At 36.7% G+C, this 122,773-nt stretch overlaps 5 protein-coding genes and 1 long non-coding RNA gene across 8 annotated transcripts; 3 read left to right on the top strand and 3 right to left on the bottom strand.

The window, feature by feature from the left end:
• Positions 1 to 7,592: 7,592 nt before the first annotated feature.
• On the top strand, positions 7,593 to 18,810 carry LOC121408239 (B-cell CLL/lymphoma 7 protein family member B-A-like). The gene is made up of 7 exons (XM_041599635.1): positions 7,593 to 7,971; positions 13,930 to 14,102; positions 14,564 to 14,641; positions 15,033 to 15,128; positions 15,974 to 16,063; positions 17,102 to 17,187; positions 18,547 to 18,810. Exons 1-7 carry the CDS (start codon positions 7,871 to 7,873, stop codon positions 18,610 to 18,612), a joined length of 690 nt encoding a protein of 229 aa, XP_041455569.1. The 5' UTR covers positions 7,593 to 7,870; the 3' UTR covers positions 18,613 to 18,810.
• A 10,695-nt stretch (positions 18,811 to 29,505) lies between these two features.
• On the top strand, positions 29,506 to 56,743 carry LOC121408236 (calpain-A-like). Its single transcript, XM_041599632.1, has 11 exons — positions 29,506 to 30,270; positions 32,452 to 32,583; positions 33,037 to 33,168; positions 34,066 to 34,256; positions 35,240 to 35,411; positions 51,565 to 51,734; positions 52,322 to 52,402; positions 54,225 to 54,328; positions 54,947 to 55,075; positions 55,808 to 55,947; positions 56,453 to 56,743. The coding sequence occupies exons 1-11, from the start codon at positions 29,785 to 29,787 to the stop codon at positions 56,684 to 56,686; spliced, it is 1,971 nt and encodes a 656-aa protein (XP_041455566.1). The 5' UTR covers positions 29,506 to 29,784; the 3' UTR covers positions 56,687 to 56,743.
• LOC121408238 lies at positions 37,633 to 40,005 on the bottom strand. The gene is made up of 7 exons (XR_005969022.1): positions 39,993 to 40,005; positions 39,435 to 39,453; positions 39,292 to 39,311; positions 39,078 to 39,090; positions 38,908 to 38,927; positions 38,679 to 38,691; positions 37,633 to 37,655 (listed from the first exon to the last, which is right to left on the bottom strand). It is a non-coding gene; the product is annotated as an uncharacterized LOC121408238 (long non-coding RNA).
• Positions 41,111 to 46,018, bottom strand: LOC121408237 (sperm-activating peptides-like). The gene is made up of 7 exons (XM_041599634.1): positions 45,703 to 46,018; positions 45,398 to 45,464; positions 43,318 to 43,494; positions 42,362 to 42,536; positions 41,850 to 41,888; positions 41,304 to 41,316; positions 41,111 to 41,149 (listed from the first exon to the last, which is right to left on the bottom strand). Exons 1-7 carry the CDS (start codon positions 45,886 to 45,888, stop codon positions 41,126 to 41,128), a joined length of 681 nt encoding a protein of 226 aa, XP_041455568.1. The 5' UTR covers positions 45,889 to 46,018; the 3' UTR covers positions 41,111 to 41,125.
• Positions 56,744 to 68,058: 11,315 nt separating the features above from the next.
• On the bottom strand, positions 68,059 to 81,971 carry LOC121408235 (transmembrane protein 134-like). The gene is made up of 6 exons (XM_041599631.1): positions 81,814 to 81,971; positions 72,185 to 72,279; positions 70,814 to 70,890; positions 70,524 to 70,565; positions 70,125 to 70,181; positions 68,059 to 69,426 (listed from the first exon to the last, which is right to left on the bottom strand). The coding sequence occupies exons 1-6, from the start codon at positions 81,820 to 81,822 to the stop codon at positions 69,338 to 69,340; spliced, it is 369 nt and encodes a 122-aa protein (XP_041455565.1). The 5' UTR covers positions 81,823 to 81,971; the 3' UTR covers positions 68,059 to 69,337.
• Positions 81,972 to 81,990: 19 nt separating this feature from the next.
• LOC121408234 (mucin-17-like) lies at positions 81,991 to 121,061 on the top strand. Of its 3 annotated transcripts, none has more exons than XM_041599629.1 (18): positions 81,991 to 82,143; positions 86,434 to 86,585; positions 87,264 to 87,373; positions 88,659 to 88,769; positions 89,643 to 89,747; positions 90,385 to 90,443; positions 92,464 to 92,487; positions 98,232 to 98,299; positions 98,956 to 99,052; positions 99,711 to 99,977; positions 100,580 to 100,764; positions 101,304 to 101,496; positions 105,199 to 105,314; positions 106,154 to 107,873; positions 114,346 to 114,568; positions 117,467 to 117,724; positions 118,926 to 119,105; positions 120,770 to 121,061. In XM_041599629.1, exons 1-18 carry the CDS (start codon positions 82,077 to 82,079, stop codon positions 120,948 to 120,950), a joined length of 4,116 nt encoding a protein of 1,371 aa, XP_041455563.1. In that variant the 5' UTR covers positions 81,991 to 82,076; the 3' UTR covers positions 120,951 to 121,061. The 3 variants fall into 3 exon arrangements, with proteins under 3 accessions (XP_041455563.1, XP_041455562.1, XP_041455564.1); XM_041599628.1 differs by having other exon boundaries at positions 100,571 to 100,764; XM_041599630.1 differs by lacking the exon at positions 92,464 to 92,487 and having other exon boundaries at positions 100,571 to 100,764.
• Positions 121,062 to 122,773: the final 1,712 nt, after the last annotated feature.

Here is a 122,773-nt window from a genome sequence, read left to right as displayed (position 1 = left end):
AAATGAAAACAATAAATATTTGCAATGGTGTTACCTCTTCATCTAGGACACTTTTCTGCGGCGTACCCAAGGGCTCTGTTGGAAGGCCAACTTTGTTTTCTTTTGACAGGGCTTCAGGATATGTTTTAACGGCACTCTGTTCTTTATCATTTATATGCAGGTGATATCCAGATATTGTCTCGTTTTACCCAATAGTACCACATAAGCCCTGTGTATTAAATCTTGAAAGATGCACAATGGACATTGACACCGTGATTGAAGTCAAACTCGTTACTTTTGAACCATAGTAAATGTGAGTTTTTAGTATCTGGCTAAAAGTTTCAACTTAACAAATTCAACATTGATTCAATTTCTATCTCAAGCTATGATGCTGAAGTTACTTGAATGCCCGGAGGGGCCACTTACATTGACGAGTGGATACCATGCGCGACCCAAAAAACACGTAAAAAGGATGTCTTTTTCACGATAGGGCACGTTACGTACGTAACGTGATAAGGGTGCCAAAAACACAAAAATAGTGAAAAAAGGGTATCTATTTCGCTAGGAAAATTACGTGTTTAGGGTCTAATTTGCGGGGATGATAAAACAAAATTAAAATGTTTTATAAAGGATGTCATTTTTGCCCCAACACTTCGTGTTTAGAGTCCGATTTGCGCGAGGTGTAGAAGTGGGGTCGTAACCAAATAAGGTAAAGCCGACGACCGAAGGAACCGTAACAATAAAACATTCCTGTACTTGTTTAGGGGTCCATTTCAGGGAATATTTGCTAAGAGTATCGTTTTTGTTTCCAATACTTGTTAAGGGTAGGGTTTTACACGCCAATACTTGTTAAGGGGTTCATTTTCAGAATATGGAAATTACGTATTTAGGGTGCTTTTCGAGACCCCTTGGTCGCGCATGGTATCCACTCGTGAATGGAAGTGCCCCCCCCCCCGGGCTTGAATGGAATCTCTCGATCTCAAGACTTACACTTTTATATAAATCTATAAATCATAGTGCTTCGATCAACGTAGATCGATACTTAACAGCTCCCTCTCAAGATTCTGTCAGGACAAGGAAATCATCGTCAATCTCTTTTTCCCGACCAACAACAAAAAAAAAGATTGCTTCAAGTACTCTTTCCTTCCAAGGACGGTCGCAGAATGGAATCTGCTACCAGTAGACATACGTGAAGCTAAATCGGTCGATGGTTTTAAGACAAGGCTACACAAAATTCAAATGTCTACTTTCATCCGGGGGGCACATCATTAATTCAAATTTACCACTAGCCACACACGCCTGCAGCAATTATATCCCAATTGAGGATTTTGCCTGCAGTAACAGGAAGAAGAATGATGATATCCCCTTGTCAAAATCATGTCGCAATCTTGGATTTTTCTTATTCTCACATAATACCAGATTACAAGCATTTGCAGATCAGTCAATTGCGCAATATTTCATAAGAAAGTATCTCACTCGCTCAGCAACAGAGAAACTGGCACATTCACTCATTTTCTTCACGATTTGATTTTGGTAATAGCCTCTTTTGCCAATACCAGATTCTCAACTTGGGAAATTGCAAAGGTTGCACATTGCAGCTGCGCGTATTGTAACTCTAGCAAACACAGTTACCCCATATTGGAAATTCTTTACCGGCTGCCCCTGAAGGAACGCAATAGTCTTTAAAATCCTTCTTTTGATTTTTTTTTCATATAGTCTATGGAGCTTCTCCAGTTACAAAAGGTCTTTGATGCATAATTACCAACCCTCAAGAAATTTACGAATATCATCTAACAGGCGCATATAGCCAGATAGGATATGGGGGCGGTCGCCCCCCACCCCACGGTCCCCAAAAAGAAAAAAAGGAAGGGAAAAAAAGAGAGAAGAAAAGGAAAAGCGAAGGGAGGAAAGGAAAGAAAGGTAGCTTTGTGCATGGGGTTTTCTTTTTGTTCTTTTTTTTCTCAAAAGAAAAACTCCTTCATTCTTTCTTTAAATTTATTATATGAATTTGCTTCCGCGAATGACAACATGGTATATGTTTTCACTCAGGTTGCCCTAGCTTGAAGGTGGTCACTAAAGTTTGTGTCTTCAAACTGTAACTGGAATTTGTAAGAGATTGATTAGATGACAACCGCGTAGCCAGGATTTCCTTTTGGAGGGGGCGGTAAATGCACGCGAACCGTGCCAACACGCGGATCGAGGGGGGGGGGGGCTTGGGGGTTACCCCTCCCGCGCGAAGCTTTCGGTGTTTCATAAATGAAAGTGAAAAGCCGTCTCTTGTGTCTCTAGTACCTAATTCAGCTCCAATTCAGTTGGCTATATTGTGATTTTTAACCTTGTTTTCAAAAGCGATTGTGAACGCACAAAACAGGGATAAAATGGAGGAAATTAAAATGATAATAACCCTGCGCGAAGCTAAAGCGTTTTATCATTTTTTTTTTTTGCAAAGAAAAGGGTATTCTCAACGGGTATATTGAATGCTTCCCTTTGAAAGATCAGATTCGATTACAAACAATTTAGCGACAGTTTAAATAACTCGCAAAACAGAGGAGAAGGGTATATGCCGAGAAAAAGATATTCCTCCCCGTGCAGAACAATGAAACTCTGAAATTTCAAAGGACGGACGTTTCATCAAATGCAGAGACCTGTAATACCCCATCGGCTCTAATATTGATTTTCTAAGAATATTGAACTTCATTACAAGGAAAATAGTACGCAAAAAGTTGAAACTTCTGTGATTTAAAAAGTGATGATGTGTAATAAAAAATGATGTTATATCATCCTGAAGCGCTTCATTTTGAATGATAAAGAAACTTAAGTGACATTCAAAATTTCAAACTGAGGGCACAAAAACAGGACAGGAAATGAGTGTGCAGGGAAATGACATGAAGTTAAATAGAATTTGATAAAAAAATATCTTACTTTTTTTTATCGTGATTCTACATAAATTTTATACCTTCCTCTTTTTAAACTAACCTGTTCGCCCCCAAATAATAAAGTAATGAGCTGCAGTCCTGAAAAGCGGTAGAAGTTGCTTATATATCTTAATATATATATAGACTCATGAGATAGAGACACATATCTCACCAAAAAAATGCAAGCGCGAAGCGCGAGCTGAAATTTTTTGATATACTGACCTGATAACAGGTTCCTTTTCAGGACTGTTTGTAGTAATTTATGAGGAGAATACATCTCACTACACAGATAATGCAAGAGCCGAGACCGAGCTGAGACCTGAAAGCTTGATATTCTAAGCATTTTTGGTACCAATGATTAAGATGGGTATCTAAAAACCAAACAATAGATGCGAGCGCGAAGCGCGAGCTGAAAAATTTGATATTTCGATCTGAAAAATATTGAGTTTTTAATAAAGAACCAGATAAATATTATAAGACCCAACAAGAGATTATTACAAATCGAAGCGGGAGTTCTTTTGGGGTTTAAAACAGAAGAAAGGGTCATTATGTTCACCTATTTAATCATGAAAAGTAAGGGTTTTTGCTACAGAAATGATGCGAGCGAGAAGCGCGAGCTGAAAATTTTGATATTCCAATCTGAAAAGCGGACATTCTGAGTTGTTTATCTCAGTCTCGATTGCTGATTTCTGTGTAACATAACAGTCTTATTTTATTTTTTGCACATGCGGAATTATTGGGGGGGGGGGGCAAAACGATATGTTTGCCCCTCAATATTTTCATTGGTGGGGCGATCGCCCCCCTGCCCCCCCCCCCCCCCCCAGGATCGACGCCTCTGCCTTCCCGGAGCCGACCCGACCAGAAGTTGCGCGATCAATTAAGAAAAAAAACTTCATATACTTCGGCATATATAGCTAAGGTGGAAATTAGAGAAAGGGTGAGGGAAACAAAGGACAACTATAGAGAGCCGATTCGACAACTAACTTCATCTAAAAAAACACGTTTTGAAGATAACATCCAATGGGGAAATAATAATAGGCCTAATAATTACACTTGCTTATATAGCGCTTATATTAATACTTACTTTGTCAGAAGTCTCTATAAGCGCTCTACAGTAATATGCAGCATAATTACCCTGGCTTTAGCAGTGCAGCTGCATGTTACGCGCGCTGCGTTTCAAGGAATAAATTCCTGCCAGGTACCCATTTACCTCACCTGGGTTGAGTGCAGCACATTGTGGATCAATTTCTTGCTGAAGGAAATTACGCCATGCTTTTGATTCGAACCCACGACCCTCTGTTTCAGAGTCCGGAGACTAATCCACTGGGCCACAACGCTCCAATGGCTTTCATTTTCATGAAATATACATTCCATTCTTCAATAAATCGTTCACCCCGTCATTAACTGCACACTCATTCTCGAGCAATGGGGAGATGAATACAGTGTCTCAAAGTTTGTGTGAAAAAAAGGTGCATTTTCTATAGAACTTCTGCCAAAAAGCAATGCGTAAGGGAAAGATTAGCCCCAAAACACAAATAGATGAGTTAATCAATTGGGATGAATAAAATCAGTGAAATATAGTTTATTCTGTCCTCATCACTGAACGCCCCGACTTGATACGATTAATTTTTCCCCCTCTCCATCAACTTTTAAGAAAAAGGGTGCATATTTTCGTAGAAATTCCATGTGTTATATCGACGGACGCCCGTGCGTACGAGCAGGAGGGAGCCAAATGTCTCGTATTTTTCATAATGGCAATAACTTTATCATTCCGATTTTGATGAAATTTTCGGCATTTCGCTCAGTGAATTCTACTCTTCTTTATTAAGCTATGAATACTTTCAGCCTGGACCATCCCTTTAAACACGTGTTTCTTCTTCTTCTTTATTTTGCTCGTGAAATTTGTCCTCGAAACAGATGTGCCCCCGGGTGTGCCCCCCAATTGGAAAATCCTGGATCCGCCCCTGTTGATCGAGTCTAGTATCGGCCTACATTTTTTTATGTCTTCATCTTAGATTCTCAGGCTCATCTAAGTTCTTAAAGGGATGGTCGAGGCTTAAAATATTTAATACATGGAGTTCACTGAGCAAAAAATGCTGAAAATTTCATCAAAATCAGATAATAAAGTTATTGGTTTAGCAATATTCATTAGGTGGGCTGATAATGTCACATCCCCACTTTCTGTTATCTTATGTTATTATACATAAAATCATAACTTTAATTAGTTCATACTCGTTTGAACAATATATCTCCCTTATAATGAAATTATTAAGTTGCAGCAATAGGCCTACTAGTGCATAAATCAGTTGTTAATCCAATTTTTCTAGCTCTTCGAGGAAAAAAATGCATAAACCCATCATCTAATAAAATACAAAAGAACAGGTAGGGATGTGATATCAGGCCCACCTATATTATTCATGACGACTGTTTTCACAAAATATTGCTAAACTTCTAATTCATGAAATTCAATAACTTTGTCATCTATAGGACCCCATTGGAAACTTAAGCCTTTCGGCTTTCATGGGCTATCCTGTCAAGGTATTCTTCATTGTAATCTCTTGTGATATTCTTGACGAATAAAATCAATCAATCAATCATCCGATTTTGATGAAATTTTTGGGAATTTCGCTCAGTGAATTCTACTCCGATTTAAGCTATGAATACTTTCAGCCCGGACCACCATCCCTTTAAAAACCATTGTTTTTTCTTTTTTTTGCTAGTGAAATTTGTCCTCGGAACACTATGTGCCCCTCTATTAAAATCCTGGATCCGCCCCTGTTGATCATTAAAGGACAAGTCCGTGCACCCCAACAAAAACTTGATTTGAATAAAAAGAGAAAAATTCAACATGCATGCATAACACTGAAAATTTCATCAAAATCGGAAAGTTATGGCATCAAAGTTTCGCTTATTTTCAACAAAATAGTTATATGAACGAGCCGGTTACATCCAAATGAGAGAATTGATGACATCATTCACTCACTATTTCTTTTGTATTTTGTTATATGAAATATTTTTATTTTCTCGTCATTCAGGTGAAATGAAGTTTCATTCCTCCCTGAACACGTAGAATTCCATTATTTTTGGCATATGTGTACTTCAGGCAAGGAGATCCTAATCGTCAAATTCGTAAAAATTGAATTATTGTATAATTCAAACAATAAAAAAAAAGAAATAGTGTGTGAGTGAGTGACATCATCGACTCTCTCATTTGGATGTAACTGGCTCGTTCATATAACTATTTTGTTGAAAATAAGCGAAGCTTTGAAATGTCATAACTTTCTTATTTTACATCCGATTTTGATGAAATTTTCAGCATTGTGCTTGTCTGATTTTTCTCTATTGATTCAAATCAACATTTTTCTGAGGTGAACTTGACCTTTAAGTCGTAAGTAGGCCTACATTTTCTTTCATGTCTTTATCTCAGATCATTCAATTCTCAGGCTCATTAAAGTTCTTCAGTTCATTTCTTCAAGTTACCTTGGCTTTCTTCGCCATTCCTTTTGTCTCCGATAAGGTTGTCGCGGCCGGGGTTGTCGATCGCTTCAAGTCAGTTCTCGGTCACCTTATTGATATGTTTAGAGCAGAGTAGTTGACCGATCTATCTCTATCTTTCTGTTTCATTTTCAATTCCCTTTAATTGTTCCCTTTTTATCTCCGATTATTTCAATAGCATCAGCATCCCGGGGGGCCACTTACATTGACGAGTGGATACCATGCGCGACCAAAAAAACACGTAAAAAGGATGTCCTTTTCACGATAGGGCACGTTACGTACGTAACGTGAAAAGGGTGTCAAAAACACAAAAATAATGAAAAAAGGGTATCTATTTCGCTAGTAAAATTACGTGTTTAGGGTCGAATTTGCGGGGATGATAAAACAAAATTAAAATGTTTTATAAAGGATGTCCTTTTTGCCCCAACACTACGTGTTTAGAGTCCTATTTGCGCGAGGTGTAGAAGGTGGGGTCGTACTAAACCAAATAAGGTAAAGCCGACAGAACCCGTAACAATAAAACAAGGCTTTACTTGTTTTGGGGTTCATTTCAGGGAATATTTGCCAAGAGTATCGTTTTGTTTCCAATACTTGTTAAGGGTAGGGTTTCACACGCCAATACTTGTTAAGGGGTGCATTTTCAGAATATGGAAATTACGTGTTTAGGGTGCTTTTCGAGACCCCATGGTCGCGCATGGTATCCACTCGTGAATGGAAGTGGCCCCCCCGGGCATCAATCTATCTTCCCTTTAATATTAGACCTATATTAACAATTAACAATCCTGCATATGTTATGCATTTTTTTTCATTGTAAACATGATTACGAAATGAACTTTGATGATTGTGGAATATGAATATATCAATAAATAAATAAATAAATAAAGCCAATATATATGCTATAGTGGGAATTCGATTCGATTGCCTTCCCGCTTTTTAAATTGATTGCTCCAGTTCTTCCTTCTTTTTCTCGATCGAATTATACAACGTATTGTTGTACATGGAGATCCATGATTGTACCACCATGTACACGGTCAAATGCAGCATTCACAATGCGGATTACGGCACAAATGCCGATCGCTCCGAGTCAAATTGCAAGCGTGACACGCTCGACCTTCATAATGGTTTTTATTTAGCTGGCAGTGCAGACATGCCGTACGTGCAAAAAACTCGGACTAGACACACACGATCCGATACGTGTGTACGACGTGTCTGTGTGTCGGTCGCATCTATAATATACGCAAGATACTTCGGGCGAGTAGTGTGTATGCCTGAAATGTGTGTGTCCAAGCTCCTTGCATGCGCTCAGCTGTATACACAGCGGATCGGAGTTTTCTTTGTGTAAAAATTTGCACGCGCAAAGTCAATAGAGAAATTCACGGCGTTTCGATCTAACCGACCATTCGGATCCGAAGAAAGACATTAGGTTATCCCCAAGCAGTCGTACATTACATTTTGATCATTGTTTTGTTTCTGAACGTGGGATGATGATGTCTTCTTCACGGTCCTCTCGCGCAGAGACCCGGAGCCGCGCCAAAGATGAAATCAAAAGGGTAATGCAAGCAATTGATAGAGTTAGAAAATGGTGAGTAAAGTTCTCGGTGTCTTTTCGCTTGTCTTTTTCGACTTGCATTTTGTGCCTGAATGGTACACTGTATCGATGCATGGAGCAGTGTGTTTCTGTGGATTGTGTACCGGTATGTTGAGTGGGAAGAATCGACAGGCTGAAACTCCAAACTTTGTCTCTGCGGGATAGGTAAGGCCAAGGGCAAGCTAGCCGGCAGGGCCGGGCAGGAAAGTAGGAAAGAAATCAAAGAATGCCAGGCACAACTTTCACAAGGCAATGATTATCAGATTGGGCACTCATTCAGTGAACAAGGTTAAACTTAGGCCTAGGCCTATATACATGTAAGTTGTAACCTTGTTCTCAGTATCTCCATGACGTGTGGCAAAATAAGGTTGGCAATGTTTGGCTTATTAGGCCTAGGCCTATTTCGTTGGGGAAAATGCTTGATTTTTTTACACTGTCAGTTTCCATTACGGCTTTCTAACATATAATTTGGCTCTTAAGTAAATTTGATCCTTTAAATTATTTTTTCTTAATTAAAGGAAACCAACATGACCAAAACCCAAGAAGAGAAGCAAACCAAGCAATCTTATTGGAAAGAGTAAAATGAGAGGAACAATTTTTAAAAAGTTTCATCAAAATTGGTTATGAAATGAGCAAGTTATGGACGTTTAAAAAGTCTTGTACTTTCTATGGGGATCCTCAAATTGGCAAACATGCTTCAAAAATGATAATTTTTTTTAAGTGTGTGCTCCATACAGCATTGGCATACCATAGATTCTCCACAGGCAGGATGGTACAATGTAGCAGTGAACAAGTGAGATTTGGCAACTTCCAGAGAGTTGCTGGCTTGGACTTGGAAGTTGGATTAATTCAAAAGAAGAAAAAAAAGTAAAAACAAAAAAGTGAGAAAGGCTAGAGCCTAGACTAGCCATCTTGGCCATGCGTTTTGAGTTGGGCCCATTTCCGTTACAACTCGAATTTTTCTCCAAAATCGCACCATTTCATACAATTGTATTTTTTCTTATGTTTGACATCCTATAGTACCCATAAAAGTATGTTCTGAAAGGAAATTGTCTGAGGAATTCAAAAATGCAATCAGAAAAGGCATAGGGTAATGTCATAAAAAGTTAAAGGTCAAACTATGTGAAAAACAGTGAAAAAAATATACTTCCCAATTAATCTGAGAATCAGATAACTTTACACCCTACATGTATATAGGGAAATAACATGCATATTTCAACTCTTTACATGTAGAGTGAGACCCTTCCAGTGATATATAACTTGTTAGGGATAACTCTACCAAAATAATTGGGCGCGATCATCTTATAAGACCAAATTTCACATCACAATTTTTCATGCAAATATGTATCAATGCTTGATTTACCCCTAAAATATTATGTAGTCTTGCCTTTAGTTGCCTAAATACACTTGCAAACACTTAACATTATATTATAATATATTTACTGTGGTTATTATGAATAAAAAATGATGTAATTTGACTCAAATCGTGGGATTTGTCACCTCTTGGCTCAAAGACCGGTAGACCACAGGTTGACAACTGTGGAGTCAGGTATGTGAATGCACAATGAAAAGTTCTCATTACTGCTTTAGCTTATTTAAACTTAGTGTGAACAAAAACAACTACCATGTTATAAATAAATCCATATTCCATACATCTGGCCAAATATACTTTATGTTATTCTTGCTCGACTTTCTGCAGGACAATTGAATCAATTGAATCAACTGGGCCAATTGAATGTCAATGCACAAAATACATTGTATGGCTACAATTGCCTCTGTTTAGTGTAATCTTTGTACCAGTTTCATTCTCAAGTAGTTTTTTGATAATTTGGAAAAATATTCTACATGTTTGGACCCTTTTGTGCCAGCCAAATATGTGTCATCTACTGATTCATAGACGCAGTGTGATGTAGCATTAAGACAAAAAGTAAATAGCATCAGATGAGGGCTTTATTGCTACAATATTTCATTAATTGAAATTGCATAAAAGGTGTATTTTCTATCTGTTATGTTACCAGAATAATCTGAAGATTTGGACACATGACAGCTATCACTGTCAGTCTACGCTGTCAAAACTGAAACCATGAGGTCATTATTAACAGTAGATTGATTTATCTCTGAAGACTTTAATTAGTTTGTGCTTTTCTTTTTTAATTTTTGCAGCTTCTAATATACTACACTGTAATTAGCTTAATTAGGTATCCTTTAAACTTAAAAGTTCAAAATTGACCCAGTTAGGATTGAAGAATAAGCCAGTGAGCCCCCAACTATTACATATTTAGGTACTGTGATGTTACACATTTAGTTTCGTAATGAAATTAAAATTTATGCTCCCTTGTCTACCACCATGCAAAAATGGCCAACTGATGTTACATAATTGCTCATTACTGGTAAATGAAGTAATCTCAAGTATTTCTTTTTCTTTCAAGTAATTTGGTATAAAGATTCCCCTTAATATGATACCAAATATACCCATGTAGCACATGTATTTCAAGTTTTATACTATTAATTATTTCTGTGCTTGTCGTGCAAATGTAACAATACCACCTATTTGCGGGCCCAACATGAAACGCATGGCCTCTTATTAAAAAATTCTAGTCTAGACAGCTGGTATTTGTGGTAGCCGTCTGTTTCGAGTAATTCCGTAGGGCCTAACGTTAGAGTCTAGTTTTACAACAAATTATACTTTTTAAAATTTCTCCTCATACACAGACGGCTCATGATCGTGCAGCCGCCATTAGGGGGTAATCAATGCAAAATCCCCCATACAGGGCTCATCGATTTTTGTCTTTATTTTGAAAAATATATAAAAAGAACGGGACCAAAATAAAGATTATAATTTCGTTTTGGCCTGAAATGCACCAAAACAGGGAAAAATGAAAAACTTAAATCAAAGGACAAAAACTGTGACTTCGGCTGTCGTGCATATGGTAGGGTGGGCAATGGCACCAGATTTGTGCTGTAGGCATGTGTCAAAAAGTCATTGGGTGGATTTGCCTAAAATTTTCATTCTGTAGTGAAATGTAGCAACATCTTCACATTTTCCGGTAGCCAAGTTGATTATATATCAATGTGATATGTTTCCATGGCAGCTCACAGAGGCTCAAACAGTCTAGGTCAGCATAAAGACTTAAAAATGCCTATTTTCAGCCACTAACCGCCCACACAGTATAGTCTATGGGGATGGCCCAAAATGTTGTATGCATTTCCAGACACATTTTATGAAGCATTTAAGCCTTATTTTTTCACTATTTAGGAAATTTTATGGTAAGTTTTGAGCAATGTTTTTAAAAATAATGCTGATAAAGAGTATATTAAGGTAATGCTTTTTAACTAGTAGGAATCCTGTTTTGTTTTTTTCATTGTCCTACCTACTTATGGCCATTGAGTCCCTGTACAGATCGAGTTAGAACTTTGGTGTCTGTAATTGGTGAGTGGAGCCAACAGAGTTCAACGGAACAACCAATAATATAACAGAGACAGAAGCTTTTGGTCTAGATCTATTAAAAGTTTGGAATGGTGGCAAGAGTAACATGTATATGCACCTCCCCCCCCCTGAATAAAATCATGGAGAAGGTTCAAAATAATATATCTAGCCCTAATATAGAACATGTATGATGGGGGAGTGGAAATACAGTACACGTACATACATGTACCAAAATATGGCTTTATTCCGTCAAATTTTGAGCAGGATCTACTGCGTGTAATTGTAAATAGACATCAATTTATTTTAGTAAGTAAAGGGTCTGTGAGCCTAGACTAGTCGAACTATCGGCTAATAATCATTAAAAAAAACTTCCAGTATCAGCGCTTCTCGCTCGCTCAGCGGGAAGAGACTTGACTGGAGATACGAGGTGCATTCAAGTCCCAACGTAAATGTAGGTAAGCAACTGTAAAAAAAATGATAGAAAAGTCTGAAGTAAAGGAACCACAAGTCTCAACAATCTCTTGTTATTTTTGGTGGGCGGGCATATGGAACTCTTTCCAGAATGGTCACAACCTCTGACTGAGACTAGTGAGACTGATCATTCCAGAAAGCATACATCTTCCAATTTGGAAGTTGATACCTCAGCTGGTTAATGAGATCTCAAATGCATCATGGTATAAAAATAATGACCATTGTGACCTTTGACCTTGTGACCCTGCAAAACTTAGATCACGATCACCCCAAATATGACCAATATGCAAACATGACTCAAGTTTGAAGTTGATATTCAAAGAGTTCTTCTTCAAGTGATCACCAAAATTGCATTTTAAGGTATGGATTTTGACCTCTGTGACCTTAAACCTTTGACTACCGTAGTGTCTGTAGTTTATACCCCGAAAACTAATCTGTTCATTGTGACTTATGCATACATGAACCAAATATGAAGTCCATCTACATGTAACAGTTCTTGAGTTACTGCCAGAACAAAAAATGGGACAGATGGATGGCAACCTATACCCCTTTCATAAACCCAATTATGCGGCTAATAGCAGCATAATTTGGTCGTAAAATCGGAGGAGGACCAGATTTATTCGCATTTTGATGCTGCAATTATCCGCGTAATACACGTAGCATCGGGACCATATTTTGACTTAATGAACGCATTACGAAAGTAATTTCGGATAATTGCCATGGAGCGGTCACAAGGTCACCCTTTTCCAACGCAACCGCATCGGAGGGGGTGTGTGCGTTTGCCATGACGATTATCCTCCTTTTTCAGCACGGGCGCTTATAAAAATAGTGCGGATTATTTTCGGAGTTTATGAACGCAATTTTTATTGAATTATCCGCATTACTCTAAGATGGCTAATTGGAGGATAGGTTTATGAAAGGGGTACTAGAAACATAATTCCACCAGCACCACCTGTGGTGGGTGGAGGAATAAACATTTTGAACGATCCACTAATGTTTTAAAGCCTGTCTGTACACAAAGCTTTGGTAAATCCCCAAAATATGGCTAAGATAATGGCTTTTCCAATTTATCACTAGATTATAAGGTTTGTGAGTGCTTTATTAGTTATTGTGGAGGATGTGAAATAAAAATGTATTTTACAGGATGAATTTTGCGATATTATACATTGAAAAAAAATGAAATTGATCAGGTGCCCGGCGGTCAAAATATAATATCTGCATGGACTGGGCTGAAAGTCGGAAAATGGCGCCCCAAAAATAGAGGGTGCTACATATGCTTGATTCAAATATTTAAAATTTCACAGAGAATGGTCGGTTGAAAAGGATCATACGGCTTAGGAAAGTTGGATGCTACTTAGTTTGTATATTGACCCTTTTCCAAAGCTAAAGACAGTCTTTTAAACTGCATGTATATGCTTCCTTGAAAAAGTATTTGATTTGATTGTTAATGTTAATGAGCACCGAAATGTTGGGCTTGATAGTTCATGCAGCGCTGCCTCAGAAAATGATGAATTATTATTATTGTGGTCTATTTCTGAAAATGTCAATCCAAAGAAATAAGCCTATGGATGAGGGGGCAGGGGCCATGAATAAAGAATGTGAAACTAATTCTTCAGCAAGTTAGGTTCTTTCCCTCTCTTTTTTTCGAGGGGGATGGGTAGATTTCCATGGGTCTATTGTCCAAGGTCATCAAGAAAAATCATCAAATCTGTGATATTTTTTAAACTGTTCATTGCTTATTTAAAAAACAAATATACAATACATACAGGCCCTTGAAACTCTTTTGTTACATGAACATGTACATTGTACGATAATGGATTAATGGTTAACAACTTTTTTGAAATTCATCATATTTTTTTCTTCTTATTTTGTTCAAAGTTTATCTGTCTACTCTTATATATTTCTTGTTTTTGTTTTCAGATTAAAAAAAACTTATAGTTTAGAATTTCCCTCTATTAAAGCACTCTGAACTGATCTCATTATAAATACACGTTTTCCATAGAGCTCAATTAGTTCTAACCGTTTTCCTGTGTTTGTGTTCTCTTGTGTTTCAGGGAAAAGAAATGGGTGACCATTGGCGACACAACTCTGAAGATCTTCAAGTGGGTTCCTATTGTGGAGGTGAAGAAGAAAGAGGACCAGAATGGTCAAGATGACAAGACGAGTGAGACCAGTAGCCAGGGTGATGCCAAAAGCATCAATGGTGAACAGGAAAAAGAAAACAGATGTAAGTTCCCCATCTTCCCTGACTGATTTCAGATGATAGAGTTACACAATTATGTGTGTAATTATTTCGAATTATCATTATTATTACCATTCTCCACTGGTAAATGTACACAAATAAAATGATTTCTGCTCGTGGTAACTCCTGTAGGAACTCTGCAGGACAGCATTTTGCTGGTAAACGTCAAGCTGGTATATAACCAATTAACTTGAAAACATTTTATGTCTATGTTAATCAGTCATAGTGGCTGACGTAATAGACAACAGATATCACTCTTGGGCCTTTTTATCAAAGTGGAGACAATGGCAGACTTGGGATTCAAACTCACAGCCTTGCGATTATGAGTCCAATGTTCTAACCTCTGGACCACACGACCTGATTTTGATGAAGGGAAGTGGTTGTTCATGTTTAAGCCTATTATTATTCTTTCTGTTGTACATTTGATGTTATTCTTTTTTTTCCAGATGATAACAATTCACAGCAGACAACTCCAGTCAAACTTAGAGACATCCCTAATCTAGAAGATTCCAACTCAAGACTAAGTAAGTTTTGTATCCTACTTTTCATCGTTTCAATCAGTTAAAATATTCTTTAAAGTGTAATAATAAAATGATGATGATAATAACAGTAATGACAATACAATTGGCTTGGTTCTTAACATTGAAAACCAAGTATATATGTTACATCTTGGGCTGTGTAGAACCGATTCCTACCAGATTTGGCTATGGATGTTTTGCTTCATGCCCCTTGAAGGTATGAAATTTAAAAAAATTCAAATACAAAAACAATTGTGTCATCATCACTTCCCTGCCCTATAGCTGAGTCAAACTAAGGTAAATTTCAATATCTGAGATTGTTAGTCACTAGAAAATTCCTGTGGGTATGTGTGTCAGAAGTTCATAACATGCATTGAATTGTCTTATTCCATGATAGCGCCCTCATCAGCTTTGAGTTACGATGAATCAACGATGGATTCAATGATGAGTAGCGATCTAGATGAGAGTAGTAATCAAGGACCACCTGCAGAAGGTAAGACCAATGAGATGAGTGAGAGCTGATATTCCATAGGATCATTTGTAAAATATGCCTGTGAATTTTAGCGTTTCATTATTTACATTTCTTAAATTAAAATTGTTGCTTATTATTACTTGCATTGGATTACAAGTATTGGGAAAATGTGAAACGAGTGGGTGTTTTTTCTTTGTGATCAGTTTAGTTAAGATATGGCAGTGCAAACACAAGAAAAAACAGTTTCTTTCCTTTTCTTTCTTTCAACAAGACATGAGAGAGAATAAGATGCATTGATCAAGCAATATTCATAAAAATTTGTCAATACATTGATCATTGGATGAAGAAATGCACGATGACATGTTGAATGTCTGAAAACTGCATTGCCATGTCAGCAGAATTTTTTCGTGAATGTCATACCATGGTCACACTTGCTCTACGGCAGCCGTGCGGCGAGTCAAAAACAGCTGTTTTATTCATTTTACTAAAACCACCAATATGTAGCAAGTATAAACAAATGTTAAAACGGCTGATTTCGACTCGCCGTACGGCCGCCGTACGGCCGCCGTAGAGTAAATGTGACCAAGGTATTACCATTAAAAAAACATAAGGGCTTGAACCTCTGCATCAATTTTAGAATTGCCCCATATAGCTAGGATCTCAGGCACATGCCACAGTGACTAGCATTGCAATTATGTTTGGAAATCTCTGAAATCTGATCACCACTTTCTGAGAAATATTGATAATCTTCTTTAATGTTTGTAGTTGCTAGTTAGGTACATTTACATGCATGATATATATTTTGAATGCTACCATAATCTCTGGAATTTAATAGATTTTGTTTTCTTTATTAATCTTACCCACAGATGGTGAGAAGAGCCGGTTAGCATCCAGTGAGAGTAGGATTCAACCACCAGATGTCCAGCCAACTATAGAAAAACAAACTGATGTGCAAGGTACTTCCCGATACCTACACCTCCCTGCCTCACTCCAATTTTACAATTTTACCCTAACCATCCTCCTTTCAACTCCTCCTAGTCCTTCCCTTCAAAATATCCCCCTTTTATTCAACCATCATCCCACACACCCCCTTCCTGAAACAGTTTGTACAGTAGAGAAGAATCAAGAAATTGAACATTAGATTATCAATTAAACTTGTCTTTTTTATAGCTCTAGGTAATTTAAACCAATTTTTGATATCATTAATTTTAAAGTCAATAAGCTACAGCCACTTTTCACATTGACAGAGACTTTAATTTGATGTGCACACTCTGGATCCTTACCAAGGGTGCAACATTTGATCATGTAGTCTTAAAATATACACCACATTCACATGACTGGATTCCCAATCCCCCCCCCCCCCCCCCCCCCCCCCACTTCTAATCTTGGCATTATTTATGCTATAAAGTTTCCTTAGTAACAATTTGATGGAAGGTTATCTGAGTAAAGATTAATAGATAATCATAATCTACATGGTTCTACATGTATGTAACAGAGTCACTGTGTACCAGAGCTTGGAGTTAAGTTCCCCTTCAAAATATCCAGTTTTGATAGGACCTCAAAATTCATTTGCTTCAGATTTTTGTTATTTCTGTCATCATTACAAGACAGAGGAAAACCTAAGATGCTGTGAAGTTTGTTTTTCTCTTCCCCATGAATAAAAAAACACAAAATGTAGTAACCCCCCCCCATTCCTTGCTTGGTCCAAATTTGACCAATACTACATGCCCATGGGTCATTAGGTTGTATACAGTATTCTCTCCATAAGTCAACCTACCATAAGTTGACCGAGTATCTGCATGTAGCTTGAAATCCTATTTTGTACTGATGTCCAGACAAGACATGCTTAATAACATCCTCAAATTTTAAGAGATTTCTGTGGTCTCAAGGGTTTTGACTTGGGTATAATCACCTGCATATCCATGGGATATTTATGTTACTTGTTCACATTGCTAAATCTATCTCTTTTTCTTCATTTTACTCATTGTTAACAGACTCGCCATCAAAAAATGAAGAACCCCCTCTCTTGACAGCAGAAGAGCCAGTTTCCAAACAGAATATCAGACCGCATTCTGCTATGGTAAATTTTTTTGACATTTTCTTATTCTTACCCTCTTTGCAATCGTTGTTCAAAGCACTTCTTCACATTCCCTGTCTCGTCAGTGCTACGCTACATAGCCATCTAGTTATGCTTAGCCTGATGTGACTTTCCATATTTGTGACATCTATTTTTGCAAAAAATGTAAAAGCCCAGTGTTGTAATATAACAATTGTGGAAACATAAATATTCAACACACAGCAATTTTAGAATATTACCATACTTGGAATATTTTACGAAGGTATATGTCGGTGCATTTCACTCTTGACTGTTAAGTAACAAACTCCTGACATGCTTTTGGCTAACAGCCAATTTATCATTTGAATTAACCCTAAATAGACTGGGCTAATTCGACGCCTAAGAAGACTGGGGGGGGGGGTGATTCAGCCCCCCCCCCCTTATGATCTCGGCCGTCGATGGCGCGATCGCGACGAAAATTGGCACACGGTTACCCATGGCATTATCTACAATACTATAACATCAAATTTTGCAAAAAATCTCATGTCTCATTAATTATGCTAATTTATGCGTAAAATCATAGTTTGCTCTAATTAATAAAATAATGCCCCTAAAATGCTACTTTTTGTTTCACATACTCTAGATAGGCATCTGATCAAATTTATTTTTTAAAAATTCAATATCACGTTTGATATGTATTCTATTGTTTTCTAAATTTCCTATGTATTTCTTTGTTTTTTTACTTTTTGTTTTTTATTGTTTTTTCAATGGAAATAGTCGGGGACTTTATTTTGACCATAAAAAGATAAAATTAATTGATTTTAAGCAGTAAAAGGAAAAATAATGATACATTTATGAATTTTGGCTAAAAACACTATTTGCATTGGATTTGTACACAAATTCATGTTTTTAGTAATTTTGGGTCTGCATGCACTTAGAAAATGTTGCGTAATTTGTGAACCGCATACCCGGGGGTCACAATTTTGGTCTCAAAAGTTGCGCGAGACTTGAAAGTAAAAAGTCAGCGAGCGACGTGATCAAAAAATTTCGCCCGCGGACTACTTGCAAAAAATGTCTAGGGGGCTGAATCAGCCACCCCCAGTCTTTTTAGGGTTAAGGCTGAATCTTAATATGCAGGCATAAGCTACACACATGCACATATATAATATATATATGTGTGGGTTTTTTTTTTTGGGGGGGGTTATGTTGACTATGCACCTGAAACATCTAGGAAGTTTACTGATTTCCATAGCTTTTAATCTTCTCCTTTTCATTCTAACCGGACTATTTAAGTGAAATATCAAATTGCTTCTTGATGGTTTATTGCAGGTTCTTGGATACAGACTTAAAATTGTTTTCCTCTTTATTCTTTGCTCATAACAGGACGATGTAGATGAACCCCCTTCCAAGCAGCCCCGTTTAGAATCCCAAATTGGCAATGATAGTTGATGCAACTAAGTGTGCATGTTGATACCATGCTACTTCTGGATATTAAAGGTATACATCATTGATCTTTGAATGAAATGAATTGAGCAGGGCAGGGCCTTGTCTGTGTCCTTATATATTTATGTGTACTGCACTTTGGTGTAGAACATTTTTAAATTATTGTGAATATTGAGCTGTACATAGGGATGTGGGCATTGGAGGTACAAGTACTTTTTGGTTATGAATTGCCCTGGAGTAGGTACAACGGTCCTGATTATAATCCACTAGAAGCACAACTGCAGAATCTTGGTGAATTGCCACTTGGATAACACACCCAGTTAATCTACTTTCTTGTTTGGCTAATCCTAGTTTGTAACAAATGGTCTTGCTAAGTTTTCAGTCATCGAGCCCATGTACCAGTTTGTCAATCGGCAGTTATGCTAACCTCGTTTGGGCTAACACCACTTTGTATGAGATTACATGAAATGTGTATGAATCAAATTATCATGTGGCAAAGTGCATAATACTACTAGAATGGAAATTACAGTTGATCATTTTTGGCATCAGACTGCTAATTGTACATGTATGTGATTGTTAGACCAAGTTATGGTCAGACCAAATGGTAAGTAGACAATGGTATTTAAACGAAGTGGGTTTAGCTCGGATGGTGTTAGAGACAATCTGAAAATTTAAACTCCTTGTAAATGTAGACCAATTCTATATCAGCCATAATATTTTCTTGTACCAAGACGGAACAAAAACCAAGGAAACAACAGGAGGATTATGGCCCTCATCCGTGTATCTTGCTGCTTCTCAAGCATCACTTTATATAAAGTCCTCTGTTGATAAATGAGCGTTGTGGCCCAGTGGATTAGTCTTCGGACTTTGAAACAGAGGGTCGTGGACTCATGGGTTCGAATCCCAGCCATGGCGTAATTTCTTTCAGCAAGAAACTGGTCCCCAATGTACTGCACTCAACCCAGGTGAGGTAAATGGGTACTAGTAGGAAGTACATGTAATTCCTTAAAAAGCTGTGTGCGCCATGAACGCCTAGCTTAGCCGGGTAATATAGGATCGCCTTGAGCACCTATCAAGGTGGATATGTGCGCAATATAAATACCCTGTTATTATTATTATTAAAGTGATTTTGATCACAGTGGACAGAAATCATTGGCTCACATACACACAAGCCACAACACCAATGCAAACTGCCATTTTACCTCTCAAAATCTCATTGTTTGAAAATTCATACATGTACTAAAATTGAAACTTCTCATTTAATCACGAGGGTGGTGTAAAAAAAAAATGGGTCCAAATCTCCGTCTGCATACGAGTATATTACTTGTATATTGTATTCCGTTAACTGAATACTTATCAAATATAGCTCATTGAATGAGCAGAGGTTTAAGAATGCATCCATACTGTGTTTACCTACAGTATTAGAGTTATGATATGGCAGTTGTTTGGTTTACTGGCTTCAAAAATCGTTGCTATGAGATATACAGACTTCCCTCTGTTTAGATACTGTTTATACACTGTCTACAAGATGAGCTATAGGTGGCGCTGTGCAATAAATAAAGAAGCAAAGACAGAAGTATATCAGTCGAAAAAGCCTCAAAGAGATATCTATCAGAGAGAGAGAGAGAGGCATCAACTATTCATTAGGTGGTATGTACATCAAATCAAACTGAAGAAAATTGCAATTCATCAATTCTGCTTTATACATACACTGTATTAAAGATATATATTTTCCATTCTAATATGAAAAGTTATTTTTATAAGAAATAGTGCTCCTCAATGAATTTTCATTAAACATGCAATTGATAGATTTTTGCAAGTTATTCCCTCAAAGTACACACAAATTATCTGTATAGCGAGGTAAAAAATAAATTTTAGTTAAGCTTTTTCATTAACTTTTAACATGCCAGAGATATTGCAGCATAAATAGTTTATACGTACATGTATTTATACCTATTTATATAATTATTCATTATTATTTGGTCCCATAGTGTCTCTGGCATGTTGATAGTGATAGTAAAAAAACCACATTTTTTTAGACCTAAATATTAGCAATGATACGGAATACCCCTTAAAGGGGAATGAAACCTTTGGAACAAATAGGCTTGTGTAGAAACAGAAAAATCAAAGAATAAGAATAAAGAAAGTTTGAGAAAAATTGGACAAATAATGAAAAAGTTATGAGCATTTGAATATTGCAATTACTAATGCTATGGAGATCCTCACATTGGCAATACGACAAGGATGTGTGATGTCACTGATGAACAACTTTCCCTTTGGTGGACTATAAAATACCCTCAAAATGTCCCTTTTTTCTTTTTCTTATGATGATACAAACTCTATCCATGATGTATTCTTAAAAAATATGCACTACATGCCATCATGTAGACAGAACACATGATTTTTGGATAGATGTGATAAAAGAGGCAATTCTAGTGAAATATATAATAAAGTAATGGGGAGAGTTGTTCACAAGTGACATCACACATCTTTGTCACATTGCCAATTTGCTATCTCCAAAGCATTAGTGATCGCAATATTCAAATGCTCATAACTTTCTCATTATTTGTCCGATTTTTCTCAAACTTTCGTTGATCTGTTTCTTTGATTTTTCTGTTTTCACACAAGCTATCTTGTTCCAATGGTTTCATTCTCCTTTATTGCTTTAATTGGTGAGCAAGGAGTGTGCCTTTAGTATGGAATAATAAAATAATTATTGTTGGACTGTGAATTATACACAGTGTTCAAGGGGGTACTCCATTTTATATATAAAATATTAAGAAAAAAATATTTGTATGCTTGTATGTTGAAATTAAGCATGCTGAAACTGAACATTTTGTTGAAATTGGATGAAAAATAAATTATTTGAAATTTCACATCGTTGCTAAAAACTGAACAAGGCTGTGTCAAATGAGTTTTTTACGTGATGATTGATGTTGCAACTTTACTTTCTATTTTTTTTGTACCGTAAACATGTAAGTTAATGTTACACTTAGCCCGTTATTCAACTGATTGAAAGCTGATTTGTGCAAGGGGTGGTTTTCATGAAAGAACTCGTCAGATATTTTATCCAACAATGTTCATTAATTATCCTACAATTACCATTGTAAGACTATGCTTCTCAGCTGATCAAAATTAAGAAAATATGTCAGATCTGTAATTTCGGGTGAAAAATGTTGATGAAATGCACTGTATATTCCCCTGTAATAATTGCATAGAAGCAAATTCAAAATTTGTTTTTACTTATTTAATAGAGCTGTGTAAAGTGGTGGACTTTTTCAGGGTGATATTAAGAATGAATTCAAATATAATGATTATCGTTATGAATTTATTTGATGTTTTGATTATTAATTAGCAGTTCATCATTATCTTTTAATTTCCTTCACTCAAACAGTATTGTCACAACAAGTTATGAAAGATTCAGTGCTTGTACGTACAGCATATGCTTTAATTTTTCTTTAGCATAGTGAATTTATGCTATTCAGATTTGAATTTAATTTACCTTCATTTGTACATTGTGAGTTATGTATATTTTTTCTTAAACATGTATATGACTTTTAATTTCATTTCCATCATTATGGTAGGAATTTCAATTTCAGAATTTGCCATTTCAGTTATGAATATGTTATCTTAAATGGGTGGTTATTGTATTGTTTATGTCGGTCATTGTTATTGATATGATAAATATGTGATACTCAATATTTTATATAAACATGTTTGATTCATTTGATCTTGGTACTTGCTTTGTTGTATTTTGAGGGTGGCGCTGGGGAGAAGAGGGGGGACAATATGGAGGGACTGTTTCTGTGACAAAGTGCAGATCTGGGCGGTGTTACACAGAGATCGAAGTATGATTTGGAGTCGCACTTAAATGCCTAGTTGCGTGCGGTATAAAAGACATGACCGCATCGGTCAGATCATGCCAAGAGGATGAGCAATACTGCGTATTGACTACGCATCAGCATTTAAGTGCGACTCTAAAAGGGTGTTGCAAGAAAATATTTGCGATCAATTGCTAATATTATGTTGCAATTTTACAAATGATAGATCAACTTTAGAAGTAGCAAATCAGATTACACTCCTTGTTTCAAGAAGCGGATTGGCAATCGATCAGAAATTTGCAATTCATTGCAAGACATGATTGATTTAGGAACCAAAAATAGACTTGCAATTGATCGCAAGTTTCTTGCAACACCCCACAAGTCATATTTGAATATTGATATTCTCAACTTTTCGCATTTACTACGGGGAAAACTCTCTACAACCACCAATTTGAAAATGCAAGAAAATTTACAATGGAGAGCTGAGCGACTTTGTCGAAAGTTGGTGGACCAGGTAAGGATCATGATTTCTTGACTCTGGACAATGACAACCTGCAATTTTTGTCCGGTGCAAAACTTCTGCCCCAGTCCACCAACTTTCGACAAAAGCCTCTCAGCTCTCCATTGTGATTTTAATTGCATTTCAAAGGAATCAATGCGTTGTAGAGTGTGTCCCTGTAGTAAATGCCTAAACTACATGTTATTGGAGGAGGGGGTGGTGACATTGAAGAGGGCTTAAAGTAGGGGATGATGGCGAAAGGAGGATGGCACTAATTGAACGATGAAGATGAGATGATGATTATGAAGATGATCGATGAAGATGAGATGGTGATGATAATGATGACGATGATGATTATGAAGAAGATGATGATGGTGATGATGATGAAAATGATTGGTGATGAATTATCATCATGATGATGGTGGTGGAGGTAAAGGTGGTTATTGATGATTTTAATGATGTGGTGGTGGGGTGATGGTAGTGGGGATGAGGATGACAAGAATGATGAAGATGGTAGTAGTATGATAGAAAAGTATGAACATTATTTTGGTGTTTGAGCTGTTGCTATGACGATGAAGATAAATTAGGAGGGGTCCTGATTACGAGGCAGGATGATGGAAATGGGGAGGGTATTTATAATGGAAAGATGCTCTCAAGGGATGCGGAATTTATTTTCGTTTGGGGGCAAAGTCAAACAAGGGCACTACATGTCAAAATTGGCATTTTTGGTGCAAACGGATATTTTCATTATGAGATTATCATTTATGTGAAGTGTTTTGTAGTAATTAAGTTAAGCCATTCTGTAAAATGGCATTTTTTTCCTCCGGAGATTTTTCGGGGGAGAGGAGGCAAGAATGCACCCTGCTCCCTCCTCGGTTCCGCGCCCCCTGGATGCTCTGTACGTCGATGATTTAGTCATGATGATGATTATGGTCATAGTGGGGATAACGTGTTGATTAAGGTCAAGGTGGTTGATGGTGATGTTGCCGATGGTAGTTGTAATTAAAAGTTGTCAGGATGTCGAGTATCAGATATCGACATTATCACAATCATACAGTATGATTGTGATAATGTCGATATCTTATGATATAATCGTGAGAATGACATTGATAATGATGGTGCGACGACGAATATCAGGAGGATAACGGTACTGACAATAATATTTGGTGGTTGCTAATATTTGTTGGTTTGCTTGAAATTTATTTCTGCGTTCCACATGTTCAACATAATACAACATAATCAATTATTAAATAGATTTTACATATATATACATTTTAGACACACGTATCATTTACAATCTCTTTCTGAATATAAAAAAGTGTATGAAAAATATTATTTAAATTTCAGAACGCAGGAGACCGTCGTCATGAGCGACCTGCTTGATGTTGACGATGGCCTGAAGGATATGAAAGGATTGCGATGGGAAAAGGGAACCTCCAGCACAGCACCCCCTAATTAAAAATCGTTCCCAGTCCCCCCCCCCCCCATGAATCGTGTCTCCATTAGAGTTTTATTTTCAGTTCGATAATTGATTGTTTGCTCCATTGCATTCTGCTAACATTAGTAAATGTACTAATTGCTTCATATTTGTACTAGAAATTAGAACAGACGCGGAATAAATGAGAAGGCTGTATTTTGAACATAATTTTGATCGTAAAGTTGGCGCACTACCGTATGCCTACAGACGGGAGGCATGGGGGCCATTGCCCCGAAATGTCTACGACCATGACGACCGAGTAGAGAGGGATGGGGGAGGTAGGAGAGGGGGTGCAGAGCAAAGGAGAGCTGATCATGTTTAAAAAGGATTAGAAAACACGGGGAAGAGATATGTAGAAGTCTTGGTCTTCAAAAGAGATGGCAGTATAAAATTGTTAACCCCCCCCCACACACACCTCCGTCGGGAAAAAAACAGAATGGGAGAGAGAAAAATGATGTAAGAATGAAAAAAAAAGCGAAAGAACAAAAAGAGGAGGGGATAATGTAATGAAATATTTTTCCTTCCTCTTCTTTCACTTTTCTCTCCTGTTTCTTTCTTGTTCTTTTCCTGTTCCACCCCTGTTGGTGTCAGATTTTCCTAACTGACCTTATAAGGAAACCCTACATCAGCTCGCTTCGTTCAGTTGCAATGTCTTCACCAATGTCGGTTATATTGTTTTTTTTTTGGGGGGGGGGTGGTCAAAGGTTTTCCTTGTATATTTAGTTCAGTTACTGTATTCCCCGTGTATTCCTCACTCCAGAAATATACTGAGCGATATATGACTCTGCGAGGTTATGTTTGATTTATATTTTTTTTTATCCTGTGAACCAAAACGGAATCTTAAATCGCAAATTGTAATATGTAATTCTTTCGCTTTATTTCTTATATCTTTCTTTCATTTTATTTTGCCCTCCTCCGACAAGTATCTCATCGGGTCATTATGAAAGATTTCTGCCTAAATGAGACAGAAAATCGTGTACAACTCTTGAACGCACACACAGGTCACGGAGTGACCCTGAGTGCAAACAGCTGACTGTATTAACGTAGGGGTGGTACATTTTCACAATAGGGGTGATCAAACTCACTGGAGGGACTTTAATTCACTTATAACAAAGAAATGTGTACTACAGTACTCCTGTTGAATGCTCTGATGAAAATTATATGAGTTTCACATTCATTTGAACGGGAGGACAAGATTATTGTATATATCGAGTGCATTATGCATAAATCATACTACCATTGCGACCCCTGCCCGGCCGATGGTTCAGGCATGACGATCCTGAGTGACGTCACCGATAGAGACCTCAAATGCCAGGAGAGCCTATTCGACAACTAACTTCATCTAAAAAACACGTATTGAAGATAACATCCAATGGGGGAATGGCTTTCATTTTCATGAAATATACATTCCGTTCCTCAATAAATCTTTAACCCCGTCGTTAACTGCCCATTCATTCTCGAGCAATGGGGGAATGAATACAGAGTGTCTCAAAGTTTGTGTGAAAAAAGGTGCATTTTCCATAGAACTTCTGCCAAAAAGCAATGCGTAAGGGAAAGATTAGCCCCAAAACACGAATAGATGAGTTAATCAAATGGAATGAATCATGAAAATCAGTGAAATATACTTTCTCCTGTACTTATTACTGAATACCCCGACTTGATACGATTAATTTTTCCCCCTCTCCATCAACTTTTAAGAAAAAGGGTGCATATTTTCATAAAAATATCATGTGTTATATCGACGGACGCCCGTGCGTACGAGCAGGAGGAAGCCAAATGTCTCGTATTTTTCATAATGATTTAAAGGACAAGTCCACCCCAAAAAATTTGATTTGAATAAAAAGAGAAAAGTCCAACAAGCAGAACACTGAAAATTTCATCAAAATCGGATGTAAAATAAGAAAGTTATGACATTTTAAAGTTTCGCTTAATTTCACAATTAAAATAGTTATATCATGGTTGTATGCACATCCTGGCTGGTATGCAAATGAGGAGACTATGACGTCATCCACTCACTATTTCTATTGTATTTTATTATATAAAATATTCTAATTTTCTCCTCATTGTCAAGTGAAACGATTATTAATTCCCCCCTGAACATGTTCAGTCAAGTTGGTCCTTATTGTCAAATCTATAAAAAATGAAATATTTTATAATTCAAGCAATAAAAAGCAAAAGAAATAGTGAGTGATGGACATCATCGACCGACTCACCTAGTTGTGCATATCACTTTTTTGTGAAAAATAAGCGAAACTTTAAAATTTCAAAACTTTCTTATTTTACATGTGATTTTGATTGTCACCGTACCACTGTGCTAGTTTGATTTCTCTCTATTTATTCCAGTCAGTATTTTCCTGGTGTGGATTTGACATTTAATAAGACCCTTTTGCGGCAGTGGAGCACTGATTTAATGAATACAACGAATTGCTTTGCTCAAAACAATGGGCTGACTTGCCCCCCCCCCCACCCCTTCCACACCTGAGCGAAAGCAGTGTATACGCTGGATTGTACAGTTTTACCTCGTATATGCGTGGATTCTGCTCCCAAACGCTCTCACACCGAATCATCGTACAATCAACACTAGACGGTGGGTTTATTCACGGGAACTGTTCGCGCGCGTCTGGTATCCTTGGTTACCCGAGTTCGTCGTGCAGCCAACTGCACTTGTTCGCGAATATATCGCACAAAACCTGCGGGTAGTCGATCATGTAACTGTAAAGGCTGGCTTTTGATTTTCGTTGCAATGAATAGAATCAAGGGCCGTTGATGCTTTATGCGCGATCGACCCCGACAAATGGTTGACGTACGGTGGAAAGGGCATTGTGTTTGCGACAAGCGAAAGGATAGAGCGTAGCTTTTGTGATACGATACAGTTCAACAGAATGTCATATATGATTTTTAAGAAATATACTTGTTCTGTATTGTGTGATATAGCGGTATCCGTTTTGTTTGAAATTATCATTGCAAGTACCCAGGGGCGGATCCAGCCTTCGCCAATAGGGGGGGCCCGGAATTTTTTTTTCAGCCATATTTTCCCCGATCGGCCACTCGAATATGATATCTGCCGGGATTTTTGGTTTCTTTAAAGGGGTAGTCCTATTAGTCACTTCTTTGCTTTATTCTTATGAATAAACATAAATATATAATACCACAATCATTATTTATATAATGCGAGCGCGAAGCGCGAGCTATTTTTTTGGGGGAATCTTATGTACTTTTTTCTAAAAGTTTTGAACATTCTGGGCAATCCTGAAAAAAGATAAGTATGCAAGTGAATAATTACGAACGTGAAGCGCGAGCAGAAATGAACTGAATGGAAAAGGTACTGTTAAGGACTTGCTTGCAGTTAGCCATGAAGATGTTACATATTTAAAAAAATAAAATAATGCGAGCGCGAAGCGCGAGCTGAAATTTTTTGACATGTTTACCTAAGGAATGGAAATTCTAAGCACTTTTGTAACTTAACATAATAGGTATATAACTAAACGATTGATGCGAGCGCGAAGCGTGAGCAAAAAATTCGTGATTTAGACCTACTGAACGAGACACTCTATTCAAGTTATGTAAATCATGAAAAGGATGAGGAAGTGGGGATCTTCCTTACATTAATAATGCGAGCGCAGAGCGCGAGCGGAAAATTTTTATATACGTTTTGAGCGGATCGAAAACGTATTTGTTATGGACTGCTTGAACTTAGCCATGAAGACGTTACATTTTATTTCAACATTCAAATATTGCGAGCGCGAAGCGCGAGCTGAAAATTTTTGACATTTCTACCTGAATAATGGAAATTTTAAGCACTTTTTGTAATCGTGGAAAGGATAAGACAAAAACTGAACATTACTGATGCGAGCGGAAAAATTCTGGACACTCTATTCATGTTTTGTAAATCATGAAAAGGTTAAGCTATTGGAAATTTTCACACATTAATAATGCGAGCACAAAGTGCGAGCAGACAATTTTTTTATATTGTTATCTGAAACTGGATAATTATTTGAATGGAGAACAAGCTGCGTATCTGAATAAACGTGTGTTTGAGATATCGACCTAGAATTGGGTACTCTAAATCCCTTTTTTTTACCATGAAAATCAATAAAGCGAGCGCAAAGCGCGAGCTTAAAATATATGATATTCAGATCTGAAAAGGGGTCACTTTAAGCTCTGTATTGCAAGCACTTTGTGGAAAAATTGTGAGGTGAAAAAGGATAACAGTTAAAACAGACCTGATATTTTCAATTATTGTTACTTTGAGTTTTGACATAGGACCGGGATATTCTATTAGGACATTATATCATCATAAGAAAATGATGACTATCTTCCTATTTCTCTTCCTAAGCATGAGAGTGCAAAATCTATTAATATTATGGCCTGAAAACTGGACATTTAAAGCACTTTTGTAATTATGCATAAGATGCATGAGTTTAAAATCTATCAATGCGAGCGCAAATCGCGAGCAGAAATTTATGATTAATTGTCATCAAATGGTGATTTTAAGTAGTTTGTTTTAGAATTAATATTGAGATATACATAACTCACTAATCAAAATGCAAGCGTGCAGCGCTATAGCTGATACGTTTTGACAATCTGACCTAAATAAGGATATTTTGAGAACTTCATGGAATACAGGAAAATAATAGGTAACTGACAAATCAAATTGTGTGAGCGCGCAGCGCAAGCAGAAATTGGTAATATTCAGACCATAAAACAGAAATTTTTACACTTTTAAAAAATCAATTTGTAAATAAAACAAAATAATGAAAGTTCAATTTCCCAGCTGAAATATGTTTTGTATATTGACTTCAGAATTTGATATTTTAAGGTCCATATTGAGCAAGATATCACCGAAAAGGCAATGCGAGCGCAAAGCGCGAGCGAAAATTTTATATCCCGACATGAAAGATTAAAAAAAAAATAATTTCCAAGTCTTCCCCTTATCTTATTTTATTCACTCATCTTCCTCCCCTCTTGCTTGCCTTCCTTCTTTTCTCCTCTCTTCCCTTTTTCTTTTTTCCTTTCTTTTCCCCTTTTTTTCTTTTTTTTGCTCCGCCAATAGGGGGGGCCCGGGCCCCTCGGGCCCCCCCCTGGATCCGCCTATGAGTACCATCCCGGATTGTGGACTGTTCCCCGGGGACTGTTGATTATCATCAGAGGAAGAATCATAATATGTAAGAGATCTGAACTATATGATGTAGTATCATAACTGGAAACATATAGGCCTCCGCTACAAGTTCGTATTTAGCTGGTACTTCTGGCGCTTTAATTCGTAATACAAACTATGACTTTATTTGCCTTGTTGTGCCGAAATTCATGATGATCATAAAACGCAATTGCCAAATCATATATTCTTGGGAATGTGATTGATTGCAACAGCAGCGATAGATATGGGTTCATTACCGTCAGTCTGCGGCAGTGATACAGCCGCAGTGGACCCTAGAGCTCAACCGCATCATCACCGCCAACCAAGACAACGCCCATTACAAGCCAGAGAAAGTCAAGATATCCTCGCCGGTCGACCACCGCCTCCACCGTATAGCCGCAGCCAGCCGAGCACTAACCGTGGTTACGTCGACAATCCTTACGATAGTTACCGCGATGGCTACCCGCAACGCCCACCTGGATTCAAGCCGGCCGAACCACCCCCTCCATATACATCACCCCTGCATTCGAACCGTATCCCTGCTCAGCCTCTGACGGCGGTCACTGCTAGGTCTAGCGTGGTCAACGATCCTGGTGACCTGTGGTTGTATTCAGAACAACCGCCATCGCCCATTGACAATAGCGGTGATGAGACCGTGCTTGAAAACGGGGATGATGTCGAAGATTTCGCAACGCATCCAGATGGACAGCTTGTTATTACATCTGATAAGGTAGACCCCAAAATACAATTGTGATGATGGTGATGACGGTGATGATGATGATGATGACGGTGGTGGTGGTGATGATGATTATGATATGATGATGCCGATGATGATGATGCATGATGTTGATGATGATGATAGTGATAAGAGATGGTGATGGTGATGATATGGTGGTGTTGATGAGATGGTGATGACATGGTGGTGGTGATGATGAGATGGTGATGGTGATGATGGTGTTGATGACGTAATGATGAGGGTGATAATGATAATGGTGGTGGTTCAAAGCTGCTTTTGTTCTTGATGATGCATATTAATGGTGATAGAGATGTTTGTGGTGGTGTTGCTGCTGCTCCTGATGATGTTATGATTATATGTTATGTCAATGATAAAATTATCAAACGAAAGAAATGGAAAGTTTTGCATCATAGTAATTAAAAATCTAGGTGACTGATGAAAATTTTCATTGAGGATGTGAAAATACCGTAAGCACTGTCAAATTGATAATAATGACCGAAACTTTTTGAGGAGAATCGCGCAACCCGGTGCCTAAACATGTACGAAGTGGATACACTTTAGAGTGATAAAATCGATTAAGGACATAAATAAATGGCAAAGAAATCACTATATTAACAAAAATATTTTGATTACCTTCAACGTACATGAGGACTCATGTTCAATAGCATTGTTAATAATAAAGAGTATATTATGGAATGTAATACAGTGTATAATTCAGGGCTGGATCCGGGATTTTCCAATAGGGAAGGGGGCATTTTTGTACAGACAAAAAATAACAAGCAGCCCCCCCCCCCCTCAGAAAAAAGGTCTGCACTCCCATTTAATATTACCTGAAAAAAAATTGACTGGAAAAAAGGCAATCAATTACGTAAACCAGACATCTTCCTATAGCAAATATTTGTCATATACATGTAGCTCTCAAGGGGGATCAGGAGTGGGGGTAGGAGGGGTCACGGGCCGGATGTCCACCAGATCCGCCACTGGTAAACTCGATAGAATTTGTAAAAACTTTCGTAAACCCCTTAATGTAATTTACGATTGAAATGTTATCGCGAAACAAAATAGTATTCATAAACAAAAAGCCCATTCTGATGTAAGATAATATAATCGAAGAAACAAGGCAAAGAGTTACAGATAAATTAATTTCTGAACTAAATTTTCTTCGTTACGCACGAGCTAAGCAGCATTGATTTCATATTGTATATGAATTTCGTAAATTGGCATTTTCTGTAAATTATCTAAATGAATGTGCATTAAATATCTCATCAAACATGCATATACGCTTCTGTGCCATCATGAACCATTAATGGTATTTTCTGGAATTTCTACATGACATCACCTAATTGCATGGAACGTCGCAACATCTGAAGTTTCCCAATTCGTTAAAGGGGGCAGCCCCCCGTGGCGCCGCTCACCGATTTTCGATAATCAAACAATCAATAAATGATATACTGAAATCAGGGAGGGGGGGTCATCATTATTTTTGTCCGACAAGTTGTCAGATCTGACAACTTTTCTGGATTTTGATTGGCTGAGAAGCACTGTTACTATGGTAACTGTCGGATAAAATGGGACTTGTCGGATAAAACGTCTGACAAGTCATTTCATGAAATGCTCCCCAGGTTTCAATGTAGCATTGGTTATCTTTCCGCCATCTACTCGGTGAACATTATGATATTTGAGTTTATCTACTGACATGTTTTGGATGAGAGTGTAATTATAAAGCCTACCTATCGATTTTCCGAATCAAATTTCCAAATGAAAGGGTCGACATTCATTTGCACAACGGATCGATGAGATATCAATAATTTTTATGCCTCCCCTCCCCTTTATCTCTCTATTCTCGATGCTCTCTATTGTTTATCTCTCCCACCCTACTCGATATTCCCTTCATGTTCCGTATGTGCCTCCTCCCATGTCTACTCCCCCCCCCCCTCTCTCTTTCATTGATGTCCCCCTTTCCTCGTCCATCTTACCCTCCACTAATTTGTCTGCCTCTCTCCCTCTCTTTCTTGCTTACAAATTTCATTTTTCCCTTTTCCCATTAACCCACCTGTTGATTGTATCCCACACACCCCCTTTACCCCTTCTCCTCACCCATCTCACTCTAACCCCTCCCCTTTTCGCCCTCCTTTCCTGCCTCACTCCGTCCCACCCTCTCTGTTCCACGTACAGGATTATGAAATACCCGCTAGCTGCCTCAATATTGACGGCTTATTCGAGGATCCGGATTTTCCAGCAGAACCGGAATCAATTTATTCTGACGGTTCTCGGGACACAAGCAACATCACTTGGATGAGGCCACACGTAAGTCGTCACCACCCCCCCCCCAAAAATATATAGGGCGTATTATTCGAATGAATCAATCATTAATCAAGCATTAGGACTACAATTACAATTTTTATTCATCATGAAAATTAAATGCAATGTGTTGGAGAATCATTGTAAGTATGCTAAAATTTCAACCATTTGGCTGCCATGCATGCACTTGAATTTGTGAAATAAAGTACCATTGTTGAATTGAACTGAAAAGTATAAAAGAAAGTTACACACCGTTTTACTATGTTTTTGCGTGATCTCCCCAAATAGCTATAAATGGTGGGGGTAAATGAGATAATAATGGTGCACTCACCAACAACTTATTTATGTCTACCTATGGTCTAGAGCTTCACGTGAAAAGAAAGTTTGCTTTATCATGTTTATCATGCAGAGTACAGTGATCAGTAATTTTACGTTCTCTTCCATTGTTTTTTTTTTCAGGAGATCCGTCAAAATCCTTGTCTCGTCGTTGATGGTTTCAGCCGACAGGATGTTGTACAAGGAAATCTTGGAGATTGCTGGTTTCTAGCCGCTCTCTCTGCCGTTGCAAAGATGCCCGCTCTTATTCAAAAGGTAAGCGATAGTCCTCACTAGCGTACATGACAGGGGAAGAAGGGATGTGAAGTGTCGACCCCCCCCTTCTGACAAATTTTGCCTTGCTTTTTATAATTTTTTTTTTACCTTTTACCTCTTCTTTTTTTAGTTGTCAGAAATTTTTATCCCCTCTGGCTCTACCCGACGAGATTTTCCGGGTACTACACCGATAGCCCTTATATAGTTCATGTGTAATTATGTCTATAATGTAATGAATACCCCCCCCCCCCAAAAAAAAAAAAAAAAAAAAAAAAAAATCTGAAATGTCCGGCATTTGAAATATAAACAGATGTATCTTGTTAAAGCTTATACAAGTGTTTTGGCTTACGAAAGAATTATTACCAAATGAATCTTAGACTGGACCAAATCTTAGTAATCTACTTGCCCCCCCCCCCCCCTCTACCTGATGCGATTGAGTTGGAGCCGTTTCATATAGAGAACTTGTAGTTATGGTAATTTTACAATTATGGTAAATACCATGGAGACAGAGTTCAGCAACCAATCAAAGAAATATTAGTATGGCAGAGATCATAATTGCAAAGTTACCAGCATAATCGGAGGTCTTATAGTGATCAAAATGACCCCTGCATGATCCAAAAATGCAATAACCACCTTTCTCATCCTCTATAATCTCCTTGCCCAAACCTTTTTCATCCATCATTTAGGGGCCTGACTTACTATTTGGATTGGATAAAAATTAAGGGATATAGAAAGTGGGAAGGGAGGGGGAGAAAAGGAATATTGATATAACTTATAGAGAGAGTGACAAGGGAAGGGGAGTACATGAGAGGTGGAAGAGCGATGGGGTCATTTATCATTATTGAAGACAGTCGTATTATAAATCAAAACCTATATTTCGTTTTTTTTACTTTACAGATTGTACCAAGTGGCCAGAACTTCAGAGACGATTACACTGGCATGTTCCGGTTTCGGTTCTGGCGGTTCGGACGGTGGATATCTGTAGTAGTTGATGATCGTCTTCCTGTGAAACACGATAAACGAGTGTTCGCCCGTTCAAGCGATTTCAACGAATTCTGGCCGTCCCTGGTTGAGAAGGCGTATGCCAAGTAAGATATCAAAATTATGTAAAATGAAACTTTGACAAGCAGAGGGCGGGGGGGGGGGCTGCTCTGAAAACTGAATGCCGATGTCAAGCATAAATGAGTTTGCGGTAAAAAAAAGGGTTTTTGTATTGTAAAAAAAAAAAAATTGAGATCATGCAGATGTTACCTCAGAAAATTAAGTTGAATCAATTTCATCAAGGAAATGGTATTGGACTGGACTTGGCACATTCAAGAAAAAGGGTGGTTTTGAAAGGCTGGTCAATGGTCATTCGCGGGGTCTTAAGGTATTTCCCAAATGCCCTTTTTTAAAGATTAGTCAAAACGTGTTTAGGGTATGCTCTTTCCAAGCTTTTTCCGAGGATATATTTTGGCGATAAATATATGTAAATTAAGCCCGCAAAAAACTTGTTCCGGGGTTTGTTTTGCACACAGAGAAAAACCCGTTTAGAGGGTGTTTGGAAATTACTTGGTCACGTGTGTGTACAGCAATAAATGCCCCGGCACCATTAAGTACTCTTTATAAAGTTTTAGAGCGATGGGTTGAAAAGATGTTAATACTTTTTTAAACATCTTGTTTGAAAGGTTAAACATGTTTAAATGTTTGGGTAACTTGTTTAAAATCCCCATACCGGGGCGGGGTCCAGACTGTTTTGCTCTATAAAGCCACAGATGCAAGGACGTATAGGCTGGTTTGAGCATGGGGTTAATCTTGGAAAATCAGGTGTTAGGAGATGGGTAGAAAGTTCGTTTTGCATGCCCGATGACGGAATGGGCGGTTGCACTTACACCAATGGCAGACCGTGAACCGGAGATGATAAAGCATTGGAGGGGCACTGTATTGTTGTGAACAATGCTGTGCCCATGGTGCCCCTGAATGCTTTTCTCCTCCAGATCACCTGTCCATGGTGCACCCCAGCCTACACCCTTGAGATGACTCTGGATTCGATTCTGAATGTTCTTTGGTTTGCTATGTCCATTCCTTCTAGATTACATGGGAGTTACAGTGGTTTATCCGGTGGCATGGCGGCAGACGCATTCGTGGACTTGACCGGAGGTTTAGCAGAGGTTTACGACCTCACTACTGATGACCCGGATGAGGTTTATGGCATTCTCTATAGGGGAACCCGATCGGGAGCATTCATGTGCTGCTCGAGAAAGGTAAAGGAACACTTGCTGTTTAATAATCAAGCGCAAATTGGTGCCATCTTGTTTAACGGTTTATATCTTTATGCGGGGGTAATGATTTCCCTTTTATTGCATGAAATGCTCAAAGTTATGTGCAAAAATTGCTTAAATAAGCTATTAGCTCCTTTGTGATATTAATATACCAGTTTTAACCGAAATTAAGAATTTTTTCATGCTCATGGGGAGAAACGAGAAATTGTTAAAGAGCAGTGAGGCGAGAAAGGATCTGGATGAGATATGAAAAGGGACAAAGGTCATTAACAATTTAAGAACTTAGAGAATGCTTTGGAAATAACCTTCCATGATCTTTGGTGAATCGAAACTGGATAATTTCGTCCGTGACATTTGCGATTTTTCTTCAAGTTTGAGGACGAAACTGGTTGGATTCAATTCTACAAAGACCCGTCAGGTTTTCATTAGGATGTGTTCTATGATTCTGCATCGCGGTGTGAAAACTTGAACGGGGTGAGTCAATGAGGGAAGGCATATAGAGAAGAGTTGATGGTGCGTTAGGGTATAGGATACAGGATCGAAAAGAACCAAAAGGCATGCTGAGAGGCGAAAGGGGGTAAAGAGAATTGACAGAGAGAGAGCTATAAGGGGGCTAGAGATGGGAAGGATAGCAGTGGAATCGGAAAAGGGGAGAGGAGTGATGAGGGAAGAGATGAAGATGTCAGTGTATAACAGTTGACCAGAGATAAGGGGAGGAATCTTTGCTAGAATTAGGGGGAGAGTATTTGAAATGGGGGTTATAAGGGTAAACTGGCGATTAGTACACTGCCATCTACTCACAACATGGTCTATACCCTCAGACTTGTATCATTCCGTTCAACATTTCATATAACCATCATTGATCCAATCACAGTTGGTCTAATACCAATATTCTTTTCACTTTTAATCGCTTTATTCATATAATCTCTGCTGCCCATATCTCATGATATCATTCAATACTATAGTCACTTCAAAACTTTTGCATTTTGCTGTATTGTCTATTCTATCAAGATTCATCTCGCACATAAACCTGTCTTATCGCTCTCACAGAATGAATACTACCAATAACTGCAAATGGAGGAGAGTTTAACTGCATTTGATGCTATATATTTAATATGTCATACTTGGATGGTATAGTTATTAAATTTGATTTTAAAATATGGTGATCAAGTTGATGAACATCAAAGAGGCGCTTGAAACTCGAGACCTGCAGAGAAGACAGAAATATTTGAATATTCATTAGGTTGGCTGATGTCACATATCTACGTCACATATCTACTTGTTCTTTTGTACGTTATATGAAATTGGGTCTATTCAATTTTTTCGTCAACTAGAAAAATTTGATTTGACAACCGACTTAGTGGATTAATATTTATTGCTGCAACTTATTTTATTATAAGGGAGACATTATTCACACAAGAATATAAAAAGGATTTTATGATTAAGAAACAGAAAGTGGAGAACTATTTAGTTATTTTTGATTATTGCTATTAAATTTGACGAAATTTGGCATTTTGTTCGGTATGTATTAAGATATAAAATATTCAATCCGGACTATCCCTTTAATGGATAGATATTTAATAGGTTTTGTAAGTTAATATCAAATGCCATATATAAGTGTTTTTTTACCTCTCATTCAACCTTGGGTTACCATTATAGTCTGTTACCATATGCCGCCAGTTCCCTGTGGAAATTAAAAAAACGTGAATAGTGTCAACTCCAATAGAAAGTCTCAAAATACAAGAGAAACTCTATTTACGCTCAAGTCGAATGTAAGAAACTTACTTCAATTCCGAAGGATGTTTAACACCCTGCAGACGGTTAAGGTAAAATAATTGTTAAAGATATTTAACAAATTCGTAATGTCATACTTACGCCCGGGCCGAATCTGAAAGCGAGAGATTATTGGGGAAAAGGTTGAAATCATTGATGTTGCGTGAAATTACTGCTGCAAATAAGAATTCATCTTATATTCACCGTTTATCAAGTTTCGCTTTAATTATTAAAGGTTCTATGTTAACTTAACCATTGCCCTTAGAATTGTAATGATTTAATGGCTGTGCAATACCACATGATTTTAATGATTTTCAATATTCAAGTTTAAATCATGTATAGATTTGGGGTTCTAAAACAGAAAATCGATGAATTTATGCAATTCATTAATTTAAGATGGTTTTAAAGTCTAAGATACGTGCTACGTGCTTACCCTTTGCCAACTATGTTGCCCTGAAAATGGAAAAAAAAGAGACAAGTCAAATTTCATAGTTTCATTTTAATGAAATTCATTTTTTTAATATTTTACTTCCGCCATGACGACAACAATCGGTCCGCCATGACGACAACAAACCGATTGTTATGAATATTATACTTACATCTGGGCCGTATCTAAAAGGGAGAGATTAGAGCAAAAATGAAATTTATACGAGATCTCATGTCTATTTCATATTATATTCCCCGTTCGCCACAGCCCTAATTATTTATATCAATTGACCTTAGAATTATGATTAAGTATTATCGTTATGCATTACAAAAGCGAATTAATGATTTCAAAATTGCAGTTTACATCATGTATAATATATAGATTTGGGGTTCTAGAACAGAAAAAAGATATATGAATATTATTTATTCATGCAATTCAATTTAAGATGGTTTTAAAGTGCAAGATATGTGCTTACCCTTTGCCAACTATATTGCCCTGAAAATGAAAAAAAAAGAGACAATTGAAAATTTCATAAGTTTGATTTTAATGAAATTCATTACCCTCCTACCTCACTCCCAAGACAACAAACTGGTATCGCATCAAATTGATGCCTGCCCAACAAATTCGTAATGTTATACTTACACCCGGGCCGTATCTAAAAGGGAGAGATTGGGAGCAAAAAATGAAATATTTGTTGCATTAAATCACTCCTGCAAATTATATTATTTGATCTTGTATTTTGTATTTAACCGTTTGAACTCCATCGCCCTAATTAATATCATTCAAATTGCCCTTAAAACGCGATTTAATGATTGCAATATAAGAAAAAATAAGATTAAGCTTTCGATGAAATTATGCAACTGATTAATTAAGATTTCAAAGTGTAAGTTAAGATTTCAAAGTGTAAGATATGTGCTCACCCTTTGCCAACTACGTCTCCCTGTAAAGGAAAAAAAAAGGACATTTAAAATTTCATAAGTTTGATTTTAAAATAAGACTATACTCTCCCATCTCACACCTGTTCAACAAATTCACAATGTTATACTTACACCCGGGCTGAACCTAAAAGGGAGAGAACATGGGGGGGGGGATAAAAAATTGAAATATCTTGTTCTAAAATTATTGTCTATTTAATCAAATGTTTCCAAGTCCATGCCTTTTTAGTGAAGGTTCGATATCATCTAATTTAACCTTGATTTACTAAATGTGATTTTATGGATGTACAATAATTCAGTTGAAATCTTGTTTATAGATCTGGGGTTGTAGAATGTTCCTCACCTTTTGTCAATGACATCGCCCTAGGAGATAACAAAAAAATATATAAAATATATAATTCAGACATACAGAGTACATGAGTACATAAATTTAAAAAACAAAGGCATTTACAATTTAAAGTAAAAATTTAAAATTTACAAAGTTTTGATTTTAATTCGTAATGTTATACTTACACCCGGGTTAAATCTAAAAGAACATTGGGGGAAAAAATAAAAATTGAAATCATTGTTTGGTAGACATTTTAATAACAACTTAACCACTCTAATTAGCAAAGTTTCGACATCATTTAACTTAACCTCAAGCAATACTAAACGTGATTTTAAGGACGTGTAATATTCAAGTTTAAATCATCTCTATAGATTTGGGGTTAGAGAACAGTTTCCTCACCTTTTGTCAATCTCATCGCCCTATAGGAGATAAAGAAAAAATGTAAAACTCTCAATATTAAGACATACAAAATACTTCACTGACGTTGCATGGTAATGAAAGCAGATTTAAGTTGTAAGGATAGTAAATAACTGTACACTTACACCCAAGACGAAGCCCAATCTGTGGAAGTAAATTAGAGATAGAAATATTATATTATAGAGAATAGAAAAGCTTTGCAATTCAATTTAAAATGATTTTAAGTGCAAGATATTTGCTTACCCTTTGCCAACTATGTTGCCCTGAAAATGAAAAAGACAATTGAAAATTTCATAAGTTATTTTAATGAAATTAACTACCCTTCCACCTCATTCCCCAAGACAACTGGTATCACATCGAATTGATGCCTGCCCAACAAATTCGTAATGTTATACTTACACCCGGGCCGTATCTAAAAGGGAGAGATTATTGGGAGCAAAAATGAAATATTTGTTGCGTGAAATCACTCCTGCAAATGAGATTATTTCATCTTGTATTTAACGTTGTCAACTCCATCGCTCTAATTAATATCATTCAAATTGTCCTAATAACGATTCAATTCCATTATGCAGTTTAAATCAGAGTTGGGTTTCTAGAACAGAAATAAGACTAGAACAGAAATAAGAAAACTTTCGATGAAATAATTGCAATTAAGATGTTTATAAAGTGTAAGATGTGCTCACCCTTTGCCAACTACGCCACCCTGTAAGGAAAACAAAAAGAATTTGAAATTTCACAAGTTGATTTTTTTTTTAAAATGAAAACTCATTATCCTCCCATCTCACTCCCTCCCCCACGACAACCAGATAGCACATCAGGCACATGCCTGTCTAACAAATTTGTAATGTTATACTTACACTCGGACTAAACCTAAAAGGGAGAGAACATTTGGGGGGAAGAAAATAAAAAAAAATTGAAATCGGTTAATACTGTGAAATCATTGTTGCAAATGGAATATCATGTCCATTTAATTCAATACTCATTTGCCAACTCTATCGCCACAATTAGCAATTGTTCCGACATCATTTAGAATCTGCTGAGGAGGAATGTGAGCAGAGGGTTAAATTCGTAACTATAATTTAAATTTACATAGTAAAAATAAAATTTTAAACCTCGCTGTTACGATAATAACTTTGCAGTAGTAATTTAACAATTCATTTCCTCCTACTTAAGTTTTCATTACGAAATAAAAGAATGATTCTGCTTTTTTATCTTCGATGAATGGGGAAAACGTACTTTTGTACTCGGAGTTTAATCCCTGAAAGGAAACTTTTTGTAAAGATCAGAATCTGTTACGTTTATTTCTCAAATTTCTTAAATTAAAAGATTTGAAGACAATATACGTACCCCTTGTCGACAATACCGCGCTAGACATGGGAGAAAATAGTTTAAAAATTGGTCAATCATTTTCATGGATAGGCCCTATGGTAGTTTACATAGACTTAAAAATGGGAAAATTATTTCATCGCGTAACTTATTTTTACCGTGCAGCCATATGATATGATTAGGAAAATAGTGAAAAAGACCAAAAACAGTTTTAACAAATTACTTGTTTTAATTAGATTTGATCCATACGATCAGTATTATTCTTATAAAGATAATAAGGATAAAACGGTTAACTTACGATCGGACTGACTCTGTAAAGGGATTTAAGGTCGGAAAAAATATTTCGTTTTTATAAATTTGATGTTAAACAAAATAATTTGGATATAGACTTTCATCAGACCCGTAATTCAAGAATAATTATACAAAGTATGAAAAAAATGTTAAAAGATATCGAAGAGTCTTAAAAAACAGAAACATCTAACCAAAGTACTTACCCCTTAGTCACTACAGCGCCCTAAATCAAAATGGGAAAATTTAATAAAAAATCTTTATTTTTCGAGGTAGAGTATGAACTTTTGTGTGACTGTCCATTTATAGAAATTGTTTATAAACAAATTAAAAGTGTATGGTGTTTCGAGCAATGTAAGGTTTGAAAAGTAAATACTTACAAGGGGCATGGTGCTGTCAAGGAAATAAAAAAACATTAAATGCCATCTTAAAACAAAGTAAGGTTTTTATATTAGGAAAGTTGCGAAGATAAACGGACAAGTCCATCGACAAAGTTATTTGAATAAACCAGGAATGATTGAAAATTTCATATTGATGTAAACTTAGACGGGCTAATTTCAGTTACACGCACATCCTGGTCGGTATGCAAATGAGGGGACTGATGACGTCACCCATGCTCTCATTCCTTCTATTTTATTTGAAAATTCGAATTTCTCTTCATTGATCTGTAAACAAATTTTGTTTTCCTCTTGACATGTCCAATTGCTTTTGTTCAATAGTTAACCGGTCATCAAGTTGCTCCCTGTCGAATGTAAAAAATTACTAGTATTGTGTAATTCAAACGAAATGGAACAAACGAGTTCCAGCATTGTGCTTGTTGATTTCTCTATTGATGCAAATTCATATTTTCCGAGGTGGATAATTCGACACCGGTTTTAACTATTTTAGCTACGATTAAATTTTTTATAAATTTTTGTTCCACCTACCCTTTCAAGTACAAGGACAGTGGAGTTTCCATGTAATCCCTATAAATCAAACAAAAATTGGATAAAATATTGTCAGAAATGGGACTATGTTACATTTTAATTGGAATTATTTAAAACTTAAAAAAAGCAACGTCCTTATTAGGCCAATAATTTTGATATCGTCACATACTTTTAATTCTGATTTAATGAAGACTTGATGGTATCCCTTATTTCATGTGCTTATCGAGGTTTACATAATGATTTTAGCATTTAAAATATTTATATATGTCTAAATCAAGGGTTTATCATTCGATTCTATACTGAACAGATATAGCTAATTTGAATCTTTTCCACATTTTATACTAACGGAAGTTCATGTTACACGCAAGAGGCACTATATGTTTGTGAGCACTCATTTCTTACTCTCGTATTATATACGTTATCATAAATTACAGCTCGGAAGTTTTCTTTGTGAAAGCCCATTTTATATGGAAAAATTGATATTCTTAAAAAATAGACAAATCAAAACTTACTCGCTCAATGGATGAGACGGCTTCGTTTGATCCCGATGATCATCCTCGAGTTTGTCCTCCTGTGCATCTGGTTGATCTCTGCAGATAGTTGATTTGATCGATGAGATGGTTGTCGAGTAATCTTTCAGGTAATCGCTCACCATCTGCGAGACCCGTGTCATCGCATCCTTGGTATCTAAACGGAGAAAAAGATACAAAGCTGATAAGTTCCAAGTTGATATGCCGACTAATCATGCTAATAGGGCGGCTACGGAATTATAGGATGAAGCTACAGATCAAAAGATGACAATTTTCGCCTCCTGCAATACGGCCAATATCTTTTTAAATTCTCATTGTGCATTTGGGAATTCCAAGCAAAAGTGGACATTTTCTAAAAACCTATATTGGCTCTATTTCAAATACGGATAAAATTTTTCATCAAAACTCATATGGAATTTCATAAATACAAAAGGCGAACATAAAATCAGTATTTATAGTAGCAATTAAAAATTCACAGAATTTGAGCAATATGTTTCTCAAATATGCATGTCCATTTTACGTCACTCCGTAACCATGTTTATGAATTATCATATCTCATTCAGAGGATCAAAATAACAAATACTTTGAAAAGTGAGTTTCAGCAACTACTGTCAGGTACCATTTCTTTGCAAATAAGTATTCAAATATGGGCGATTTCTTTGAATGAAAAAAAAAATCGTTTCTGAATGTCACTCCGTAACCGTGGAACTGCCCATGTTAAAATATTACAAAATCACATTGTATTACCCTCAAGTTCCAAGTAAAACGTGGCGTTCATTTTCAGATTAAAAAAATCTACATTATTGTAAATATATTTCGCTCGCTCACTTTTTTAAAAATTTTACCCCAGTGTTTTACCCACTAAAATATTTGGCTCTGGTGTACACCACTGTAAGAAAGGATAGTAATATTTTTCTGCTGCCGAGTCCATTACTCACCCGGATCGCTCTTCTTGTACATGACGAGTTGAGAGGTGAACTTCAGATCTTGTTCGAGTTTCTTGGCATTCACGATGTGCTCCTGGATCTGGTCTTGATGATCGGTGATGTACTTTAGGACCATGGAGTATTTGGGAGAATACTTAGCCTTGCATGTCAGCATGCTCATCACATCAACTATAAGAAAGCAAAGTTGCGTATAGTTAAGAAAAAAAATATAGCTTAACTACAAACAGAAACACTGGCGGATCCAGGAAGGGGGGGGGGGGGAATGCAGCCCGTGCCCCCCCTTAGAATCAAAATTTAAATTTAATGTAAAAATGCCATTAAAACGGCTTATGTCGAAAGGGTGGGTGCTGTCGCGTTAGGGTGCGTCAACGCGAACGCGAAGATTCGTCCAAAGCCCCCCCGGTTTGGCCGAAAGGGTGCGTTGGGAGCGCCACGTCGCGTCGCGTTCACTGGAACGCACCCTTTCGTCCAAAGCCCCCCCGGTTTGGACGAAAGGGTGTGTTTGATAATAATGAATAAATACAAATATTTATAAGCTGAATATAAGGTATTTTGTCAAACATTGCCAATTTGCGCGTAAAATAGTGGATTTTCAGTCATTTAAAGCATTGACAATTTGAGGAAAAGAAGAATAATGATAATAATAATAATGATAATAATAATAAAAATCAGATACCCACCATTGCAATAAGCCACTTGGCGCCAATATTTCACTCCAAATTGGAGTGAATAAATTCACTCTTTGGGGTGAAAATTATTATTATTATCAGTATTATAAGTATTATTATTATTGTTATTATTATAAGTATTATTATTATTATACAAACACGCACATATTATTATACACACAACACGCACACATACACAAAAGATACATCTCACAAAATATATAGAGGCAGGGTCTCAAGTGTGAAATATAGTAAGGTAGGGTCTGAAGAGTTAAACGTTGTGAATGCTGACCCGACATCAATTTTGGCCTTGCCCTTCCAGGACACATCTGCCGTAAGTTTTATAATTTGGGGGACATCAAATATCTCCAGGTATACGAATGTTTTCCTTTGTAATAAATACACACCTGCAAAGTATAAAATTGAAGGTAAGTTACTTTTTTTTATTTGAAAGAACCTTGAAATCAGTCATAATTTTTACATGTATCAATATTACACCATAAAACATTTCCACCGAAAAATCCTCATGCAGCATGCCGTCATTGTTTTTTTTACCTTAAAAAGAATGTTTGTGCCATATGATGATTTATGTTCCTATGCAAATTTCACATATCACTCGTCTTTTTTGTTTGTTCAGCTTTCTTATAAATATTTGTATTTATTTATTCATTATTATCAAACACACCCTTTCGTCCAAACCGGGGGGGGGGGGGCTTTGGACGAAAGGGCGCGTTCCAGTGAACGCGACGCGACGTGGCGCTCCCAACGCACCCTTTCGGCCAAACCGGGGGGGCTTTGGACGAATCTTCGCGTTCGCGTTGACGCACCCTAACGCGACAGCACCCACCCTTTCGAAATAAGCCCATTAAAACCGGAGTGTGCACCCCCCTCCTTTTTTGAAAGACCCTTTTTTGCTTGTCAAATTTTCCTCGGAAAAATATGCCCCCTCCCCCTTTTGGAAAATCCTGGATCCGCCCATGAACAGAGGTAAACATTACGACAGTCGTATTCATTCTTCATTTAGTACTCTATTCATACTCTTTATTCACGTTAATTTTTTATTTAAACGATATATTTATTCAAAAATATGACAGAATGTTCTTGCAACTGCCTCATTTTGTTAGATGCAAAACTTTAATTGGCCGTGGCAAAATGTGTCCCATCCTATCATGCCCGTTATTTTGTATATTTCTTACTCGAGAGTGAAGAAAATACTTTCAAAATATACCTCTACTTGATTGCAATCAAACGAGAACCAAATGAAAATTGGTTAATACTTTGAAGCATGAGGGTTAATCTTCAAACTTTTCTCTTCAAAACCGTAAGAGATTTCGTGGTCAAAAGTAATGCAATTTTTGTTTTGATGGAACCACTTCCCAAAGATTTAAAGAAGGGACACTTACTTTTCGGGACCGTAGGTTGTGGAATGGAAACCTGTTCCTGGATAGCGATGCTCACAAGGTTTATCCACTGTGAGAGAGAAAAAATAAAGTTTTAAAGAAAATCCTTAGCTGATTGACATAGATGTCCGCTTTATTTTATGCCTGCACATTCCGTATCTTTGATTTGTTTGAAAAAGTCATAATTGAAAACAAATATTAGGCCTATTAAGTTAGACGAGGCCTGTTCCTTCGAAATGGCATTGTTGGAGGTACTGTAGCACACAAAAAAGTGGTAATGGAACGATTGAAATGTTAAAATGATTTACCGAAGATTCCAGGGATGAGAGCGAGGTGTGTAGAGGCGAGAGGGACTCGACAATGGCCATGTGAGCAATGCTCTCAAGGTACTTGCTGGTGTCTGACAGGCTGTATGACGTCGAGTCCTGGTCGGCGATGATGGGCTTGCCGTAAGCCACAGCCAAGAGGACCAGTAGACAAGCAATGGACTTCATCTTGAACCGCGAGATTTTCGGTCTGCAGTTGGTCGGGAAATTCGACGAGAAAGCTCGGTACGGATGTTGGAGTCAGGGGCGAGTGGCAGCTCCGACAATACGCGTGCGAAGAAGAAGTGAAGAAGGCGCCACGAGGTTCTTCATTTATACCTTCCAACATTCTTCGGTTGGTTACACTCGAGATGTTCAGAGCTTCTATGGAAAATCCCCAAACGGGACAAGAATGTAGCTTTATTGTTGTGTGCTATGTCAGTTATTGGGACAATTTGCAACTGAGAATCTCCCTAGGACAATCTGTTATCCATAGTTTCCTTCTTGAACAATCGCTACAGTGCTCCATTGGTTCCATGCAATGTCAGGAATCAAGGGTAATCTGCATCTTCATGAGATTCCGCAAGAGTTTACAGTCGCGTTCACACTGGGATGTAAGTTCTAATAAAATAAGGGCTGTCATTATGAACAACTTTAATCTGACGGAAATGAAAGCATTCATTAAAAAAATATTCATTCATTTAACTGTGGTTAACTTGCAGTGATGTAATGAAGTAATAAAGGAATTAAGCTTAGAACTGGATTGTCTCGATTTTACCCTCTCATCTGATTAGAAACTAGAACAACGTCACTGACCGATTGAGTGTTGTTTTTTTTCATTGAGTGAACAAAAGAGTGTTGACTGCCAGGGATTTATTATTTTTGTGAATGATGGCCATAGCAACCGACCGTATCTCTGTTGACATTAGATTTAAGTTTCTTGTCGTCATGTGATGCCCATGCAGGGTCCTGAGAATAATTTTTGAAGAGGGTGTGCTGGTTCGAAGAAAAAAAGTGACTATTAAGCCCCCGACCCCCCCCCCCAAAAAAAAAAAAAGGATTTTGCTCTAAAAATATTGGGAATGTTTCGGCACCTCCACCTCCCAGAGCCATGGTGACAAAACGACCCAGATTACAGCCTTTCACACGGTAAAAAATTCGTAGTTTGAATGATGATTCCAGTGAAAATTAAGGCTAATGAAGAAAATCTTTAGCACGTGTGAAACCAAACTAGAACGTGATTAGAATCACGAACAGTAATCACAGCCACGAATTCAAACTCTACTCCGGAGGTGAATTCCAGTCAACTTTCACTCAAAGTACGAATTGTGCGTGTGAAAGGCTGGACCTCCAAAAAATCTTTGGGGGCGGAGCTTACGTGACCTTTCAAGCACTTGTCTTCTGTAGATTATTATTGTCATGCAATCGGGAATCGAATCACAGTTTTCGAGTGAGCGTGTGAAAGGTCCGATGACTCTAAAGACGAATTGCAATCGTCATTACAATGGTGCTTCAAGATTAACGTGTGAAAAGGCCCTATGAACCAACTGAGAGAAAGTTTGCAATGTTCAAACGAAGGTTTATTTTTCCCATTGTAATTTGCATAAAATGACAATCATCCAATCACAGATTGACTCATCTTGATTCTCAGTAGGGTCCATGACCTGGCGGTTGTTAGGAAAGCCCCTGTAGCATTCCGGCGATCAGTGACCTAAAAAAGTGGTTTACATTTTATGGATGCTCTTTTTCGAGAACCTAGAAGCGAGGTATGCCCTACTCCTTGTCCAGTCCAGTCATTTTAACTTTTCACTTGGAACAAATTGCAACAGAATTTATTCCAATGCAGAACATTTCTTTGAGGTCCTTAGAAGACCATACCAAAAGTCCCAGAAAATCCGAATAGGGGAAAGTGTTCTAATTTGCATAAACACGATGGGTAATTTTGGTCATATTCGCTCATTAAGTTTACGTAGCAGACGACGCTAGTGTATACTATGAGCTCAGACCCGATTACAAATCATATCAATTCCGGCCTCTATATACTATAAACATTGGCTTCCTCAAACTATCGCTATATCATAAATATCAGTAAGCAAAGATTTATACCACAAGAACATTGCTACTTTTAACATTAAATGCATAAATTCGATTCTGTTTAGACTGTATTAATTGTTTAACATGAAAGGGCCTAGGCACGGAAACTATCAAATGCTCGTCACTTGACGTTGTACATTAAAATAATGGCATTTCCTGCTTGCTCGATCTCAGAGTTCAAGAGAAAAATAAGTTGTAGCTATTAGACCTGCCACATCCTATTATACTATACTATTAAAGTATATACCGAAGTCACACCTTTTCCGTATTTTGCTAATTTATGGGAAGATCTGTCAATTTGTAGCCCCTGAAGAGGGAAGGGGTCGATGCGCTGTATTTTGCCAATTTATGGGAAAATCTGTGAATTTGGAGCCCCTATAGAGAGGAAAGGGGTTTCAAATAATAAAAGTGACATAACCATATAGCAGAAATGCCTTTTGCCTGAATAGCCGGGGGGGGGGGGTGGTCAAAAACTGCGATTTGTTTTAAGAAAGGGAAAATAAGCAAAAAAGGAAAAAAAAGTGGAGAGACTTCGGGAACCCCTGAGGGGGTAGGCTTTGCTGAGCCAGCACTTCTTTGCTGTAGTTGAATCTCAATGAAAGAGGTTTGCCATAGAGCAGAAAGAACGTTTTGCCTCAATAGGGGCTCCAAATTGGCATATTTCCCCATATATTATAAATAAAATAAGGATAAAATAGCAAGATGGGTGGGGAGACTAAGGGAACCCCTGAGGGAGTAGGCTTTGCCGAGCCAGCACTTATTTATATGTAGCTGATAAAGGAAAAAAAATTATCTCAAAGTGGTTACGAAACAATAAAGGTGGTTTGCTATATATATATAAAAAAAAAACATTTTAGCATCAATGAGGGCTCCGAATTGATAGATTTTTCCATAAATAGGCATAATATGGAAAAGGGATGGGTGACTTCGCCAAACCCATGAGAGGTAGGGTTTGCTGTGCAAGCACTTCTTTTTACGTAGCTGATAGAGGAAAATCTAATATTGTTATCTCCAAGTGGTTAAAAAGAACAAAAGTGATCTACTGCAAAGGGAAACGCCTTTTACCTCAATGGGGCTCCAAAATTTTTCCATAAATTGGCAAAATATGGAAAAGGGGTGACTGACTTTAGCAAACCCCGTAGGTTATAGATTTTGCTGTGCCAGCACTTCTTTAATTTTAAATCGGTTTACTTGCAAAGGGGAAACGCCTATTGCCTCAATGGGGCTAAAAATTGCGAATTTTCCGAGTAATGAGAAAAAAACAAAAAGGGGTTGGTGACATCGGCATATCCCTGAGGGGGCAGGATTTGCTGTGCCATCACTTCTTTATATGTAACTGATTGAGAAAAGCCTGCTTTTTTGCCTGTAAGTGATTTCAAGACAATAAAAGTATTTTTCTTTGTAGCAAAACACCGCTTTGTCTCATTGGGGCTCCAAAAAGCACGATATTTTTAATATTTGAGCTCCGGAAAAGGGGTTTTACTTTGACAAGCTATTGCCGATTGTGGGACTATGCTTTGATGTTCTTGAACGTAATTGCATGCAGCATGCAGAGCAATGCATCCTCTAACCTTTTCTAAGAGAGTTTATTAACATAAAAGTTGCTTTAATAGAAAAGGCCCTTTGCCCACATATGTATTTAAGTCATATATACCTTTCTATCGCTATACGTCATTGCATTTACGCGTGTTAGTCACACCAACATAGGCGAGGCAAGGCCGATTTAATCTATTGTACTATCTTCAAAGGCATGCCAGTGATCACGTTGTAGTCGATATCAAAAGTGTGACTAAGACACGGAGGTGTCACTTTATCGCAATATCGCATAATACATTCAGATGTATCAGCCCTTAATCTAAGCAAGTTAAGACATTATTACTGTTATGAAGCATATCAATTTTCTCGTTGATATATCGCCTTTCTTTTCGAATGCTGATATTTTACATTAGCTGTCGATGTTAATGATAAAACAAAAAGATATCAAAACACATACAAATTTTGACCGAAAACATGGAAATTTTGGTATAAATTCTCACATTTTTCGAAAGATATTAACCGGACAGTCCCGGAAACGATTACAATCGATTTGTTATATCGTAATCATAGTGGATTGCGTATTCATTTCAAGATTTTTCCATTATCTGTACAAAAAATATTAAGGAGAAGGCATATCAATTAATTTTGGCAGCCATCTTGGATTTATGCAAATTAGATGCCTTTCCCCTATTCGGAAAGTTTGGGACTTTTAGTATGTTGTACTAGGGACCTCACAGAAATGCATTATTATAAAAAAAATTCTGTTGCAATTTGTTCCCAGTTTGGTCAAGATTTGGACTAAAATGACTGGGCTATTAACCTGTTAGTAATTAAGAAAAGTACTGCTTGCATCCAGTTTGCACATTTTAAATGTCATGCTTGTTGCTTTTTGTTTTGACCGCACACAAATGTTGTTAGCGCTAACAGATCGAGGCACTGTTACAACTAGTAATGTGGCACGATGCCTCACGTTACAACAATGCATTACTTACACATTGAAATAAATGTTTTGACTTCACAATCTGAAAGATGTGACTGGGCTTTCTGTTATGCTAACAACGTTTCTTTGCAGCCGGCGCTGGTTGTCAACAACCTTTGTTTACAACCAAGGCCTAAACTTTGACCAATTGAACGGTCTGTACGTTAAAAACCCCGTTTAGAGAATTCAGATTCCGTATTCTGCTGTTGCTAGGTCAGCGTCAGACAATGAACTAGCATTGGTCGTTGTTTTCGTTTCTTTGTTGTGTATAATATACAGCAATATCTCATATACTTGGAATCGAGTTTGTATACATTGGCTGTTGCTATGTCTGGAAACTCTCTGGTAAGTTCCAGGCTGTCAAGAATTAGATTTGTACCATGCAAATAGAATGATTATAGAAAAAATAAATAATGAGAAAGACGCTGTCAAAAATGGACCAGTTCGTAGTTACTTCATGGGCAATTTTGGTCAAATGACCTTTCATTTCTTTCATCATGATTAGGCAGATTTCAAAGCAAGATATTACGTAAACTTGCCTTACATAGCAGGATGAAGAAATTGAATAGACCAGATGACTAGAATAGTACACCAATGATCACTTAATGAAGGTATTTGTTGCATTCCTACTTTGAATGCATATCTTAGCATGATGCACAACTTGACAAACTGTGAAATACCAGTCGTTCGTGGAAGCATTGTTGTTTTTTGTGGATGTAAATGAAAACGACAATTCAAAAGAATATATGAATAATCAAGACATCAAAATTGGTGCTTATCTCATTAGATTTTCAAGCACCATGTCACTTAAGTACAAATGACCTTCTTCTGATCATGCGTAGAATCTTTTGATCATGCGCAGAAAGGAACTACGAACTGGCTTATTTGGTTACATAACGAAAATTATACTCTGGATTGATTGTCTAACATTCATTCTAAAGATCATGGATTTTATTTCTTTTCAAAATTTTCTTAATATTTAATAAGCATAACCCTTTCACCTACCCCCCCCCCCCCTCTCCCCCCTCCCCCGTTTTATTACATCGACAGTCGTGTCTCATACCACTTTCACACCAAGGTATGGTGGCAGAGACCGTACCCAGCGACCGATCGGACGTGCTTTCACACCGTCAAGCCCATCAGTATAGTTGGGGGTCATTTAAAAACACAAATAATGGCTCATTTAAAATGTTAGCATGGCTCATCAAAAATATTACTGAACATATACATTAATTTGTCTATTTCATTGTATATAGGGTAATTGGCGAGCCAATGAAACCAACAACCTAGGTATAGTTACGGGACATTCTTACGCCATAAACCGGGTTCAGACGGGAGTTCTACAGAACGGTTCCAGGGTTCGTTTAGTCCAGATCAGAAACCCCTGGGCCAACTCGACGGAATGGAAAGGAAAATGGAGCGATAGGTGAGGATTTTTGTCAGCCATGTCATTAATGTCAATGATATGTTTTTACTTTATCAATGATTATAAACAAACGAATAATTCGTCGGCCTTATGCCAAAAGGGCCTTAACTGCTTTTGGCCATTCCGAGATAATGGCGTTTATAAGGGTTTTGGCCTCTCTAATAATCAAAAGTTTGTGGTCGTTTTTTGCTTTTGAAGCCAATTTCGATAAACGTGTTAAGTTATTAAGTTTTACATGAAATGTGTTAAATTTATTATAAAATATTCAGAACCCCTAAAATCGGGTTAAGGCCCTTTTGGCATAAGGCCGACGAATTTTAGTAGGAACCGGTGTAATTGAAAGGGAGGCAATGTCAATATGAGTCTTAATTTCTGAGAGAGGCACATTTTTACAAACCTTGTAGTTTGTCCTAACTCCAGAACACCGGATATTATGCATGACATGGGACGGGCGGAGCTTTTCTTGTTAAACTGAAATACACATAATAAGTGATATATGAAATGCTACAACGGAAAATTTTCAGTTAAACACAACCTTATAATTACGATTATAAAAGACATCTTTTCATTGTGTTTCAATGAAATAGCTCCAAACTTTGGAATAACTTGAAGAACAAAGCTGAGTTTGAGGAGGGCGAGGAGCGATCATTGAGCGATGGTGAATTTTGGTAAGTTTTCTTGCGAGAATTTGCAAGATAAGATACAACTATCGTTACGAAATAATGTTTAAAACCCCAACCCGAGTCTAAGCAATATAGGCGGATAAGTTAGTGATTGAGTAACTTTGTGGAGGTTTCCAAAAATCTGATCTGTGAGGCCTTAAACCGGCCCGGGGGCCTTAACATGCTTTCAATGCACGCGATAATAATGTTCCAGCAGCTGCAAGAGAACAAGATGTTTTTGGACCCTGAATGTAGTTTAACAATCCCTTCAAAATGTTCCCCGTGATCGAGTTTATAGTTTAATATTTTTGTCATCGTAAAACTCCATAACATTTTAACCAATGAGGGATGGTCCTTTCACAACACCGACTGGTATTGTTTTTTAACACGTTGCACAATGAAAACCATTCAAATTGTTTTTGCTCTGATAAATCAATTTTGTTTTAAACTTCCAGCCACCCTCTTTATATCTAATGGTGCGTCCCCTTTCCTACCACTGTCACCATAAATACATTATTGTTTTATTCGGGTTTGCTTTCCTTAACGAATGTGACAAAGACATTTTTTAAATATTTTTAGCAACTACTTACTTTAATTTTGTCAAGCTATAGAAATTTGATTGCTTATATGCTTAGGACAGATAAGTGGGACTGATGTATTTTTATTTGACTCAGTTCTTATTCAATTAGATTGAAGTTTGTAATTTGATTTCAGATCTACCCATTGCTCTGCTATTGTGGGTTAAGTTTATTTATGATGATTGCAAAACATCCAAACATGAGGCCCATGGCGAAATTTGGCTCAATTCGCCATTTGCGACAGAGAACATGTACCATACAATACAATACAATACCATTCAAAATTTAAGATGATCAAATAAATAAGCCCATACACAACTTTTGTATGACTCCTGGAAGTTTTGGTGATCAGTAAGGTTTCAATTAAAAAAAAATCATGATCTTACAGTGAAATGGTGTTTATAAATATCAACGAGGACCTCTAATATTCGGTTTTAGAGTTATAACTTTACCCGACGTTGTAAACCGGCATCATGAAAGTGAAAATTTCATTTCATTTCTACCCCAGCGCTGCCACCGTTGATTAGGAATTCGTTTTAATTCTTGAATAGTGTTGATAGAAGTGAAATAAAAGGTGATAAACTGAGATCAGAAATCAATGTCAAACGATTATCATAAGAGACAAATCAATGGGTTTATCCTACTTTTTTTTTAAAATAAGACTGAGTTCCTATTTCATATTTAATTTCGAACCTGCGCCTTACAGTATTTTAACATTAAAGATGGTTTATTATTAAATCGTAGGCTCTCCGGAAGAAGGCACTAAGAATAATTTTACCGTTATTTCTTATTTCAAATATTGAAAAAGTACATCTGAAACTATCCAATGACGCAAAAGGTATTCGAAATTTCAAATAAAATTCAATATGAACTAATAATATTGAAAAGATGATTTTATGAAAATAATCGTAAAAAATACCCTAAGTCCGTTTTTGCAAGATGCCAACGAAATGCAATTCTGATCTCAGACTTTCACTAATTGTAAGAACAGCAAGATAAAGATAAAAGTACGGCCACTAGAATAAAGAAATACTCAAAATATGTGAAAAGTATAAACGTTTTTTTAGGGGGAAATATCAGAGAAATAATATGGATAGTTTATGGGATGAGGGCCAATGGTACGGTATGATGTGTTCCAAAACGATGAATTAACAATAAACACTATGTGGCACTATGCGCGGAAGAAGTGACAACCGCTATATATATTTCTATTTATTGAGTATCAAAAAATCATTTTATTTGTTCTCAAGGATGTCTTACAAGGATTTCTTATCTGAGTTTACAAAGGTTGTCATTTCAACCGTTGGACCTGACTTTGACGGAGATGGGATACCGGATGTTGTAAACAACACGGGTATGTCTCTACAGTCAGTTCCACCCTATTTCGTTTGTTTAAATAGATGATACAAATTTCATATTGTGTTTTTTATGTTTTATTTGTTTTTTGAGGTGGACAGAATACTTGCAGATGCCAATGAGATTCAATGAATTCAATTCACTTCAAATGGTATTCACAATGTTCATGGAAACAAAGACGTTTACTACATGTATGTGTTGTTTGCTTTTTTGCAAGAAGATTAGGTGTAATAATTATTGTTGTAAAAGAAAATGCAAAATATAATATCAATACATAGGACATAGACAAAAAGGTCACTGAAACAAAAACACGTTTTCAAGCAATTTTCATTTAATAATGGAAGCACGAGATAGCCAACATGGGGCAACAATACGATTGCTGGTGAATTGATTACGGTCTAACGGAATAATTAGCATGATACGAGACACCTTGGGAAATAATCCAATCTTCGGAGTACAGTGAATGTAATTTGTCCCATTGCTTCACTTCTGGTTTTGATTCGTAGTCTTTGAGAAATAATTTCGCCAATTCAACTCACAATTTTGATAACTTAAACGGTTAGATTGTTGATAAGTATACTTTATAAATAGTGTTTCACCTTTCTGTTGTGATCAGCTCGTGGTTTCCATCTCGTAACTCGGACCGGGCAATGGAAGGCTGGAATCAACGCTGGAGGATGCCCCAACTATCTTCAGCAAGGGTACTGCTCCAATCCCCAGATTATTATCTCACTGTTAGAACCAGGTTTGTTTTCAAATTGTATCTTGTTTTTTGAAAGATCATTTTTTTATAGTACTTTTTATGACCAGATAATCCGCACCAATTACTTGTAATTAGAAAGATATGCAGAGACTAATTGCCAAACATGAAATAAAGTACCTGACACAAACTTTCATCATAACATCGCATTGCTTTGAATAAAATAAACAACCATGCAGAGTATAACGCATCTGAGTTTTGAACTGATAAAATTGGATTCTAATTTCACAAAAAGTATTGACACTTGTACAGCAGCGATCAGTTTCTATTATTCATTTCTTGAAAAATGAACGTCGCTGTTTTACGTAAAAAAATTGTTTCTTTATTTAAACCACTATGATTTTTGTTATATAAGGTATTCAGAGCTAGGTTTCTAGCATGTCTATTGATCAGCGTTATGCGTAATGAAAGAGCAGACTTCTTGCACAAAGGTCCTAGGTTTTGCCCCTTACCTTTCGGACTTATAATTGAAGAGATTCATGAAAATTTAGTTATAATAATTTTCCAAGTATTCAAGAAATATAATGTTAAAACTGGGTTTAAAATAAGGCATTGCATCACATCATAAGATTGATAGTGCTTAGTGTCGCCAAAGCGCGCTGACAGGGATAGCAGCTCCAAATTCTTCTCTGTAGTTAGATAATTGAAGATTTTATCTCCACCATTTGCGCATGTTCATTGACCTACAAAATGTACTAATATTTGTTTCTCGTTCAGATGATTGGTATCCTGACAACGGAACGCCATCAGAAAACAGGGGAAAGTGTGCCCTCATTGTCACCTTACTTCAAGAGTATCGGAGAATACGGAACAGAAAACGAACCAAGAAACAGTCTATTGGCTTCCGAATATACAGGGTAAATCTGCATATGACGGTCATTCAAGAAATATCGATAAAAATGATGACTTGTTTAAAAGTGAATTATAAGAGACTATATTAATCTGAGATATTACTAGCGACTACGTTAACATGGTGTATTTGGTATTACTGATTTGCGTTAAAAAGCAATAATCGAACAGATGTGAGGAAACGGGGGAAACGTACGTGATCCAAAATCCTTTTTTATCATGGGTGAAATTTACAAAAAAATATGTCACAATTAGGAGAAATAAAGCGGGCGCCAAACTTCCAATTCTTTTAAATTTCCATTCGTAAAAAAGCCAAACAATTTCTTAGTTTCGTTGTGTAGGATCGTAAACCTAAAATGAAATTATGATGAAAAATTATGGCGGGAATCATTCGATTGTATTACCATTATTATCATTAGACCTTTTTACAGTGCATTTAATACAATTATATTTCTTTTCTTCTCCTTCTTTTCCTTCTTCTTCTTCTTCTTCTTCTCCCCCACTAATTCACAGACTGACAATATCGACCGTCCATTGACTCGAGATGACGTCATGTACATGCATTCAATCGGCGGTTCAGGTGATTACATCAATCACCGAGAGGTAGTCGGTCGTCTCGTTCTCGAACCCGGTCACTATTGCGTCATACCGTCCACTTTTCAAGCCGACATCACGCTCCGCTTCATGATGAGGATCTTTACTGAGAAATCCATCCTTTGTACCGTCTTTCAGAACGATAATAGATGATAATGCTGACGATGACGACGGCTACGACGATGGTGATGATGATGCGGTGGTAGTAGTGATGATGTTGATGATGATGGTGGTGATGATGATGATGATGATGACAACGACGATGATGCATGATGCGGTGTTGGTGGTATGATGATGATGTTGACTAGGAGGATTTTGATTGAGGATGATAATGATGATTATGAGGATGGTGATGATGATGTCATTGATTAATACTCTTAATGCAAAGCAAACAATCACGGTGAAGCAAAATTTACGGGTGATGACGATCATACTGAAAGCCGGCGGGATAAGCCTTTAAGGACAAGATTTCTTTGAATTCCTCTGAATAGAATTGCAATAATACAATATGGGAGATCGCTGAAGAACTTCTCTTGTTTGGCGGTTTATTTCAAAATACATGAACAGCAAAGTGGTAATGTATATGAAGTGTCGATAGTGTCCTTTCTTTCTAATTACTCTGATCGACTTGCTAGAGTTTGTACGGTATTTCAGGAAGATTTTTCGGCTTTTAAAGATTATGTAAGTTTCTGCTAAATCTGCAGATGAACTACTTTATAATATTTTTAAGTAGTTCATCTGCAGATTTAGATTGGTATATTATATTCATTTTCCTTTGATAGATTGGTGGATGTTTGTACAGGCTATATAGCCTCACAAAGAAATTTGGAGATGATTATTCCCCCCCCCCATCTACATGTGATTGTAAGCAGTGACAGATATTAAATGTTAATTTGATTGATATTGGATCGCATACAGGCTGAATAAATAATATTATAATAGTTATGGCTTATCTTGTAAGCTACATCAATAGAAAGATTAAAGGAACATGAAACGCCGAAAGATGATCACTTTGAATAGCTTTTATTATGAAGAGATTAATAGGGCGAAAGGAGGGAGGGGAGAAGACAGACAGATAGAAAGACAGAGAAAGGGAGATAGAAAGATCGAGGGGGGGGGGTGAAAATGATAAAATCGGTGATTAAACATCTGAAGAAAGAAAATATATAACATGTATGAAAATGATATACTATAATTATGATGTTTAAAATTTTGTAATGTACATGAAATGTGAAGATCATTAAGTGCCATAACTTAACTTTAATACATAAATCATTCGTTGATGATAATTAGCTTAATTGTGTCTTGTTTTTATCGTATTTTTCTTTGGCTGCGGCTTCGTTTTCAAGAACATTATACAGTTTCATACAGTATTTTTTTTTAATTGGGCATTATTCAACGCAATGTTAAAGACCATTATCAGATGCCTAAAAGCTTTTTTACGGGAAAACTTTCAAGAAACGGAATACAAGACATCAAGTTACATGCATTTTCAGTGCCTGATTTACTTGAATAATAATAAAAAGCACGCTCGAATTTCGACAGGTCTAACTCGCCTGGATTATAAGGCGTCAATGTCAGCAGAGTTTAGACAAAGTAAATCGCAAAATATAGTCTATTTTTGTAAATTTGCAACTTTGTGCAATTCATTTAAAAATCTATAAGCTTGGTAAAAAGTCTGGAAAACAAACAAATAATCAATTTTTTTTCAAAGATACGACTCACATTATGCAATCGCGTCACTGATTTCTCGTTGGCGAGTGGCGCAATGAAGCTTAATTTAAATGTTCGAAAACTTGGCTGTTTTTCAAGCACGAATGGCATGTTGTGAAAATGCATGAAATTTGACAGTTGTCATCTGTATAGCTAGTGAATTTTCCATCAAACCTTGCTTTAACGAAATGAATGAGACGATACTCCTTCAATTTTCACCTCCTCGCTTAGAGGCTTCTGCCCAAAAAGTTCTCTTTCAGAATCTATAGACCTACTTAATTATTTCTGGGTGGTCCTTTTGAGGACCAAGAATTGCCCAAGAAAAGTACCGTAAAACCTTCTACTTGTTTCTCATAACTATTTTATACATCTTTAGTTCAAATCTATACAGCCGTCCAGTAAGAAAGTGTTGCGTGTGCCAAATAGATTGTGGCCTTGGTATTTTTTTTTTACAATCATTGTCATATCTAATTGAGAATACTAACTTTTAGGAATAAGTCGTTGCACTGGGTGTTGCCTATATAATGAGTACAAAATCAGATAAAGTACTGTATTTCCTAATTTACATGCCATTGAGCTTTTAGGATAAACTGCATATGGATTTTTGTTAGGTTCTAACCTAATTAATTTATTTTTCTAATCAATATCTACATCGTTTATACACAATAAGTAACAAGCGGATATTTTTTTTAGAATAGAATTGGAATTTATCTAAAGTCATAAATGTAAACCGGCTCTATTTACTTTGGCTCTAACAGGGCACTGGAAACGATTTTTTTTAATGGAGGTGCTGATTTGACAAGCCCCCAATTTTTAGATCGGTTTTAAGTGATGGTGACCCCCCCCCCACCAAAGTCACGATGATAGACAATCATGTTTCAATTAAGAAAATTCATTGATTGATTTTAGTTGATTATTTTCATTCGTAAATGACGCAAGAAATACATTTGGTGTACCAACTACCTTGACCATGTTGACAGGAGCTCATATGTAGAGCTGAGGTACAATATACATAGAAACCTTGTAAGCAGAGTTCAGTGCAAAATGATCCTGCTTAACAATAGCAAGTTATGATATACTTTTTTCTAACATTATAATTTTCTTTTTACAAATGTACATAACTGATAATTCTCTGCAAACCGACAACAAAATACACTAGCAAGGATTCATTGATATTTCTGTTTCACTTTCAGATGTTTGATTGGTCTTTATCTAAAGCTGTAATGCGATATTGTTTCCCAATTTCTTTCTTGATCTTCTCTTCCCACTCTTCACCTTACTCATCCTATTAACACAACTCTTGGAAAGACTTAATCGAATTTATCTTATGTATACAGTATTGTCTGTATATTCTCTTTTATATGATTTGATGTGCATTATGAATCGAGACTGTGCATGCCCGGTGTATATACAGGCACAGTCTTCGGTACTAGCCTTATTTTAATTTGTGAATAAATGCAAATCAGAGAAAATGAACCAAAAAAGAAAAGTTTTGTGTTGTCAATCGTTGTGATGTTGTCTTTGCTCATGTTATTTTTGTAACACAGAAAGGGGTAAAATTATGGTAAAAAGTACGATGACCGCCATTATGTGTTTCACAGCCCCTCTCCTCTTCCGTCTTACATATTATCATTATCTATCCCAGCCCGACCAAGTCTTGCGCTCTCCACTTTAGACTCACTTTCAAATAATGATCTTCCAATTATTTGGAAGGGAAGGAGGGAGGGAGAAAGAAATGGGAAAAAGAAGGAAGGAAAGAAAGATTATCAGTATCCCAGCCCGACCAAGTATTGCGCTCTCCACTTTCAAATAATGATCTTCCAATTATTAGGAAGGGAAGAAGGGAGGGAGAAAGAGATGGGAAAAAGAAGGAAGGAAAGATTCTATCCCAGGCCGACCAAGTCTTGCGCTCTCCACTTTCAAATAATGATCTTCCAATTATTAGGAAGGGAAGGAGGGAGGGAGAAAGAAATGGGAAAAAGAAGGAAGGAAGAAAGAAAGAAAGGAAGGAATTAGGAAGGAAGGAAAGAAAGAAAGATTATCTATCCCATCCCGCCCAAGTCTTGCGCTCTCCACTTTCAAATAATGATCTTCCAATTATTAGGGAGGGAAGGAGGGAGAGAGAAAGAAATGGGAAAAGGAAGGAAGAAAGAAAGAATGAAAGAAAGGAAGGAAGGAAAGAAAGATTATCTATCCCAATCCGCCCAAGTCTTGCGCTCTCCACTTTCAAATAATGATCTTCCAATTATTAGGAAGGAGGGAGGGAGAAAGAAATGGGAAAAAGAAGGAAGGAAGGAAGAAAGGGAGAAAGAGAAAGAAAAGGAACGAGAGAATGAAAGAAAGAACGAAAGAAAGACAAAAGAAAGGAAGGAATCACGAATGTACAGTGTCTGTAATAAACAGCTGTATTTTCCATCGTTCGAAACTGCACTGGCTTCTCATTACAGTGCGTTTCAGAAAAAGGTAATCCAAATCTAGAGGGCCTATACTCGAAACACATTTATTTTTGTGAAATTGTTCTGCATGGATATGAAAGAGAAACTCGTCAGCTTTCCATTGATACCCTATTTGTACCATTTGCGCCACGCGTAACCGAATTAATTGATGTTGAAGAAAACAGGAGCAGGTACCACTTTTTCCAAGTTTTGGTCTGGTAAAGTGGGTAAAAAGTGCGCTTGTTAGAATGTAACAAGTGGAACGCATCTGGCACTCTCGCCTGGATTATGTAATTCGATAGAGCAGAAGTGCTGCCTTTGAAGACAGAAAAGGACTACTTATTCACAGTATAAAACACTAATATGATAATTAATTATTATTATGTCCATTGACCCCAAATGACCTTTGACCATGATCATGTGACCTAAGACATGTGTAAATCAATCATTCATACTTGACTACCCTAATCTCGATGTGTCATGAGCTAGATCAATAAACTTTAAGTTATGCCAATTTAACACATACTCGCAACACGTCCACAGTTCATTTACCTTTAAATGGCCTTAGATCTTGGCCATGTTCCTGAAATGCGCACAGGGTATTTAGGGTTACATTGCTGGTTTTATGTCCAAGTTTCATGAAGTAGATCCACAATTTTTTAAAGTTACATATAGCATGTATAGGATGACAATTCCACAAATATCCCCAACATGGCTAAAGTTCGTTGACTCTAAGTGACCTTTGACCTTAATCATTTGACCTGAAACTTAGGCAGGATCTTCAATGATACACTATTATCTTAAAGTCTAAGTATTATGAACTAGGTCCAAATACTTACGAAGTTATGTCATTTCAAAAACATTACTTTGGTTAAGATTTCGATATTGATTCCCCATCATGGTCTAAGTTCATTGACCCTAAATGACCTTTGATCTTGGTCATGTAACCTGAAACTCTGGCAGAATGTACAGTAATACTTGATTGCTCTAATATCCAAGTTTCATGAAGTAGACCCATACACTTTCTAAGTTATGCTGTCATTTTAAAAAACTTAACCTGGGTTAAGATTTCAATGTTCACGCCGCCGCCGTCGCCGTCAAAGTGGCGCATAATAGTCTCGCTCTGCTATGCAGGTGAGACAAAGAAGTTATCTTTGGAAAGAAGCAGAAGAGTCAAGGCGGTCCTCTGAAATGATGATTGAAAGGTTATTGTCTTATCATGGACCCTACCACATGCTCGAACGATGTTGGATCGGAGGACAGGAGTGCTAATCCTGAATCCACCAACGACTGGTGGTACGATCTCCTCGTTAATTTTTTTTGCAAGTACATTCGCCCACTTATACTCCTTTGGAAGAAAAAGGTCATATCAGCATTTTTGCCAGCTCAGGCGTCGATGAAAGTATCGCATCAGCATATCTGCCCTTTTATCAAGATTACCAAAACCTGGAAAAAGTGGTATTTGCACCCGTTATCTTCAACATCACTTAATTCGGTCATACTGGCACAAACGGTACGAATAGGGTATCAATGAAAAGCAGATGAGTTTCTCTTTCACATCCATGCAAAATAAACAAGGCACAAAACTAATTATAATTCGAATACCAGTCCTTTAGATTTGAATTACTTTTTTTCTGAAACGCGCTGTATAATGAAAATAAAAATCTACGTCAATCAATGAAATAATGAATAAATAAATGGATGTACTTTTCAAGTATACATAATTTTATTCGCCACAAGGTGTATAATACAAGTACCAATAGATAAATCACCCTATAAAACAATGTTTACTAATATAACTTTTGTTCACCTCATTTTGAGTGGAAGAAAAATACATAATTTGGCACTAAAGTATTCAATTGATTGTGAAAAATTACCATTCCAAACTATATTTACAACTCTACATCTAAATAAATACTTGACCTGACTTAGGATAGGTCCTAAGCCTTTGGAAGAATAATTACTTTGCACACAGGAAATTGAAAGTGGATATCGTCTAGTACACACACAAGTTCAAGAAATAGTACATTTTCAAGGTTGAATTTCAGTTTACCAAACAGCAATTACATTTAGATCTTTTCATGCTGACATTAACACACCATCAAATTTTGATGCATTGGGTAAGTTCCATTAATAATACACAACTTTGCAAGACATTATATATCGACCCAAATAATGGTACATGTAGTGATTTTGTACCTGGTTGCTAAGAAAGCATAAGTGCTTAGAATTATAAGCAAGCAACCAGAGGACTGACTGCTTAAGGTCCTCTCTGAAGGACATGGTAATGGGGATTTAAATGCCTTACCAAAGGGCACTAACAGTGCACCAATTGGAAATCTAACTCCTGTCAATGGAATTCAAATCCCCCACTCTACCCGACTACTGAATGAGATATTGTGCTTGAATTTGTTCTCATGCTATTAGAAAATGAAAACTCCAAATTTCTACCTCTTCTTTTCACAAAAGAAGACCATACTTCTACAATTTTGATAAATATTGAAATTCATACTGGGTGCTTCATAATTGATTTTAATGTGAAATAATGGGAGACACACTGAGAATCTGATTTAACACATGAGCAAAACATGTTCATTTTGTTTAAAAAGTCATACATAACTTCGGAACAGCTTTATAAAATATCCAACAGGTTTGGCATAAATAATCAATACTATGAGAAACAGCTGCACCTTGTGCTCTTTTCCAAGAACAGAAAAGTGATATATACATATAATTCTTGTTACTAATGCTGATGAAAGTGTTTTTAAAGTGTAGTCATCTCCTGATATGTAGGCCAGAGTGAGAGGAAAGGTCCATTCCAGCTAACAGTCACATAATATAAAAACATAAAATGAGATAAACCACACAAATTGATTATTCTCACACTGTCTGTAAGCTCTACTGTTATTCCTGATGATCAGAGAGGGGGGCATGCACTGCCCCCATCCCCTCACCCCGATAGATAAAATATGAATATTATAGGAAAATACAAAATACAGAAACATATTTTTAAAGTCTACTGAACACCTTGTATAAACCTTAAAAAAAGTGAATATCGCAGTTACATTTAAATAGTACACAATATACATTCAGTCAGATATGTTAATAGTGACACTCTGCTTGGTCATACAGAAAAAAACAGTATGATCAGGTGCCACTTCCATAGTTTGTAAGGAAATGCAAGGGGGGGGGGGTTAAATGATTTTACAACTTAAAGTGTAGACAAGTAATTAAAAAATAATCTATTCTGGTTGAAATGAGTACTGTAACATCTTAAACATGAATCCAAAAAAAATTGTAGGACCTTAGATAGCCTATACTGCCCTTCAAATGCAGCTTGATATCACTGTGTGTACTACATGGCCTATAAAACATCATCATTGTACTGGTGAATTCAGGATATATTAGGGTGTGTTCAATGTCGATTTTCAAATTTATACAGCAACATGAATCTTGGTTGAAAACTCAATTCAAAACACACGACCCAAAAACAATCAGCGGTGCACTGTTCAGTGTTGAAAATATAAAGCTGATTATTTGTTAACCATCTTTAAATTTCCCGCTTTCATTAGTGCAGCTTTAGTGCGCAGATTGACACATCACAAGAAAGGTCAATTCTGGCACCTGCTTGTGTAGGCTCCCACTGTGAGAGCAAATTTAAAGACGTTTCAAAACTCATATGCGTTCAATGTTGCATTCACGATGCTGAAGGTCGTAAGATCTGAGCTGATCGCGTTTACAAACGCATCTTTTTTTACGTTTGATTTTTCCTCCGAATCATGATTTGAAAAACATTTACTTTTACAACCGGGAATAGAGGACATTGAAAACACTCTTTGTTTCTTATTATATCCGGGTAAATTCATTTTGCCGTTTAAATTTGGCTACCAACATTGAAACATTCTGAATTAGGGCTACGTGCTTCCAAAATATATAAACAACAATACAGTAAAATATGAAAACGACAAAAACTATATCAAATATGCAATATGGTAAGTTTTACATGGGTAATTTACCACAGATATTACAGCATTTATAAAGACTATATTAAAATTATTATATATCTGATATTGCAAGAGTATCATAGTTGAAAGACAAAGAATAGGAATACACAAAGGGAAGAATAACAATTCTGCCACATTACTGACATTTCCCCCAAACACCAGGGCCCAGTTGCATAGAAGTCGGTTTCTATTATGGTAACTTTGCCATCCAATGGTTACCTTTGAAGGAATCCTTGATTTTGATTGGCTGATGAGCACTGTCACCATGGTAGTTACCATTGGTTGGCAAAGTTACTACAATAGTAACTTTTTATGCAATGGGGCCCTGGGTGCTGTTTCACAAAGCTGTTCATAAGTTATGCATGGCTTCTAGTGACACACTGGTTGCATACAACTGTTGACCCCTGGGGCCCATTGCAGAAAGAGTTGCAATCAAACGCAATTCTAAAAATCATGCGCAACTTGATTTTCAACCAATCAACAGTGCGCATTTGGGACTTGCGATCGATTTTTTGACTTGCGTTTAAACGCAACTCTTTCTGCAACGAACTCCAGGGGTCATGTACTAAATGAAATACCTCAATGTGTTCTTGTCATACCATAGTGGGAATAAACTTCCTACCATACAAACTCAAAATATGACAATAAAATATTTTGTATTCAGATTCTTGCTAACAACTAGAATCGACATACATGTAGATCTGTTTTCATCTTTAGCTCTTGAGAGTTACATTTGGTACCTAAGAATAGTCACCAGTCAGTCATGCATCAAGTTCAAGTTGTGTCTACTTCCAAACAGCTTCACGAACCCCCCCCCCCCCACGGGGAATGTATATCTATATGATGCATCTTGATAATATTTTCAATGTTTTCGACTGTCATCTGAAATAAGGTTAAATCTTTGCAGCTGATTGGCCAAGAGAAAATGTTTCATGTCACATCCCTGACAAACCTATCCACCAGTCAGAAGACACATCATTCTCATATAAAGAATTATACTAGTACTTTTCCCCACAAATGTAGATACACCGAAGATGAATACCTTTCCAAAATAAGCACATACAAATAGATTATCCTTTGCAAAGCCTATCCTCAGCAAATAGGCAGGTACAAATATTCATAAGTGAATGAAATGTGTCATAGAAACTGCAACAACAGCACTATCATTCATTTATGTATAAATAGCATATAGGAGCACAGGCAACAATAGATTTGAATACGCTAAAGATATTAAATACAAGGTGAAGTAATCTTCATTACAAAACAAACAATAAGTTGCAATGTAAATAGCAAAACCATGACAATTTGGGTTGATAAAAAAAAAAACTTTGTCATTTTCTAAAGTTAAAAAAACTGTATAATTCTTCAACATTTGAGGAGCAGATGATGATATCCCACAACTGTCCCCCTCTTCAACCCTGAATGATATGCACGATCTAAATGACTGATCACCTCTCAAAGTCAATACGTTCAATCTTTTTATTATTCCAGTGAATATATGCCAAATTGCTATGCTAACATTCCCCACACAATGGCTAATATTTAGGATTCTTTCAACATCATATTGTTGAGGACATCATGCATGCTTGAACGTGTCCTCATTCTCCCTTTGCAAAGGAGATATAAACACACATTTAAAGGTACACTCGGCCTTGAAGTACAGAAGCAATATTGCATATAGACTGAAGTCAGTTAACAGGATATACAACACACCAAGGGGCCATTTATAACAGCTCAATGGACTATGAAATGCCAAAATCTAACAGTGTTTCATGCTCATTAAAAAAAGTATCACAATATTCCAGAAAGTTCACTTGAATCGTGGCTAATAACATATTTTGCACTGGTAAAATGATTGTTTACAGGACAAATAATTAAAATTGATATCAGTGTTTGCTAATTCAACTTTAAGTGATTGAGATGCCATTTGGTTTGTCATTTGTAAATTGTGGGAAAACACTTCTACATGTCTATACACATATATGTACAGGTATGTATTTGACACTGCAAGCATAATACAACAATACTGGGGGCAGATCCAGGATTTTCCAAAAGGGGGCACATTTTACTGATGAAAATTTGCCAAAAAAATAGTTTTCACCTAAAATTGAAGATCTTTTCGTCTGCAAAATTTTACAAGAAAAAAAAATCCTCACTTTAAAAAGGGAATGGGGGCACACTTGATTAAAAACTATATTTTTACATTACAAATGTTGATAATGGCTCTACAGGGGGGCGGGGGCACGGGCCAGCTGTGCCCCCCCCCCCTCTGACCACAATTATCTGTTTTAATGAAAGCATAAAGTATGAATGTGTTGCATATTCTGGTATGAAAACTTGTTTCCACTTTTTAGTTGAAAATTCGACTTTAAGCAGATAGACTTTCCATACACAGTCCATGTTTGATCAATGAAATACATTTCAGAATGTAAAAACTTTAGAATACATTGGAGACATGAAAGTTAGACTTCACCTGAGCAATTCACTGGAAAGCAGTATCTTGCCAGAAATCATAAAAATCTACCACGGGTAGTTCCCAAGAATTAGAAGTAACATGCACCTTCCTCATCACTTTTACATCATACTAATACTGGATTTGTGGTTTCAATTTTCAATGGCCAAGGGATGTATGTATCTGTCATTATTATAAAAAAAATAGTTGGACTGTATTTTCAAAATAAAATAAATCCTACCATGTAAATTTAATTTTACAACAGTTGTACAGTTGCAAACAATTGCATGCTGCTTGTGGATGCATTAGAATGGAAACTTTCGGAAGACACAAAATATGGCCCTAAACCAAGTCAAACTACAGTATATACAGGAATAAGACAATAATAAAGTATGTACACATATGTAAACCAAATCTTTCATCTACAAGTAGATTGCACTTATCCTTGAAGCAGTTTCTTGATCAGCCATAATATCAAATAAAACCCAATATTGACCCAATAAAGTGGTTCAATATTCATACAAGTTACTCGCCAACCTCTGGAATTGAAAAATTGTATTCTGTGACCCCATGCCCTGCATTTTATATATATAAAAAAAACATATTAAAATGTTCACTGCTATGCAGATAAAAAGATAAAAATCCAACACAGTGGAAGATATACTATAATATCAGTCAGATATAAAGATTCTTCACACAAGAGGTCTCTTGTGGCAGATTCAACAATGTCATCTCATGTTGTAGAAAACTACATGTAAGTAGTCCAAAGTATTTCAATTTCTATTTCTTTTTCATTTCATCTTTCCTTTCTCTTAACCACTTAGAACCAATTTCAGAATTTGCGGTATATAAAATGATAATTGCTATTATCAGTAGTCGCATATTCAGGGTGGAAAAGATGTAAAACTTCACTAACAATTTACATATGTTTTCATCCAATATCAGAGTGAAAATTCAAATCTGAGGTCCGATATGTTTTCTTTCTTTAATGGTCAAGCAATTAATGGGTTGTGACTTTAAATAGAAATGAAAAACATTTTTTAACATTTGGACATACAAGTCAATCAATTCTTATTTCTGAAGGTTATTTCAGTGGTTTGTTTTGGTTTTGTTGTAACCATTGCTATATATTTTTTTCTTTTTATGAAGTACATTTTATATAATTCAGTATTTTCAAGAAATGTAACCAGATAAGATACAAATAAAGAAAGAAATTATATAACTCACAGTTTCTATACCAAAACATTGTGTTACAACTGTTTGCTGACCTTGTCATCAGTAAAGAACTAAAACAAAATATAAATAGTCTATCCGCTCTTTGACTTTGTTACTGTTTCTGAAAGGCTTTCAAAAGGCAAGCTGAGTAAGCACATTAATACTGTAAATAGACAGAAATTTGAATCATTATTTTTAATCAATTAAAGGTTCTAAGAAATGCATGAACAGCAATATTTATAGTTCAAATTACAGAGACCTTGAATTAGTTGTTACCGTTTACTTCTTCCATTTAATAGAAATTTGATTTATAGAGAAAGAGTAATGATTAAATTTTAAAAAATTGTTGCTATCAAAACTATTATTATTTGATAGATTTGATAGTAATATTTGTTGTTAAATCAATTGAAATAAAATTTTGACATTTGGACAGGTGATTATGCCAGCATCATTCCACAAGTGATTGCTGTCAATTCCATGTGGTAAAAAGGAGAGTGGCAAGAGTATTTTTTTATATATAAAGCAGCTATAATGAATTTAATTCTTTAAAAATCTCACTCTGGACTTTGATCTTCTCATGTAATAAAATACTGCAAACCTACAATAGAATACACACTTTGTATTCAGAACTCAAGATAAATAAATTGAACCTGGTCACTGTTTGGTATTAACATATCTATACCATTTTAATACAGGTATAACTCTACTGAAGACCTGTAGCAACATCTAGCAATAATGTAATACGAAATACATAACACAGAGGTCATTCAAATATGTAGGATAAAGTCCCAATTCACAATTGCCAACCAAACCAAACCTGTGACACAATATTGAACATATTGTGACAGATAATTACTCATTGCATACTATTTGTACCAATAATGATATTTCAAGAAAAGGTAAAGGCCTTAATTGTATTATTTCTTGGTGTAAATTGCTATGAATGTCTATCTTAGTTTATACTTATAATCTGATGATCATGTCGTCATTTGCTGAGCCGGAAGTATTTGAGATTACTCAGATTGAATCCCTGATAACCCTTGGTGGCAAAGTAAGCATAGCCGGTGTAGTACACTGTTATAAAAAATATGAAATAAGAAATGAAGAAAAAAGAAAAGAAGGAAATAAATATTTGAAAAATGAAACATAAAAAACAAGAGAGAAAGAAACAGGATAAAGAAGAGAAAGAGAAAATACAGAAAGAAAAGCCCCCCCAAAAAGGAAAAGATTGATAAGAAAAGAGGGAACAAAAATAATAATAAAAATTGAAAGAAATTATGACAGGGTAGAGAAAGAAAAGGATGGGGGGAGATAAAATAAATTAGAGAAATGCAGCAGGAAAAGGCAACAAAGAAAAATACAATAAACATGTACATAATACATTATTTGAAGGGATCTAAAGGGCTAGGAACAATCAACCTATACGTGAAGATGCTCTTCAAAACCATTTGATTTGTTCTTTTACTTTCTTTGTCAAGGGGGGGGGGGGGTGGGAGGAGTTTCTTGGAATTCGCAACAAGAAACTCTTACATATTTCATTTAAACAAGATGAAACGTACACCAACTAAATAAACAACAGTGGAATCACAGAGATTTCAAGATAAATATTGCACGACTTTATTAAATATTTGGTTTATCCCCCCCCATATTTTGTGATTATAGTTATTCCATGTGTGAATAGTAAATGAATTTATCTGTCGTTAGACGTTTGTATTTATTCTGCTGATTGTTAAAGGGTTGTGACATAAAGTTATTTCTTCAGAGATACTCACATCCTGGAATGAACATGAGAACTCCAATGACAATACACACACTACCAGCTGCATGTTCTGTAAAAGGTTAAAAACAAAACATTAATAAACAATGATAAAATGCAATTTCATTAGGGGAGGGGTTACATTTTGTCATGACTTAAAATATACAGATTGTTTTTAATGTCTTTTGACATGCTTTTCAGTTCATCCCCCTCTTCTCCCCCCCCCCCCATTTTCTTAAAAGTAATAAAAAATCTAATGTATAACTCTCTGAAAATTCCTCTCTCTCTCTCTCTACCTTATTTCTTTTTCAGTTTCTCTTGCCTCTCTAGTTAAAAAAACACACAAAAAAATGTTCTTGAATTTGGCATAAAGTGGCCATCATAATAATAGTATTTAAAGAAACATCAAACTCACGTCCTTGTCCGATTTCAAGTATAATTCCTATCAGAAGAAGGGCTGTGAAATAAGAAACAAACAAAAAATATGAAAAAATTATGTTAAACTGAATAACATCAGACAAAATAAATGCATACTAACAATATGTACCAAGTGTTATTTATGCAAGACCATTCCAGCATTGGACCCCCCTCCACCTTCTTTATTCTGCATATATCACATACAATGTAGAATTTTGAAAATAAAATACTCTATTTTTTTAAATAAATATATTAATTTTGTAATGATTGCTTAATTTGATAACTCACCTGATCCTGTTATGAGCAATATGAAAGACACAAGGAGGGAATTTCTGTACTCTTTCAGTTCTGATTTCTGGAACCACCTGAAAAAAATCAAATTATATGATTAAAAAAATGATGCGAAATAATCTGATCATCTGGACTTAATGATAAAAGAGGGGTTCCCGACAAAAAGCCAGGAAAATATTGCTATGAGCAATGTGATTTTTACAGAAACCATTATAGGCATAATAGAAATGATCAATGTTGAGAGTGAGTGGTTTTCATGAAAGTCTGTGTTCAAAGAAACATGCACAGAAGGATTTGATTAAAACATGCTTAAAATATTTATTCTAGTTGTATCACTGTGGTCCATTAGACCTGTTAACTAATGCTAATTCGAACAAAACCAGGGGTCTGCTTCATAAAGGACTTGCAACTGTTGTAACTTTGCCATTATGGCAACTATCATGGTAACCTTGGTTTTGACTGGCTACAGGGCCTTGTTAGCATGGTAGTTGTCATAATAGCGACGTTTCAACAGTTGTAACTCTTTATGAAATGGCCCCCAGGGGCCTGCTTCATAAAACAATTCATAATAACAAATTTGCAATAACAGTTTAAAGCTACTAAAATCATTCAATTTGATTGGCTAATTACAAACTTTTATGAAACTGTACATTGTAAGTCTACATGTACATTAAAAAGGATCTAGTTCAATATCTTATCCTGGATTCTTGCCCAGAATGCAACATTCAGAACAAGTATAAATATGCCCATTAGAATGATGAATAATTCTATGCTACTCTTCACAACATTCCTCCCCAATGTTTGTCAATAAATACATTATGATCACAGCATGCTTTAAAATTGCATATTATGATCACAGCATACTTTAAAACTGTCTGTTACATTCATTGAAACGTAGATTGAAATGAAAGCAACTGTCTGCTTACAAATAATAGTATTCTAAATAAATAGTTAAGATATAATTCCAAATGCCTAAGATGGGGGTTGTTGATATGTTTGTGTCTGTTATTATTTTTTGCCATTATTCTATTTGTGTATTTCATTGTACCATAATGTAGTAATCAAGGGAGTCGGCTTTGACAGGTCAACGGCCTTTCTGACTTCCTACATCCGCTCCATTTTCTTTTCATTTCTTTTATATTTCTACCATTTTTATTGCTTATACTGTGATTTAAATTATTTTAACTCTTTCATTGTTGTATCATATTATACTTGTACACATGTTTGTATATTTTTAAAGGATGTAAAATAAATAAATTGAATTGAATGCTACAATGTACTCCTTTTCAATAAAGATTAGAAGGACAGGGGGTTCTTCTATCCTTTCTTGTCTTGTATGGGTAAACTGTGGAATATGTTTTTACATACCATGTACCAGGTTTGTCAGCTTGTGCAGTTGGATCTCCTTCTGATATTTCAAATGTACCAGCAGAACTACTGTGAGCTGAAGGGTCTATCAAAGGCTATATAACAACAGGGAGAGAGAAAGGGAAAAGAAATGTTACATTTTTATTAGTGTTTCTACCAACGTTTCCTTTAATTCAGGACAATTGGCCATATTTTATGGCAGGCCAAATATCTTTTGAAACAGAACAGCAAAATTCACATGATAGAGAGCGAAAGAGAAATTAACACAAACTGAATCTTCTTTTTTTTAACATATGAGAATTTTCAATTCATGGTGGGTCTAATAAATGCAATCACTAATGGTATGATTGAATTCTCTAACCTCTGTTTTCAACTGCAAATTTGAAGAAAAAATAAATCCAAAATTCTATCAATCGTTATTAAGATTTCACAGTAAATACTGTATGTAGCAAAGAAAGAAATATCATTATAGATTTAATGAATAAAATATGACTAATGGGGCTTCAAACAATTCATTATCATGAATGGATCAACTATGAATATCTGATATTTAATGTCTAACAAAATACATTTACATCTACAGTAGATAATAACAAACAAACATTATCAGAAAACACACATAAGTATGGCCACTGAAAGAACTTATCTCCATTCAGAGTAAACAACACATTTGACTGCAAATAAAAAAAAAACACGTGCAAAGGTTTTTTTCTTGTAATACAATTCAAGTCTGAAGGCCCACTCATACAAGAGCGAAGTTGGCTCAGTCGGTAAAGTGTGTGCCTGTTGAACCAAAGATCGTGTGTTTGAGTAATGGACGGATGACTGAAGCCAGTGCATTGTGTGTAAACATCTCTCCCCTGTTCCATATAGATAAATGGAGGCCCCGTGTGAAATCACCACCTTTGCATGTTAAGAACCCGTAGGGGGGGGCACTTCCATTCACGAGTGCATACCATGCGCGACCATGGGGTCTCGAAAAGCACCCTAAACACGTAATTTTCATATTCTGAAAATGCACCCCTTAACAAGTATTGGCGTGTGAAACCCTACCCTTAACAAGTATTGGAAACAAAAGGATACTCTTGGCAAATATTCCCAGAAATGAACCCCTAAACAAGTACAGGAATGTTTTATTGTTACGGGTCCTTCGGTCGTCGGCTTTACCTTATTTGGTTTAGTACGACCCCACCGTCTACACCTCGCGCAATTCGGACTCTAAACACGAAGTGTTGGAGCAAAAAGGACATCCTTTATAAACATTTCAATTTTGTTTTATCATCCCCGCAAATTCAACCCTAAACACGTAATTTTCCTAGCGAAATAGATACCCTTTTTTCATTATTTTTGTGTTTTTGACACCCTTATCACGTTACGTACGTAACGTGCCCTATCGTGAAAAAGGCATCCTTTTTACGTGTTTTTTGGGTCGCGCATGGTATCAACTCATCAATGTACATGTAAGTGTCCCCCCTGGGGTTAAGAACCCACTGCACTATTCAAATAAGTGTAGGGGGAAACCCTGTGTAGTGTTCTGCCTGCATCCCCCCAATCAGTTATATCGGGAGAGACCTGCGGGTCACAGTTCTGTGTGCGAGCCCTTCTAGGTGACGTATATTGACTGGCTTCTCCAAAAATGCGCCTTTGAATGTCTTTGACAGATATACATGTATGGCAATATACAAATTCTGTGCATCATCGTCATCACCAGTTGTGCTGGTAAAGCTACATTGTAGCTCAGCATCATTTCCCTGTAGGAAGCCAATGGTGTTACCTGTCAATTGGTCTCCTATCTTTACCCTTTAAGCCACTGCATTCAAGGGCAACAACCTACAAAATATGCATGTTTACATCACAATTAAACATCCTTGGATTTTAATTATTTAGTGTTCAGACATAAACAATTCAATGCTGAGTAACAAAATTTTTTCTTCAAAGGAAATGCTTTGCCGACCACAAAAAGGTTTTGAAGTGTTGGGGTGGGGGGGGGGGGGGCTGACCATGCAAAACTTACAATCAGGGGCCTGTTGCATGAAAGAAAATCTCTGACTTTTTTTGCCAAGTTTTTCAGTGTGTGTCAATGTCACAGTATTGTTAGCAAAAGTGCTGTCTCAAGTTTTATGCAACAGGCCCCAGATGGTAATTTTTACATGCATGTTTCCTGATGTTTTTTACACACGCTTTTGGAAAAAAAAGTGGGGGGACTGAAGCCCCTTCCTCGGTTCTGCGGGTCCTGACACAACAGTATATTAGAGTGTGGGGCTTTGTAAGAACCTTATGGATGAGGGCCAGCTACACCCATTATTTGTTTTACAGAACTCTATTCTCTACAATTCTTAAGTTGTTTCTTTCTTCAACCATACAGGCATGTCTACGTTTCTGACCTAGTCCCACCACCCCCCAACTGAAAAATTAAATGAATTTTGAGATTTTGTTTGAGCTTAAAAAGCACATCCTCAGATTTATATTGATAAATAGTTTATTCAAATTTGATCTAAAAATAACCTCCACCACGTGTACTTGACTGAATGTAGAATACAGTAAGAGCCTTAAAGAATAAAGGAAAAAGCAAGTTTTACATTTTGGGAGTAATTTAATCATGAAATGTGTACACTGTGCAATCTCTGTGAAACTTTAAGCAGAAAAATGGTGTATTAAAACAAACCCACCTGTATCTCATTATTTAATTTTGACAGTATGAACAAATACTTTTTCAGAATTGAGCCAATTTTCTAATTTTTACACAATATAAAGATCTAATGATATCAGAGAAGTCCATGTTTTTTTCCTCATATGAATGTTATTTTTGATGATTTTAATAATAATTGTGAATATTTCAAATGTTTTTGCTTATTTAATATGTAGTGCCTTGAGTACTATAGATTCATTAGAAAATTTGCATAAGAAATACTTGTTATTATTATTATCAAACTAATATTTTTAGCTGTTTACACAGAGAACTTTTACTGGCGACTTACATGTATACATGTAGGTGGTTGATTAGCATGGCTGGTCAGGTCACAGATACACTGTATGATCAGGGCTCTAGGCTTTAAAAAACATTTCTCTGAGTACATGTTCATGTAAAGCAATTAGAATACTCGTTTAATTGAGATTCATTGTCATGTTTTTTGTCTGAAAAGTGGTCCCCTCTCTTGCACACCCCACTCTCTATCTCTCTCTCATCCTACTTTCTCCTCTCACTCCTGCCCCCCCCTCTCTCTTGTTCTTTGGCCTCCTCTCTCCCTCTCCAACAAAGAGTCACTGTAACTTGATCTACCATGAGAAGTAGTTGAGAGAACTTGAGGTTGAAAGTGATTGATGAGCCCCTTATTATTCAGTGTTGCTGGTATTAATAAAACATTCATGTACATAATGTCCATGAGTGACATTCATAGACATACAAAAAATATTGCAGAAATTAGTTTATTTGCATTAAATCAGTTGTCGATTTTTTTTCATAGTGGACACAATATGAATATGCACAATAAAAAAATATAAAATAAGTGGTGGTATGACATCATCAGCCTGCTCAATGCATATTATGAAGACAGGAATTAGAAATGTAAATCCAAAATAATACAAAGCTTTTTAAATTTTCAAATGTTATTCCTTGCTTATTTTTTATGAAACTTTCAGTGTACTCTTTTGTTATTTTTACTCTAAATGTTTGAATCGTATAATTTTCCGCCTGGAGTAGCACTTTAAAACCCAGGCCTTAGAACTGAAACAGCTTCTTTTTTTTATATATAGAAAAAGTAAAATTATTCCCTGAATTGTTCAAAAATACAAGTTTTGAGCACTCTGGACTGGTGATAAAAAAAAAAGATCCTCAAGAATTGTAATTTTAAAAAAGGCTATTAGCAAACATATCCAGCAATTTCCTAAAATTGGCAAGATGTACCAACTCGACCTAGTCTGGGATATTAAAATAAGAGTGTAGCTAAGGCGAGCACATATTGTGTCCTCCTGTAACTTGGGAAATGGAATTATAGGTCAAGCAAGAAAAGTGGAAGGTGGTGACTTCACCTTTGACCTTCTGACCTCAAAATCAACATATTTCCAGGGATCCATGCTAGTATCAAACACACCAAATTATATGAACCTAGGTTAAGTTAAACTGAAGTTATCACATTTCCTAGGGCTATTATTGAGAAAATTCTGTCGATACATCGCTAAAAATATCTTACTGATATCGATAACTAAACTATGGACAAAAGAACATAATCAATACACATTTTATATGCATTATAGCAATGATACAATACTCACATTGGTCAAAATTTGTATCTGCCACTGTGCCGAGAACGCTTTAGAAATCCGCGTTCATCGGATATAGTTGATTACATAACATCTTTTAACATACTTATTCAGCATTAAATACATCATCACTTTTCACGTTATTAATTTTGATAGGGTTGGATGTTGGACTTGGAGGACCTGCATGTTATGCTGCAGTCGGATTCTTGGAACTCTGTCTGAAACAGAAAATCACCATCATTGAGGCCTTTACTGAGCGAATTGTCCCCCAGAGCTCTGGCAGAGAGACAGAGCTCAGACCGGCTAGCTAGTATAAGCGCCAATGCGTGAGCGTCCCGCCAGCCTTGTAAAATAGATGGAGCTTTGTTGATTTATTGTCTGATATTTACCTCATCCCTGAGAAAAATAAAATGATTTTTAAGTTATAATCAGCAAATAAGATAAGTTATTTTGTATGTATATACTAGGCCGTTTTGAAAAGCAAAGCCGAATGACAACTCACCAATGCGAGGCTACTAGAATCTGGGATTTATTTCATGTGTTACAGCAGGGCTCGACACTAGCGGCGGTCCGACGGTCCCAGACCGGTAAAAATCGCTGTCGGGCCAGTAGATTTTCAGAAATTGGAAGATTTACTGGTCCGACATGACCAGTAAAAAATATCATTGTCGGGCCAGTAATTTTTCCAAAAATAGCAAGATTTAAGGGTCCGACATGACCAGTAATAAAAACCATTGTTGGGCCAATAACTTTTCCAGAAATGGTCAAATTCACAGCAAACCATTTCCCCCCGTGAAATTCTGCCATTCACACACAGAATGAATCACATGTATGTAAGTGTTACTAGAGTACTATACATACAGCATGCATACAGCTACAGTGTACATCTAGTCTGCCACACAAACCACATGGTAAATTCTCCACTGGCCGCACGAACGAAGCCTGGCTAAACTCTGGCAAAAATCTCTCACATAACTGTCAAAATCCAAGGTTCATACTCATGAAAGGCTCTTATAATGTCCATATTTCCTAAAAATTGGAGCAACTCTGTCATTTGTAAGCAGTAAAAGGAGAAATTTTCACTTCTGTTTTGGTTCAAACAGATCGGGTTTCGGGTGATATCGTCTGAATACATAATAGCCCCACATATGCATTTATGTGTGTGTTGATACACTAATGGTATCTGACTTTCTTTCGTAGCTATTTTAAATGAGAAAAGAAAGTGATAAATTATTTATAATAGTTTTAGCTCTCTTTCTATCTTTCTTTCCTTATAAATCTTTCTTTGTTTCTTCCCTCGATTTTTTTTGTTACTGTCATTCTTTTTTAATTTCCCTTGTTTTCTTTAATTCATTTTTTCTTTCTATCCTTTTATATAATATTTTCTCTATATTTCCTTTTTCTCTCTCTTTCTTTCTGATATTTTCTTTCTTTAGTTTTTGAGTCCATCCATCCTATATTCATCTCTTCCCTTCTTCCTTTCTTTCCTTCCTTCTTTTTACCCCTTTCTTCATTCTTTGTTACTTTCTTTGTTTGTTTCTTCCATCCATCATTTATTTACCCTTTCTTTTTTTTATTTCTTTTCTCAGCCCTTTCTTTCTTACATTCATTCCTTTCTTCTATCTGTCTTGTTCTTTCCTTTTCCCCTTTATTAATTATATCATTTTACCTTTCCTTACTTTTTTTTGACTGCTTGCTTCCTTTCTCTCCTTTATTTTTTCATTCCTTCCTTTCTTTGTCTCTCGGTCTTTCTTTTTTTTCTTCCTTTCATCTATTCTTTTACCTTTTCTTTTTTATAATTGCTTGCTTCTTCCCTTCCTTCCTTTATTTATTTCATTCCTTCTATCATTTTACCTTTCCTTCATTTCTTCCTTAATTCCTTCTTTCAATCCTTCCTTTCTTTCTTTTGTCCGTCTTTCCATCTCTCCTTTTACCCTTTCTTTTTTATTGCTTCTTTCTTTCCTTTACTACTTTCTGGATTTGTTCTTTCTTTCTTTCTTATATTTGTTCCTTCTTTATTCCTTCCTTTCCTTCTTTAGTTCTTACTTTTTTTTTCTTCCTTCACATCTATCCTTTCTTTACCTTTTTTTCTTCCTTCCTTTCTTTTATTCTTTCTTTCTTTTTCTTCCTTCCTTCCTTCCTTCCTTCCTTCCTTCCTTTCTTTCTTTCTTTCTTTCTTCGTTTCTGTCTTTCTTCGTTTCTGTCTTGCTTTCTTTTTGTCCTTCATTTTCCTTCATTTTTTTTTTGGGGGGGTAACGAAAGGCTAGAAAAATAAACTTGCGCCTTTTCTTAATGTTTTCTTTATTTTTTGGGACCAGTAGATTTTAGGTTCGGACCAGTAAAAATTTGAAAAACTGGGTATCTACTGGTCCGACATGAATAGGTTGGACCAGTAGACAAAATGGGTTAGTGTGGAGCCCTGGTACAGTTATCAAAGATTTGTGATATCTGTAAGGGAAACATGTGCATTAGAAATTACACATGGTGGTAGTCATAATTGACCCCTATACATGCAACCATTTCCCGGCCATTGGTTTTTTTTTTTCATACCATGTGTATGGAAAATCGTGGTACAGGAAAAAAGACGCAACTTTGGAATTTGAAACTGCTCCTTGCTATTTCCAAGGTTTGTTCATAACATTGAGTGCGGATTTTTTTTTTTTAAATGGTAAGTGGAGCTCGAGCATATGGCACTTGTGTGCCGCTGAGTTATCGCTTGGCAATAATTTTGGGGCGAAGATTTTATGTCACCCCCAAAAGCATGATTTGGGGTGATTTCGAGGGCGACTCTAGGCATTTCCGGGGCGAATTGGCCCGCCGCCCCAATGTATTTTTTTTTTGCTGGTTTGTGAAAATATTCCACTGATTCTTGGAATATTTTCCCGAACTCTTAGAATATTGGTATTTTCTGAGCCATCCAATATAAATATTTATGCCGTTTGGCCTGCGACCGATCACAAGCAATGTTTTGAAATCGGCCGTTTGAATAACATGTATGAGGAGTTTGTTACAGGCCCAAAATCACCAATTTTGAGGATAACAGGAGAATGGACACGGAGTGAAATACAGGTGAAGAGTAAGAAATTCAGCTATTTTTCTTTCTCGTTATATTTTTTTTCTTTGATTTTTACAATCAACCCCTTTTTGATCCTAACTTTGTCACTCGGAATATGCGATAAAGTTCACCGTTCCCAAGGTCTTTTTGGGTAGGTAGTGTAAACATGAAGCGGTAGTGAAGTGGAGCCTGCATGAACTTTGTCCGAGGGCGAGGTACATTGACATTGTACACGATAGCGTCATAGCGAGCCGTCTGTGTGCTACTACTACTTGGACAAATAAAAAAATGAAAATGTTTAAAGTCTCCTCGAAACAGACGCAGCTGCCAGCTGTCTATCTAGTAGTAGTAGTACTAGCAAATTATAGGGCCAAATCCACTCACACAACATGCAAGGTTAGTAATACTAACCTCGCACAACGCATGTGATTTCATAGTGGACTTTGACGTTTTCATTCATCACACGAATGTGAGGTAATAAAACACGCCAAACCTTTCAATATTTCTCCACTATGTTATTTTTGTTCGTATTTTAAAGTTCATTATGAAAAGGAATTGGAAATTATTTATAAAAGTGTTTTTATCGCTTACCTCCAAATATCTACTTTTCGATCCGTCCTTAGTTATCCTTAATACTGCGGTGGAAATTACGCAAACAACAATCGGAATTCAATTTTTCCTATCGAACATTCTCGATTCAAGTCGTCGGCGCATAATAGTAAATTGTACCAAAAATCAACATGTTGCATCTCATATAGGTAAAGTACGCCATCTTTTGACAAGATGATGATGAAAGTGGATTGAACGAGCAAGAAAATAATGCTGATCGCCTAGAATGCAGCTAACAGTACAAGCTGCAGAACCACCGTAAACAACCGGCTTGTGAAGTATCGCGCGCCCTCTTTAGGCAAAAATTGATATCCACGCTGATCAAGAGGCATCTACGTGAAGTTCACGAAAAAATGCTTTTATTTTATTACAGAAACAGCAAAGAGAAGTCAACAAACGATCCATATGGTTTGGTGTCATAGCACAATTAGAATTCGTAGCTATGATGTAAAGTCATAGTTATTTGAGCTAAAAAGGTGTGAAAGATTCGCGTGTACCAGGTGCATATGAATCCTTTACACGTGAGATGATTTGAAACCATGGGTGGGACAAATCATGGTTTCGGGAACCATTCGACTGGTACACGCGCACTTGAATGGAGGTGGAAATAGAGAAACGTGCGTGTGACTGAGTAAAGCGCTGCTGTATGAAGTGAACGGTGGTTCCCAATCATGATAATGCCCAAAGTAGCAGACTAATCAGTAGTAGGGGCCTAGACCAAAACTTAAAGCTTCAGAGTTCAGTCTCTGTATTTTGGTTGTTCCGCTGAACTGCGTTGGCTCACTCACCAAATAGAGTCTAGATCTATACATAGACAGTAAAATGTCAGAAATTGTTGAATAAATCCCCAGAAACAACGGTTATTCCTGTGTAACTAATCAGGGATGATGACTGCATTGCAGACATTACTGTCGAATCCGCGGTTGAGCTGAGTGAGTGTGACTTTGACTGAGTGTATGCTGTGTAATTTAGAATCTCCAGAACAGTGGAGGGATCACCTAAGAGAGAGAGAGAGCTGTCAGCGCCAGCAGCAGTAGACCAAAAGCTTCGGTCTCTGTTTTGTTGGTTGTTCAGCTGAACTCCATTGGCTTCACTCACCAAATACAGAGACCGAAGTTCTAGCGCAATCTGTACAGGGGACTCAATGGCCATATGTTTATGTACCGGTACTACTTAAGATTGGATAAAACGGGGAAGTGAATTTGCGCGACAGCCGAGGTAAGTCACTGTTTTTGTTCCTTTTAACTTCATTTTTCTCCGTTTTTGGGCAATTAATGACAAGAGGGAATATAAATTTGCATTATGGTCGCGTTAATTTTCAAAATTTTTATTTATTAAAGACACAAATTGAAGAGCCCCAACGGGGAGATTTTCAATAGCGAGCCGTCTGTGTACGAGGAGAAATTAAAAAAAAGTTTAAAAACTCCTCGAAACAGACGGCTGCCAGCTGTCTACAGCAGCAGCAGCTATCGCCGGCCCCACGCCCACGTCCGAGCGATCCGATCCCTGGATCAGGATGCGGGATCGTTTCTCCCGCCGATACCCGGGCGGAGCGGAGGCGCCTGCCGGCCCGGGCGGACTGGTGAGTGGTGGCTTGCGATGAAATTGCAAACAGCCAACATTATCCATACCGTACGTAGGCCTACTTAGAAAAGAAAGGGGAACCAAGTGAACCAACGATATACCAAATAAAATAATTGCATACCGTTGACATGGTTAACTTCTTGAAATCTCAGCTATAACACCTCTGAATCAATGTATTAAGTAACGCATTTTCTCGTTATTTCAGCTTTTGGTTGAATTGTTTTGACTTCTGTAACCGGCAAAACGAAAATATTGATCGAGCTGACACCATTGCATTACTACGGTAGCTAGAGGGCGGGCTCTCGCAACCGAAATTCCTCCTAGCTACTCTCTCTCAGGCGTCTGTTTGAAACCAATTAAAATGCCCAAAGTTAAGTGGAAGGAATGTTCTTTGCAATGTATTGTTATGCTCTCGTAGTCCTTTCATTTCTACATATTGTAGCTTGTCAGGGTAAGTAATGATGCAATGAGTTTGTCCGTTTTTTTCAAACATGAATGAAGCTGCAAAATAAAAGTTGTTGCCGAAGTCAAAGGCTAGTCCCATACATTAAATATTGTGCAGTGTAAATCTAGGGGCACTTTTCATTAGTCATTCTTTTTTTTTCTATTTCTAATTTTGTATGAACCTGTGTGGTCACTGGTGCAATAAGGGTGGCAATGTTTGACTTATTTCTTCTTTTCTTAGGGACAAATGCTTGATTTTTTTGTCACTGTCATGTCATGGTCATGTCAGTTTCCATTTCATTTCAGCTTCATTCAGAATCATAAATTCATAGATTATTCAGCACAGCCATGAATTATAATATATTGAAGACTGTCTCCCAGGAATAAGATAAATTTCATAAAAGAGAGAGAATGACAGATTATCTCCAATATCAGAGACTTTTGTAAAGAATTTGGGTATCCAATTTATCAGAGACAGTCTCCAGTTTGAGAGACCAATTTCCTTTGTTTACATTTGCAGTTTTGCTTCAATCAAACTTTCAAAGGGATACCTTGGCGGCAAATAAAAATATGATAAGCAGATTCCTCATGAAAAATTACCCCTTTTCACTGTCTACTTTAAAAGTTCTCCGTCTACTTTTGTTTTTATAAAGCTTTTTGTTGTCATCCACACACAAAACAAATGGGCTTCTGACCTCAGTGAGACAACATTTTTAGTGGAAAAAATTATTCTTTTGTTGGTGTTTTGTTCCTTTGCAATTTAGCAAGTCTCTTATTTGGGAGATTATCTCCCACATTGGAGAGAGTCTCCCATATTGGCCTTGCGCCTCTACTGATATTACAGAAATACAAACAAAAAATAGATTGCATTTGCAACTCAACTGTATGGAAATATTTTTGGTCACATAAGTGATATTTTAATGATTTTTTTAAATTGTGTGCTGTGTACAATATTGGCATACCACAGTCCTATCTGTAGATTCCCCATAGGCAGGATGGTAAAGAACCCTTGAGTGGGGTACATCTAATGACTGAGCATTGCATCGCGATATTCAAATAGGCCATCCATCAAAATGCGCTCGAGCTCGAGTCACTGCAGCTGCAGAGTGTCTCTTCACTTGGCTATCTTTACTTGCAGCACAGCAACCAACTGCTGCAGGTGCACTGTGCTGTGAGCTTAAAGGATTGCTAGAATGAAACCTTTGGAACAAATAGGCTTGTGTAGAAACAGAAAAATCAAAGAATAAGAATAAAGAAAGTTTGAGAAAAATCGGACAAATAATGAGAAAGTTATGAGCATTTGAATATTGCAATCACTAATGCTATGGAGATCCTCCCATTGGCAATGCGACAACGATGTGTGATGTCACTGATGAACAACTTTCCCTTTGGTGGACTTTAAAATACCCTCAAAATGTCTTTTTTTGCTTTTTCTTATGATGATACAAACTCTCTATCCATGATGCATTCTTAAAAAATATGTATTACATGCCCTCATGTAGAAAGAACACATGATCTATGGATAGATGTGATAAAAGAGGCAATTCAAGTGAAATATATACTAAAGTAATGGGGAGAGTTGTTCACAAGTGACATCACACATCTTTGTCGCATTGCCAATTCGCTATCTCCACAGCATTAGTGATCACAATATTCAAATGCTCATAACTTTCTCATTATTTGTCCGATTTTTCTCAAACTTTTGTTGATCTGTTTCTTTGATTTTTCTGTTTTCACACAAGCTATCTTGTTCCAATGGTTTCATTCTCCTTTAAAGGAGAAATGTATTGATTATGAATGTGATCTTATTATATATCAATGGAAAGGTAATGATGTGGGGATTATCAGTGGGCCATTCAAAAATAACGGAAATAATACATAATGTGAAAATCGCCGATTAAATAACGTAAAATGCCTCTCTGAAATATGCCTCGTATCGGTCTCTGAATTGACTTGAATTTGATGACGTCACTGTCTGTACGAGAGGCGTGATTGGCTCCCCCACGTGGAGCTCCACTTGCATGCAAAACCTGTTGCGTGGGTACGTTTTCTCCACACTGTCACTGAACTTTGATTGAACCATAAAATGTCAAAACAATGGTAATTCTACATGTTCAGAGAGGAACAGAACTGTCTTTCGCATGACGATGAGGGAAAATTAGAATATTTCATATAAAAAAATACATAAGAAATTGTGTGTTGATGACATCATCAGTTCCCTCATTTGCATACAGCCCATGATGTGCACATAACAATTTTGTGCGAAATTTTAAAATTTCATAACTTTCTTATTTTATATCCGATTTCGAAGAAATTTTCAGTGTTATTCTTGTTGGATTTTTCTCTTTTCATTCAAAACAACTTTTTGTTGGGATGGACTTGTCCTTTAAACAATAACATGTAAACAGTATATTATTTTTATTAATAACTTTTACTGGTATATTCATAATATGAATACGGTATAAATGCCTATTATTATTATTATACCGTAATTCCCTTTCACAGAAAGGATTGAAAATATAATTCAGATAAAAAAGGGAGAGACAGTCATATCCATGCAAAACTTTCTTACATTTTGACATCAGCCCCACCCCCTCCCTACGTACCTAGTGGCTGCATGGGCCTAATCGCAACTGGCAGGCCAAAGATATTCATTCGAGCCAACCCATTGCTCAATTTTTAAATTTGATATTGCTGATTGACAAAAATGTATGAATATGACTGACAATCCAACACTGATTCTAGGGAGGGTACCTACTGAACTTTTTCCAAATTGGAAAGATATTTCACCACTAGATAAGCGAGAGATTTCCTTTTGCGAATTAGGCCTAGTGCGAACCAGGGCATCTTGACATCTGAGCTGAATTATATATTCATGAGGAATGTCTTCCTAATGAATATACATGAGTCCTGATATTACCGGTCACCTAGTAAACCAATGAAATGTCAAAGCTGTTTCGTCCGGTGTTCGGAATTCTATAGTAGTCCACTATAAGCCAGTTCGTAGTTCCTTTCTGTGCATGATCAAAAGATTCTACGCATGATCAGTGGAAGGTCATTTAAGTGACATGGTGGTTTACAATCTAATAAGATAAGCACCAACTTTGATGTCTTGATTATTCATATATTCTTTTGAATTGTGGTTTTCATTTACATCCACGAAAAACAACAATGCGTCCACGAACGACTGGTATTTTACAGTTTGCCAAGTACATTGTGTGACATGCTATGATAAATGTATGCATTCAAATTAGGAATGCAACAAATACCTTCATAGAGTGGTCATTGGTGTGCTATTCTAGTCACCTGGTCTTTTCAACTTCTTCATCCTGCTATGTAAGGCAAGCTTACATTATATCTTATTTGAAATCTGAGACTAGTACCACAGCTGATTCAACGAGCCTGCAGCCACAGTAGACCTAGTCTGCTATAATTGAAATATTGTACATGTATAATTCAAACAATAAATAGAAAAGAAAAAGTGAGCAAAGCGACATCATGTAAAAAATAATCCTCTCTGACTCTTAGTTAATGAATGTACCTGTGGAAATACCCCCTTCCCAGTGGCATAATTAGTAAAAAAATGAGGGCGGCAATTTATACAAAGTTGCAATTGAGCGAAGTGAGCAAGCAAAAATTTTGAAATTTTTATGACAAAAAATTCAATTTTGGGATAGATTTTGGCATAATATTCAGAAAATAAAACCATATTTCACACCTGTCTCTTTTACTTTCCCTTATTTTTCTCTTTATTATTCTTGGTCATGAATTTTGAATTTTTTTATTTGATTTTTTTATTTATTTATTTTTTTTTTTTGGGGGGGAGGGGGAACACAATTCTCCCATCTGTTTGTCACTGTCTTTTCCCCTCTCTTCCTCTCTCTCTCTCTCTCTCTGTTTAACTGACAGGAGATACTGGATCAGGTGGGTGTATCATAACACATGATTGGTGATCCTTTCTTGTGCTATGTGATATCCCTATGTAATTGATTTATGACCTAAGAACCAATCATGCACAAAGTTGTGTGTAACTTTACTACTGTTCAGCCTTATGAAACACCCACCTGGGAGGAGAGAATTGCGAGTCGCAGTGATTCAGTTCCTTTTCACCTCTCATGCACAGGTGATGTCAAAACAAAATTATAAATTATAAACAATATTCATGGTTGTGTAATTGTAATTTAAAAATGTCAGTCAAATGTGACAAATAAGTCTTTAAAATTCAAGCCTGATTTGAAAAATGTTCTGTCAATCAATGAGCAATTATTGTTTTTATTGTTTTTACCTATTCCTGCAGAAACTCTCTTTGGAGTGGTAAGTCTGAGTCTGTCACCATTCACGAGTGTATCTGTCAACCAAGATGGTGGATATGTCAATGTCAGTCTCCTACTCTATGACAGCGCTACCAACACACCTAGTATCAACAGCTCTGTCTTTATTGATGAAGATGTAAGCAACATTTCATTTGAATAATAATTAGAGAGATCAAAGGGTCGAACATTTCAGCAGTTTAATCAAATACTCTTGTGTCGTACACCCATGATGTGCAAATTATTGTTTTGAGAAAAAGTGCAAAAATAATAATCATATTTTCATGATATTTTCAGTGATAAACTGATATGGGTGTTGAGTTTACCATGACCTATTCGACCAGTCTTTTTGCTTGGATGGTCTTGACCTTTCAAGTTTAAAAGGCATTGACAAATTAAGCTTGTAGTTGTACAATTCATTATTTTTTTATTGTTCCCACCCACCTCCTTTCATTATCGTTTTTATATTTTATGCTATGTTTTCCTGAGAGTCTGAGACCAAAATATAACATATATGGTTGCATTTATTTTCCCTTGTATAACAACTGAGAATGTCAGTCAGCAATAGGGTTGATTTGAAACACATATGCATTTATGTGTATGTATATATAAAACAAATCAAACAACTAGAGCTTTTTACAATCTACACCAAAGAAAGAAGAAGGAACAACTAACAAGAATTGATATGCATACAAAGTTGGAATTTATTCTTCGATATATATGTATACATGTAAGACTTTAGTATTAATGCATGATGGTTTGCAGTGTATAGTAGTGTAGATTAGCCTTCATAGAATACAATTCTTTTTTCTTACAGGTGGTTGTCAGGTGCAGTGTAATCACCCCTTATGAGAATGGCGATTCCAGGGTGATGTTCACGGAGAGTGTCATTCCATCATTTGCAGAGTCAGGCTCAATTGATTTCAGGTAAAATGAGACTTCATATTGGTTTTTGTCTCATCTGCATAGCAGAGTGAGACTATAGGTGCCTCTTTTCCGACGGCGGCGGCAGCGTCAACATCAAATCTTTGACGGCGGCGGTGGCGGCGTCAACATCAAATCTTTGATATTTGACCAAGGTCAAAGGTCATTTATGGTCAGTGAACTTAGACCATGTTGGGGGAATCAACATCAAAATCTTAACCCAAGGTTATGTAAGGTCAACAAGCTTTGGTCACGTTGGGGGTATTTGTTGAATTACCATCATATCTCTGTAAGTGTATTGGTTTACTTCATAAAACGTGGAAATAAGAGTAACCAAGTATCACTGAACATCTTGTGCGAGTTATAGTAGTTTTCAAAGTCAGCACTGCTGCTATATTGAATCGTATGATGCAGGTGAGACCGCCAGAGGCATTCCACTTGTTAATATTAGGTTATTCTTTGAAAGTCTCGAGAGTGGTAGGTCATGTTTGGCGGGAGAGCATTTGTGGTATTCACATACACCCTGTAATAATTTCTTTTGGAAATGATGAGTAGTCTTGAAAATGACCCACTTAACTTCAACATTACATTGGATATTAAGAATTTACATTTTTCCCCCCTCTTTTTTAAGGACATTAGCAGTATGTTATCTTGGTTGTGTTAAAATTACTGAACATAAAGCAAGGCAAAAGTCACAAATTAAGTACACAACAAATGGGAGTGTTGGCCTTACTTGTTCTCACTTAATCGCCGTTTAGATAGTCTTAATGATCTCATTTTTCAAACGGCCATGAATTTCTGAGTTCTTATCTGATTTTGTTCAAACATTGAGCTTTCTGTTTATCTTATATTTCTCCTTTCACATAAATAATTTTAAGGATTGGATTCCTCTTTATATATTTCTCTGTTGAGGTGAATGGTTGTGACAGGATCGTATTTTGTGAGGATTGGGAGTGGATAGGCTTTGTTTGGCTTTTAGAATATTCATTGGATCACTGAAAAACACCCCATCCTTTGGATAGGTTTTTTGAATGGAGGTCCAATATTTAAAAGAACCATTACATTTGCTTGTTAAGAACCCACCGCACTATACTTACATGTATAAACGCAATGGGTGGGGGTAGACCCAAGTGTATTGGTCGACCTGCATACTCACCTACGGGTCACAGTGCTTTGCCCGCATGGCATACATAACTCCAGAAAAAATGATAGTGATGATATTCTAATAACTGCTTTTTTTTCAAAATACATGTAAATCATTCTAAACCTTCATCATTGTTTTTCTTAGCATCGTTGATCAAGGTCGAACAGTTGAGGTGCAGTGTAGCGGTGAGACGTCACCTGATAATACTGGTACAACATCATACTTCAGCTTTGATACCTCGGCAGGACCTACTGGGTATGTGAAATTCATCATGTAATTCGTACAACTCGGTGTTTGAATAATTTGTTTTAACGAGAGGCAGATCTAGCTTGGTTGTATTCAGTAACATTGTGGGGCTGTATTGTTTGTGTTTGATGTTGGTCCTGTCCAAAGTATTGTGTTTAATCCTGTTTGATCTTAACCTTCACCATGCCATTGTTGGCGTATCCTGCATGGTCCTGGGAAACAGAGTGTTGGGGGGAGGGACTTGTCAAATTTTTTCTGACCAAAATCCTCTTCATTCTGTAGTAAACACCCAGCACCCCTCTTTAATAATAATTTCCAGGCCCGTGCAATCCTACTTAACTTGTTTCAGAGATTAACATAATGCTTTTGCTGAGAATGGCCTTAGATTTTCACTTTTTTCAGAACCTGATTGTCAGATGCAATGTTTCATATAATCTATGCTAGATTGATTTTTTTCAACAGAAAAGCATGGTAGAATTCAATGTACACTTTGGGAAAGTTAATATGGGCAATTGCTTAACAATAAGGTTGTATGGAGTGGGTTTAAGTTCAATGTGGAGAGGCACCTTTTCTAATTTCTGAGTCAATAGTTTGTGTTTGAAGGCTTGAAAGATCTTCAGAATAAATTTCCATTTAATTTGAAGAGTTTGATTGTATCTTCATAGGCATTGTAAACCATATGCATACAAAGTGATAATTGTCATTTTCCACTATCCCCTGTCTATGGTGTTTGAGGTTTTTAGATTACTAGCTCAGCGTAATCATGGCAATTTTGTTCCCTATATACACAATTTTCTTATCTTGTAATATATTTCAATATATTTTTTTTCATACTTTCATGGCTTTATCTGACAAATAATTGTCCTTTCTTCTGCTTTTCAGATTTTTAGTGGTGAAGAAGAGTCCTGTGGTCAGTTTTTGTGAGTCCATAATCTTGGTTCCGATTTCAAGTGGGATAACATCATCAACAGTGCAAGTTGAATTGAGGTAATTACAAAGCATATCACATATTTGTCAACCACATCCATGCCAAGTTCAAAGGAAGTCTAACATTCAAATCAGCTTTTGATTAGGCAAATTTTCAATTTCAAATCATTGAATTACTTCTTTATTTTTCTTAAAGCAATGTTCATTAAATTTGGTTTTCGTTTAGAGATATCTTGACATAATCTTAAAATCAATTCGAAAATATGGCATATCAGCGGCATCTAGGAGATATATAAGAATCATATTATTTGTATGTAGTGCAGAATTGGGGCAGGGAGAAACAATTATGACAGCCCGCACTGAATGGGACAATATTATAATACTAAAGGCAGATAATTATTTCAATAGAGAAAGTCAAGAATCCTGCCTAAAAAAATCATCTTTCCATAGTTCAAATTTGAAGGCTTGAAATTCACTATCATGTGAAAAATTTCACATGAATACTGAAAATTCCAGATTAAACTTATCTAAATTTTCATTTAGATTTCAATGGTGCACTGATTCCCAACTTGAGCTAACTCACTGACATCTATGACAACCATCACAAGACCACAATTCATTGACATATGCTACGGATTGTCTGTGTAGTTTCTTGCTCATTTCTGTTTTTCTTTCTCATTTGTATCTCCTTTTAAAGTGAACCTGTGATAGACTATCGGGTGACTGTGTCATGTAATATCATAGGAGTCATTGACGGTAAGTGTGAATGATTTTCAGCTTGTAACTTTCACTTGAGTATTATTTCATTCACAGATGCATTCCTTGATGATTCTCCTCATTTTATATTGGAAATGTTGAGTTGAAATTATTTTTTATTTTCTCTTATATTTTGTTTTACATTTATAGTATATATATGTATTTTGTAAATCTTTATATCATTAGTAATTATTTTATTTATTTATTCATTCATTCATTCATTCATTTATTCATTTATTTATTTATTTATTTATTTATTTATATATTTATTTTCATTTGATTTATTCATTTATTTATTTTGTAATTCATTGATTGATTTATTATTTACTATTTATTTATTTGCTGTTTATTATTATTTCTTTTCTTTTTTTGGGAGGGGGGATGAATTGTAATCAATATGTGTTCCCTAACAAACATAATGGATTCATATGTATTTAAATTGGTGTTCCCTTCCAAGGAAAAACACCATGTCATGTTTCCATTGGTTGCTATATTACTGATTTATTAAGCCCAAATATACTAATTTTCTTTTCCCCTTCTGACCCTACCCTTCATTGATCTGCTTTTGTTTTACTCTAAATGAGAATGTATTCTTTTTATCTCTCACTCTTTGTTTCTTTCTCTCTTTTTCTTTCCTGTTATTCTTATTAATGTTTTCACCCTCCATTAATGTGATCCTAGTAAAACCTCAATGCTTTCCGCTTGTAAAACCATTTAAGTACAAAAAGAAATATTACTGCTTCTTATAAGGTCATTTACATACAGATAGAGTCTGAAATGGTTGGGATATTCTTAATGAATATCGACTATAAAAATCTTTGCATCTGATTGACTGAATAAAATTCTCATCGGAAAAAATTCTGACAAGATACATGAAACACCCCTCTGATCTTTCCAGGGTAATGTAATACAGAAGGCTGTTTGTATTAAAGTGGGTGGTGACACATTGTTAGATTTTTCGGAACTGAAGTGGCTACCCTGGGTAAATATTCCCTAATACCGTTATTATTATTATTATTGTTGTTGTTATTATTATTATTAAATGCAATATCAATATATTGAAATTATCATTGTTACAGACATCCAATTGAGAAATTCAATGTTTTTCATAATTTGAATAGATTTATGTAAACTTCACCCCTGTTTTGTTTTTAAATAGGAAAAAATTGGGGTATTTTAGTTTGCGCAAAGGGTCGCAGGTCATATATCAGGGTGGTGTTATGAATGTGCCATTCTCAAATGGAATGTATGCAATGCATGAAAATCATGTTTTGGCCGTAAGTTCCACAGCCATGCAAGAATAAAGACAAAAAGACATGGCTCTGCACACTGCATCCAATATCGGTTGCCAGCAACTCCCCAATTTTATCATAAACGCAGATTAAAGGCGAATGCGTGATGGATGTTAACAAATAATTTGCAAATTCTAGCTCACACATCATTTTGACACCTGGTGTGTTGGCTCAGTTGGTAGAGCGTCTGTCTCACAACCGAGAGGTCGGGGTTCGAACCCCGTCCGCCGTCAGACCAAAAGACATTAAAAGATGGGAGTTGCTGCTACCCTGTTTGGCATTCAACAATTAAAGGGATAGAGCCTCGTTGATCTGGTGCTGCACAGCTGCTGCCGGGCCCACGATCAATTGAGCACTAGACAAATTTTCGGAGAGATATTTCATTTCTGGTGTCTATTTCGAACAATAAAATATGGATTTTAAGATTGGCTACCAAACACATGCAGAGCCACAGCCAAAACATCTATCCATGTTATTGACTTAGCGTACTGTTACAGAAAAAGTGGCCAAAAGATGGTTTGGACAACAAATTTTCAGAGGATGAGTTATATATGTGAACTACCATATTTAGTGAAACTCTCTGTTGTCTTTTCTGCTGTCATTTTCTCTGATACTCTTGACTTGTAGATATAAACATGTACATGTCTGTTCTTCTTCACCATCTTTCTGAATAAATATGTTTGTGGTTCATCATTATTTTGTTCACCATTTCTTCTTCTTCTTTTCAGCAAATGGAAGTAGTATTGACAGTGGTAAAGAAAATCATCACTTATATACATCATCACCATGCTCGTTGATATGTAGCTTTTTGAATCATTATTTTCAATGCTTGTTTTAATGCGCTAGAGAGACAGAAATTCATTTGATTCCCAATGAAGCTGAAACATAAAATTTTGCCATTTTCACATGCATGTACATGTATGGCCATCTGAAGCTTACAGTCTCTTAGTAATCTATAACCTTTATTATAATGGAATGATAATTATTTAGATGCATGTTAATGATATTCAGTCATTTTTTTTCTTTCATAATTATCACTTTGGAGATGATTATGACAAAAGAAAGGAACTGTGAGATCTATGGTGTGTGCTATTTGCTCCCGTCACATATGTCCAGTATATATATATATTCATTTTAGCTGTATTCATGCATGCAGAATATTCAAGCCTTCACGAATTGACTCATGCAGTTTTTGTCTCACCTGCGAAGCAAAGTGAGACTATAGGCGCCGCTTTTCCGACGGCGGCGGCGACGGCGGCGGCGTCAACATCAAATCTTAACCTGAGGTTAAGTTTTTGAAATGATGTCATAACTTAGAAAGTATGTGGACCTAGTTAATAAAACTTGGCCATAAGGTTAATCAAGTATTACTGAACATCCTATTAGAGTTTCATGTCACATGACCAAGGTCAAAGGTCATTTAGGGTCAATGAACTTAGACCATGTTGGAGGAATCAACATCGAAATCTTAACCTGAGGTTAAGTTTCTGAAATGTCATCATAACTTAGAAAATATATGGACCTAGTTCATGAAACTTGGACATAAGGTTAATCAAGTATCACTGAACATCCTGTATGAGTTTCACGTCACATGACCAAGGTCAAAGGTCATTTAGGGTCAATGAACTTTGGCCGAATTGGGGATATCTGTTGAATTCCCATCATAACTTTGAAAGTTTATGGATCTGATTCATGAAACTTGGACATAATAGTAATCAAGCATCACTGAAAATTTTGTGCAAGTTTCAGGTCTCATGATTAAGGTCAAAGGTCATTTAGGGTCAATGAACTTTGGCCGAATCGGGGGTATCTGTTGAATTACCATCATAACTTTGAAAGTTTATTGGTCTAGTTCATTAAACTTGGACATTAGAGTAATCAAGCATCACTGAAAATTTTGTGCAAGTTTCAGGTCTCATGATTAAGGTCAAAGGTCATTTAGGGTCAATGAACTTTGGCCGAATCGGGGGTATCTGTTGAATTACCATCATAACTTTGAAAGTTTATTGGTCTAGTTCATTAAACTTGGACATTAGAGTAATCAAGTATCACTGAACATCCTGTGCGCGTTTCAGGTCACATGACCAAGGTCAAAGGTCAATGAACATTGGGTGTATCTGTTGAATTACCATCATAACTTTGAAAGTTTATGGATCTGATTCATGAAACTTGTACATAAGAGTAATCAAGTATCACTGAACATCCTGTTCGAGTTTCAGGTCACATGATCAAGGTCAAAGGTCATGTAAGGTCAATGAACTTTGGCCATGTTGGGGTTTTTTGTTGAATAACCATCATATCTCTGTAAGTTTATTGGTCTAGTTCATAAAAAAGGGAAATAAGAGTAACCATGTATCACTGAACATCTTGTGCGAGTTAGAGTAGTATTCAAAGTGAGCACTGCTGCTATATTGAACCGCGTGATGCAGGTGAGACAGCCAGAGGCATTCCACTTGTTAGCATTACCAACACTTGTAGATTATAGTAATTGAGAAAAAAAAGTATTAGTTTATCAAATAGATTTGCAGTTTTCAAACTTATTTTGAGAATATTTGATAGTATAATTGATAATCTGATGTTGGGAATATCCTCTTCCACATGCATTTCTGGTCCTATTACTCTCAATTCTGTAGTGATTGCACCTACTATTAAAGAAATGTTAGAGGACTCATATTTCCAAATTGTTCCTATATTGAGGAGGTTAATATTTGCCATGGATTTTCTTATATGATGTGTGAGTGACTTTCAAGGGCATTTTGAAGTTGTTGGGCTGCTTTTGTATGCTGTGCTAAAAATGGCCTTGCCCTTCATTCATCATTTCATTTTTTATAATATCATTCTTTTTTAGTGCGAAATTTCAAAGATTTCAAATGTTCAAACTTCAGATTAACCCTAATTCTCCCGGGGGGGGGATAATGCCCCCCCCCACAATTTTCGCGAAATACCTGCTGCGCAAATATTTTTTACCTCGCCGCTCGCTGACTTTTTACTTTCAAGTCTTGCGCAAATTTGTGACGCCCAGGTACACGGTTACAACATTACGCAACATTATGTAAGTTCATGTCAGACCCAAAATTGCTTATAAACGTGATTTCATGTACAAAGCCAAAAGTCATAAATGTATCATTATTTCTATTTTTACTGATTAAACTTAATCAATTTTGCCTTGTTTATGATCAGAAATAAGTCTGGAACTATTTCCATCGAAAAAACAATAAAAAACATAAAGTAAAAAACAAAGAAATACATAAGAAATTAAAAAACACAATAAAATACATAAGAAATCGGTCTTGGTACCAGAATTGTTTTCATTCACAATTGTTAGGAATGCTGTAAAAGAATATTAAGAATATTTTCACCAAAAATTAACATTTTAGGAGCTTTACTTAGTGAATCAGAGCATAATGTATGATTTCATGAATAAATTAGCATAATTAATATAAAATAAAAATCTATGAATTCAGTGAAATTTACCAATGCAACTGCGTAGATTACATCATTCTCTACCATTATGCAAATTTTCGTTGTGATTGCGGATTCACAATCCGCGGCTGAGATCTTCCCCCCCCCCGGAATGACAAGAATCAAAATACCCCGGGAGATTTAGGGTTAAGATAAACATGTATACGACATTTCTACGAAACAATATGTAGTACCTGTTTCTTATGAGTATTAAGTGAATTTGGATCTTCTAAAATGGATGAAAGAAATTGCAAATTTGCAGGATGTGCTCTTGCTGTTATTCTTCTGGTATGGGGCTACTATTGGAAGCTGTGATCATGAACTTTTAATAAATATTGCTTCTTTATAAATTACACTGTTATGGAACTAATTTTACAGGGTAGTACGCCAATACATATTGGTCATGGGCTCAGACTATCCAATAGGTACAATCATTTCACCAGGGATAATGTTGCAAAGATGTACTACTTGCATTAATAGGTTTCTTGAAAGTATACTTTGTGGTGTGCATGTAACCATAAGTTTTTAAAGCCTCTCTGCGGCTTTGGTAAATCCTCCAATTACAACAAACACTATAATTCCAATTGATTGTTAGATTATATGAATACATGCAGGCCAGTGCCCTATAACAGTTATGATAAGGAGGATATGAATGAAAATTTTGTTTCATAAGATAGATTCTGCAATTTTTACATGAAAATTCATTCTGATCGGGTTCCCAATCAAAATATTAGATATCTGCAGTTTTTCTCTCTTTTATATTATTCCAATGCATTGATTTGGTTAAGAATTTCAGGAAAGGTCTGTATCTTTCTGGTATACATTCACACTCACTAGATTTGTAAGATAAGTTCTCAAAGATCCTTCATTAAGTAGAGAAAAAATTAAAAACATTGCAGAGAGAGATGATGTTAGCTATGAAGCAATGCAAAATTTGAATTCTAATGGTTGGATGCAACGGCTAATAAACCTCTATCTCATTTGAATGGTAGATCATACACAAGTTTTAATTCACTTTTTTTTTTACAATTGCCAAGCTTCAGCAGGGCTCTAATTTTCACATATTTTTAAGCAAGGTGAAGTTCATGTTACTCTGAAATGAAAATCTAAAGCCTGTCTTGTGTTTTGCTCTAAGTTCATGACTTCTGGGGAACATTTCATCTACATTTTCATGCAACAAGTTTTCTGATGTTGTTTGAAGGTTTGCATGGTGGCATGTACAATTGCTGATGTGGTTTACGGTACACCATGTTGAGTGTTATAGAAACAGTGGATAGAAGAAGAAAAGAAATGGATAGGCGAGAAAGTGGAGATTTGAGAGTAGAGTATTCTTTCTTAAAAGTAGTCCTGAAAACCCGGGGGGGCCACTTCCATTCAGAAGTGGATACCATGCGCGACCATGGGGTCTCGAAAAGCACCCTAAACACGTAATTTCCATATTCTGAAAATGCACCCCTTAACAAGTATTGGCGTGTGAAACCCTACCCTTAAAACAAGTATTGGAAACAAAACGATACTCTTGGCAAATATTCTCTGAAATGAACCCCTAAACAAGTACAGGAATGTTTTATTGTTACGGGTCCTTCGGTCGTCGGTTTTACCTTATTTGGTTTAGTACGACCCCATCTTCTACACCTCGCGCAAATCGGACTCTAAACACGAAGTGTTGGGGCAAAAAGGACATCCTTTATAAAACATTTTAATTTTGTTTTATCATCCCCGCAAATTCGACCCTAAACACGTAATTTTCCTAGCAAAATAGATACCCTTTTTTCATTATTTTTGTGTTTTTGACACCCTTATCACGTTACGTACGTAACGTGCCCTATCGTGAAAAAGACATCCTTTTTACGTGTTTTTTTGGTCGCGCATGGTATCCACTCGTCAATGTAAGTGGCCCCTCCGGGCCTGAAAAGGACTGTAAACCAGAAGGAATGGTGAGTGAGAACAGCTTGAGTAGTAGAGCTGATGAGGAGATGCTGGCTTGAGTCGGCGAGTAGAGATGATGAGAAAAAGAGAGACTCGACTTTTCGGACAGGTTGACTGTCCGTTTTCTGATCTGATAACTTTCATTGATTTTGATTCGCTGAGAAGTGTTGTTACTACCATATGGTAACTTTCGGATAAAACATCTGACAAGTCCTTTCATGTAATGCTGCTCTTTGCATGGAAGATATGATCAGTTGTAGAATTAGCATAATTGGAAGTCTATGGAAAACATTGAAACAATCAGAAATATGTATCTTTCTCTATTACACGACCAGGTGGGTGTTTCATAAAGCTGTTCGTAAGTTAAGAGCGACTTTAAGAACGACTGGTGATCCTTTCTTACGCCTGTAACCATCGCCAATGAATATACCATTTACCACAATAAATGATCACCAGTCGTTCTTAAAGTTGCTCTTAACTTACGAACAGCTTTATGAAACGGCCCCCAGGGCCCTGTTGCATAAAAGTTACCATGAAAGTAACTTTGCCATCCAGTGGTAACTACCATGGTAACAATGCTAAGTAGCCAATCAGAATCAAGAATTTTAGGAGGTTACCATTGGATGGCAAAGTCACCATGATAGTTACTTTTATGCAAGGGAGCCGAGGTGTGTTGTCTAATTTTTTCAACCATATATATATTTTTTAAGATATACAGATATATTTCAATGTAGTTTATAGTTGCAACATGCATGATCCGAAGGGCTGAAAGTTTGTAATGGCCAATACAGTGGTCAATAGTTTAGTGTTTGGACCAACCCTCCCTGTTCCCATAATCATGCGAAATATATGCATGTGTGTGCACACCTGTTAGGTGATATAGTAATTATCCATCATTTTCTCTAATTGACATTATCATGGAATGCCAATAATACATAATTCAACCTCAGGAAAGAAAGTCCAACTTTGTTGAAGTCGGAGGTGCAATTATTAATGAGACCCTGCTCTTTAATTTCTTATTTTAGAACGTCATGTGAGGTTAATTTCAAAGTTGAGTCTCAGTTCTTTGATTTGATTCTGTTGTTTATCCTTGTTTTATTTGTAGCAAACAATTCCCTAGTGCTTGACTTTCAAGATGCAACTGTTGAGCCAGGTAGCAGGACTGATATCATAGTGAGTTTTATTTCTTCTTCTGCAATATCCCGTAATTTCCAAAACTGAAATTTCAACTCTGCAAATGATCACAAAATGAGTACAACAGATTCCAATAAGTTGACCCCAACCAAGTTTATGTAAGTAACAATAAAAATCAGAAATGGGTAATTGCTGAGAAATGAAGAAATTGTGTGTGACATTCTTGCCAAGTGCTGGTATTCTCAAGGAAATAATAATAATAGGGAAGGAGGGGGGGGGGGGGTTCATGATTCAATTTTCATTCATGTACATAGAGCTTGAGATATTGTAGTTATTCGATCTTAGCACCATATATATTTATTACTACTGCAGGTGTATGGGGGGAGAAGGGTGTAGAAATTGGATGTTTAAAAGGACTTTCATCATCATTTCCACTTAAACCAAATAAAACAAGAAAAAAATCAGTGGTGAACAGTATTTTCTATTAAATGTTTTATTAGCGTGATGACAGTCAATGAATTATTATTTTCATCATTGTTTACAATAGAAAGATGCGTGATATCTTGCAGCATTAGGCCTTCCTTACATCTTTGTTTTTGTTGGCATTACATTAAAATCAATCATTCGCCCATTCCAATCCCCCAGCAATTATTTAAATATCAAACCTCAATCCATCCTGTCCTTCCTTTAATCAGATTCGATACAACATACAGAGACGTGGAGACATCGTTCAGGTAGCTTGTTCCGCAGCGTCTGAAGAAGGCACTCAGTATCTACAAGACACATCTCAAGGTAATATTGAAGTGAGGACTAGTGGTTAGATCCTCTGTCTTTGAATCATAAGGTTGCAGGTTCATATCCCTTTGACAGGACAAATTTCCTTCAGTGACAATGTTTGGTCTAGTGGTTAAGTCCATTGGACTTTGAATCATAAAGTTAAGGTTCTAATCTTCCATTAAAATTCATTCAGTTTACTAAATTTCCACTGGACCAGTCAAATTGAAGCTTGGATGGCAATTGCAAAATGAAAAATTGTCAAGTCAAACAGATGTAATATTTTCGTTAGAAGAGCTTGTCATTGTTTATTTATTGTGTAAGTTATTTATTATGCATTCATCCTTTGCAGACAAGCCAGAACCCCATTAAACAAGGGGGAAGATATAAAGATATTTCTGTATAGTGCTTGGAGACATCAAAATATATGTACATGCAGTTAAAGTGCAGTATTTAAACAAGATTGTTTTGATGTTATTTTGATTATATTATTGTGATAATTATCATTTATCATCATCACCATTGTCATCAGCTTGACACTTCATTATTATTCATGATTTTCCAGAAAAACAATATTTGTCGGCCTCTCCTTTTTCAATGATCCTTACATCAGTATTTGGTCATCATTAAAAAAACTGTTTAATAGTTGATCACATTTTAAAACTTTTTTCTTCAGGAGAGGCAGCAATCTTTCAGCAAGAGACCAGCTCTGTCACCCTTGTCCCCTCCGTCTCCTCAATCGATGATCCCCGCATCACCGTGTTCCTGGTCCTGGGCGCAGTCCTGACCCCCGGAGAAGGCATCATCACCTATGCTTGCTATGTGGATCCTGTCATGTCCTATGAGCAGGGGCTTGAGCTCGCTGCTAATCCTACGTGCGAGACACCAGATGATGTCTTCCAACGACCTACCCCGGCTCCAGTTGTGACGACTGTAACTGCAGGTAGGTCTGTAATGAATCTAGGGTGTTCATTCATCTGGGAAGCATTCCATTTTCATCTTTTTTTTCCAAGATGTGTGTCCATCATTCCAGCTCTCATATGATCGGGGGGGAGGGGGAAGGGAGGGGTTGCTTCACTTAAAGGAGAAATCTATCTTAATTCAAATAATATGAATTTTTTGTGGATTTTAAGTTTGTAATGATATTTTTGTGGTCTGTAGATGCTTAAAAGTTGTCAAAATTAATCAAAAACTTCAGTTCTTAATAAGTAAGGTTTTATGATCACTTGGAAATAGTAATATGTTTTGTTTTTTATGCACGATGTTGAGTAAAATCAGTTAACCATTCTCAAGAGTCAAATTTGTGTGCATGTGTTATGAGCATTTTTTTTGTTATATTTATTTTTTTGTTTATTATTTATTTTATTTATTTATTTTTTTGGGTGGGATGTATGTGTGAAAAAAACATTACAAGAGAGCCATACACACACACATAAAGATTCCATCACCTGCAGTCAATGTATCAGCATATACGAGTTAGTCTCTGTGTATTGATGATATGAACCACGGAATACTCTCCAATTCATATCCTACCAACTATGACAGCAACCACAGACAACAGCACTGCAAATGTGACCACACCCACTACACCAGCTGTCCAGACCACCCCTTCCACTGCCGCCCCTACCACACCCACCCCGGCCCCTGCTACCAGCACCCCGGCACCAACCAGGAGGACTAATGAGACCACGACGCCTTGGCGATTGGAAAAATCAGAGGTAGCATTTCAGGTACGTACTGTTATGCATGTACATCCATGCCTTATACATGGTTCTCACTGTCATTGGCCAAGTTATTAGTCTGGAATGCCTAGATGTTGTAAGTTAGCTATCAAAGGTGCAAGAGACTTGAAAGGAAATACCTCCCCGAGTGCCTTGTCGGGTGCTGTGCAAGTTGCAAAAAATGCAGAGGACGTCAATGATTCTCATCCTATTAAGGGGCAGCTATGTGGACTTATTAAGGATTTCATTCATACGACATTCATCTACCCATGAACAGATTACATCGAAAAACTCACCTATATTTTGCTAATTGTTTGAGGCTTCTTTGTTGTAGATTCAAATGTATTTTCCTTACATATCAGGTACTTATATAGCACTTTACCATAAATAAGATCAGAGCGCTTTACAATAAATAACTAATAGTAATAATAATGAAATTACACTAAACAGCACTTAAAAATATATCTACGGGGACTGGTGCCTGATCTTAATGCCTTTGTGGATTGACTCATCAAAAAATGTATTAAATACATTTTCTCATTGTTTAGGAAGGAGATATCTTCAAAGAGCTTACTTTGAACCTTGAATCTTCCACACCTACATTCAACGGAGCCATACTGGTGTCGTGCTGCGCCCCTCAAGACATTAACTCCAATGCTAAGTATATCAACACCTCCACTGCTATGGTCTTCTTTGCAAATGTTCAGGAGCCCAGAGCTGTTAACTTTACAACAGGAACAGGTATGTGAAATTTGCATTTAGAAGGCTTGTCTTCGCTAGAGGGGGTGGGGGGGGGGGGTGGTTGGGAAGGGGGCTCAGGACATTAGCTCCAACACAAAGTATGTCAATAATTTCACTGAGTATGTCTACTATATAATTTGCTCAGGAGCTACACTTGTCACTTAGGTTTAAAACAAATATATATTTTATGAAAGATTTTTTTTTCTAAAGAGGGGAATGGACAGGGAAAATGGGAGGGTATCAGGACATCAATTCCTACATAAGATTAATTTATTCTTTCTCTTTATTCATCCTTGTTTATCTCTTGCTATGCCTCCTCCTGGGTGGTGTACTACTTATGTCTGGTGACCCTTTCTTGAAAATTTCTATAACAATGACTTGCACCTTATTTGCCTTTGATATGGCCGCACCCCGACTTTGCTTGATTTTCTCATCCACAAGTGGTGGATTAGTGCAGCCTTTATGCTGGTGAATACAATATGCCAAACTTCCCTGGTGGGTGTTTCATAAAGCTGTTCGTAAGTTAAGAGCAACTTTAACAACGACTGGTGAATCTTTCTTTTGGTAAATGGTATTTTCATTGGCAATGCTTTAGCGCATAAGAAAGGATCACCAGTTGTTCTTAAAGTTGCTCTTAACTTACGAACAGCTTTATGAAACAGCCCCCTGGTCTTAAGGAAATGGGAGTGCATTGAATTTTCCATTCAGGTGATTGTTTATAATGAGAATTGAAATTTTCATCTGGGCCCCATTTTACTAAGAGTTATGATTGATCCTATCAATCGCAACCATGGACGGCCAGCAACGTCAACATCTATTGTGCATGTTTGTTCAAAATATTTTCTAGCTATGATGTGCATATTCATGCATTATTTTTTTTCTTGAAAATTCACTGCACTTCTCTTTGCTTACAAAGGGCATCGTGCAAATTTTTTGTATGAAAAAATTGTGACACTGATGGATTTCCATAGAGTTACGATTGATCAGACCAATCGTCAAAGACAGGGCCAAGATGGAATAAAAATGATTGAGAACCTGATTCTGCACACAAGAATAAGGTTGCCAGTCATGTTTTATGAAACATCCATGGCTTTATGAAAAGCCCAAGTGGACAAAATAATGCCTACATTCAACCTGTCTGCTAGTAAATACACAATGATAGGTTTAGGTATACACAATGATATGGAGCGTTGTAGCCCAGTGGATTAGTCTCCGGACTTTGAAACAGAGGGTCGTGGGTTCGAATCCCAACTATGGCGTAATTTCCTCCAGCAAGGAATAGATCCACAATGTGCTGCACTCAACCCAGGTGATGTAAAAGGGTACCTGGCAGGAAATTTATATTCCTTGAAAAGCAGCGCGCGTAACAGCTGCACTGCTAAAGCCAGGGTAATTATGCTGCATATACTGTAGCAGGCCTCGAAATAGGATTTTTGGGGGGCAAGGCCACTTTTTTGAGGGGCACTTTTTCACTGAGGCCAGGCAGCAGAGGGCACCAAGGCCATACAGAGGGGCACCAAGGCCACTTTTTAAGGGGCATGTAATAAATTATTTGTAGGTGTTACAGTTTCGCGGCGTGGGGGGGGGCTTTCCATAGTCGATGTTATACATCAGATTCATTACCAAACCACATTATTTACTTAAGAAAAAATGAACTTTAATAGTCTGACAACACTCACTGTATAAGGTTTTAAAAGAAAGTTTCATTATTCTTCAGAATCACTTCAGGACAGGATAACACATCATTGCATTGCTTTGAGTCTTGAATTTGACATCCAACATGTAACATGTACATATTAACAAATCAAGTAAAAGTACCTCTGGTAGAAGTAAATTAATTTCATCTAATTCTTTATCCAAATTACCTCATGGCATGCCAAGTAGGCCTGGGACGAATACCCTTTTTGCCATTTGATTGTTCGCCAGAGGAAACAATCGATTAGTTCGATTAATCGAGATTCCTGGAATATCAGAAATCACGCACTCAAAAATTGACCTACTTCCATGACCTACCGGTAGCTGCGCTTATTGATATGGGCTGATATGATGGGAGTGGAACTTGGAATAAATGCATTGTATACAAGGAACATGTACTTGTACTGTGTTTGTCATTTATCCCGCCCTCTATACACACAATGAACGAATAGCAAAGGAGTTGTACTGTGTTTGTCATTTTATCCCGCCCTCTCTGCACACAATGAACGAATAGCGAGGGACTTTGAGAACTGTGCGTGACCGCTATGGTGCATGGATGTTAGGCCTGGGACGATTGTCATTTTTACCATTCAATAATTTCCTGAAAAAAATAATCGAATGATTCGATTGTTCGTCGGGAATCAGGTCTTTTAGGTCACAATAGTTGACCTACTTTATGGTTACCCCCCACCCCATGAAGAAATCTCCATCAAAGTCACATGTTTAGAATAAATGAAAGTAGGACCTTTTCCCCTTCTCCATGATATTTATATCAAAAGAAACTACATGAAATGAGATTAAAACTTTCAGTTTATTGTTCCAATGAAAATCCTTCCTAAATCCATGCTGGTACTCTGGTATTATGCATGCATCCCTCCAAGTGCCACACCCCTGCATATGAATGAATCAGCCCAGATCAGAGTTCAAAGCCCAAAGATGTAAACAACTCATTCATGAACTATTCTTTGAGACTGACCCCAGGTGGAGCATTTCTTGAACAATTACATCCCTTGCCCACACCATGTCCCCGCCCCCACTTGTGGCACTGCCCACGATTCTACACATGTATTTCAAAAAATGTTTTGCAAAATATTTAATTTGAAATACCTTTTAAAATTACGATTTTTTTATCATTTGAACCTACATGTATAACTGGGTCTATTTTTGGAGACTAGTCGAGAAAGTACCAGTGAAGACGGGCGCATGTTGGAATGTAGTTTTCATTGTGTGAGGGGGATAGAAAAAAGGTTGCATTATTGTTTTGAAACATGAAAGGAATTCTCTGGCTCCCACCCTTATCTTTCTCTCTCCCTCACACACACACACACAGATGGGGGAGGGGTCAATTTATTTCTGAAGTCATGACCTCTCCTGATAAGGGAACCAGTGCCTTCTTTGTTTCCCCAAAAGTTTCATTGGCTATCCGAAGGTCCAATCAGCTCAAGTGAGCTTGGTTGTGTGTTTTCTTATTGTTTTGTGCACGCAGACAATGAACTCATTTTGTGTATCGAGGGCTCGTCCATTCTTATGCTGCAGCTTACATAGCATATGTAAAGCGCGCTAGCGGCCGGCCGGCCGCTAGCGGTGTATAGCTAGCTCATATCGTTCGGCGCGGCTTCGGACTAGACTGCATACATGCACTGGACGTTGCTGGTAAAGCTAAGGTATTGGATACTTTTTGAGATCGGAGAAAAGTTTTCCTCGCTCAGAAAAAAAAGGTGCAGACTTTCAAAAGGGGCACATTATATATCAGAAAAAGGGCACATTTATGAGAAAAAGGGCACCACGGCCATATAAAAAAGGGCACATTTTTAGTGGCCGTAACTTTTAGCAAAAAGAAGAAGGGCATGACGGCCAGTAATGGGGGCATCGACGGCCATGGCCGTCGATTATTTTGAGGCCTGCTGTAGAGCGCTTAGAGACTTCTGACAAAGTAAGTATTAAGCGCTATATAAGCAAGTATAATTATTATTATAGCACTCATGGACATTGTCTCGCTTTATACAGACCAAGCCGATCGTTTCTCAGAGACTGCATTCCCCAACCCAGCCTATGTTGACCTTTCACCTTGCCCTTGTGATCTGACCTCGGGTCACTGTGATGGCGACTGCTGTTGTGATCAGGTAGGTCATTACTAATCAATTCATATCAAAAGTGTATTCATATAACTTTATTTTTAGTATACAGAGCTGTATTGGTCAATCAGTTATTGATGTATCAAGATATTCATGATGCTGAGTTGAGGTTACCTATTAGACTTCTTCTGGTAAGGTAGCCATACCCTCCTAGTGTCGCATTCCGACGACTCCATCGACATACCCATCTGCCCTGCCCTCCCCTCAGGATATTCTAACCCATGGTGTACAGCAAACTCCCACTATTTGTTACTTAAAGACTCCAATTCCATATAACAATTTATTTTCAGATATTGTTGATTTTACACTAAGTTTGCCAGAAGCACAATGTTCTACTTTCAGCAACAGTTTTTTACCAGTAGAATGACCAACTACGGGCTGTTTAAAAAGATGATTTCTTTTTAGGAGGATTTGAAACATGATAATGGGTTTTAAAATCTCTCAAACTACAGGAAGAAAATCAACATACTTAGATACTTAGCATGTAGCTGTCTATTGTGCCATTTTCACTTTGGGTTAAAAGAAAAATCCTCTCAAAAGTGGTAAATCCTGAAACATTACAATGTCACAATTATATTACGATATTATCCAAGAGAATTCATTGTAAAGAATTTGTCTATTTCCTAAGCAGATCATATCACTAAATATTTGATAAACAATATAACATATGAACTGCTTTATTTATCACTTCCTCAGTATATAAGGGGAAATGAATGTTGTGTTTTGAAATATACCAGCCTGCGTTTTTTTTTCGTAAACCCCTATCTGAGAAAATATATGAAAAACTTATTAAGATTACTCTCATAAATTTTTTTTGTCATTGGCAGGACTGCAACGAAGCAGACATTTTGGTATTCACTTGCTATGAGGAAATAGAAGAATATCCGGTTACTATCTATGATTGCAATAGCACCGATCTGTACAGAGAAGACTGGTCACCTCTTCTTTGTGTCCAAACATCCAATTCCCCATACCTGGGACTGTATCACAGCACTGTCACAGCCATCCGAGATATTGCAACATTCAATGCTGCTAAGGCAAGCAGTTTGAATAGCCGGGACACTAGCTATCAGGATTCTGGCCTTCGGTCTTTGGAATACCAAAGCGTTGATAACTCCAAGTACAACAATGGGGATCCAGTAGAGCTCCTGTACAATGAGGAGGTGAGAGGATTCCTTGCACTGCCGCAGATGACACTGGATGGAGAATGCCTGTGGACATCCCCTGTGAAGTTTCAAGAGGATTTGACAACGCGCTGCACCTTGATGCCCGATCAGAGGCTTTGTCAGCAGTTCTCGCCATTTAGTGCCCTAATGTTTCTGCGGTCATCCACAGAATCTTACCCTCCCTGCCCCAAGGAACCCAAGGTAGCTGGTCGCTTTGGTCAAGCAACAGAGGCACCAGCAGATATAGAGTACTATTGCCTTGAGGATATCTCGGACTACCTTTCAGAACAGTCTGTTGATCAGAATCTGTTTGATCTCTATGAGAGCTCTTTGTTTGCAGAGCATCAGAATGATACTAGTGAAGCGAAGATCCCAAAGCGGTGTTTGTGGGATGATGGTTATACCCAACCACCAGTTCCATCCTACAATAATGATACAAAACTCTGCTCTAATTCAGTGGTCAGCGCAAGCTACGAGATGTTCTGGCGTGGAGGAGAGATTGTGCGCATTGAAGGTCAGGTGATTCTTGGAACTGTGCCACTTATTCAAGATCTCTCAATTGGTATAGAAGAAGAAGAGGAGTTTGTCTCCCCACCCCCATCAACAATTCAACCAACTGAAGAACCTCTGTTGACTTCTATTATGGGAACCGAAGAGCTGAACAGTGTCACTATCATCACCGATGTTACTGAAGTCTTTGAAACTGCCATAACTGAGCTGACAGATGGAACAGACAATATGACCATTTTTATGTTAGAGGAAGAGGATAACGTGACAACGGCTCAACCGAGCACAATCACAACTCCTCCAGCTATGACATTACAGGTAACAACTTCATCTACAACGCAACCTGCTTTGACACCACCTACAACGCCATCTGTAACCACCCCGCAGTCGGTCACCACACCTGGGGCAGTCACCACACCAGTCATCTCAGTTACTCCTTCAAACGTAACAGACAACACCACTATGGGTGTTGACAATGTCAATGTAACTACGGATATGACCACCGAGGTACCTGGCACTACGCCTTTACCTCCTGACCCAGTCAATACCATGCCTCTCAACATCACTCTAAGATTCTCAACCACATTCACCTATCTTCCAGAGACTCTTGTCGACCCCCTAACAGGCCAGAATGTAGAACCCCCAGAAGCTTTTGAGAGATCAGGAAACCCTGGGTACATCATTGGTAAACCTCTACTGACTGGGGTGATGTTGCAGACTCCTCTAGTCTTACCAACTGATCCAGGACCGCCAGTCAATTGCACAGAGTTTCCCACAAACCCAAGCTGTATTGAGGTACCTGAGAATGAAACTGTATATGTCTTTGACAGTGTGGATACATCGCCTTCCAACCAACTGCAAGTTTTTACTCCAGGTGAGTTTACTTTAAATGAAACACTCCATTGAATTTGTGATCAGAATGTGTTCTATTATTTTTATCTGATACACCAAAAGTTTATTCTTTGTCTGGTTTTTCACTGCGGCCGTCAGATGGTAAAACGGTCTAACTCGAAAATTTGACTTTTTGAGGTAAATTCACTTTCCTTGTAATGTGAGGGCGCTATTTCCAATGGTGCTATCGAGAAAATCCCATCATGTATTGATCTAGAGATAATTTCCGCTATCTTGGTACTCTTGTATTTTTCCTTCAGATTTGAAGGTAAAACGGTCTATCTTTGAGTTAGCCCATTGTCGGTAATATCTTTTGGAGGTAAAATGAGCTTTTACATAAACCTTTTCACCTTCTTAATTGGGATTTTTGAATAGTCGCCGTCAGATGGTAAAACGGTCGGTATCTCAAAAATCGCTTAAGCATGTTGTGCATTGGGGTAAGATGGTTAAATCTCGAAGATAAACCATTTTACCATCTTATGATGTGTAGTATGAGTGTATACATGTGCTGTGGTTAAACAAACTATCCACACAAAAATATAATGTATTTCATAACTAAAACCCCAAATAAGCTAAAAATTCTTCAGTTATTAGTGTTTATTGTGCTTCTTCTTTTCCCATTGCTAAAAATGCATTATTTCCGTCTCATAAAAAAGCTTAAACCTCTAAACTTTAAAATCATTTTTCTCAGAACAGTGATTTTCGAGATAGACAGTTTTACCATCTGGCGGCTGACTGGTGATAAACAGAAACAGGCTTTAAATTTGAGTGGTGGGATAGTGACTTGCCTTGGAAAAGTGTTTTGGCAATTTTTACAGTGTCTGCTCCAAATAATGACCATTTATTCTATTGCAACTTTGGTTGTTATAAGAAGCAAATTAAGTGATTTTTAGTATTTTGCTATTCTTTTTTTATTTGTTATATCTTGTAGATACAATTTCATGCATGGGGACTTATCATTTTAAGATGGCGCGCACCTATTGAGGTTGCCCCTCCAGTAACGGTCTTGAACTTTTAGCTTTTTTGACTGTTTCCGAGATCTTTTTTATCAACTCAAGTTTATATGACTTCACTTTTACTACTCAGGATTACATCGGTGCACCTTTTATCAACAATAATAACATTTTACTACATTTTTGAAGAACTCTTCTCAACTGCCTTCTGGATTTTAATACGCTTAACACACAGCACTACAGTATAGTACGGTACATGTATGGACAATGCGGTATGGTACAGTGTCATAGGCCTGTATAGCACATGTATGTATGCTTCATTTCGTTCTTCCTACACAGTACCGGTACGTACCTATGAGAAAACGGTGCTTTGTACAGACCTGCAGTACACGTTGGTTTAGTGTGCGTGCGCACTCATCGCTTTTTACAAATTTTATTCTGGATTCACCCCCAGAAACTTGAACTTTTTAACTACATGTGATTATAACAGCCTCCATTTTTAACCACATCTTGCCTACACTTTCTTGACTTGATCTACCAAGTTTTAACTTCTGTCATTTGGTGTCAGAGATGTCTATACGTCTACATGTATGCCAGGATTCGTGAGACATTTTGAATCTACACAGTTGGAGATCGGGTATTACACCAAGTTACATTATAACTATTTTTATATGCACACATTGTCTTTGACATTAACTGTCTACAACTTGTTTTTCCTCCAGAGACGTTGAATCTATACATACTTCTTTATGCCCTTGACTTGAGTATAGATCTGCATGTACATTATCACAACTTATTTTCAAGTCCTGCGCCATCACTTACACTTATTAGACTCACTATACGTCATTAATAGTGTCCTTGTTTGCAACGCAACGGCAGTGATTTTATGTAGCTGTGTTATGTAATGCTTACCCAGCCATCAAGGACTCTCCTTCAGCTCTTCGTATTTTTACTCTTGTGGAAATTTGTAAATACTCAATTACAAATTGATCCGAAGCTACAAACAGTTACAAATAACTTGATCACAAATTTCTCGGCCAATTTCTCACTATGTCGATTTAAACGTCTTAGGTTTTTTAAGACTCGTATACAATACTACACTAATACACATGCAACTTTTCAAATACCACTTATCATCTGTGGAGACGTCGAGCCCAATCCCGGCCCTCAACATCGGAACATTACTGATCATCACACACATGTCACCATTAGATGTCAATCTTATCTTCAAGACTCGCCAAAATATACATGGAAGCCCACGACTACAGGATGCCATTTTCACGCTGAAGACCAGACAACATGGTACCCTAGGAATCTCAGCTTCTCAGTATCAACCCACGAACAACTCATCAGAAGACTACGACCCGGCTTTGACTTAACAACTCAACACTCTACTCACAATTTTCTACAGCAACCACTTGATAATGATGTATGGAAGCGAATTCATAAATTGGGAATCTCACGTAAGCGAAAAACACATCGTGGAAGTAAAGGGCATGGAAGAAGAAGACCTCAAAGCCCTTCGCGTTCTCAGCAATGCTCAACTTCCAAGTCAATATCGGTATTAATACGACCGCGTATATCTTCTCGTAACCATAGAAGAACTAATGTCTGTCTGAGCAACTTGAGATTCTTAAAACGTGATAATAACTCATTGCAAAAAGTTGAGTATAACTTACCAAATGTATTTTTAACCAATGTTCGCTCACTCAAGAATAAATTTGATGAAATAGCCATTGCTGTTCATAAATATAACATTGATATTTTTTCCATAACTGAAACCTGGTTAGATGAAAACACTTCAATTGATTATTTTTCCTTACCTGGGTTTAGTTCCTTTTCCAAACAACGTATCAACAAGAAAGGAGGAGGTGTAGCAGCTTTTATAAGAGATATCTACAATCCGAAGCGTCTCTCTGTTCAAGTACGCGATGACATTGAGATTATTTGGATACGTTTAAGACCACCTCGATTACCTCGGTCAATATCATGCATTATCTTGTGTACTGTATATTTTCCTCCTAAGCATCCAAACTCTGAACTTTACATTGACCACATTTTGTCTACTATTGACTCTTTATCGACAAAATATTCTTCTGCTGGATTTATAATAACTGGTGATTTTAATGATTTAGATATCAGTCAAGTACTTTTATTGAATAATTACATGCAGGTTGTTGATAAACCCACCAGGGGTCAAAACATTCTGGATAAAATCATTACTAATATTGGCTCTGCCTATAATCCAGTGAGGATTTTGTCACCTTTGGGAATGAGCGATCACAACTGTATCCTTTGGTGTCCTTTACTTCATTATTATGGACATTTATCTCATAATCAAAAGAGCAAAAAGACAAAAATTGTACGTCCTTTAACTGATAGTGGAATTCGGGAATTTGGAACTTGGTTAACCCATTATTCTTGGGATGAATTGTACAATACCATGGATGTATCTGTAATGTGTAACATGTTTTTGCAAGTCTTAAAATACCACATAGATTTGACATTTCCCACTAAGGTTATTAAATTTCATGAAAATGACAAACCATGGATTAATGGCAAAATTAAATCATTAATAGAAAATAGGCAAGAAGCTTTTTCAAATAATAATGTAACATTGTGGAAACATTATAGGAACAAGGTACAGAGGGCCATAGACTTGGCAAAGGATAAATTTTATAATAAAAGAATACAGAAACTTAAACTTAATAATCCAGCTGATTGGTACCGTCATATCAAACTCATGACTCATGGTTCTCAATCTCAAACACATACATGTATTGATATACCAAATCTCTCATATGAGGAACTTCAAAATTTTAAGTGTGTAGCAAATATTATCAATGACAGGTTTTTATCGATTGCATCTGACCTTCCAAAACTTGACAGGTCAAATTTGCCAGCTTATTTGCCATCACCCTCTGAATGTCCAACAGTACAACCATTGGATATTTACAATAAATTACGCAAATTAAATTTGCAGAAGTCAACTGTTTCTGGTGATCTACCTATCAGAATTATTAGAGAGTTTTCCTATGAATTATGTTTTCCACTATGTCATATTATAAATACTGCCTTTAAACAAGGTATCTTTCCACAGGTATGGAAACTTTCTGAAATTGTACCAATTCCAAAATCTTTACCTCCTGTGGTGTCTGATCTAAGACCAATAGCCTTAACATCTTACTTTGCTAAGACTGCTGAATCGTTCATTGTTAAGTGGTTGTTGGAGGATATATGCGATCAGATTGATAACAATCAATTTGGTAACCGTCCAGGTCTCTCTACTTGTCATTATCTTATTTCTATGCTTCATAATCTCTATACGAATGCTGACAAACAAAAAAACATCTCAACTATGGTGTTGACAGATTTTTCTAAGGCTTTTGATCGAATTGATCATAATATTCTTATTCACAAATTAATATGCTTGAACGTACGACCATGTGTAATCTCATTAGTCATTGATTTCTTGTACTGCAGACAACAGTCTGTAAAATATAATGGTCACATTTCTGATGTCAAGGACTGTAATGCGGGCGTTCCGCAAGGGACAAAGCTCGGCCCTGTGTTGTTCTTGATTATGGTAAATGATGCTTGTAACAATTGTCCCCTACCTTTCTATAAGTATGTGGATGATTTAACAATTGTAGAAGCTAGAAATCAAAACAAACCTTCTCAGATGCAAAGAGAGATTGACTCTTTGCTTGCTTGGTCTTTGGCTAATAACATGAAACTCAATCCTAGTAAATGTGTTTTTATGACTATTTCATTCATGAAACAGCCGATACACCAAAATTTCAATATCAACCAAATACCAATGAATGAGACCAGTATTGTTAAAATTTTGGGTGTTTTATTTCAACAAAACCTAAAATGGGATTCTCAAGTTAATGAAATGATAAAAAAATGCAATAGACGACTGTTCATGTTGCGTAAACTTAAACGGTTCAATTTACCCATGTATGATCTTATTACTGTGTATACTGGATACATTAGACCCATTGTGGAATATTGTGCTCCTCTGTTCCACTCCAATCTTACTAAAAATCAAACTGATAACATAGAAAAAATACAAAAACGTGCAATCAAAATCATACTTGGTTCCAGGTACATTGCTTATGAGGAATCACTAGAAATGTGCAATTTATCAACTTTGGAACAAAGGAGGGTTAAGTTATGTTTAGACTTTGCTTTGAATTTAGAGAAACATCCTAGGTACTCATCTTGGTTACCTGTTGCTAGGAATATTGATTTTAACCTAAGACATGTAAAAAAATACTCACAATTACATTGTAAAACTGATAGGTTTCAGAAGAGTGCAATTCCATATTTTATTAATATCCTGAATGAATATCATTCCAAAAACTCTTAATCTGTCCAGTTTTAAGTGATTCCTTTGTTCATATGACCAAGAATTCCTTCACTTTGGAATGGAGTGTGAAATGTACACTGCCCATGCAAATTCTTTAGGGCAGCAGTTTGATTTATATTGTGCAATAACAGCTTACACTGTCAGGGAATACCAGTGTGTATGTATAGTTCACATCTCATTTATACATGTATGTCAATTGACATTATGCCATGACTTTGCAGGGAAAGGTGTCGTGTGGGCGGTACCGGAGCGGCGGACGCGACATCGGGACTGGCCCCTATGGTTTCGGAGTGCTGCAGTTTGGGGTGTGTGGTTCCGGACGGCTGTTGCTTGGTTGGACGGGCGCATTAGACTTTTGGTCGCGTATCCGATCGGGTTGGGTGGCTGGGAGGAGTGTGTTTTCCTGGGAGTGATGGGTGTGACAAGCTTGTGCCATGCCCATTGCTCCCGGTGGATAATTTCTCTCGGCGCCTTTCTCGTCGTGTGTGCGACTGGTGTTTTTTTTTGCGCCTGTCCAGCTAGGAGGTGGCTGTTTGGGACCGAGCATTTCTGGGCTGTAGCGCTTCGGAGGTGTAGGGGTATGTCTCGGAGTCGCGTCCGTTGCTCTGGTGTTGCCCATTTCCAGACCTGTCTCCAATTTTAATTCTGATTTTAATTTGCATTATATATTTATGAGTTATCTTTTATTATTCTAACTTAATTGGTTTGGAGGCTTATCTATGTTTGTATTTTTATGATTTTTGTATATTGATAGTTTACTTTGAAATTTTCATGTTGTTCAAAATGGTCTTTGTATATATCTTATCTTGCATGTACATGTAACAAGATCTTTACAATGTAAAACAATGTAAATTTAGCCTTTGGGCTACCATGAATTGTTTTTTTAATAAAACCATTTATCTATCTATCTATCTATCTATCTTGTTAGCTTGATAGTACTTACATGTATTTATTACATATTTGATTATTTGATTTCCACATAGAAATACATAAATAATTCATTTCCCATTTATATTATTTGGGGGTATCCAGGGGGGGGGTTGAAATACGAACAAATGAGGAGGCAAAGCACCCAATCTGCCAAAAGTATGCTTGACAGATGATAAATATCATGTGATTCATTCCAGGTGATGGAAGCCTTTGTGCCCTTTCCTCCACATCAACCTTGACCTTTGGGGAGGACCTGGTGTCCGGGTGCATCCTTCGAATGGGCCAGTCAGAGCTCCAGAACTGTTCCATCTTGGCAGCGTACATGGAGGAACAACTGAGGGCACTGGTGCCAGCAGATCGGATCGGAAAGAGAGGAAACTCTAGCGTTCTGGTGGAGGATGATTGGGCTGAAATTTTCAAGTAAGATTCTGACTACATTATTACAAACATCATAAAGCTGGATTATGTGTCAAAACCTACTATATTTGTTTTAAGTTGTGCATGACTGAACAAAACTTTAGTAGTAATTGAATGTCAAATGTTTATTATGTATAAGCTATTGTTAGAAAATGCAGGTTTAGATTATAGTTCATGGTGTCATTGGTCACTCTTGATGCAAATATTGGTAGTGGTGGGAAGGGGGGTACACCAGTAATGAAGATAAACATATCAGGGTTAGGGATACTTTCAACCTTAATAGTCCAGGGGGTGTTTCACAAAGATTTAAGTGTGACTTAAGTCGCATTTAAATGTCGACGCGTACATGATATGGAACGCCATGGTGTGGCGGTTCTGACTCTTGCCTTGTAATCAGAGGGTCGTGTGTTCTAATCCCACCATGGCCTAGCGCCCTTTGGCAAGGCGTCAATCCACACTTTGCCACTCTCACCCAGGTGCTAATTGGGTACCGGTAGGAAACAACCGTCATTGTGGTTGGTTTAGCAAGTTTGCGCCTAACAGGCTGCTTGGAATGCTATGAATCCAGTGACCGGGTAATAATAATTGTAAAGCGCTTTGAACAGTCGTAGATTGATAAAGCGCGATGTAAATGCCAATTATTATTAATCTGATTGATGGATACGCGGCAGGGTTGGCGGATTTAAATCACATTGATTTAAATCGTGATTTAAATCGCAATTTAAATCGCAATTTAAATCACCATGATTTTTTTTTTTAAAATCATTGATTTAAATCACTTTCATTGAATCATGTAACAAATCATGGACAAAGTATTTGTTCAATGCAGTTTTAATTCTTCAAGTCAACTGAAAAACTTTGAATTAACTTTATATCAACAAAAGATCAACAAAGTCTTCATATCTACTTAAAACAAATTAAAATCAAATTAATAAAATCAGGTAATTCCTTAAAAACTACAGATGTATGTTGTCAATAGGTACTCATTTTTTGTAAATTATGTCGAGTTTTTCTTCTGAAATTTTACATTCTTTGTCAGTTATTATTAGTCAATTTCTTTCTTAACAAACTTTTCACATAATCCAAAGACTTTTCAGAGAGCAGTTTGTAAAAAAAAATATATAATATATAAAAGTCAATGAGAAAAGGTTTGTTGGCAGTTTTCCAGTTTTGATCCTTCGCCTACACATAACTACTTCTGTCATGTAAAATAAAAAATGATACCTGCATGTAATCAACATATTTAACATGCCTCTTATTTCGTATTGTTACATTTATCATACATTTGATGTTTTAATTAACATAATTATAAAAATCACATTAACATAATGTAGTACAGTCATAATTTGACTGTTGAGAAAAGCTTTCTCTTATAAACCTTTTAAGTCACTGCAGCCCATTTTATGTTCAGTGCCTCAAATAATGGAAGATCTGCATGTAATAATGGAAAGAGCTCTATAACAACAATTTGCAAAACTCAGAATAAACATTTAACACTGCATTTAAATGTTAGATGCAGGTACTTCAGTTACAATCATTGGCAGTTGTAAGCTGTGTCTCATTTAAAATAAAATACTTCTTTTTGTAATACATATGTTGTAATTTAAGCAGTTTTGCAGTTTTTATCCTTTAAGTTAAAAGTAAGTAGATTTTTTCATACTTCATGGATCAAACAGATTTTTTTGTAGAGAATATGGGAATAAAAATTGTAGATTAATGTAAAAAATCACAATAACATAATGTAGTATAGTCACCCTTTGACTAAGCTATCTCTCATATTGTTCTCCAAAACTGAGAGTTTTGCATCTATATCTGCAGCAAGAGAAGAGCTTTTTATCAAACTAAAAAGATCCTAAACATATACAGTTGTAGTCTCTCTTTGACTATTGTAAAGCTGTGACTAATTGAAAAAAAAATCATTGATTTGAATTATTTCTCTTACAATATACATGAATACTAGTAATTGGCAAAGGGTTTGTTGGCAGTTTTGATAAGGGATTTTTTCTCTTGGATTTTTTTAAATATTTGAATGAAAAATCCCAGAGGGGAATTTTCTCTACTCACTGGGAATTCCCTATGGAATATTCCTTCATAGGCCTATGTATGATAGAATTAAGTTCAGATACATGATTCCTCAAATTTATTTTTAATTGTCCATTTTTACTGGATTTTAATGTATAACATCAATATTGATGTCATTGTAAGAGTAAGGGGGGGGATAATTACCCTTTTTTTAAGGAACTTTTAAAAAAATAAAAAAAATCTGATTTAAATTAAAGAAATCTGATTTAAATAAAAAAAATCCGATTTTTTTTAATTTTTTTTTTAAAATAAAAAAAATCGCCAACCCTGATACGCGGTAGTGCGCGTCCCGTGCGCATGATCTGACCAATGTGGTGATGTCTTCTATACCGTACGCAACTGGGAGTTTAAGTGTGACGCTAAGTCACACTTAAATCTTTGTGAAACACCCCCCAGGTGTATGTTTTATAAAGCTGTTCGTAAGTTACTAGGAACTAAATCAACGCGAATGGAAATCTGGGGCCCGTTGGATTTGCAACTGTTGTAACTTTGCCATAATGGCAACTACCATGGTAACAGGGCTCAGCAGCCAATCATAATCAAGGTTACCATGATAGTTGCCATAATGGCAAAGTTACAACAGTTGCAAGTCCTTTATGAAACTGGCCCCTGGTGTGTATCACTTACATGAACCATAATAAAGCATCACCAGTCTCTGTAGAGTCGCTCATAACTTTCAAACAGCTTCATGGAACACCCCCAGGCATCCTAATTGCCTGAGAAAAGATCATTTTAGTGTGAACATTCCTCTCAACACCTATGAATATTTATTCTACCAAAATAAGAGTAATAACATCATTTACCACTCTCTCTTGTTAGCCCCGATGATCATCCGTTCGACCCACCAACCACCGTGCCACCAACTACAGAGGCACCCCTTGAGACCACACCCGACCCCCTTACCACACGCTTCCCTGGACAGCGTTACGTTGATCCAGAACCCCCTATCGATGCATTGGAACAACTCACGAGCAGGTGCAGTGGTATACCTACCAGTATGAACTTGGAAGTGCTCATTGCGGAGGCAGGGGTGTACAGTGGAGTGCCACAGTATGAGGTGCTGGCAGCCAGAGTTCAGTAAGGAATAGAACTGGGGGTAGTTTTGTCAAGCTGTGCAGAAGTTCTTTGTAAGTAACTCGACACATGACTTAAATGTGTTCTGAGTGATATATCAGAATGTCCATTGTTTTGATTCCAATCAGCTTAATATGAAACTTGTTTTTTAATGTAGATTACACTTAAGCTGTTACAAGCATCTAAATCAAAAGTTTAGAGGAATGCAGTCTCTCTTTGTTGAAATGACTGAGAAAATTTGGGTTATGATGTATAATTCAACATTCATTTGACAGTCATGTGTAAAGTACTCTGTACAGGAAACTCATGGACAGCCTTATTCTTCACCATCTTGGTGTATTCTTAAGCTCTCATTGAAGTCTACCAGATAGCTCTAGCTTCTAACTCTTTAGCTTGCAGTGCTAAGGGATGTTGCTAGTTCCAAGTTTCTTCCTAATCATGAACAATAACTATATGTTTATATTTTGAATGCCTACAAGTTTTGTTCACTAACTTCTGAACAAATAAGCTGTGCACAAAAATTCACTACCCCATCAAATAGTACCAAATATTACCACTTGGTGTTATGTCATGTATAAACTTTATTGTGATAAAAAAAATATGTGCTGCCCCTTACACCTTAACATTTTTTTTCTCATTTGGTAGCTATTTATTCATATATATATATATATATATAATGAAAATGTTGTGTTAAAAGAGTGAAATAATCATTCTTTTCTAATATATTTAGGAAAATATGACAAATGATCCACCGCAAAGGATTTCCCTTTAAGTGCTTTCCCATTCAAAGTATGAAAAACGAGGTGCAGTTCCATACAGGCTTATCTTTGTGCAATTGAACCGTTTTTTGGGTGGCACAATGATAGATATTTTTTCTCACAGCTGGCAACCAGAAACATGACATTCAATAGGCTTTCAATTGATTTAGATAAATCCTGGTTACAAGCAAGCTACTGACATCATATTCTTTGGTTTGAATTCTTGTTTATTTTGTTAGTAAGCCAATGGCACATAGGCAAAGGGATTGTCATCTGTTGGGAGCAATTAGCTCAGATTTATTATGGAAAGCCAGAAATGTCATAATCTATCACATTCCAGATGACGAATTATGATCCTGAAATCAATTTCAGAATCAATCATCGGTCACACATATCATACAATGAAGTCAAATTCTTCCTAATCTTTTTATTCTTCATCTTTTTAGGTACAGTACTTCAACAGTGACCTTGACCTGTTCAGGGTCACTTGGTGCGAGTTGCATCCTTGAAGGTAGACCTGTTGTATCCGATCCTGCAGGAAACGGCACAATCGTCCAGTCGTTCCCAGTCTACAGCACAGTCACGTATACAACTGTCCCTGCTTTAGAGCCAGAACCTGTTATTTTGTAAGGACCTTTCTTTAATTTATTGTCATTGTTCACTCCAATTATGCTATTTATCATTATTATAATTATTTTCATTTTTACTAACTGTAATTGTTTCCATTGTTATCATCTTCCTCCTCCCTCTTTCCTGTGACAGGCATCGTCGTACTGATCATAATCATTAGTAGTGATGGCAGCATCATCATTATCCTTTTAAACTCAATAAACAAAATGCCAGAACTTTGGCTAATCCAAGTGACAAAATGTGAATCTATATTCTTCACTCTAAATAGACTTTTCCTTGGTGACTACAATTCAGTGCATGTGTAGCGTTTATGATTACCCCATTAACCCTAAAAAGACTGGGGAGGGACTGATTCAGCCCCCCCCTCAACATTTTTTGCGATAAATCCGCCGCGCAAATTTTTTTGACTGCGTCGCTCGCTGACTTTACTTTCAAGTCTCGCGCAACTTTTGAGACCAAAATTGTGACCACCGGGTACGCGGTTCCGAAATTACGCAACATTTCGTAAGTGCATGCAGACCCAAAATTAGTCAAAAACGTAAATTTGTGTACAAATCCAATGCAAATAGTGTTGTTAGCCAAAATTCATAAATGTACCATTATTTTTCCTTTTACTGCTTAAAATCAATAATTTTATCTTTTTATTGGTCAAAATAAAGTCCCCAATAATTTCCATTGAAAAAACAATAAAAAACAAAAAGTCGAAAAACATAGAAATACATAAGAAATTTAGAAAACAATAGAATACATGAGAAAATAAATGTGATGTTGAATTTTTTTTCAAATAGATTTGATCAGATGCCTATCTAAAGTATGTGAAACAAAAATTAGTATTTCAGGGGCATTATTTTATTAATTAGAGCAAACTTATGATTTTAAGCATAAATTAGCATAATTAATGAGACATGAATTTTTTTGCAGAATTTGATGATATAGTTTTGTAGATAATGCCATGGGTAACGTGTGTGCCAATTTTCGTCACGATCGCGTGATCGACGGCCGAGATCATAAGGGGGGGGGCTGAATCAGCCCCCCCTCCCAGTCTTCTTAGGCGTCAAAATAGCCCAGTCTATTTAGGGTTAATGCAATCGAACCGCTTGAATGTTTTTGTGCCATTTTACCTTACTTCTCACAAATACCTGCTGAAATTCGTGAATTTTCAAAGGCTCCTTTTCACCGTAGTGTGCTTGTTGAATGTAAATGCTTGCATTCATTGTTACATGACAATTAATTCAAACACTACATTATCTCTGATCATGATGTATTTCAAACTGACATGAAAACAGTACAATGCTACGTTTGATGGACATTGGACAATGAATAAATACAGGTAACTTTTCCTGAGGCTAATCAGTTGTCATAACAAAAACCCATTCAACTGAGGGGAAATTCAACTTGGAAGAGATGTAAAGCACATGTTTTCGATAATCAGGGGACCGTGAAACCAAGCTTAGCAATGATCATAGAACATTTTTCTGTGATCAATTGCATTGACTACAATGTACAATTGACCATTAAAATCAAGTGTACGATCAATCACTAACCCTTGTATTATGGGACCCCTAGTCTGCAAATTGCTCTGTTTTAGGCAAATATTGAACTAAAAGTTGAATTACTTATACTAAATCCATTTTCTTTCCACCCTTCTTCCCCCCTAAAGATACTACAAGGATTATGACCCTGATCTGTGCAAGCAGGATGGATGTTTGGCAGAGCTCTTCTATCCCCTCACAGAAGGGTTTGATGGGGATACCTACCAGTACTCCATCGCAGTATCCTTGGTGCTTGTTATCATTACCACGGCTTATTTCATCGTCACATCACCGTGGGCACACTTATGATGAGGACCTATAGGCCGGTAAATGGCCAATTCTTCTATTGCCAACTCGTCCACTCATCACATGGTCTACCTTCATTTAGTCTAATGCCATTCTGTCCATCAACATTTCGTCTAACAACAATTTGGTCTATTAACCATTTGGTCCAATCATTTCGTCTAATCATTTTGTCTATGACCATTTCGTCTCATAACCATTTGGTCTGATATCCATTTAATTCTCTTTCATTACAATGTGGATAGTGGACGTACTGATGGTAGACCAGGTAAACAAGTTGGTAATTGGACAAATTGACATTAGATCAATTGATTATAAACCTATAGGCCTTGGCCCAGTCATCATAAAATTCATATGGTGATCCAAATGTGATGCCAGAGTATTTCTCGAGAGTTTAACACATCGTGATGTTATTTGTGAAAACCTTGGCTAAATTTGATCCAAAAAATATTACCCCTGAAATGTTGACCCTTGGAATTATTTCTTGCCATCTGTAATCATTTGACAACTATACAATCACTAGTTATATACTTGGGGGAGTGTTGTATGCAGGGGTTTGTCGACACCCAACAGCTACCATAGTATAGTCCGACACCTGCCCTTTTCAGACAATCAAATTCAGGGAAAATTGTCAGATTTTGTTAGATGACAAATGTTACCAGCCATCCCAAAACCAATAACAAGTCCTCCAAAATGAATTTTGATATTTCTATTTAGTTTGAAAAAAGCACTTCCTAAGCTTGAAAATAATATATTATTTGTCAAAATTGATCAGTAATAACCCACTCAAGTACTTGATTGAATGCAGAAGAAACAAAGCGTGAGCTTTGAAAAACAATGTTTGAAGTTAAGGGTTTACTCAAGCATGAGATGTGCACAATGTGCAATCTCAGTGAAACTTCCAAGCAGTCCGTAAAAAGCTTGCATCACAGAAACTCTTGTATCTTGTTTTCTATTCAGCTTTACAACCTAAAATTTTGACAGTATGAAGAACCAGAAATACTCCATCAGTTACCAGTACAGTTAATGTTGGCTTTTTGAAGACCAATTTACTATTTTGGCATTTTACAGATAACCTTTCCTGGCAACTTATTGTTGGTTTGAGGTTGGCTGGTCACAAAATGTTGATTAAACACTCTCTGGGGCCCAGTTGCACAAAGAGTTATGTTCGAACCCATCTCATTCCTGATTACAAATTGTGATTGATTTTAAGAGTTATGTTTGATCACATCCCTTTGTGCAACAGGATGTATCCTGTAAGTAATGCCCCTCGTTACGAACCCATCTTTTTCTTGGCATGCATAATGTTGCATATGATGTGTTTTGAAGTCATTTGTTACGTAATGGGCAATTCCCATTCGATGATTTCAGAGTGTATATCAGATTGCTGTAATAAGATTGTAATTAAGTAATTCTATCACTGCATTGTACTAGTCAATGTCAGACAACTGCACACAATCTAAGAAGCTCCAACAAGGTGCCCTGTACCTCTCAGGTGGAGATGGTTCAGGGTTTGAAGAAAATTAATGTGAAGTGTTTTACAGAGAGGGTTTTAATAACAATGAGTGTTATATAACTACTAGACCCTATTCCATAAAATGTATTACTAGAGAAAACTCAGGTTAGTTTCACCATTTTCCCGTGTTAAGGGATAGAATTGTGCTAACCTGAGTTTTGCCATTGGGAACAGGTTTTTAAGGTTTTTTTTTCTGGAACAGGGGAGGGTTTCATGAAAGGACTTGTCGAACGTTTTATCCGACAGGTACTGTTTTATCCGACAGTTACTATGGTAACAGTGCCTCTCAGCCAATCATTATCAAGGAAAGTTG

This window comes from Lytechinus variegatus, chromosome 2 (assembly GCF_018143015.1).
Source record: "Lytechinus variegatus isolate NC3 chromosome 2, Lvar_3.0, whole genome shotgun sequence".
NCBI classification, from domain to species: domain Eukaryota; kingdom Metazoa; phylum Echinodermata; class Echinoidea; order Temnopleuroida; family Toxopneustidae; genus Lytechinus; species Lytechinus variegatus.
This window is presented reverse-complemented; position numbering and strand designations above follow the sequence as displayed.

Excerpts from the sequence above, each read along its gene's own strand:
- LOC121408239 (XM_041599635.1), top strand. The coding sequence starts at position 7,871 with ATGATGATGTCTTCTTCACGGTCCTCTCGCGCAGAGACCCGGAGCCGC. Across the intron at positions 7,972-13,929 it reads ATTGATAGAGTTAGAAAATG|GGAAAAGAAATGGGTGACCA; the intron begins GTGAGTAAAGTT and ends CTTGTGTTTCAG. Across the intron at positions 16,064-17,101 it reads AAAACAAACTGATGTGCAAG|ACTCGCCATCAAAAAATGAA; the intron begins GTACTTCCCGAT and ends CATTGTTAACAG.
- LOC121408235 (XM_041599631.1), bottom strand. Across the intron at positions 70,566-70,813 it reads ATTGCTCATAACAGGATCAG|CCCTTCTTCTGATAGGAATT; the intron begins GTGAGTTATCAA and ends CTTATTTCACAG. Across the intron at positions 70,182-70,523 it reads ACTTGAAATCGGACAAGGAC|AACATGCAGCTGGTAGTGTG; the intron begins GTGAGTTTGATG and ends AACCTTTTACAG.
- LOC121408236 (XM_041599632.1), top strand. The coding sequence starts at position 29,785 with ATGGGTTCATTACCGTCAGTCTGCGGCAGTGATACAGCCGCAGTGGAC. Across the intron at positions 32,584-33,036 it reads TCACTTGGATGAGGCCACAC|GAGATCCGTCAAAATCCTTG; the intron begins GTAAGTCGTCAC and ends TTTTTTTTTCAG. Across the intron at positions 55,076-55,807 it reads TATCTCACTGTTAGAACCAG|ATGATTGGTATCCTGACAAC; the intron begins GTTTGTTTTCAA and ends TTTCTCGTTCAG.
- LOC121408234 (XM_041599628.1), top strand. The coding sequence starts at position 82,077 with ATGTTCTTTGCAATGTATTGTTATGCTCTCGTAGTCCTTTCATTTCTA. Across the intron at positions 86,586-87,263 it reads CTGTCTTTATTGATGAAGAT|GTGGTTGTCAGGTGCAGTGT; the intron begins GTAAGCAACATT and ends TTTTTCTTACAG. Across the intron at positions 101,497-105,198 it reads TAACTTTACAACAGGAACAG|ACCAAGCCGATCGTTTCTCA; the intron begins GTATGTGAAATT and ends CGCTTTATACAG.
- LOC121408237 (XM_041599634.1), bottom strand. The coding sequence starts at position 45,888 with ATGAAGTCCATTGCTTGTCTACTGGTCCTCTTGGCTGTGGCTTACGGC. Across the intron at positions 45,465-45,702 it reads TCTCATCCCTGGAATCTTCG|TGGATAAACCTTGTGAGCAT; the intron begins GTAAATCATTTT and ends TCTCTCTCACAG. Across the intron at positions 42,537-43,317 it reads GTACAAGAAGAGCGATCCGG|ATACCAAGGATGCGATGACA; the intron begins GTGAGTAATGGA and ends TTCTCCGTTTAG.